Below are 137,654 nucleotides of genomic sequence, written 5' to 3' on the forward strand. Positions count from 1 at the left end.
CCAAGCTCCTCCTGTGTCTTGGGTCTGCATCCTCAGCCCACGTCTCAGGTTACACCTTGTATATGTGTTTGCCACGAGGTGGGCCAGGGCAAAAGTCCCCACCACTTAATAATAACAGCAATGCTCTGTGAGCTCCTATTCCCCTAAACAAACCTTGGACATACAGATTATTACCCTCATTTAACAGAAGGGGGAACCGAGGCTTAGATAGGCTTATCTGCTGTGCTACACAACCTCTCTATTTTGTTCTGTCAAGAGCAGAGACTAACTTCATTGCTACATACTCAGGGTCTAGCCCAGGGCCCCAACATGGTAGCCTTGGGTGCACTCTGTCCAAGGACTAATTAGAGGCCTGGGGCCGGGCACAGTGGCTCACGCCTGTAATCCTAGCACTCTGGGAGGCTGAGGTGGGTGGATTGTTTGAGCTCAGGAGTTTGGGACCAGCCTGAGCAAGAGTGAGATCCTATCTCTGTGAAAAACAGAGATGTTATGGTGCTTGCCTATAGTCCCAGCTACTGAGGCTGAGGCAAGAGGATTGCTCAAACCTAAGAGACTGAAGTTGCTGTGAGTTATGATGCTACCACACTATCCAGGGCAACAGAGTGAGACTGTCTCAAAAAAATAAATAAATAGGGGCTGAGGGAATGAGTGGTAGGGCCCTGTGCCCATCTGGACCATGTGCTTGCCTCTCAGGCACCCCAAATTGTTTCTGAGGCTGGGCACCCCATAGGAGCTCTCTCCAAGGGCTTCGCACTGGGCAGAGGGGCTGCGGGGAGCAGAGAACTCCTCCTCACTAATTCCAGGCCAAAGCAGGGAGGCAGATGAAAGAACGTAGATGACAAAGTCTTTGAAGTTATGACATGAAAGTAACCCTGATTGGCTTCATTTAGAGCAGTGCAGAGGAGAAAGAGCCAGAATCAAATGAAGCCTGTTCCCAGGGCCAGCAGCTCTCCTTCTCTGGCGGCAGCAGGTGACAGTGGAGAGTGCTCAGGGGCCCCACTGCAACTGGGTCACTTGGGAAAGGCGAATGGTACCATCCCCACCTCTTTAGAGGAAAACAGAAGGGAAAGTGGGTCACAGAGAGACAGAGATGCTGAGACATTAGAAAGAAAAAGGGAAATAGTGACCAGCATGAGGAGAGACAGTGAGGTGGGGACATCATAAAAGAGAGAAAAAGAGAGAGAGCGCTAGCCGGCCTCTGCCCTGTGTACATACGCACACATGCACACACACACACACCCCACATACACGCATGTACCTTCCCTACATGGGCCCACAGGGGCGCTTTTCTCTGCTTTCTGGGGACCGGGAGCAGCTGGGGTGGCTGTGCCCCAGGCTCCTCCTCCTGAGGTCTGCCCGGGCTCTCTACACAGCCATGTTGGCCTCCAGAGTCCACTCCTCTTCCCCTGGCCCTTGCAGCCCTGCAGATGGGAATAGCTCTACTGTTACTTGTCCCAGCTCCCTCTTTGTCAAGAGTCCTTTTCTTGGCCCAGGTGCAATGTCTCACACCTGTAATCCCAGCACTCCGGGTGGTGGAGGTGGAAAGATCACTTGAGCTCAGGAGTTTAAGACCAGCCTGAGCAAGACTGAGAACCCATCTCTACTAAAAATAGAAAAAATGAGCTGGGCATGGTGGCAGATGCCCAGAGTCCCAGCTACTGGAGAGGCTGAAGCAGGAGGATTGTTTGAACCCAGGAGTGTGAGGTTGCTGTGAGCTAGGCTGACACCATTGCACTCTAGCCTGAGACGCTGTCTCAAAAATAAAAATAAAGAAAGAGTTCTTTTATTAAACCTTCCCTGATGCCAGGCATGGTGGCTCACTCCTGTAATCCCAGCACTTGAGAGACTGAGGCCAGTGGATAGCCTGAGCTCACAGGTTCAAGACCAGCCTGAGCCAGAGTAAGACCTCATCTCAAAAAATAGGTGGATAGTCCCAGCTACGGAGACTGGTGCTGTAGTCTCAGCTACTTGGGAGGCTGAGGCAAGAGAATCACTTGAGCCCAAGAGTTGGGGTTGCTGTGAGCTATGAGGCCACAGCATTCTACCTAGGGCCAACAAAATGAGACTCTGTCTCAAAAACAGAAAACAAAACCCTCTCCAAAAAAAACCCTTCCCTGAATTGCCCAAATGAGCATGCCACCTGCTTGCTACTGAGTCCTGGATGAGAGAAGGTGGGATATCCTGTGCTTCTAACCTTAAGCCCAGAGCTCCAGCAGGGTGGCGTTGAGTGCACTCAAGTAGGAAAGGGCGGTACATTCAGAGGACAGAGGCCCGCACTCCTGCTGTGAGAGGCTGTACTCCCTTCAAAAGTGAAAGGGACACTGAACACAGACACTTTCAGAAGGCAGCAGCCAGCACAGACTTCTCCGGGCCCCACATCCTCCTGAGCACCCATGCCTGGCTGTTTGATAACTGCATCCCTGGGCTCGGTTGCAGTGATCCCCAGAGGACAGCTCTTAAGATAAATAAATAAAGCCTCCACTGAGTGCATGCCCGTGTCCAGGCTCTAGGTCCTATTTTTAGAATGTAGGACAATGTTCTCCCAGAATAGACAAGACACACTAATCCAGGAGAGAGGCCTGAGAGAGATGAAGACGTCGAGTCTAGATATGAATTAGTGGTGAGTATATTATTTGAAGAAATGTTGAACAGCTAGGTAAATATTTGATACCTTTGAATTGGAGCCGGCAGTTTCACAGGCAGAGTGGGGGCAGCTACTGGAGACATCCACTTCCTCCCTGGTGTGCCTGGCTGTCACACCCCAGTCTTTAGGCCACCTCTGGCTGCATGCTGAGAAGTAATTACAGCTGCTCACCTGCTAGATTCACCTGCCCTGGGGCTCAGGGACAGTGCTTACTGCGTTAGTATCCAAGCAATTTTTCTTTTTTTTTTTAATATTAAATCATAGCTGTGTACATTAATGCGATCATAGGGCACCATACACTGGTTTTATAAACAGTTTGACACATTTTCATCACACTGGTTAACATAGCCTTCCTGGCATTTTCTTAGTTATTGTGTTAAGACAATTATATTCTACATTTACTAAGTTTCACATGTACCCTTGTAAGATGCACCGCAGGTGTAATCCCACCAATCACCCCCCCTCCGCCCCCTCTCCCTCCTCCTGCAACTTTTCTTTTGTTAAAGAAACATTTATTTTCCAGCAGTGCCTGTGGCTCAAGGAGTAGGGCGCCAGTCCCATATGTCAGGGGGTGGTGGGTTCAAACCCAGGCCCAGCCTTAAATATGCCATCATCTTATTAACGGGAGGAGGCATCTGTGTCAATGGTCTTTTTTTTTTTTTTTTTTTTGGACTTGGTCAGAGAGCATGAACCCTGTTTTGGGCCTTCCAGTCTGTGACTCAGGAAGGGATTCCCAGAAAAACAATCCAGATTCCTTTAGCTCGGAAAATAGGCCTTGCCTAAATGGAACGAGGCTGGGGATGGAACCTCCAGGTGAAGGGGCAGCCTGGAGAGTCTTTGCGCACTGGCCGAGAATCAGCTGCTAGGAGCGTAGAGGCAGAAAGGCCCAGGAGGCCATGGTGCGAGGTGTAGCCGTCCACCTTTACACCGGTCTCCCCATCCGAGAGTGGGGCGAGCCTTGGCACCCCCAGTTTACAGATGGGAAACAAAAAATCTACGATATGGCCCACGTCCCTATCGGCGAGGGTCAGAGCCGAGCCCGGAGTGACAGAGAGGGTCTGGGAAGAGGTCTCCAGGCTACGGCATGGGGGTTACTAGAGCAGCAGCTCATGTTAACGCGCTCTCGACCTGGGCCCGGGGCTTCGGTCTGCTCAAGCAGTGCCTGCAAAGGCTCCCCAAGGCACGCCTTCCTTATCAGCCCCCACTTCCCAGGAGAGAAAACGGGGTCCGGAGGTACAGCACGCGGTGGAGAGTCTTCTGCTGGGCTCTGGCCGGGCGCACGGGGCTCTGGCCTGGGGACACTGGCCCAGAGGCGGAGGCCCGGGGAGTCCTTGCCGCGTCTCGCGGGCGGGAGGGGCTCGGGGTCGCGGACCCGAGCTCCAGGACCCGCGCCCCGGCCGGGCCTCCCCGCACCTGCCCGAGAGCCGCCGCCAGATGGCAGCAGACGCTTTGCGATGGTGACGCGGGGAGGGCGCACCGGCCGGGGCGCAGGGCGAGGGGCGCACCGTCTGGGGCGCACGGGCCGGGGCGCACCGGCTGGGGCGCGGGGCGAGGAGCGCCACGCGGGGAACCCACTAGCCTGTGCGGCCCCGCGCCCTCCACCCCCGCCGTCCCCCGCCGGGCGCGCTGACAATCTGCCCCTCTGGGGCGCGGGAGCCTGGAGGGAACCCCCGCCTCCCCGACAGCCGCCCCACGGAGCGCTCCCTCCGGCCAGCCGGTCTGACACACCTCTCGCCACCCTATAGGACGGGGGCTGTCACCCCACTCAACCCCCTTATAAAATGGCCTGAATGGATGGCAGATGGCAGAGCGAGACCCTGCCCTGTGTCTCCTCCCTCCGAGGCCCCAGCTGCCCCCCCCACCCCCGCCCTGCCTCCCGAGCTTCTCCGCCCCCGACGGCCCCGGAGCTGGGCCTGGAGCCCGCAAAAAGATGGGCTTGCCCAGGAGCGGGTGCCGGCCCGAGAGCTGGGTCAGGCGGGGAGCTGGGGGGAGAGACTATGGGAGGAGGCCAGGCCGCCCAGCCCCACCCCGGAGTGGCCGAGACAGTGGACACCGCGAAGAGAACGCGCCCCCAGCGCGGACAGGGGGGAAGGGACAACCACTCCGCGCTACACGGGAACTGAAGCCAGGGGAGCCGCGGACCCTCGTGGAGCCAAAGGCGCAGGTGTGGCGAGCATAGAGAAAGCGCCAGACACGGCCCCTGCGGCAGCCTTCGTGACTCACGAGGACCACCTCCTCCGCCTGCCAGACAGAGTCCCGCTGGCCGTGCACCTGTGCCGGACCCGCCCCGCCCTCCGCGGCGCTGGAGCCGGGACCCGCCGCCCTGCCCTGGGGCTGTCGCTGCTCAGGCCCCGCAGCCGGCGAGGCCCTGGGGTGCCTGCCTTGCAGAGTCCTTAGAAAAAGATAATAAAAACGATGAAATAAACTACAACGACCAGAAGTAGGAAATTAAATTAAATTAAAAGACCGCGATGTGGAATGGCCCTGGTCTCCTGCCCTCCCTCTGGGCTGGTCGCTTCTGCTCTCTGCTGTCCCTGGATCATCCACTAATTGGACATAGGAATGCGCGCTCCTGTGAAATGGAAGGAAAGGTGGGAAAGGGCGGGAATTGCGAAGGGTTAGCGTTCCCACCTTCCAGTTCTCAGGGCCTCAGCCCTATCAGGGCCTTCATTTCATTTCATCTTAAATTTCTCAATTCGCTTGTAGTTTAGTTTGTACTGTATTTTACTTTCATTGTTTTTACTCTCTCTTTTCCTAAGGACCCAGCCTTAACAATGCTGAGCTGCCCCAGCCCCACAGGTCCCTGCCCTCCTAGCCACAATTCTTGAAGGCATTGCTGCTGATCTGTAGGGTCGGCAGCCCTGGGTCTCTGAATGACCTCTGATCTCAGGAAGAACCCAACAGCTCAGCCGGCTGGGATCTGCCCCTACTCACAAGATCATTCTCACTCCCCAGGCCTCCTTGAGCTTTAATAAACAAAGGCTTCCCACAAATTGATAACGAAAGAAAAATGAGCCAAGATAGGACCAATGAACAGAAGAGGAACCACGTGTGTTCTATAAGCAGTGACAAGACCCTCAGCTTCTCCAGGAGTCAGGAACATTCAGATCATTCAACTGAGAACAGCACCCATGACGTGACAAAATTCAAAAGTTCATAGCAAGGTGCCTCCAAGGAGGTTGCCTTGGGAAGCAAACCTAACCAGGTCATTGCCAGAGAAGGGGCAAATTGCTGTATTTTTTGCACAGTAACTGTGCATCATTTATTACAATTTAAAATGTCTATGGCAGATTTTCTCAATGTTGACAAAATCCAGAAAACAATAAAGAACAAATTTAACAAGAAAGACTCAGCATTATAAGTTTGTAGGTGTTATTAAAGAAGATTAAAGGGGCTCGGCACCCATAGCTCAGCGTTAGGGCACCAGCCACATAGACCAAGGCTGGCAGGTTCGAACCCGGCCCTGATGCCAGCTTAACAACAACTGCAACAAAAAAATAGCCGGGTGTTGTGGCAGGTGCCTGTGGTCCCAGCTACTTGGGAGGCTGAGGCAAGAGAATTGCTTAAGCCCAAGAGTTTGAGGTTAGTTACTGTTAGCTGTGATGAGGCCACGGCACTCTACCCAGGGCGACATAGTGAGACTCTGTTTCAAAAAAAAAAAAGATTAAAGGTATTATTTGCATGGCATATTACATTTGTGGGTAAGAAGACATACAATAATAAAACATCAAGTCTTGCCCAAATTATATTTCAGAGTCACTGGAATTACACCGGTCTCTGTTTTCCATTGTGTGTGCCTCTGGCTTGATCATCTTCTCTTTTATTTTTCTTTTTTGTTTTTTTCTTTTTTTGATCATCTTCTCTCACTGGTTAGCCAGTACTCTGGAATGATGTGGACTAACAGGCCACCCTTCTGAGGGCAGAACGTTGGTTACGACGGCAGCTCTTCCACAGTGGCCAACTTAGATTTCCTTTTGCCGTCCTTGAGTCAACTTTGGTAATCTCTGTTTTTCTAGATAGTGTCCATGTTCCTTTAAATTAAGATTGCTGCTGTAAAGACGCACATCACGAGGTCTGTACCTGAAACTACTGCCTCATTTATAACAATATTTTTGGCTTTCTTCCTTCTTTTTCTAAAACTTGGACCTGAAGGAGTCTTTCAAATTAGTTTTTAGAAGACTCCCATTTGGCCAGCAGGTGACTCATGCCTATAATCCCAGCACTTTGACAGTGGATTGCTTGAGGCCAGACGTTCAAGACCAGCCTGGGCAACACAGTGAGGCCCCCATCTCTACAAAAAGAAAAAAGAAAAAATACATAGGCATATCTAGTGGTGGGCACCTGTAGTCCCAAATACTCAGGAGGCTGGGTAGGAGGATCACTTGAGCCCAGGAGTTGAGGTTACAGTGAGGTTTGATCCTGCCACTGAGCTCCAGCTTGGACAACAAAGGCAAAGAGACCCTGTCCCTACCCCCCCCAAAAAATCATATTTGGGTTTGATTACCTTATTCTTGGTTTTCTCTTACTATTTGCAGTTTTTACCTTTATGACTTCCCTCCAACTATTTGTGTGTGTGTTGCCTTTTTTACTGCTCTTATTTCTAATTTCCTAAATTAAATACTTAAGTGGTTTTTTTCCCCCACCTTTTTTAGTAACAAAAGAATTTACTTACTGTAAGTTATCCTCTGATTGCAGCTTTGGGTTGGGTATAAAATGTTCTCTTAAATTCTTTTTTTGATCTATATGTTAATGTTGGTTTTATTTCCAAGTATTAGTATGTATTATAGGTTAGTTTTTCTCAATGATTTTTTTTTTTAGAGACAGAGTCTCACTTTGTCACCCTTGGTAGAGTGCCGTGGTGTCACAGCTCACAGCAACCTCCAGCTCTTGGGCTTAGTTGATTCTCTTGCTTCGGCCTCTTGACTACTTGGGCTACAGATGGCTGCCACAATGCCCGGCTATTTTTTGTTGCAGTTTGGCTGGGGCCGGGTTTGAACCCACCACCCTGAGTATGTGGGGCCCACCACCCTGAGTATTTGCTTGTGGTCAAGAGCATCCTTGATGTCTGGACTGTCCAGGGGACATAAGAGTTTGAGGCTCAGTGAGTAGGGTGCTGGCCCCATACTGAGGATGGCATGTCCAAACCAAGCCCCGGCCAAAACTGCAACAACAACAACAACAAAAATAGCCAGGCATTGTGGTGGGCGCCTGTAGTCCCAGCTACTCAGGAGGCTGAGGCAAGAGAATCTCCTAAGCCCAAGAGCTGGAGGTTGCTGTGAGCTGTGACTCCACGGCACTCTACTGAGGGCAACAAAGTGAGACTCTGTCTTAAAAAATAATAATAATTGAGGCGGCGCCTGTGGCTCAGTCGGTAAGGCGCCTGCCCCATATACCAAGGGTGGTGGGTTCAAACCCGGCCCCAGCTGAACTGCAACCAAAAAAAAATAGCTGGGCGTTGTGGCGGGTGCCTGTAGTCCCAGCTACTTGGGAGGCTGAGGCAAGAGAATCGCTTAAGCCCAGGAGTTGGAGGTTGCTGTGAGCTGTGACGCCACGGCACTCTACTGAGGGCAACAAAGTGAGATTCTGTCTCTAAAAAAAATAAAAAAAATCATTGAGAAAAACTAACCTATAATACATACTAATACTTGGAAATTAAACCAACATTAACATATAGATCATAAAAAGAATTCAAGAGAACATTTTATACCCAACCCAAAGCTGCAATCAGAGGATAATATTCAAAACTAAAGAAATCATTTTATTTATTTATTTTTGAGATAGAGTCTCACTATGTTCTCCTGGGTAGAGTGCTATGGCATCACAGCTCACAGAAACCTCAAACCCCAAGGGTATGAGGAGAATGGATAGTCTCCATTTATAGAGTAAAACTTACAACAATTAATCTTTTTGCTGTATTATTCAAATGTTCTACATCTTCTATAGCTTTAGTCTTGTGAAATCTACCACTTTCTGAAAGAGATACAAGGCATCATCATTACCCAAAAGTGATTAGACTAAAGAAAAAAGAAAAAGAACACTTCAAGGTTAATGACCTTGGGAGAGGGCAAAAACATTTATCTTATCCAATATTTGCTGAAGTGTAGGTTATAATGCCAACCATGTATTAATTTTTAAAACAAATATAAACCCTATGTACTTCCCCATATGTATGTTATACTTGAATAAAAAGTTTGCGTAAAAACAATAAATTTAATGTTGACTTTTTGGAAGCATAATTTTCCTAGTAAAATTATATGATAAAATGACAAGACACCCTTCACATTTGACTTTTGCAACACTATTATGTTTTGCAAAAGGTTATTGATGGCTTCCGCTCTCATCCTAAGGGCCTCCCTTGATCCTTTGCTATTTTTATAAGTCAGGATTACAAATGACAGAAACCTAATTTAGCAACTTAGACAAGCTAAAAGCTTATTTTTCTTACATGACAAAAAAATCTGAGGGCACACAGATGGCCTGGTGCCATTGCTCACAGGCTCGTCTCTCTGACTTCTGGCTTTGCCCTCCTGAAGCTTTCCTTGTTGTGTTCCTAAAATGCTGGACGTACCTGTGGTCATCCCATCCGTGTTCCAATTCAAAAGGGGCACGACACGGGGCAAATAAGTTTGAATGAGTTTATTCTGACCCTTGTTTATCAGGAAAACAATAACTTTCACAGAACCCTCACAAGGATACTTTTTAATATTTTTCATTGGCCAAAAATCATCACATGACTATCCCTAGCTACAAGGGAGTCTGGGAGGTGAGAAGTTTTAAACATCGTCACATGACTATCCCTAGCTGCAAGGGAGTCTGGGAGGTGAGAAGTTTTAAACATCGTCACATGACTATCACTAGCTGCAAGGGAGTCTGGGAGGTGAGACTTTTTTTTCTTTTTTTTTTGTAGAGACAGAGTCTAACTTTATGGCCCTCGGTAGAGTGCCATGGCATCACACAGCTCACAGCAACCTCCAACTCCCAGCTTAAGTGATTCTCCTGCCTCAGCCTCCCGAGCAGCTGGGACCACAGGCGCCTGCCACAACGCCCAGCCATTTTTTTGCTGCAGTTCAGCCAGGGCCAGGCTTGAACCCACCACCCTCTGTATATGGGGCCGGCGCCCCACCGACTGAGCCACAGGCACTGCCCAAGGTGAGACGTTTTAAACATCATCACATGACTATCCCTAGCTGCAAGGGAGTCTGGGAGGTGAGCACGACACCATCCTGAGAAAAATTAGATTCCTGCCAGTGAGACTAGAATGAATTCTGGGTAGCAATTAACAGGTTCTATAACAATAATAAAACCATCTTCTTTTGAAATATCTCTTTTTATTTGTGCTGAAATTTCTCTCTTTCCCACTGTTTACTAATCTCACTTGGTCAGCAGCTCTGCTGTGATTCTAGCAATTCTCCAACATCATTTTTTTTGCTGTTATTTAATTTTTTTTTTTTTTTTTTATGCTTGACTCCTGTAACTCAGCAGCTAGGGCACCAGCCACATACACTGGAGCTGGCAGGTTCAAATCCAGCCTGGGCCTGCCAAACAACAACAATGACAACTGCAACTAAAAAATAGCCGAGCGTAGGGCGGCGCCTGAGGCTCAGTCGGTAAGGCGCCAGCCCCATATACCGAGGGTGGTGGGTTCAAATCCAGCCCCGGCCAAACTGCAAAATATCCGGGCATTGTGGCGGGCACCTGTAGTCCCAGCTACTCGGGAGGCTGAGGCAAGAGAATGGCTTAAGCCCAGAAGTTGGAGGTTGCTGTGAGCTGTGTGAGGCCACGGCACTCTACCAAGGGCCATAAAGTGAGACTCTGTCTCTACAAAAAAAAAAAAAAAAATAGCCAAGCGTTGTGGAGGGCACCTGTAGTCCCAGCTACTTGGGAGGCTGAAGCAAGAGAATCATTTAAGCCCAAGGGTTTGAGGTTGCTGTGAGCTGTGATGCCACAACACTCTACCCAGGAGAACATAGTGAGACTCTATCTCAAAAATAAATAAATAAATAAGTAAATAAAATTATTTCTTTCGTTTTGAATATTATTATTATTAGAGACAGAATCTCATTTTGTTACCCTCAGTAGAGAGCCATGGCGTCACAGCTCACAGCAACCTCCAGCTCTTGGATTAGGGGATTCTCTTGCCTCAGCCTCCTGAGTAGCTGGGACTACAGGCGCCCACCATAATGCCTGGCTATTTTTGTTGTTGTTGTTGTTGCAGTTTTGGCCGGGGCTTGGTTTGGACATGCCATCCTCAGTATGGGGCCAGTGCCCTATTCACTGAGCCACAAGCACCGCCCTTGAATATTATTTCTAAAGCTTCATAAAATTCTATATTTTTATTTCAAAATTTATAGTTTCATTTTGTAATCAGCTTGGATTATATCATATTATGGGCTATTTCTATAATCATCAAGAGGCTGGCCATCAAAATGTTGGTGCTTTAGTCCAGGATAGATGCTAACAGCACACTTGGAGGAGTGGTTGAGTGGGAATCATTTTATAAAAGCTTAATTCATCAGTACCTGGATTCAAATGGTTAACTGTAAATCATAATCATAGCTGTGAAAATTTGGGCTAGTTACTCAACCTTTCTGTGCTTCTATTTCCTCATTTGCAAAATGAGAATAGTTTATCAGTTATTTATTTCTTCAAAAGAAACTACCCCATGGCAGCGCCTGTGGCTCAAAGGAATAGGATGCTGGTCCCATATGCCGGAGGTGGTGGGTTCAAACCCAGCCTTGGCCAAAAAAAAAAAAAATAGGAAAAGAAAAGGAAATCACTCCAAAAATTCTAAACCACCACCATTTTATTTTCTCATAATTCGGGGGTTGGGGCCAGTTTGGTTTGGGCTCAGCTGGGTGGTTCTTCTGCTGATCCTCCCTGGGGTTACTCACGCAGTGACAGTATTCTGGCAACTCAATGAGGGCTGGCAACTCTAAGATGGCCCACCCCATGTCTGGGGGTTGGTGCTTGGCCACAAGTCTTTGGCAGACCAGCCTAGACTTCTTCATGTGATGGAAGTGTTCCAAAAGCATGAGAGTGAAAAACTGCAATGTCTTCTGAGCCCTAGCTCAGAAGCCACAAAAAGTCATCTGCACATTCCATTGTGAAAGCAAGTTGCACACATAGATCAGACTCAATGAATGGAAAAGTGATTCTACCTCTTAAAAGGACATGGTATAAAGTCACATGGCAATGGTCTGTGTGCACATGGGTGGGGAAATTATTATAGTCATCTCGGCAAACGGTAATAAATCATGACGCATAATCTGTGTGAAGTGCTTAGGGCCAAGGCTGGCACATTCTAAGGGCTCAATGTTTATTACTCTTTATCACCAACATTGTTGTTATTGTACGAAGAACACTTTTGTTTCCCAAAGCAGCTTCTTAACTGTAGGAATTTGAATAATAGATTCAGATAATTGATCCTGTATATTAAAACCTACCATTATATTTTTATCATGTTCTTTGTATTCCTAGACTTTTGCTTTACGTGTTTACTGCCACCACATCACTCGGTACGTACATGTTTATGAAGATTTTAGTTTCTCTGTTACCTGCATTTCTGTGTTTTGTGACCTCCTGGTGCTTCCCCAGAAAAAGGAAAAAATAGAGAAATAAGCTGAGCAAGGAGGAATAAAAACAGATTAGCTAGTTTACTTTTAAACCAGCAGCTAAATTACTTATCCGAGCAGTTCCTGCCTTTGCTAGGATCCTGGCCTGTAAGAGACATGGCTTACAAACACCACTGCTGGGTCTGTAAACACTCTGAAGAAGAGAATGGCCCCAGAGGAAGCTAGTGGAAGGCCTGGTGGGGGGAGCATCAACCAGGCCATCCCCTGCCCAGTCAACAGTCAAAGCAAATACCCATCGTGGGGATTTGTATTATGGCCAGGGCAGAGATCAAGGGAACAGCTCAAGCCCGGAGATATGGGCAGAAGGGTTTGTAACCTTATCATAAAGAAGACGCCTTTGGGTGGCAATCAAAGGAAAATTCTTCTGTCCCACCAAGTCTTCAGAGGAGCCTGACACCATCAGAGCATCTACTCCATAGAGAACTAGTGGGGATTGACCTCCTCCAAGGAATCTGTGTGTGACCACAGACAGGAGGCTGCCCCCACACAAGGCTCAGGTTTCAGATTTCTCAAGGCCGCTCAGACCCTTAACGTTAATGATTATAGGTAGAATAAGAACTAACATGCTTACTCAGAGAAACTGCTGATGTTTTTGTTCCCTTCCTCAGCTTACCCTCTGGGCTAAATGAGACAACAGCCTTCAATAAAAGCTGAGTGGAACAAACACTCAGGGCCACTTGCCGGAACTCCACAAGTTAGTGGTGGTCCTCTGTGTTCCCACCTTTGAAAACTCTAGTCTGCCTGTAATGTCTTTTTATCTCTCCCCACTTTTAACTTTCAGCCAGCTCCACAGGTCTTAAAGGACTCTGCCCCCAGGGCAGGACCCCGGCACGTCCCCACTTACCATCATACTTCTCTTTATTTGCATTATTCCAGTATCTCCTTGATCAATGATTAAATTTCAACCTTTTACTGTATATTGTAGATGTGTCTTATATAAACAAAATCAACTGTACTTTTTCTTTTTCCAATTTGATAGGAAAATGCATAGTTTATTATGGCAGATGATATATGTTGGGTTTCTTCACTCTTCACTTCTTCACTTCACTTCTTCACTCTTACTGAATATTTACTAATTCTGCAATGTTTTTCTTTGTGTTTACTAAATTATTGTTACTTTCCCTTTCACATTTACCAACCGTAAGCTCAGGTTTCTCATCATTCTTCCCCCTTTTTAATACAGAAATTCCATTATGCTTTTCACTTCCACTAGTGGCTACCTTTCCATCCCTAACAATCGCAGGGAGCTGTATTTCTTTTTCTTTTTTGAGACAGAGTCTCACTATGTCACCCTCGGTAGAATGCCGGGGCATCACAGCTCACAGCAACCTCAAACTCTTGGGCTTAAGCGATTATCTTGCCTCAGCCTCTCAAGTAGCTGGGACTACAGGCGCCCGCCACAACACCCGGCTATTTTTGTTGTGGTGGTGGTTGTCATTGTTTAGCAGGCCCGGGCTGGGTTTGAAATCTCCAGCCTCGATGCATGCGGCTGGCGCTGTAACCTCTGTGTTACAGGTGCTGAGCTAGAAAGTGTATTTCTTTACAGACTGTAGTACTTATCTGTTTTAGTGTAACAAATCACCCCCAAAACATAGCAGCTTAACAACAACAACAACAAAGCCCAGATATTTGTTACCTCAGTTTCTGTGGACCCGGAGTCCAGGAGGAGCTTATGTGAATGGTCCTGGCTGGGGTCTCTCATGAGGCTGAAATCAAGTGTCAGCTCAGGCTGCAGTCAAGACTTCACTGAGCTGGAGGATCCTCTTCCAAGGTCACTCACATGGCTGTTAGCCGGGGGCTTCAGTCTGTTGTCTTTGGTCTTCCACAGGGCTTCTCATGACACAACTTCCTTAGGAGAGAGAAAGAGGGAGAGAGAGAGAGGATGTCCTGGTGTGTTATTTTTTTAATTTCAGATTAATATGAGGGTACAAATGATTAAGTTACATTGCTTACGTTTCTAAGGCAAAGTTCCAGTTGTGGTTGAGCCCTCCCCCAGGATGTGTGCCACGTACCCTAACATTGTGCCCATTAGGTGAGAGCACACCAATCCCCACCCTCCTCCCCTCTCCCGCATCACTCCTCCTCCCTCCCCCTTCTTGAATTCAGTTGTATTTTTCTCTTGTGTGGGCATGCAATTTTTTATCTATTGGTTTCATATTAGTATTGAGTACATTGGATATTTGCTTTTCCATTCTTGTGATACTTTACTAAGAAGAATTTTCTTCAACTCCATCCAGGTAAATACAAAAGATGTGAAGTCTCCACCTTTCCTTTTTTTTTTTTTTTTTTTTTGAGACAGAGTCTCATCCTATTGCCCTTGGTAGAGTGCCGTGGCATCACAGGCCACAGCAACCTCCAATTCCTGGGCTTAGGCAATTCTCTTGCCTCAGCCTCCCAACCAGCATTGTTTTTTGTTGCAGTTTGGCCGGGCCAGGTTTGAACCCACCACCTTTGGTATATGGGGCTGGCGACCCTACCCACTGAGCCACAGGCACCACCCAAGTCTCCATCTTTTTATATGTACTCCATGGCATACATATACCACAGTTTATTAATCCATTCATGGGTTGATGAGCACTTGGGTAGAATCCCACATCTCAGTAATTTTTTTTTTTTTTTTGAAACAAGATTTCAAGCTGTCCTGTAGGTAAAGTGCTGTGGCATCATCATAGCTCACAGCAGCCTCCAACCCTTGGACTCAAGCTATCCTCTTGCCTCAGTTTTTTTCTATTTTTAGTAGAGACAGGGTCTTACTTTTTGCTCAGGCTGGTCTTGAACTCCTGAGCTCAAACAATCCACCCACCTCAGCCTCCCAGAGTGCTAGGATTACAGATAGGAGCCACCTCGCCTGGCCAATGTCTTAGTGATTCTGAGTTGAGCTTCAATAAACATTCTAGTGCAAATGATTTTTTTTTTCTTCTGAGTAGATACCTAGTAATGGGATTGCAGGATCAAATGGAAGGTCTACTTTTAGCAATTTGAGGATTGACTCTCCCTGGATAGATTTAAATTCAAGACAGCAAACAATAAAAATTCTAGAAGAATGTGTAGGAAAATCTCTTGACACTATTGGCCTGGGAAAAGAATTAATGAAGAAGAGCCCCTTGGCAATTGCAGCAACATTCGTAGCCTTTTATACTGACCCTTAGTGACACCTCATGGCTATTTTAGATTACATTGGCTAGCAGTGAGTCACCAGGTCCCTCTCACACTCCTAGGCAGGCAAAAAATGAAGGCCCACCTCTTTTTTTATTTTTTATTTTTAAAGTTTCCATCTTTTTTTAATGGCTGAATAGTATTCCATGATACACATATACCACAATTTGTTGATTCATTCATGGGTTGATGGGCATTTGGGTTGCTTCCATGACTTGTGTGGTGGGATTACAAACTACTAATACAACCTTTGTGGGAAGAAATATGGAGAATCCTCAAAGATCTAAAAGTTGACCTTCCATTTGATCCCACAATTCCATTACTAGGCATCTACCCAGAAGAACAAAATCATTTTACCACAAAGACATTTGTACTAGACTGTTTTTTATTTTCTTATTTTATTTATTAAACGAAAAAAAATTTTTTTTTTTGAGACAGAGTCTCGAGCTGTCACCTTGGGTAGAGTGCTGTGGTGTCACAGCTCATGGCAACCTCAAACTCTTGGGCCTAAGCGATTCTCTTGCCTCAGCCTCCCAAGTAGCTGGGACTATAGGCGCCCGCCACAGTGCTCGGCTATTTTTTGTTGTTGTTGCAGTTGCCATTGTTGTTTTAGTTGGCCCGGGCCGAGTTTGAGCCCACCAACTTTGGTGTATGTGGCTGTGCCCTATCCACTGGGCTATGGATGCCACCAACACCAGTCTGTTTATTGCAGCTCAATTGAAGGCCCTCTTGAAGGGAAGATCATCAAAGAATTTGTGGACATATTTTTCAAACCACCACATAGATATATCAATTTCAAATACCCATGCCCTCCCATTAAGATGTGCTTCTTACCTTGGAAGCTGAAAGCCCTCTTGTAATTTTCTTCCTGTCTCTCCCCCTGGTGATTTGTCATCCTGTTCCTCACTCCCAGTGTCTGGGGTCATTCCAAATTCAGTCTTGAGGTCTTCATTTGGCTTTCCTTACTGTGCCCCATTTCATCTGGTTTTGGCTGTAGCATTTCTCCAGCATTTTCCCCAGACAGGATATAAGACTTTGCATGGGTTAAAACCTCTTCCCATTGCCCCAGTATATGAATGATATCGAGTGTGTATATAGCGTTCTTGGGTCACTGTACTTGTCCCTGAAATCACTGTTCCACTGGTCTCCCAACTTCCAGGGGAGGTTCCACTGTACTTGTCCCTAAAATCACTGTTCTTGGCAGACAAGAAAACCAATACCAATCTGACTTTCCTTTCCTTTGTAACTAACCCTCCTTTTCATCTGGACGTTTATAGCTAAGCAATGTCTAAGAATATGTCTTTTTAATTAATCCTTCCTGGAACTCTATCTGCCCCTTTCATCAAAGCTTTCTTCGGCTTAGAAAAAGGTTTTTAATTAGGAGGTGGCCCTGTGGCACGTGCCTGTAATCCCAGCTGCTCAGAGGCTGAGACAAGAGGATCATTTGAGCCCAGAGCTTAAGGCTATGGTAGACTGTGATTGCACCTGTTTATAGCCACGGACCTGCAGCCTGGGCAACATAGTGAGACCCCATCTCTGAAAACACAAAGAGAAAATAAAATGTTTAATTAACTTGTTTTGTTAATTTCCCCTTTTATATCTTCTTTTTATTCTCTCCTTTGAATGTTAGATCTCCAGGATTTTACCTCCAAACCTTTTTTTGACTCAGGACTGCAGATTTTCTCCTATTTGAATTCCCAAGATATCAACTTATTTCTCAGCCGTGATCATTCTCTTCCTGAGTTCATCAGTTGAATTTTTAAATCCAAGAAATATTTTTGTTTTTTTAGTTCTTGATGGTCTTCCCCCAGCTCCTGCCAATGCCCATCATCTCCCTGAGAAGTCTTCTTACAGTTGTGATAAAGTTCTGATCCTTCCCTGTAGTGTCTACCATTCTGGTTTTTCAACTTGGACTTCTTCCCTTAGGTTCCTGAGTTTTCCCAGAAGATGTGTCCATATTCCTGGCTTTCCATGGCTGGAGGTTCTCTGCACACCCATGTGAGTCAGGCTGCTAGCATCTCCCAGGCAGCTGCAAACCAGCACCAGCCTGGTTGAGTTCTGGCCCTTATGGGTTGGCAGTGAACAAACTGGTCAATTGTCACCCTTCTCCTGAATGCTGGCGATGTCTTTCCAGGCTACAGCCCACCAGGTTTCTTGAACCTAGCAGTGATACACAGAATGTCAACTTCTCTTTTCTGGGGGGCCAGGGACACAGGACAAAGCAAGCAGAGAGAGGCTCCCACCTGGGGGCTGTGAGGAGGGTCGAACTGCTGCTTCTCCAGCTCTCTGCTGCCAGCCAGCCAGCCCTACTTGGTGCTTTGCAGGAGGGGAAGGGAGAAAGGGCCACACCCCAGTTCTGGGTGTGTGTTGGGACATAACCAGGAAGGCAGGAATTCCACAGGGGCTGGAGATCTGAACCAGAGGGCCTCGGGCATGTTAGAATTGCCTGGGGGCTTCTAAGATAGATGAAACTCAGACCACACTCCAGATCAATTAAATCTGAATCTGTAGAGGTGGGGGCTTCAACATTAGTATTTTAAAAACTTAACAGGTGGGGCCCAGCACGGTGGCTCACCCCTGTCATCCTAGCACTCTGGGAGGCTGAGAAGGGTGGATTGCCTGAGCTCACCAGTTCAAGAACAGCCTGAGCAAGAGCAAGACCCCCTCTCATCTCTAAAATTAGCCAGTTGTTGTGGCAGGTGCCTGTAATCCCAGCTACTTGGGAGATTGGGGCAAGAGAATTGCTTGACCCCAAGAGTTTGAGGTTGCTGTGAGCTGTGATGCCAAGGCACTCTACCAAGGTGACAAAGCAAGACTCTGTCTCAAAAAACAACAACAACAAATTGCAGGTGGTAACTGGGTGTGGTGGCCCAGGCCTTAAATTTCAGCACTCTGGGAGGCTGAGGTTGGTAGGTTGCTTGAGCTCAGGAGTTGGAGACCAGCCCGGGCAAGAATGAGACCTCATCTCTACTAAAAACAGAAAAACTAGCCTGACATTATTTCAGGCACCTGTAGTGCCAGCTACTCAGGAGGCTGAGGCAGGAGGATCCCCCGAGTCCAAGGTTTGAGGTTGCTGTGAGCTATGATGCCATAGCACTCTACCGGGAGCAACAGAGTGAGATTCTGACTCAAAAAGAAAACGAAACAAAAAAAAAAACTTGCAAGTGGTTCTTGTTAGTATAGGAGTGAGTAAGAAGAAAAGAAAAGAAACCCACAGGTGGGCCAGGCACTGTGGCTCACACCTGTAATCTTAGCACTCAGAGGGGAGGCCAAGGCAGGTGGATTTCCTGAACTCACCGGTTCAAGAACAGCCTGAGCAAGAGAAAGACCCCCGTCTCTAAAAACAGCCAGGCATTGTGGCAGGAGCCTGTAGTCCCAGCTACTCAGGAGTTAGAGGCAGGAGGATTGCTTGAGCCCAAGAGTTTAAGGTTGCTGTGAGTTGTGATAGCACAGCACTCTACCAAGGGTGATAAAGTGAGACTCTGTCTCAAAAAAAAAAAAGAAAAGAAAAAGAAAGAAACTCACAGATGGACTCTTCTGGGCAGCTAGGGAAAGAACCTCTGGCCTGGGAAGGTTGTTTGAAACAGTCTTACCTAGGTCTTGAAGGTGGTGTGTCCACCTCCCTTTCTCATCTATTTGTGTGTCTCTGAAGTCACTAATCAGATCTTATTTTTTCTGTATCTCAGCACATAGCACAGTGCCTGAAACATAACACCAATATGTAAATGAATGAAGGAATCTGTATTTTAACATAATTATAAAACTATGGTACTTAAAAGGCCCTCCAGCCCATCTGGTCAGGAAGACCATGCGTACACTTGGCAGATGGTGAAATCAAGACTCAGTGAATAATAGGAACTCTCTAAAAGTCCTACGTCCTGGAATCCAGGCCTGAAGGCTGCCAGGAGGCCTGGATATCCTGCCACTTTGCTCGTCTTATTTTTTATCTATTTTATGTTCCTAACAGGGCCTGTGCATATGTGAGGAGCAGAGGCCATGGAACACACGATTTGCTCAAGCTTCCTCCCCTCCTGCCCCAGTCTGGTCTCCACTTCCTGCACCTTCAGGGCACCCTTTGCAGGGTACAATCGCCAGGGTAGGAAAGGTCTGTCGCCAGGCAGTGTCACTGAGTCACATGCTGCTGCTCACTCATCCTGGGGTAACAACACTGCAACTTCTCTTGGGGAACCACCCCACACTCTCAGAGTGTGTGTGTGGGGGGGGTGTTGACAGCCACAAAAGGAGAATGCCACCCCCATGTAGGGGAAAATGCTCCCTCCAGATGGTCCAGAATGAGTGTGGTGGCCTTCCTCTCTGTTTAGTGCCCCAGGGCCCTGTGAAGCAACCTCCCCTCCAAAGCCAGGGAAGGGTGAGCGTGGGGATTCCTGAAGACAGAGCCTTCCAGCCACTCCCTCGGAGATTACAGGTGGGTCTGCTGCCTAATCATCCTTGGGCAGTGGGGGCCCAGACCTGTGAGGGGATGGAGGTGGGAGGCTGATGAGGACCAGGCAGTCTGCAGCCCCTGTGATCTTTCCAAAGGGTGAGGGCAGGCTGGGGAGTTCCCTACTGCCCTCAGGATATAGTCCACACTCTTGGCCCTGGTCCTGCGGGGGGGGCGTCCTGCAAGTGCCCCCATCACTGGCAAGTGTCATCTTGAGTTCCCAGCTTCCTCTACCCTCAAGCCCAATGTCCTACATTCCAGCCACACCAGCCTCCTATCAGTTACGAAAAGCAGCAGAGCCTGGGTTGCATGTTCAGATTCTGTTCCCTCTGCCTGAAAAGCTTTATCGTCCTTCAGGTCTCACTGAAGATGTTGACTCCTCCAGGAAGCCCGCCTGCCTTTCACATGGAACTAGGCATGGGGGGTGGGGTGGGCAGGTAACCCCAGGCAGGGGCTGCTGGATGGTCACTGAGCTGTCTCAGGGCCCAAATGCCAGGACCTCCCTCCAAGGACCTGGGACCCTGTGTGTGAGCTGAGGGCATAGGGACCCAGAGGTGGAGGAAGGAGGGTGGCCGACAAGAAGGCTCGTACCTGCCACCTCCTGGCCACTGAGAGAAATGGCCCAGGAGTTATCTGGAAACAGCAGCCCAGCAGGGGGGCCCAGTCTGCCCACTCCAGTGGCTCCCTGTAGGGCTTGGGGAAAGGCCGGGGTGGGTGGGGGAGGCTGACCACTCTAAGGTTGCCCAGATATTTGAAAAGAGTCAGAAAAAAACTGTCAAAACAAGGTTACAAAAACCATAGTCTGTTAAAAATGAGCAACTTAACATTTTCTACACCAAAATACATATAACACAACTCAATCATGCTTTTCACAAGACCACTGAAGGATGGATTCTTAAACACATTTGCCCCTGGAGCAGCGCAGGTGTTCTGGGAGGGATCACACCTAGAAAGGTGTGGGATAGATGTCAAGGCCTCTCCCTCCCCTCTGACTCTAGATGTAACCTCCTCTGGAGATGACAGCCCCTTTGAGACCCCCAGGACTGGGTTAAGTGGCCTACGTGCTCCTGTAGGAAGGAAGCCAGCCAGATGGGACCTGGCCAGCCGGCTGTGCCCTCAGCCAGTAGTTCCTTGGCTCCAGGCGCCACAGAGCTCTGCACCCTCCGGAGCCGCCTGCTCTGGCACTAGCTCGGCCTCCCAGGACCGTGGGTTCTCCTCCCGCCCCCTTCGCGTCCCCGCCCCTCTCCTCGCGCCCGCGCGCGCCATCCAGCGTCCTCTGCCCCATTTCCCTGCCCTTTATAAATATGCATTGAGCCAGAGAGACAGAGGAGGGGGCTCTTTTAGAGGAAAAATCATCCACCACGGCAAACTTCGTTATTCATGCAAACCATCAGCCCGTTCCCCCTGATTATGCAGGACGCAAACTGTGCGTCTCGGAGATGCCGCGCGCGCTCCTCAAAGGCGCCCCGGGGCAGCCGCGCGCTGAGCCGCCGCCTCGCCGCCGCCCTTCCCGACGCCGGGACCCCTCCGCGCTCGGTTTTAAAGGATTAATTAACCTTGTGAGATTGGCGGGGAAGTTCCACCTGGCCATCTACGGCATGAAAGCTTCCGCTCACCAGAGTATTTTAAGCTCACAGCGCAGACCATATGGTATTTCAAAGCACAGAAGTTGAAAGTGCGGTACATGTTTATTCCTTCCGCAGAGAGCATTAAGGGGGGTTAAGTATTGTATTAAAGCTTATATGTGCCTGCGCGCGCGCGCGCATGTGTGTGCACCCGGCGGAAATGTACTTGACACATAGAAAAAAAAAAAAAAGATAAATTACAGATTTATTTTCATCTCTCCGCCAGCCCACCCCATAGCAACAGCGAAAACTTGGTCTACGTAAACTCGAGAAAACAAGAAATATTTTATCAAGTCATCTCTGCTCGTGGCTATTGCCAATTTTTCCTCTTTTTTTTTTAAAGGCGAGCAGCCTCCCGGGTGACAGCTCCGCGGGCAGAGGGGCCGGGTCACATGGCAGCCCCGGCCCCGCCTCCAGAGGAAGCAGGTTCAAAGCCAGGCCCGCCCACTACTCACCGAAATGGGACTGACCTCTCAGAACCTTTGCCTAGAACAGTCGGACCTCCCGGGATAGGCACAAAGCGCTGCGGACGGGGCCTGTCACAGGGCGGCAGCACCGGCCACCCTCCATCCGGGATTCTAAGGAAGCCTTAATTGTGGAAGTCGGTTGATCTTATGCTACCCAGCATCCCATCTCCCTTCCCTTAGTGACAGCTCCTTGAGGAAGCCACCCTCGGTCCAGGTGACTGGGTGGGAGTCAACTTCATCTCTGCCTTAGGGGTGGCCGTGTCCAGCGCTGCTCAGTCAGAGCCCAGCACCTCCTTGGCCTCCGCGACTGGTTCAGGAATGGTCAGGGGACCCACGACGGACCAATGAGGCGCCATCCTGAGATGTGTTTGGTGTCATTGCTGGGAAAGAGGCTCTGTTTTTCCCTAACAGACTTGCTAGCTTGGAGCTCATGGTTAACCTCGAGATAGAACAATCTAGGGTCAATGTGGACAATTCCCCTTTCCTGACTAGGGACAGAAATTGAAATTCTAAGTAAATAATGTTAAAGGAAAAAAAAATAAAGTAGAATGGGCAAGCTAACCAGATTCAGCTCCCCAAAGACCTGACGGTCCTTTCCTGACGAAGCCACAGGTCTGAGCTCTCCTGATCAGCTCTTGAAGAGGTCAGGGTTGGGCTGTCCCACCCTTCCACTGCTACGGCTGTGCCTGTAGTCCCCAAGCTCCTCTGATGAGGACTTGTGACCCGAGGGAGGTGTGGCCTCAGGCCCTGCACTCTGCTGAGCACGCACCCCCCCCTTCACAGGAAGAGACTGTCAAAACAGGAGTTCATGGCCTCTGAAGTTTGTTCATGAAACAGCACTTACTGCAGGTGTGAGAGCACCAACAGACTGAAATCCGCTAGACCTCTTCTGTCCCCACCATTCTACAATGGGAAGCCGAGTACTGGGGAGACAACTACTTCTCACCCAGCCTCTCCCCCACCCCACCTTCACCAGCTCCAACTCTCTCCCTCCGTGTGTGTAGGACAGAAGACACTTTCAAACCGTAGGATGGGAAAACACATTGTTCTCCACTGTTCTATCACTGAAGATTGAAGCTCCATTGTACATGACGGAGGAAAAGTGAATCTCGTCAGATCCAGGTTTTGTCAGACACTTTGTGCTTTGTTCAATTATTTCATGTTTAAATTCACGTTAGGCTTCCCACCTTCTCCTCCTGAGTCTCAGGGGCTGAGCCGTGTGGCACTGGGATGGGGAGAGTTCTTGGCCATTCTGCGCCCCTTCTTGGAGGGTCTCCTCTGGTCACTGCCACGTGACTCCTATCTGACTTTCTGTGGATAACCATAAATCCTACCACTAACAGAAGGCACCCAAGAGCAACTGAGGGCAGACACTGTAGGAGAATCCACGCTCAGAGGAACAGAACAGCACTGGGCAAGTTTCCCATTTTTAGGGATTTAAACCTGAGAGCAGACTCCTGTCTGCCCCACGCAGGACTCAGGAAGCCTTAGACGATGCGTTAAGATGTGAGAGGTGCTCAGTGATTTTATATTATAAGCAGCTGAGAAATGAGGAGAGGAGAAAGAATAAAACAGCCTGAATCTGGGATAACGGAGACTTGAGATTGCTATTTTAACTGAATCAGGGAATAACTGCTATGTTAACATGGCAATTTTAGGTAGAATCTATCCATGTTACCAGGTAACTTGTGACCAGTCACAGTGTGTTAAAGCTAAATGGAGTTAACTGAGATTTCATCTACCATCCTCTGTGGGAGACAGAGAGAGCTTACAGTTTGAGTTTACCCAAGTTAATTGCCTGCCTAAATAAAAATCAATATTCTTCATGCTAGAAAATTACTAAGAGAGTAGATCTTAAATGTTCTCACCATGCAAAAAAAAATTATATGAGGCGATGGCTTTGTTGATTAGCTTGATATAATCATTTTACACTGTATGCATAGACCAAAACATCATGTTGGACACTCTAAATGTGTATCCTTTTATATGTCAATTATTTTTTTTTAGACAGCGTCTCACTTCGTCACCCTTGGTAGAGTTCCATGGTGTCATAGCTCACAGCAACCTCAAAGTCCTGGGCTTAAGCAATTCTCTTGCCTCGGCCTCCTGAGTAGCTGGGACTACAGGTGCCCACCACAGTGCCCAGCTATTTTTATTTATTTATTTATTTTTTGAGACAGAGTCTCACTATGTTGCCCTGGGTAGAGTGCTATAGTGTCACAGCTCACAGCAACCTCAAAATCTTGGTCTTAAGTGAGTCTCTTGCCTCAGCCTCCCAAGTAGCTGGGACTACAGGTGTCTGCCACAACACCTGGCTATTTTGTTGTTGTTGTTACAGTTGTCATCGTTGTGTAGCTGGCCCTGGGTGCATGCGGCCGGTGCCATAACCACCCAGCTATTTTTAGAGATGAGGTCTTGCTCTGGCTCAGGCTGGTCTTGAACCTGTGAGCTCAGGCAATTCACCTGCCTTGGCCTCCCAAGGGCTTAGATTTCATGCTTGAGCCACCATGCCTGGCCTATGTCCCAATTATATCTTAATAAAACTGGGGGGAATCAATATTCTTCAGAAGAATATAGAGAATTCAGAGTCACTGCATCATAACATTACAATACCCAGGATAAAATTTAGAATTACTGGCTCGGTGCCTGTAGCTCAAGCGGCTAAGGCGCCAACCACATACACCAGAGCTGGTGGGTTCTAATCCAGCCTGGGCCTGCCAAACAACAATGACAACTACAACCAAAATTAGCTGGATGTTGTGGTGGGTACCTGTAATCCCAGCTACTTGGGAGGCTGAGGCAAAAGAATCGCTTAAGCCCAAGAGTTGGAGGTTGCTGTGAGCTATGATGCCACAGCACTCTACCCAGGGCAACAGCTTGAGACTCTGTCTCAAAAAAAGAAAAAAAAAAAATTAGGGCGGCGCCTGTGACTCAGTGAGTAGGGTGCTGGCCCCATATACCGAGGGTGGCGGGTTCAAACCCAGCCCCGGCCAAACTGCAACTAAAAAATAGCCGGGCACTGTGGCGGGCACTGTGGCAGGCTCTGTAGTCCCAGCTGCTCAGGAGGCTGAGGCAAGAGAATCGCGTAAGCCCAAGAGCTAGAGGTTGCTGTGAGTCCTGTGACATCATGGCACTCTACCAAGGGCAGTAAAGTGAGACTCTGTCTCTACAAAAAAAAAAAAAGGGCGGCACCTGTGGCTCAGTGAGTAGGGCGCCGGCCCCATATGCTGAGGGTGGCGGGTTCAAACCCAGCCCCGGCTAAACTGCAACAAAAAAATAGCCGGGCGTTGTGGCGGGCGCCTGTAGTCCTAGCTACTTGGGAGGCTGAGGCAAGAGAATCGCTTAAGCCCAGGAGCTGGAGGTTGCTGTGAGCTGTGTGATGCCACGGCACTCTACCAAAGGTCATAAAGTGAGACTCTGTCTCTACAAAAAAAAAAAAAAATTAAAATTACCTGGCTTATGAAGACAAGAAAACTCTATAGAGAAAAGACGATCAGTGAATACCAAACAGAAAGTGACCTTATATGATGGAATTAGCATATAATAATTTTAGGGCAGCTCATATATGTATATATGTGAACGTAAAGGGGAATCTGATCATTATAAAGAAAAAGATAAATATTCTCAGCAGAGAAATAGAAACTACTAGAAACAAAAACTGATGTCACTCTTTTATGTGGGAATCCACTGGTTGGAGTTGAGACAGCGACACCTGGGGGCATCAGCCAAGCAAGCCATTTCTTCATCTGAGTCACAGTTACCAACCACCCTGAGCTCCTCTTCACCCTGCTCTTGCAGAATAAGAGGCCCCACCAAGCCTTCACCTCCTCTCTTGAGAAACATCCTCTCGCTCCTTTGGGCACAGGAAAATGTGACTGATACTCTGGCCTAGGGCCAGAGGAGTTTCCGGAGCTGCTTCACCTGGTGCCTGACACGTCTGTATCTAACCTACTGTGACAATGTCATAATGACATAGGAAACTTTCAGTGGACAAAAGCTTTAACCACTACACTGTCCATTCTTCCAAAACGTAGGTCTCTGTTAGAACTATGTTCGTCTTAATTCTCATGCATTTTTACTTTAAAACATGATTTAAAGACTTACTTCCAGCCATTCTAGAATAACTGAAACTGAAATATGTACCCCCCGTCCTCCAGGACGGCAAACTAGAGTCATCTCCTCACCAGCCGCTCTCGGGAGACAAGGGAGAGGGGACTGGACTCGAGCCACCTGCTACTGGAGAACCCTCCCCAGAAACACCATTGTGAGGGCACAGTGACACAGCCGGGGCCTTCAGAAGCTGAGGAGGCCACTCCAACACCCAAGTGCAGACACAAGGAAAATTAGGGAGAAGGAAGAAGTGAGATGAGAAAGTAGGAGAAGGAGGTGAATAAAAAGAAAACACACAACAAAACCATTCTGGCAACACAAAAAACCAGAACAGATCAACCCTCCACCAAGAGATCACGAGGCAGCTGCCACGGAGGATCCCACCTAAAAAGAAATGTTGGAAATGACAGAAAGGGGATTTAGTGTATGGCTGAAATATGTCCTTCAATGTTAACAACTAGAAATTTGGACAACTTTTTGTAGAGATGGAGTCTGGCTCTTGCTCAGGCTGGCCTCAAACTCCTGAGCTCAGGCGATCTACCTGCCTCAGTCTCCCAGAGTGCTGGGATTACAGGTGCAAGCCACCACCCTCAGCCTCCTAGTCAAGTTCTTCAAATGTTCTCCCCCTGACTCTACCAGCCTGGAGCTCCCAGGTCTACCCAGAATGACCCAGTTCCTCAACAGCCTCCCTTTCTGTCAGGGGGGACATCTTCAGCCAATCTGGAAGCCATCAGGAACTAATTCATTTGGCCCACATATGTACGAAGCCCTTAGTCTTAGAGACACCCTCTGAGACAGAGAGCCAAGCTAATGTGCTAGTGAAAATCAGGAAAGCACCTCTTAGCCCCTCAGAGAACAAGCATCCTGAACTCACTGTCTCAGTGAAGGAAGAACCTATAGAAAATGACTTCATTCCACAGCTGGGGGTCTCAAATCTGCTTTCATCCAGCTGCTGCCTGAAGCCACCTTCCTGCCTACAGGATGGGTACAGTGATGTGGATCCCTTCAATGCTCCCCACTCGGTGTAAACCATTCTTGGGAGGACAGTCTTGCCAATGAACTCTTTCCCCAACTGATCAGCGTCTAACCAATATTGTTGCCCTTTTCCTGCTTGGAGGTCAGCAGAGAAGCCTGTCTATGCTTCATTCGAAAACCCAACGTGGAAACTGTGCATTTCTTTTTTTTTTTTTGCAGTTTTTGGCCGCAGCTGGATTTGAACCCACCACCTCTGGCATATGGAGCCAGCGCCCTACTCCTTTGAGCCACAGGCACCACCAGAGACTGTGCATTTCTCTGAAGTATTTGTTCAAATCTCACTAATGACCCCCAAGTATTGTCTTCAGACATCTGACAATACAAAGTATTAAGATAAATTACCGTAACCCAGAACGACAGCTTTTGAGGTCGCACATTTAACTTAAGGGCAGTCGTTGGCCCTAAAGTACTAATGTCAGAGTCGTTTTACCAGAGGCTCTTTGTCATTTCTCTTCCCCTTTCGTGGCATCCCAGGCTTGCATCCAAGTTTAAATCTTGTACTTTGCTGCTGCAGGCAGAGAGAACACCTAAGGGGACTCCTTTTCCCTCACGTACAGTTCAAGTAAAGATCAAACACACCGGCTCGGCGCCTGTGGCTCAAGCGGCTAAGGCACCAGCCACACCTGAGCTGGCGGGTTCGAATCCAGCCCAGGCCCACCAAACAACAATGATGGCTGCAACCAAAAAATAGCCGGGCATTGTGGCTGGCACCTGTAGTCCCAGCTACTTGGGAGGCAGAGACAGGAGACTCGCTTGAGCCCAGGAGTTGGAAGTTGCTGTGAGCTGTGATGCCATAGCACTCTACCCAGGGTGACAGCTTGAGGCTCTGTCTCAAAAAAAAAAAAAGATCAAATACACCAAAGTAATTCAATGGGGGAAGAACAGTCTCATTAACAAGTGGTGTTAGAACAGCTGGTGTTCCACCTGGGAAGAAAAAACCTAAGTCTTGATTCTTTTTATTAAACAGGATCTTACTGTGCAGCCCAAGTTGGTCTCAAGCTCTCAAACTCCTGGGCTCCAGAGATCCTCGTCCCTCAGCCTCCCTAATAGCTGGGGCTACAGACAGGTGCCACTGCACCTGGCTGGACTTTGATTGTTATTTCAAACCATGCAAGAATTTAATGCAAAGTTCAAAAACCTCAACACAAAGAATAAAACTATAGGACTACCAGAAGGGAAGAGAGGAGAAAATATTTGTGACCTTAGAGCAGGCAAAGACTTTTTTTTTTTTTTTTTTTTTTTGTAGAGACAGAGTCTCACTTTATGGCCCTCGGTAGAGTGCCGTGGCCTCACACAGCTCACAGCAACCTCCAACTCCTGGGCTTAAGTGATTCTCTTGCCTCAGCCTCCCGAGTAGCTGGGACTACAGGCGCCCGCCACAATGCCCGGCTATTTTTTGGTTGCAGTTTGGCCGGGGCTGGGTTTGAACCCGCCACCCTCGGCATATGGGGCCGGCGCCTTACCGACTGAGCCACAGGCGCCGCCCCGGCAAAGACTTTTTAAATAGGTCACAAAAAGCAAGAACTATTTTTAAAAAGAGAGATGAATTTGAATTTCATAAAAAGTAAAACCTTCTCTTCAAAATCAAGGTTGTTTTTTGTTTGTTTTAGACATAGAGTCTCACTATGTCTCCCTCAGTAGAGTGCTGTGACGTCACAGCTCACAGCAACCTCAAACTCTTGGACTTAAGCAATTCTCTTGCCTCAGCCTCCCAAGTAGCTGGGTCTACCGGCACCCACTGCAACACCTGGCTATTTTTTGTTGCAGTTGTCATTGTTTAGCTGGCCCAGGCTGTGTTCAAACCTGCCACTCTTGGAGTATGTGGCTGGCGCCATAACCACTGTGCTACAGGCACCAAGCCAAAAAAATCAAAGTTTATTGTTAAGAAAATGACAAGGAGGCCAGAGCAGTGGCTCACACCTGTGATCCCATCACTCTGGGAGGCTGAAGCAGGTGGATTGCTTAAGTTTAGGAGTTTGAGACCAGCCTGAGCAAAAGCAAGACCCCCCCCCCCATCTCTGCTAAAAACAGAAAACACTAGGGTGGAGCCTGTGGCTCAAAGGAGGAGAGTGCTGGCCCCATATGCCGGAGGTGGCAGGTTCAAACCCAGCCCCAGCCAAAAACTGCAAAAAACAAAAACAAAACAAAACAGATAACCCTAGCCAGGTGTGGTGGTGGGTAGCTGTAGTCCCAAGAGGCAGGGGACTCTCTTGAGCACAAGAGTTTGAGGTTGCTGTGAGCTATGATGATACCACAGCACTCTACCTAGGGTGACAGAGTGAGACGTGAGTCTCTGTCTCAAAAAAAAGGAAGAAAAAAAAGAAGATGAAAAGGCAGGCCACACACTGAGAGGAGATATTCTCAGTACGCACATCTGATAAAGGACTTTATCCCAAATGTAAAAGATCTTTAACACTTCAATGAGAAAACAACAAACCACCTAATGTAAAAAAGGTGGGGACAGATCAGAAGATTCTACTTACCAAAAAGGTATACATATAACCATAAAGCACAAGAAAAGCAAATTAAACTCACAAAAGGAAATTACTACAGAAACACAAGAAAAGCTAAAAGAAAAAAGAAACACAAACTTCCAGAGCTGGGCCCCCTCGCACCTGTAGTCCCAGCTACTCAGGAGGCTGCGGCAGGAGGATCCCTTGAGCTCAGGAGTTTGAGATCAGCCTGGGCAAAACAGCAAGACTGTCTCTGTTAAATAACAAAATAAATAGCATCTGCTACCAAAGGCTGGTGAGATGTGCAGCAGCTGTAACTCTTACACTGCTGGTTGGAGTGCAAAATGGCACAAGTACTTTAGAAAATAGGGAGTCAGTTAAATATATACTCACCCCACACCCCAAGCATTTCATTCTAGAACTGTCAGGAAAGATGCCAGCACATGTCAGCGTGGAGACTTCAACAAGAAGGTCCATAGCAGCTCTATTCCTAGCAGCCCTGACATGGTCTGGACGAGGTTTGTCTCCACCAAAACTTCTGCTGGAATTTGATCCTCACTGTGGCCGTGTTGGGAGCTGGGCCTGGTGGAAGGCAGCTGGGTCACAGGGGCAGATCCCTCATGAATGGGTCAGTGCCCTCCCAGAGGGCAAGTGTGTTCTCACACTGCAGGGAATGGATTAGTTCCTTCAGGAAGGAGTAAAGAGAGTTCAGTTCCTCCGGGTCCCCCTTCTGCTTCTTCTCTGGCCTTGGATCTCTGCATACACTGCTCCTCCTTTCTGCTCCTCCTTTCTGCCCGGAGTGGGAGAGCAGAGGTTCTTGCCAAGGGCAGCTGCACAACTGTGAACTTGCCGGCCTGCAGAGCCAGGAGCTAAACACACCTCTTTTCTTTTTAAGTTACTCAGCCTCGGCTGTTCTGTTACAGCAACACAAACCAGACCAAGACAGGTCACAAGCTAGAAAAAAGAAAAAACCCAAATGTCCATCAGTAAGTGAGCAGAGAAGCAAACTGCAACACAGCCGTAGACGTCACCGAGGAAAGAGTCAAACAGCCGATAAACACCCCACCAAGGCAGCTCTCACAGATGTTCTCACCAACATCACGAGAAGTAAAAGAACCAAAAGAACCAAGGTGTGAAGCAGATACCCCCGCGCGATTCTGTTTATAGGAAACTAATCTACAAAGCTAATGTCCTGTAAGACAAACGGGCGGCTGGGGCTGAGGCGCAGGAGAAGAGGGAAAACTTTTGGGGTGCAGAAATGTTCTGCATCATGGCTGCCGAGGTGGTGACACTGGGGTCCGCCTTTTAAAAAGCTACTTGACCTGCAGCCAGTGACTCATGCCTATAATTCCAGCACTTTGGGAGGTCAAGGCAGGGGAACTACTTGAGGCTGGGGGTTCTGAGAAGACAACACAAGGAGATTTTGTCTCTACAAAAAAAAAAAAGTGTTTAAAGTTATATTAGCCTGAACCAGTCTCATGCACCTGTAGCCTCAGCAACTCAAGAAGCTGAGGAGGAAAGATCCCTGGAGTGCCAGGGTTTGAGGCTACAGTGAGATACGATGGTGCCACTGCAGCCTGGGTGACAGAGTGAGACCCTGTCTCAAAACAGACAAACAAAAACTTACTTGAAATCGGTGCATCTTATGAATTAATTCAATAAATTTGATTTTAAAAATACATATGTTGCTTTAATTTTTTAAATAAATAAACTTAAAAATGAAGAGAAAAAATTTAAGGAGCAACAACAAAGGGTTATTAAGTAAATTACATAAATGTTTAGCATACGGATACCAGACAGCTCTGTGAAGCAGCTGAAAGCTGTGGCTTACCAGTAAGGAAAGGGAGTTCCTTGTCCCAAGTGTTCTTCTGAGACCCTGGCTATAAAGGGGACAGAGAGATGGGGATGGATTTTGAGGAGGACGTGGGGTCGAGCTACACCTGGCTACGAAAACACGTAAAGGCTCCTGGGCTTCTGCACTGCTGCAGCTACTAGGAGTTTGTAACGTTATCAGAAACCAGGGTTCTGAGCCCCACCCTGCACTGACTTGCCGGCTCACCGGGGGCAGGACACGTCCCTTCTCTGAGCCTCAGTTTCCCCATTTGTGACATGAAGGGATCAGAGAGATGGAAGGTCCCTCAACTGTGACACTGAACACTCTCAGGGCACATCACTCAAAGCTCCACCCCCTACCCTGTGCTATTTATCACAGCATATTTTTAAAAGTATACAACCTGTGAACAACCTAAATGCCCTTCAATGGGGATGGAATCAACAGGCTTAACAACTACACAATAACACCAGAAAAGTTCATGGGATAATGTTCTACAGGTAAAGAGATCAGGATATAACATCACATGTGCCTTGTGATCATGACAGAGTGAACAGATGCAGAAAACAGAATAAAATGCTCTGGGAGTCTCGATTCTTCACTGGACCTCACACAACTGAGTTCTAAGAAGGAATGAAATGGCTTGTGTTCCCAAGAACTGAGTCTCCATTTAGGTTAGGAAAAGTCCACCTCCTTCCGGATTCAGTTTTCCCATCCAGGGCTCACACCCTAAGGAGACAAAGGCGGAGTCGGCAGCCCCCACTTTTACATTTTCTTCCTTTTTATAAATTGAGACAGAGTCTCACTATGTCACCCTCAGTAGAGTGCTGTGGCTTCACAGCTCACAGCAACCTCAAACTCTTGGGCTTAAGCAAGCGATTCTCTTGCCTCAGCCTCCCAAGTAGCTGGGACTACAGGTCTGCCCCACACCCGGCTATTTTCAGAGACAAGCTCTTGTTCTGGCTCAGGCAATCCACCAGCCTTGGCCTCCTAGAGTGCAAGGGTTATAGGTGTGAGCCACCACTTCTAGCCTTATGTTTCTCTTTTAAATAGAAAAAAATAATTTAAATAAAGTAAATGCAGTTCTTTATCTGTGAACTGAAGTGAGAGCTGTAAGAATTTTGTACTAAAGGATTCCCATCTGTATCAATCAGGGCTCTCCAGAGACCCAGAACCAGGAGGATATACATGCATGTTCATATATGCTGATAGATACAGGAGCTTTGCTACGGAAATCAGCTCACACGAGATAAAGAGTCAGCAAGCCAGCGGTGTGATTCCATTGGTATCCAAAGGCACAAGAACCAGGAGCTCTGATGTCAGAGGGCGGGAGAGGATGAGGGTCCTAGCACAAGGAGAGTTTGTCCGTCCTTCCTCCAGCTTTTTGCTGTATCTGGCAGTCAGAGGATTTCTAGATGCCTGCCCACGTTAGCCAGCAGCAGACCTTTACCCAGACTACTGATTCAAATGCTAATGTCTTCCAGAAACACCCTTGCAGACATGCCCAGAAAGAATGTTTTGCCAGCTATCTAGGCCTCGCTTAGCCGGTGAAGTCCACACCTAAAATTACTCATCACACCACTCCTGCCCCACCCCTCACAAACAGGTGTTCCAGAGCTTCCAGAGCTGAGCAACGTCCTAAGCTGTACTGGTTCAAGGCGCAAGCTTATTGCGAAGCCAGGAGGGGCTGGGGTTGACCTGTCTAGATCTGATCACTTCATGTCCCTTGGGCTGAGAGCACTCACTGAGATACACGCCTTGGTCCTCGGTTTCTTCTGAAAGGCCTCCAGACTGCTGTCTAGCGATTTTTTTAAACATATATATATTTTAAAAACTCAAATAAGGGACTGTCGACTTGTGTGTGCTGTTTGAGAGGGAGGAAGAGAGCTGGCTTCAGACATCTCTCCTTTAGCTCCTGACGCCAACTTGGAGTTAGTCTTTTTTTTTTTAATCCTCACATCACTGGGAAGGAAACCTAGGTTCGCTGTGTCTGGTTTTTTGCCCAAGTTTACATATCTAGAAAGTAAACAAGAGAGTGGAACCTATGTATGTAGACTCCAAAGTCCAAGTTCTGCCCTCTCAATCCTCTCCGCCTTGATACTGGTACAAGACCTGGCACAGTCTGCTTCCTTACAGGCACAGAGAAAATCTTCCTAACTCTTCATGGAAAGCCTCAGGGCATCTTCCAGCTTTCTTTCTCCAAAGTCCCAAGGCATTCCTGGGGGCAGAGACTGGAGGATCTGTACCTACAAAACCCTCCCAGGCAGACGCAGACACCGTCCTTGGTCTCGCTTCTGAGAGGGTGGAACAAAGCCATTTTGGATTTTGCGCTCTCCGTCCTTCCCCCAGTTTCCCAAACTCCTCCCCAGAGGCCAGGCCTGGGCAACTCCTGCCCTCCATGAAAGTACCTGTCTTCACATATCAAATGCTCCTTGCCAGGTCGCTCTTAGGGAATACCCACGACACGGCCAGCTAAGCAACACTGTGGGCCTCCAAGGAAGTCTCTTCAGTTCCACCCAGAAAGGTGAACCAAAGGTGAAAAGGCCAGAACTAGTATAAGATGATGGGACACCGGGGGAGCAAAGTGCAGGAAGGACCCGGTTGTCAGAGCTTTGAAGTGGGGGGTCAACCTGACAGCACCCGCCTCCTTACATTTGTGCCCCACGCCCCTCACTTCTCCACCCTGGTTCTAGCTCTGAAAAGATAATGCACGTATTTCATTCCGCTTCACCTGGCCACATGCTTACAGTCCATGGGACTCCCTGTCCACCATGCACACCAGCACTTAGGATCTTCTGACTTGCGGAGCTGTGTCAGGTGGGTGGGGGAAGGCGGCACCTCATTATTCTAATATTCCTTCACTTTGCCTTTCTCTGACTACCAGTGAGGATCAACACACCTTAGCCATTCTGATTCCTCTTTCTGTAAAGGACTGCACACATATTATACACATACGCACATATACAAACATATGTATATGTGTATATAAACATGTACATGTATGTGTTTACTTTCTGCCCACATTGTTAAAAATTAAGTTTCCTTTCTTCCTTTTTTTGGTGCTGATTTTCAAGAGGCCCTTTGTATTCTAGTCATAGCCTTCTATTGTCTTAAGACATGGAGAACAGGCTCAGCGCCCATAGCACAGTGGTTACAGCGTCGGCCACATACACCAAGGGTGGCAGGTTCAAATCCAACCAGGGCCAGCTAAACAACAACAATGGCAACAAAAAATAGCCAGGCATTGTGGTGGGTGCCTATAGTCCCAGCTACTTGGGAGGCAGAGGCAGGAGAATCACTTCCACCCAAGAGTTTGAGGTTGTTGTGAGCTGTGACATCAGGGCACTCTACCCTGGGCAACAGAGTAAGACTCTGTCTCAAAAAAAAAAAAAAGGCATGGAGAATATCTTCTTCTAGTTTATCACTCATATGTTAAAGCAACCTTTTCATTTTGGTGTAATCAAAATCCATCACACTTCACCTTGTGCATTATGCTTTGGAGGTCATGAGAAATCCTTTCCTATCGCGGAGGTATTCTCCTACGTGCCAATTCCATCAGCTTTATATTTTTACTTTTCGTAATTAGATATTCAATCTATTTGGAGTTTATGTGTATGGTAGGGATCCAATTTTATTTTTCCTCCATTAGAGAAAAGTCAATATTCCCAAGGCTGTTTACTAAACAATCCAGCCCTTCTCTAATGATTTGTGATTTTATCTCTATCATACACCAAGTTACCACATATATTTGAGTTTATACTGGACTCTCCAAGCTGTTCCACTTACTTGTTTCTGTACCAATTTCACGTTATTTTAATTAGTATGCCTTTGTTTTTGTTTTTGAGACAGAGTCTCACTTGGTCGCCCTCGGTAGAGTGCTGTGGCATCACAGCTCCCAGCAACCTCAAATTCTTGGACTCAAGTCATCCTCTTCCCTCAGCCTCCCAAGTAGCTGGGACCATAGGCACCCTCCACAATGCCCGGCTAGTTTTAGAGACCAGGCCTCTCTCTGGCTCAGGCTGGTCTCCAACCTGTGCACTCAGGGCAATCCACCCATCTGGGCCTCCCAGAGTGCTAGGATTACAGGTGTGAGCCACTGCACCAGGCCCCAAGTAGGATGCCTTTGTAATCCACTTTAATGTCCGTGGAGTGAGACTTTCCCTTTGTCCTTTTTCAAAATTATCTTAGCAGATCCTGGACTTTTACTTTTCCATAAGCATTGTAGAATCAAGTTTCTCAAGTTCCAATATAATCACGCTGGTATTTTTTACTGGAATTGCAATGAATACGTATCATTCAAAAGAAAGCTTAATTATTTCAAAGTTAAAACCTTAATCCATTATTTACATATTCAGGTCTTTAAAAAATGTATAGAGTTTTAGAATTTTCTCTTAAAAGATCTTATGCAATTTTTTAAAAATTTTTGTTTCTTAGATCTTGTGCATTTTTTTTTTTTTTTTTTTTGTAGAGACAGTCTCACTGTACTGCCCTTGGGTAGACTGTGGCGTCACACGGCTCACAGCAACCTCTAACTCTTGGGCTTACGCTATTCTTTTGCCTCAGCCTCCCGAGCAGCTGGGACTACAGGTGCCCGCCACAACGCCCGGCTATTTTTTTGTTGCAGTTTGGCCGGGGCTGGGTTTGAACCCGCCACCCTCGGCATATGGGGCCGGCGCCCTACTCACTGAGCCACAGGCGCCGCCCGATCTTGTGCATTTTTTAAGGTTAACATGTAAACACTTGAGTTCTGTACAATAAAAACATCTCATTTTTATTACATTCTCCAGAAATGTGTTATGACTGCCAAGGAACCCTATTGACTTCATATTCTGACCTCAGTAACAGCTTGTGCAACTCTCTTATTTTTCTGTTGATTCTCTTGTTTTCTATGTTGATGATCACTTGAAAAAAATAACAATGTTCCCTTTTGCTTCCAATCTTCCCATTATTCAATTTTTTTCACCTTATTGCATGGGCCAAGACTTTCAATTGCCGGGAGAGGTGCCTTTGGACTTTGGAGAAAGCTGGAAAATGCCCAGGGGGTGTCTGTGAAGGGTTAGGCAGATTTTCTCTATGTTGAATAGTGGCAGAGCCAGGGAGCCTCTTTGGCTGCTTTTCTACTTTTTTTTGTTTGTTTGTTTCTATTTCTTTGTTTATTGCCCAGGCTACAGCGCCATGGCATCAGCCTAGCTCACAGCAACCAAGCGATCCTCCAGCCTCAACCTCCCAAGTAGCTGGGACTATAGGCACCTACCACAAAACCTTGCTAGTTTTCTGTATTTTTAGTAGAGACAGCGTTTAGCTCTGGCTTGCAGGCTGGTTTCAAACTCAAGAGCTCCAGGGATCCTCCCTCCTAGGCCTCCCAGCGTGCCTGGATTACAGGCATGAGCCACCTTGCCTGGCCTGCTTTGTGACTTTTTAAAGGATTAGGAGGTTTGAATTTCCACCCAATGATTAAAGAAGAGGAATGCGATTATTAGAAATTTGCTGAGAAAGATCCTTGCGATTGCACGTGAAGGCTGCACTTGAAGAGACTAATGATGAGGCAGAAAGATGGAGGGTCTACAAGTCCTAGGGAGGCATGATGTGGTTCAAACTGCGGCGGTGGAGATGAGTGTAGCAGAGAACTGGGGTTGGGGAGAACTGCTGACATCCTAGAACAGATCTGATTTGGGACTGGCAGCCAGGAGTCAAACAATCAGGACTGACGCCCAGCTGGGCGAACCGCGATGCCATTCACGCCGGGGTCTGGAAGGAAGAATATGGAACGCAGAGCAGCGGTCTGGGCTGGGGAATAAAGATTCAGGTGTAATGACTGAAAATGGCATGAATGTTCACTAAACGCTTGGAAAAGCGCCTAGCACACAGTAAAGACGCATGAAGTACCTGGATTATCTGCATTCAGAGGCGACAGGAAAGAGGCGGTCAGAAGCCAAGGGGGCCGAAGCTTGAGCCCTTGGCGATACCAACTGAGGACGGGCAGAGCAGGTCCAGGGGATAAGTACCAAGGAGGAGAGACAGTCTCTGCAGAGGACACAGAGAAATCTGGGAGAGAAGCGCCCTTCCCAGCTTTGGTTGCTTTTGTCCCCCCAGGGCAGGGGTACCGCAGAGCTAGAATTTAACACCAGGCGCAACTGCCTCCAAAGCTCCGGGACCAGCGGGTGCCGGGGGGAGGGGGGGGGGAGGCGCCAGGCGCAGGCGCGCACCCGCCCCGCCCACCACCGCCTGGTCCCGCCCACGAGCGGACCCCCTGCAGGCGTCCTCAAACTTTTTAAACCGGGGGACAATTCACTGTCCCTCAGACCGTTGGAGGGCCGGACTATAGTTTAAAAACAAAACTATGAACAAATCCCTATGCCCACTGCACATCTTATTTTGAAGTAAAAAAACAAAAACGGGAACAAATACAATCACACCGCCTCAAGAGGCCCGCGGGTCGCAGTTTGAGAACCCCTGCTTAGAGCCCTGCGCACGGCCGGGCCCACTCACCGCCTCGCCGGCTCCACCCCTGCAGAGGCGCCCACCCTGCGGGGCTTTTGCGCGGGCCTGCTCCGGCCAGCACCCCTGCTCGGGGACCCAGCGGAGCGCCCGCCCAGGCCCGCCGGGGAGTAAGCCGCTTGTCCCAGTCTCCTGGGTGGGCGTCAGGGCGGAGCCAGGCTGCGCTGTTGGGCCCCCGCCGCAAGGGGGTGGAGTAAGGTTGCGCGCGCACAGCCCCACTGACGCGAGCAGGGGCGGGGTGGGGGCGGGACCGCGTCACGTGGGTAAACACGCTGCACGTGGAGCGCAGCCCGAGCTGGGAGGGCGGTGCTGCCTGCCGGCTCCTAGACCCGGAGAGGGAGGAAGAGGGGAGGGAGCCGGCCCGCGGCTGCTTGCGCCCAGAAGCCTGAGGAGCCCGCAGGGCGTCGGGGGCGGGCAGGGGGCGTCCCACGGAGCCCAGTTCCTCCTCTCCCTTACAAGCATAATCGCACTGGCACACCGCGACGTCCGCCGCGCCAGGCCTGCCCGGGGGAGCTTGACCAGCCTGGGAGGAGGGCGCCAGCCCATTCTGCAGACGGAGAAAGCGAGACCGGAACTGATAAGAAACTTGCCAAAGCCACATGGCTAGAAAGTGGCGCAACCAAGCTCCGACCTGGGCGACTGCGTTGGAGCTGCGACCTACTCTACTGGGGCGCTAGCGGTCCAGCTCCCGCCACTCGGGGCTGGGCCTGGCCCAGACCTCGGAGAGGCCGGTTTCTCCTTCCGCGCAGTGGGACATGGAGGCGCTCGCCCCCAACAGGCTCGGAGGCTGCGCCCGCCAAATCGTGGCCATAGCTCCCCGCCGCGTGGCAGGGACGGGGCTGGCCCGGATCTCTGTCCCCGCGTCACCGCTTGCCGGACGGACAGCCCCTCCTGTGGGCCTCAGTCTCCTCCTGCAGCAGCCCGGGTCAGCAGCGCCCCTCTAGGGGCGGCGTCTAGAGCGCCGGCATGCTCCTGCCCTACCCAGGCCGGTCTCCCTCCTCTCCTCTCCCCTCCTCTTCCTCCTCCGCTTCCTCCTCCGTCCGCGCCGCGTGACTAGGAGGCGCCGCACGCGGAGTCGGCCTGAGCCTGAGCCTGAGGCTGAGCCAAGCTGTCAGCCTGGACTGGCCGAGGCTTGGGAGGGGCCCCTAGGAGGGGGACGGGGGGTGCTCAGGATTCAGAGGAGGAGCATGCCCCGGGCAGAACAGCTGAGCTGCCGGGCTCCAGGAAGGTAACCCCAGGGCTGGTAATCCCGGTTGGTCTTGGGGGCTCGTGTAAGATGGTGAATGGGCAGTCCCAGGAACCAAGCCCGGCTTCTATAGTGTGTGTAGCCACGGGCCCTGAAGCCAGACCTGTATGTGATCTTGCTAGCCTCAGTTTCCCCTTCTCTAAAATGGGCCGAGTGATATACCCACTTCAAGGGATTGTGGGAAAATGAAATGAGTGAACCCGAGCAAAGCCAGACAGTGACAGCAGTGCCCGGCCAGGAAGGTCATCTATACCCCATCCTGAAAACTCCTTTTGGAGTAATCCAAAAGAGAGTCCTGGATAGGGCCCTGGTTGTAACTCCCGCTGGGGCCCTGTGGCAGGGACTGGGCACTCTCCTGCTGTCTGAGTCCAGCTCTTCCCTCTGGGTTTAGTAATGTCCCGTCTCTTTCTCCCTTCTCCACCGCTTTCAGAACCAACAGCCAGACATGTTTGGTCACATCTGTCCCTTCTTCTACTGCAAAAGGACACATCTTCCCTGAGTGGGCTTCTGTGTGGCAGACAGGGGCTTTCCGCTCAGAAAGGGGGGACCTTTGGGTGCTGATCTAAGAGAAGAATGAAAGCCCAGATGTAGGGAGGCCTCGGAGACACCAGAAAGGAAAATTGGGGGGACTTGAGGGTCAGGCTGCCTTGATTGTGAGCAGCCCCCAGTGGGCTGCTCCCACCCCTGATGGCAGGTGGCAGGCAGGCCTCCCCCCGGAGGTGTCTGGAACCTTCCCCATATTCCAGGCCTGGCACAGAGACCAGCACCGTGGAACTAGGGACACCAGGGGAATGAATAACAGAGGCTGCACAACTGCAGCAGGAAGAATCCAGCTGTTGGAAACAGGATTTATGCAACTGTTTTAGAGCACGCTCTCATCTCTGCTGTCACCCATTATTGGGGAGGGTCTTTGTTTCTGTATTTGCTGCTTTTGCCAGGCCACCACCCCTTTACCTTTTCCGTGGAGCTGGGCAGTTAGATGGGCTGCCCCAGGGACTGGCACTGAGCACACACCTGGCTGACCACAGCACTGCACTTCTCTGACTGCAGTGGTCAGAAAAAGGATGAGCACATGACTCAGGCTGGACCAGGGACAGTCTTCCCCAGGACTTTTCTCTAGAGGTTTGGGTAGGAGGCACTGGCTAGAAGGAAGGTCAGCCTGGAGATACAGGCAAATGCCACGTGGGGAACAGCAGGGCTGAGCCCTGGGGAGAGCCAGATTCCTGAGCACAGCAGGTAAACACTCCTCACTCGGATCAACTGTGCTTGAGGCCACATAATGCTACTGGGCTATTCTTCTGACTCCAGAAATTCACACGAATCTATAGCTTCTTTTTCTCCTGGTAGTGTGAATTGTGTTTCACTTGCGAGTAAACATCAGACCCTCTGGTGGAGCAAAGACTGTAGCCTCATTTCTGGATTCGATGTGAGGTCTCCAGGTCACAGCAGGGAACTCCTGCCACCTCTGGCTTCCTGGCTTTCCTGACCAGTGAGTCTGTGGCCACCCAGTCTACAGATGGCCTTGGCTGTGAGCTCTCTGGGCAGGCCTCTGCTCTCTGAGTGTGTCTCATCCATAACTATAGCCCCAGGGCCTAGACAGACACCATCAGCAAACACTGGTGGAAATCAGTGGCTGCTTGGAGTCTGGGAGGTTCAAATAATCAGGAGACCCGAGAGCTTCCTTTCCCACCCTGCCACAGGCTCTTGGCATGCACTGGCTCTTATCAAGGCAGCTTTTCATCCTCCACTTCAGATGGTCACCTTACCTGAGGCCGTGCTGTAACCCATCACCCCCTTCCCTGGGCCATCCCATGGAACACAGCATGACCAGTCTGGGCAGCCAAGCGAGGGATGAGTTTTCACACTAATCCCTCTGGATCCCCACACCAGAGGCTCAGGCACCCCGCCACTTCCAAGAACACCCTCCAAAGCGCCATGGCTGCTCCCCACCAGCACACCAGAAGGGATGAGTGGAAATGAGCAGGAGGAGAGAGGTTGCTGCCAGAACGCAGACCGTGTGCCTCCCAAAATGTGCAGCCGGAACATCTGCCCAGAGAAAAAGGGAGGCCCAGAATCGCAAGCTTTGTTATTTTTACTTTTTGATGCAAGGGGCCATCTGTGCAGGTTTGAGCTTGTCTGGAGGAAACCAGGATTTGTAGATGAAATTCAAATGCAGGATTAGTTTGCAGGCTGTCATGCTAAAGACTTTCTCCAGGAGCTGGGCGGCGGTGCTGATATTTTTATAGCAGCAGAGCATGCCAGGGTCCAGCAGCTGTTCAGGGCGAGTGTGCATGTCAGGTCTTCTACTAGAATGTCACCAACCGCTCCAGCGTTGGCTCAACCAAGGATGCCAGGAGGAGCCTGGACTGTCAGCTGTGAGATTGGCCCCCACTGTCTGAGAGGAGGCGGTCTGGAGGGCAGAAAGTCTGTTGGAGGAGGAGGTTGGCAGCACCAGACATGAGGATGGGGGAGGCTCTTCCACCATCATTGTCACTATTGGTTCTTCCCAAACCAATATAAATGTGCAGTTACTGACCCATCCTTGGGGTATGCCCACAGCCCCCACTTTCAGCTGTGTGGAAAATCCAGAGCTACCCTGAGTTTCACGTGGAGGTGACCGAGTTGAGCCCCCTCTAGGATTCTTGCAAACCAGGTCTTCCTGGTGTGGAGGGAAGGTCATCTATACCTCATCCTGAAAACTCCTTCTGGAGTAATCCAAAAGAGAGTCCTGGATAGGGCCCTCATTGTAACACCTGTCTGACGCTCCCATCACATCCCTGCACATCGCCTGCAGGTGACGTTTGTGTTCAGATAATAACAGAGGTGTAAGTTGTGTGCATCTGTCTCTCTCATTTGTGACAGATGACATTGTATATTGGCTGGATGCTTTCATCAGGGCCTCTCTCCAGGGCCAGATGTGCCACAGAGTGTCACAGCACCAGGAGCAGAAGAGGACACTTGGGTTTAGCAGTTAAAAGCTGGGCAACTCCTGGGATCTGGGGCAGGCGAGTGATGACAGAAGTGGGCAAGTGATTTGTGAATCTTTCAATCATTATTGTGTGGCCCCCTCCCACCCACATGCACCCTTCTCTAACTTACCCTAAATAATGAAATCTAGCAACTGATAGGGATTGTGGGGAGAAGCCTGTCCATAACCTATTATTTGTTTGTTTCTTCAGAAAGAACACTCAGGCCCTTCGCAGTGGCTCAGGCCTGTAATCCCAACACTCTGGGAGGCCGAGGCGGGTGGATTGCGTGAGCTCAGTGATTGGAGACCAGCCTGAGCAAGAGTGAGACCCTGTCACTAAAAATAGCCTGGTGTTGTGGCTGATGCCTGTAGTCCCAGCTACTGGGGAGGCTGAGGCAAGAGAATCACTTGAACCCAAGAGTTTGAGGTTGCTACGAGCTGTGACATCATGGCACTCTACCCAGGGCCACAAAGCGAGACTCTGAAAATAAAATAAAATAAAATCTTAGGTGACAATGCAATTTGAGGTGCACCCAGGGGGATCCTTAGCTCATAAATACTGCCCCAGACACGTGCACCTGCCCACCTCCCCCACACCCCTGCCTGTCCCTCCATTCCAGGAGGGGACCCCAAACCAGTGTCAGAGCACCTGTATATGGATGATGGCAGAGCAGAATGCAGGGGTGAGGGGCAGCAGCCAGGGACACAGCAAATGGGCATTGCCACACAACTGCTGTCGGCATTGCCAAAGAGATCCAGGGGGCAAAATGACAGAGAGGTGGTCAGAGGAGGGTGTCCAGGCCAGGCTGGCCTCTGGCCACGTGCCACGTACTAGCTTGAGCACAAAATTTTCTTAAATTTTTCTCTAATAGAAACAAGAGGATGAAATCGTCGGTATCCATTGGGCCAGCGTAGTGGCGTACCATTGTCGTGAGGATAACAGAAATGTAATTAAGGAAACCCACCCAGCCCGCCCCTGTGCTTCTGTGGTCCCTCCTGGTGACTGCACCTGTCTCGTCCCGCACACCAGCCTGCCTGTCAACTGCCCTGGGTACCACTGAAAGGAACAGCACAGCAGATCACACATGGGGTCTGTGTAGTCATCCTCTTCAGCTGCAGTCTGTGTCCAGAGGCTTCGGTGTTCTCAATCACAGGGCAGAATTAGAGGGAAGGTTTTCCAGTTCAGTGCAAGGAAGGACAAAGTCTGCCCCACTGTCACATTGTCAAATCCCACTCAGGGTCCCTCTGCAGGGCCGCCCAACAGCCAGAGACCTTTCTGCCAGCAGAGCTGGGATTGTGCCTGCCCCACCTCTGGCCTTGTCATGCCTTAGACTGAGGGTCAAAGGTCACCCTAGGGATCAGCAAGGTGCCTAAGGGATGGGGTTGAGGTCTAAAGGGTGTGAGGGTCCCTTCTCAGCCCCTGGCAGCTTTCAGCCACCTGCTTGCCACCTGTGTCCCAGTTGCCTCCTGCCCTGCCCACTGTCGCCCTCACCCACCCCCACTCATGCTGACATCTAGAGAAATGAAACCTCTTTTGCATGGAAGGAAGCAGGGGTGTCCTCTGAAGTGTGCCTGTGAACCTGAAAACACCCCTGCACTAGTCTTTTTCATCACCACATGGAAGACAAGAGTTTGAAGAGAAACAGGAAACAACCCCAGGCCTGAGAGGCGGTCGCCTGCCCCCTGCCCCCTGAGAGAGCCTGCTGCCTCCTCCCTCCAACCAGGACTGCTGCGGGGAGGCTGGCGGGCAGATGAGGAAACTGAGGGATGTAGGAGGTAAGTGACGGGCTGAAAGTCCCACAGAGCTTGAGGCAGAGCCCAAACTCTCCTCTCATCCAGGAATCTCAAACTCAGATGCCCACGGAGCCAGGCAGGATTAAGAACACGTCTTTGAACACTGAGACAGTTTGTATTGAATAGTAAACGTGTTCAGATGTTCTTCTGCACTTCCGGGGAGAATATGCTCGCTCTCTTTCTGCCATTTTTCTTGGAACACTTCAGTGCCTCAATCTATGCTGTTTTCTTGGCTTTGGCACTCACAGGTACAAGCAATACTTTTCGAGGGCGCATGTGGCTCAGTGGGTAGGGCGCCAGCCCCATATACCAGGGGTGGCGGGTTCAAACCCAGCCCCGGCCAAACTGCAACAAAAAATAGCCAGGCGTTGTGGTGGATGCCTGTAGTCCCAGCTACTCGGGAGGCTGAGGCAAGAGAATTGCCTAAGCCTAAGAGTTGGAGGTTGCTGTGAGCTGTGACACCACAGCACTCTACCGAGGGCGATGGAATGGCACTCTGTCTCTAAAAAAAAAAAAAGAAAAAAAATAGCAATACTTTTCTGCTCCAAAAAACACACAGTGCATATGTGCAGGCAGACAGGGATGGAGTCTGAGCTCTCAGCATGGGCTATGGCGGGGAGTGGTGGAGACTGGCCCATTGCAGCCTGTGTGCTAGGGCTGCCCAGAGCTGCACAACCTCTTCTTCCAAGCTTTTTTTTTTTTCGAAATGAGGTCTCACTATGTAACCCAGGCTGACCTCAAATTCCTGGGCTCAAGTGATCATCCTGCCTCAGCCTCCCAGGTAGCTGGGACTACAAGTGCACCACACTGCACCTAGCTTCCAAGTTTTGAATGTTGGCTCTGGGGACAGGTGCAGTGGCTCATGCCAGCGATCCCAGCACTTGGGAGGCCAAGGCCAGAGGATCCCTTGAGCTCAGGAGTTCAAGACCAGCCTGAGCAAGAGCAGCACTCTCTGTCTCTACTAAAAACAGAAGAAAATTACCTGGGCATTGTAGCAGGTGCCTATAGTCCCATCTTCTTGAGAGGCTGAGGCAGGAGGATTGCTTGAGCTCAAGAGTTTGAGGTTGCTGTGAGCTAGGCTGACGCTTTAGTACTCTAGCCTGGACAACAGAGTGAGACTCTGCATTTAAAAATAAAAATGTGTCTGGCTCGGTGCCTGTGGCTCAAATGGCTAAGGCACCAGCCATATACACCTGAGCTGGCGGGTTCAAATCCAGCCCGGGCCCACCAAACAACAATGATGGCTGCAACCAAAAAATAGCCAGGGGTTTTGGCGGGCTACTTGGGAGGCAGAGGCAGGAGAATTGCTTGAGCCCAGGAATTGGAGGTTGCTGTGAGCTGTGATGGCACAGCACTCTATCCAGGGCAACAGCTTGAGGCTCTGTCTCACAAAAAAAAAAAAAAAAAAAAATTAAAAGGGGTTTGTCTGTCTGACTGTCCAGGAATTGGGATTCAGTGGTATGTAGTACCTTAGCTCAGAAAAGGGGTTGAACCTGGGAAGATGGTCAATTCATTCCTGCTAACATCTCACTTTCGACCTTGATTTTGGTCTTTTGGAAGTAGCAGCTAGTGTATATTCTTCTGGGCATGCAAAAATAAGAAAGAGACTCTATATGTACAAACCATCTGTCTATCCACCCGTCTGTTCATAGAGGGACTCTTTAATGGGCACCTACACCGTGCCAGGCCCTCTATTGGTGATGAAATCAATTGGCGGGCAATCACTACAGAATCAAAACAGAAAACAGAAAGGGAGCGGGGGTGAGTGTGCATGTGCCTGTGCATTTTAAATTACTTGGAGATGATACAATTGCATGAAGCAGCCCTGTATAAAAACAGCAGATACTCTCATTTATTCCCATACTAGTATGCACATAGAAAGCAATCCTGGAGTAATGTACAATATTTTAACACCAAGACTATTAAGGGTGGCAACTCTGGGGAATTTTCACTTTCTATTTTGTGTCTGTAGTATTCTAATTATTATTATTATTATTATTATTATTATTATTTTGAGACAGTCTCACTTTGTCGCCCTTGGTAGAGTGCCCTGGCATCACAGCTCACAGGAACCTCAAACCCCTGGGCTTAAGTGATTATCTTGCCTCAGCCTCTCAAGTAGCTGGAACTATAGGTGCCTGCCACAATGCCCGGCTATTATTTTGTTGCAGTTGTCGTTGTTTAGCTGGCCTGGGCCGGGTTTGAACCTGCCACCCTTGGTGCATGTGGCTGGCACCGTAACCATTGTGGTGCAAGTGCTGAGCCTGTAATATTCTAATTTATTGTAACAGGCAAGCTTTACTTTTTCTGTAACAAGAGAAAAAGCAATGAAGTTCAAGAGTAGTGATTTTAATGGGAAGAACAGTTGGAGATTCCAAGTGCTGGAGTGGAAGCAGGGGCAGGAGTTCTCCCACTCCCTGGCTGGGGGTAGAGACCGGGGTCACTTGGGGAAGGAGCAAGCACACGAGACAGGAATCCCAGTGCTATCGTGATGGCAAAAGAAAGGGGAGTCCTCCCTGTGGACCGTGAGTCTGAGTGTATATATTGAGGTACACCCACACGAGGGAAAATTCTATCACAGTTAAAAATTAATACCCTCCATGTGTCAACACGGGTGTATCTTGAAAATAATGTTGAAAGAAAATACCAAGTGATACCATGATTGCTATGTATGGTTTGATTCCATTTACATAATTTTTTGAACACCCAGAGCAGTGTTTCCTGTAAGTCTATTTATTGCTTATGAATCCAAATATAAATGATAAAAATCTACAAATAGGTGCAGGAGTCACACTCACCAGTGTCAGCGGTTATTTCCTTGGAGGAGGAAGAAAGGATCATGAGATTGGAGAAGGACACGATGGAGCCTTCGACTGTGTCTCTTTCTTAAAAAGGAAACAAAAGCAGGGCGCTGTGGCTCCCGCCTGTAGTCCCAGCAGTCTGGGAGGCTGAGGCAGGTGGATTGTCTGAGCTCAAGAGTTTAAGACCACCAGCCTGAGCAAGAGGGAGACCCCGTCTCTAAAAATAGCCAAGTGTTGTGGTGGGTGCCTATATTCTGAGTTACTCAAGAGGCTGAGGTAGGAGGATCATCAGAGCACAATTTGAGGTTGCCATGAGCTATGATGACACCACAGCATTCCATCCAGGGCAATAGAGTGAGACACTGTCCAAAAAAAAAAAAAAAACAATATTATGTCAATGTGGCAGACCTGGGTGATGGGTCGGCAGGTATTCATTTGTATTCCCTGCACTTCATTTTATTCTTTTCTTATTCTCTGCACTTAACAATTTTGCCAACCTGGTGGGTGTGAGATGATACCATTGGTTTTATTTTGCATTTCCCTGATGACTCTGTATTTCTCCAGAAGGAGAAATGAGTTTTTCCAGAAGACACTGGGGTGAGTGGATGGAAGCCCCTGGCAGGCAGGTGGGCATTCAGGGGCAAAGCCTAGCAGGTCTGACTGTCGTGGAGATTGGATGCTGGGTGAGGGGAGCACAGAGGGAGCGTCACAGCCTTTGGAGACATTTTCCCAGGCAGATGTCAGAGGCAGTGGTGGCTCAGAGTGGAGCTTTGACTCTTCCACCCCCTGCTAGAGCAGAGAAGAGGGGCTGGCAGGAGTGATCTTGGTGCAGGGGGCAGGGGCAGAGTTGAGGAGGACCAAAGGTTTCCAGAGGGAAGGAGGGTTCAGGCAGAGCCACGTGTGGAAGAGACGGTCTGTGATTTGTCACAGGAAGGCCCGAGGTGGTGAGGGCAGTGTGTGGGGCCTAGGAACAGCAGCCCAGCTGGAGAGGGTTATAGGTGGAGTACGGGTGACACTTACAGAAGGACTGCCTTGGAAAGGGAGAGGCTGAGGGGAGGCCGCTCAGGGCACCGAGAGAGTGGCCAGCTAGTCCCTGAAGTCCTCTGCCCTTGGCTGGGCTGTGCAGGGCACACATGGCAGCTGAACATTCCCTCCAGGCCCCCAGCATTTTCCATCAGGTCTCAGTTTGCGGGGTGAGGACGTGCCCTCAGCACTAAGCTCTTCACAGGACAGCCGATTGCAGTGACGCTGCCTCCAGTGGGGGCAGTGATGGGTACAGGAGCTGGCCCTTCTTGTTCCGTTTTATTCTGATGCACCATGAGCTGTGCTCAGGCTTTCTGAGCATCACCCATTTCCTCTCCCTGCAGTTCTCTGGGGGTAAGTCCACTACTGTCCTCATATTGCAGCTGAGAAATACCAGGCTTGGAGAGGTGGAGCACGGTGCCTGAGGTCGCACGGGGAAGTGGCAGAGCCAGGTCCCAGCATGAGGACTTGGCCTCCAGTGCCCAAAGAAATGACCACAGTGTGGGGCAGGGTCGGGGGGGCTCCAGCTGTGAGCAGGTGTCCAGGCGGCCTCCGCGGGGATGCAGAGGGAGCAGTCCACTCAGCGGGGTCCTTCTGACATTAACATCCGCACAACTGACTTTTATACATGTCCCCATTGCCTGCCTTTTCTTCCTCCACATACACAGTCACTTTTTTTTTTTTTTTTGTAGAGACAGAGTCTCACTGTACCGCCCTTGGTAGAGTGCCGTGGCGTTACACGGCTCACAGCAACCTCTAACTCTTGGGCTTACGCGATTCTCTTGCCTCAGCCTCCCGAGTAGCTGGGACTACAGGCGCCCGCCACAACGCCCGGCTATTTTTTTGTTGCAGTTTGGCCGGGGCTGGGTTTGAACCCGCCACCCTCGGTATATGGGGCTGGCGCCCCACTCACTGAGCCACAGGCACCGCCCAATCACTTTTTTTTTTTTTTAAGACATAATCTCACTCTGTTCTCCAGGCCAGAGTGCTGTGGCATTATCACAGTTCACAGCAATCTCAAACTCTTTGGCTCACGTGATCCTCTTGACTCAGCCTCCCAAGTAGCTGGGACTACAGGGGCCCACCACCACTAATTTTTCTATTTTTGGCAGAGACCGGGTCTTACTCTTGCTCAAGCCAGTCTTGAACTCCTGAACTCAAGCAATCCACCTGCCTCAGCCTCAGCCTCCCAGAGTGCTGGGATTACAGGCGTAAACCTCCGGGCCCGGCCCATGGTCACTTTCTTATGACACAAACAGGTAGAACTCTGGGCTGGTGCCCTTAACCTCTGCCTCCAAACTAGCTCTGAGCAAGTCACCTCTCCCTGCAAACTCAGCTTCCTGGCTGCTGGCAAGATCTCGCCCGCTCCCTGTCTGGTGTGGTCTGTTCCACTGCCTGCCTCACCTTCTTCCTCCACCCTGCTCATGGGTTCTTTCTGCAGCCTGCTGGGAGGGGTCAGCAGCCCCCCTTCTGGCACAGCAACTCGGCTCCCACTCTGCTCCAGAGGCCTGGCTGCCTTTCCATCCACTGGCCTCCAGGGATTCCAGGTGCTCACCTGCCTCACAGGCTCACCTGGGCTCCTCCACCTCACCTGTGCTTTGTCTCCAGTACTGAGCACTTAGTAGGGGCTGCAGAGAGGGGCTCCTTGCCCATCAACTGGAGGAAGCCTGCTTTAGATTTGAACCTCGCTGCACAGTCAAATGCACAAATTTCAGAATTGGCATTGATCAGGAAGATGATTTAAAAGCAGGAGGGTGTGTTTATTTAATAAAGGATCTCATTGCCTTCCCATCTGCAGCTCCTGGGAAATAGTACCTGGTGAGGCTGTGAAGTTGAGCATGTTAGAGTCTTCTGGAGTTAAATTTGGAACTGGGACAAGGTAGGAAAAAACTATGCTCATTGGATGCAAAATGCAATTGTCTGTCAGTGAGGAGCTGAGGTATCTGCAGCAAATTGTATTTAAGACTCTATTGTCACAGGCAGATTAGCTAATGCTTGATTTTAAGTATAGGCTTCTAATGCTATTACTCCTGGTTAACTCTGCCTGGCAGGTAACCTTGTGGAACAAATCACTGCATTGCTTGAATAACATATTTGATCAAACAGGACAATTCTTTCAAAAATTGAGTTCTCTGTGGCAATTTGAGACCTGTAATCAGTAAATTAGATGATTACAGCAGGGATAAAAATAGTCTTCCAACAATGTCCAAGGTATAAATGTGATTTGAATTTCAAAATGTTGAACATGTGGTAGGAAAATGCACGATTGGATAAATAGGACTAGACATTATCAGATTTGATTTCTCTTCCCATCCTGGCTCTGAGCTAGAGCCTAATTTGGCTCAAATAAACTCGAATCTCTCTGGTGTCTGAGGTGGAGGGTAGAAGTGTATCAGGAACAATACTCTAGATCATAGAGGGCTCCGCAGCTGGACCTTCCTGCCTCAGGAACTAAAAGTCCCTGTGACCACACACACACACACCTTGGAGTTGTTCTCTTGGGAGGGAATGACCTCCTTCAAACAATAAGCTGTCCAAGTTCCCACCAGGGAAGGGGGCTTTGGGGAACCTTGGACACCCAGCCCTGAGGACCAGTGTTTTCTTTCTTAGTCACAGGGGGCAGAGAAAAGACAGAAACGATGGTGCGCTCTAGCAGGTGGATTCGGGGGGGGGGGGGGCAGGGCATCAGGATGTGGGTGCTGGGCCATGGGGTTCTTGGGTGCTATACCATGGGGATGCTGGGTGCTGGGCTACGGGGATGCGGGTGCTATACCATGGGGGTGCTGGGCCATGGGGATGCCAGTCCTGGGCCACAGGGATGCAGGGTGCTGGGCCACGGGGATGCCGGGTGCTGGGCCAAGGGGATGTGGGTGCTGGGCCACGGGGATGCGGGTGCTGAGGCATGGGGATGCCAGGTGCTGGGCCATGGGGATGCTGGGTTCTGGGTCATGAGGATGCAGGGTGCTGGACCACAGGGATGCAGGGTGCTGGGCCACGGGGATGCAGAGTGCTGGGCCACAGGAATGCGGGTGCTGAGGCACGGGGATGCCGGGTGCTGGGCCATGGGGATGCTGGGTGCTGGGCCAGGGGATACCAGGTTCTAGGCACGTCCCAGTCTCGTGTCTGGCCCACCAGCTACTCAGTTTCTCCATCTCTTAACATTAAGGCGCTCAAATCACCTCTGCTGTCTGGTCCTTTCTGCTAACCCTTCTTGGCCTCAAGCAAGCGTCACCCAAGTCGACCAAGCCACCTTTCTCACCCCTGATGTCTCTGTGGTGGGTCACCCAGCCTCTGCTAAAGAACAGAACGAAAGTGACTTGGCAGGTAAGTGCACAGCCCACAGGGAAGAGGCCAAAGTCAGCCACCAACTGACTGCTAGCAAATGGAAGGAGCTCCTGAGAGGGGAAACTTGATTTTTATTTATGAGTGGCTTTTAGGGTTTCTGACAGAGCCACAGAAATTACGGATTACTGTGGATTTTGGTCACCAGCTGGGAGTTATCCTTTATTAGCACGAAGGATTGAGAGCTGCCTAGGGCAACACTACCATTTAAAAAAAATCTTGATTTCTGGGCGGCGCCTGTGGCTCAGTCGGTAAGGCGCCGGCCCCATATACCAAGGGTGGCGGGTTCGAACCCGGCCCTGGCCAAACTGCAACCAAAAAAATAGCCGGGCGTTGTGGCGGGCACCTGTAGTCCCAGCTACTCGGGAGGCTGAGGCAGGAGAATCGCTTAAGCCCAGGAGTTGGAGGTTACTGTGAGCTGTGTGAGGCCACGGCACTCTACCGAGGGCCATAAAATGAGACTCTGTCTCTACAAAAAAAAAAAAAAATCTTGATTTCTAGAAATGTGTCATTCAAACAACTTACACATCAGGCATTCCTGTTTGAGCACAGTAACACCCTCCGTGATATATTGGCTTGTTAAATGATCTGTGTAGTAGTATTTACCTCAAGTGTGCTTTCAAATTGGTATTACATTTATCAAGCTCTCAAATTTATAATAAAACTTTGGAAATAGAAATGTTTTCAGTGCTGCATTTTTGCATAGAAAATGCCAAATGTAAATTAACCACTTTTAGGATTTTGCCAAGTCACTTACAAATGATCACCATTAAAAAGTCACTGCTTTTTAAGGCTAGAACCTCTCTGAGATGAAGAAATGACTAGCTAGGAGTTGTATCATTTGACTAAATACCATACGTGTCAATTTACAATGCTTTTATTAGAAAAGCGGTTGTATTAAGACTTGCCAGAACTACATCAGTGCCAAAAGTCAGGGTGTCTCTCCAACTTCATGTAAATGTGGGACGGATTTAAAATCGCTGTTTTTCTTTTTACTTTAAACAGATTTTTACAAAATGAGATAAAATGCCATGTTGAAAATAAGTGGTATTTATTTGTTCACTCACCCTGCCTTGTGTACGCCCCACACACGCGGAAGCATTGTTAGAAAGTGAGACTTAGACTCAACAATACCACTTGGAGAATGCTCAACCAATGTGAGGCAAGCCGTGTGCACAGGGCCTGCGGGTGGACAGTGACCGTTAGCAAAGGCACTTGCTGATTCCATCAATAGGGAATGGACCGTCATGACATCACACCCTTGAACAATGTAAAGTTTTACTTTGCATGTTCTTCTTAAAAGCATACTGTTAGGCTACCATGCTAAGTTCTCCAAACAAAAATTCAATTAAGATGGCTAAGATTTGAGTAAGGATAATACTAATTACAGATTCTTTATGACCTTGAACCAGCCCTTGTGAAGTAATTTCACAACTGCTGTGATGGCCACTGATGCCAGGCACTGTGGGAGGAATGCCAGGTGCATCCTCACCCCCAGCTCAGGGAGCCTCAGTAGACAGCCCAGAAAGCCGCCTCTGAAGCTTGCTTCCCAAGTTTGCTTTTAACTGCATTTGTTTGAAAAGACTCAAGCTTCAAGAAGCATGAAGTCCAACAGAGAACTTGACACAGCCACCCTGAAAGCTGACCTCTAACTTAAGTTACCAGACATAGCTCGTAAAACCAGCTGTCTCAAAGACAGTATTATCTTTATTAAAAAATGGGTAGACATAGCAGCACTTACAAAACAAGAGTTCATACAAGGCATTGTACATTGCCAACTGCCAGTGTGGGAAGGCCAGGCGCCCACCCGGCTGGCTGTGGGCTGGGCATCACAACTGCTCACAACCACCTGCTCCACTGAGTCCCAGGAGAGCCAGAAGCCCTGAGGGAGGCCCACAGCAACAGTGGCGCTCTGCAGCTCCCAGCCTTGTGTGTGGTGAACAGTCCACTGGTCAAGTATCACCCTCCTTAGCAGCATCTGGAACACTCGTTGGTGATCTGGAGGTGGCTGGCGTACTTGACCCACTTATTAAAAAATCTAAGCATTCAATATAAAAAAACCACTTCTCCCTGTCCCATGCCATCTGCAGAAATATATCTGTTGTGGAAGAGATGCACTCTTCCCTTCAAACACCCGTGAAGCTGGTGCAGGCCTCCACCACAGCAGACAGGGGTGGAGCGGGCACTCCCACAGAGCCGGCTTTGGTAGACAAGGCTGGAGGTCACACTGTCCCCTGCTCACCACTCTGCTTCTTACTGCTGTGTGGTGGGGTGAGGACCCCAGTGGGCACAGGAGAAATCCTATTCTGTTCAGACAGTATGGCTTTCTTTGCTTGGGCTTTGTCCTGTAGATGAGAATGGAGGGGACATGTGAAGGTGAAGACCGTCCTCGGGGCCTCACTCACCCTGTGCTTTTCTGTGGAGGTCAAGGGTGAGGACAAAAATAACAGAACAATCTAGAAGTCTCCAATCTCCATGACATGGAGACACAGCATCTATTGATCAGAATTTTTCCTTTTTTCAAGGAATTAAAAGAATTAGTTTTTCTAGGATACCTGGAGCCTGCCTGAGACAGTGAACAGACTATTTCAGCAATTTTAACAGGGACTGAAACGGGGGACTGACCAGCAAGTCCAAGCTGTCCCTGTGGGTCTGGATGTTGTGTGCATCGTCCGCAGGAACCCCCCTGAAGTGCTTCAGCTTCGAGCTGCCGGTCTCCCTGATGACCATGGCAAACGGGACCATCCATTTGACACAGTGCTCTATGTCACACCACTGATACCCTGCAAGGAGAGGACCCCGTGGGCTCGCCTGCAGCTGACCGGGGGCTGAAAGGTGCACACGTCCTGTTTGTACACTCACTGCAAAGCCCACATACCTGAAACCTTTTGCATCAGTTCAGACGAAGAGAAATGATACAAGGCAGAAGCAGCGAGCACCCCGTAGGAAAATTCTAAGCAGTCCACATCCAGGACACAGAGATCTAAGAGCTGTGGGAAGAGGAGGCGCTGAGACGGTGCCAGCATGGCCACTTCCCCAGCTCCTGGCCCAACTGCAGGGCAGGGAGCCCCACGGAGGTAAGGGAGCTGTTACCTCTGCAATCTGAATAAAGATCTGCTGGGGATACTGTGGCAAGAGCACTTCATATAAGTCGTTCAGATATGCGACCTGCAGGTACACATTCAGCCAGGACACAATGGTCAGGGGACTTAAGCGCCACTTAAGAGCCTAAAGGGAAACAGAGAAAAAGAGACCAAACACTGAGAAAAAGGGCTCTGAGTGCAGCTGGGTTGCCCACCACAGCATGTCTAGCCGGGGACACTGCCAGGTGCATTTCCACTTCAGGTGGGAATGATGTTATGTATGCATTTAAAAATGATGGAAAAATTAACTTGCAACCTACCTTCATAATCATTAATTCCATGGTAAGAATTTCATCTCCTGAACAAGCCCCATCTGTAACATAAGCAAACTGGTGCAACTTTGGAGGATAGATTTCCTGAAAGGAAATAAAAGGAAGACACCGCTAGCAAAAGCCAATCTCTTAACAGTTTGCATTTATAATACACACCTAAAATTATTCTTTTTAGTATCCTGGCATGGAAAGGGAGGAGCAGGCACACAGATGGGATTAGCATAGGGGCCTTCCAGGGATTGAGGTGCGTTAGCTACAAATGAAATGGAACTCCCACCGCCACTAAATAAACACGTAAGTACACAGAACTTTTACATGTGGTGGGAAATGTTTCTGAAATTCTCATATTTTCAGTACCTTTAACAACATATTTGAAAATTGGGTCCAAACACTCTTCTACAAGCATAACAAAATTTTATTTTAATCTTCTTAGGTCAAAGTTCAGTGCCAATGCCACTGCATTAACCCGAGCGCTCTGTATGCCCACATCGCCTCTCATCCTGATTACTTTCCAGCCTTTTGGATGCATCTTAACTCCAGAAGGCCTCAGATCATAAAAATTCAGGATGCATAGTGGAGCTCAAGAAACACCACGCAGGCTCAGCGCCTGTGGCTCAGAGGCTGGGGCACTGGCCACATACACTGGGGCTGGCAGGTTCGAACCTCAGCCCGGGCCTGCTAAACAACAATGACAACTACAACAAAAAAACAGCCAGGCGTTGTGGCAGGTGCCTTGTAGTCCCAGCTACTTGGTAGGTTGAGGCAAAAGAATTGATTGAGCCCAAGTTTGAGGTTGCCATGAGTTGTGACGCCACAGCACACTACCAAGGGCCACATAGTGAGACTCTTAAAAAAAAAAAAAAAAAGAATCACCATATATTAGACAACAAGTATTTGAAAATTATTTACCTCAAGTTTGGCTGCAATAAATAAAGATGAAATTCCAATAAGCTGTAGAAGTGTTTTCACAACGTTTTCTTGTGTTGCCATATACCGATCAAAGAAATCCTGTGCCAAGTAGAACGTCTCCCTGTGAAGTTTATAGACTTCACAAACCTGAAAAAACATTCGGTGAGTTGTGGAACAGTTACTCCAGTGAAAACAAAACAAAAACACCTTGTAAGTGCAGGCACGGTGACAAACTGGCACTTAAACGTAAGGACGACATGCTCTGTGATCTGCAGTAGCCAGGGAAGGGAGAGGCCACAGCCTGGGGACAGCAGCATCTTCCTTGAAAAATCAAACCCCTGGCCTGGCACCTGTAGCACCACGGTGCAGTCGCCAGCCATATACACTGAGGGTGGAGGGTTCAAAGCCTGGCTGAGCCTGCTAAACAACAATGGCAACTGCAACAAAAAACAACCGGGTGTTGTGGCGGGCGCCTGTAGTCTCAGCTGCTTGGGAGGTTGAGGCAAGAGAATAGCTTAAGCCGGAGAGTTGGAGGTTGCTGTGAACTATGACACCACGGAACTCTACCAAGGGCGACATAGCGAGACTCAAAAAGAAAAAAAAATCAAAACCCCAAACAGCAAAACCACTACAGATTTTCTCAGAGAATGCTGCCCCCTCCTTAATAAATTTCATTACGACTCAAGGAAAGAGCTGGCCTATTTTCTCACAACCAGCAATAACAATTAAGGAAGTTTACAAACTGGAACTCAAGATGACAACATGCTAAAACACTGAGGCAACAGGTTTCTTTCTTTCTTTTTTAAACAGAAGATCCGGAGACTTAGGTCCTCGTTTAGGCTTTAACTTGCAATAACCCATTTATTTCAGATATCTCAAAATTAGGAGGACCTGGCAAAACAGTGTACATGTTGGGGTTTAAAGGGACCAAGACAATCTTAAATCTCAACTCCTTACCATCATCGAATGTCTGATAATGTGTATAAACTCTACCACTGCCATTCCAAGAAGGCACATCTCACATAATTGCAATTCATGGGGTTAATGCATAGTAAATGAGATGGAGAAACAATCAGAATACTGCTAGAAAATTCTGTCAATTACCAAAGACTAAAGTCCAGGTTGAGCCATAAATAACTGTTTGTAAAGACTGACCTTCTTCCAAGTATAATGGCATCAATTGCATTAGATATGACAGACCTTCACAATCATAGCATTTTTAGAAGAAGGAGTTGAAGTCTAAAAGATTAAAACATTTTATATCTAACGCTTCAAGAAACTATGAAATGTTCCCAAGGGTACAGAAGGGCTTTGCGACCTGGTGGGTTTATGATGGGCAACTATAAGGCCTTGACTTTTAAAAGACTGCCAAAGAATTCAGCTCAAAAATGTTAGCATTTTCAGGAACCAATGAAGAAACACAAATTAAGAATGACAAAAATTTCATACACACCATTTCTAATTGGTATAAACTCTACGAGGAAAATAGTGCTAGAAAATATTACAGAGGAAGAGCCCAGGACTCGAAGGCACGCTGGTGGTGAATGGACCGGGAATGTGGCTCTAGGACCAGCACGGCTGAGGTATGTATAACCCTGAGGACGCTGACTCTCCAAATGGCAGACAGCGCTGTCCATTTCCAGCAAACAGAGCAGACCCTCCTCACCCGCCATTTTGTTTTCTGAGGTTTCAAGTTACCTACAGTAAACTATAGTCTGAAAACATTAAACTGAAAGCTCCAGAGATTAAAAACTTAAAAGCTTTAACTAGTGCAGCCTCCTGGCTCATCCTGCTCACACCTGCCCGGGACGTGAATCACCCCTTGGCCCAGCGTATGACGCTTTCTGCACTACACGCCCGTCACTCAGGAGTTTCCTTGGTCACCAGACGGACTGTTGCAGCAATGCAGTGCTTCATTCAAGTAACCCTCATTTTACTGAATAATGACCCCAAAGCACAAGAGTGGTGACTGTCAATTCTGACGTGACAAAGAGAAGCTGTAACGTACTATATAGGTAGAGGGTTTGTATCTGCTGCTTCAGACGTCTACTGGGGTCTTGGGACATATTCCCCAAGAACAAGGGGAAACTACCATAGTTAGACACTCAATTTCTATATGTATTTTTTTTTTTTTTTGTAGAGACAGAGTCTCACTTTACCACCCTCAGTAGAGTGCCGTGGCGTCACACGGCTCACAGCAACCTCCAGCTCTTGGGCTTATGCGATTCTCTTGCCTCAGCCTCCCGAGCAGCTGGGACTACAGGCGCCCACCACAACGCCCGGCTATTTTTTTGTTGTTGCAGTTTGGCCGGGGCCGGGTTTGAACCCGCCACCCTTGGCATATGGGGCCGGCGCCCTACTCACTGAGCCACAGGCGCCACCCCTCTATATGTATTTTTATTTATAAAATAGATCTGCATGAAAAGTCCTTCCACTTCACAGAAGAAAAGCCCACTTCTCACCAACCAGTCTTACAAGACTGTCTAGGAAGCCTCCTTTAACCAAGGCACTCTCCATCACTGCACTACACTTGCATAACAGGTCAGCTACCAATCAAATCCCACTTTTTAAATTTAATAACTATCCATCAAAACTTGTAATACTTGCTGTTTTGATTGCTACAGAGCCATATGACAGTACGGATCAATATATTTTGTTAGGACAACATTCTGTGGGGAAAACACAACTTTTGCGATGATAATGGACCCTCTGTAAGGTGACGACCCAATGGACTGTAATAAACTGGCCAACATACAGTGTGGGTGACACAAGGACCAGGCCCCAGTGGTGACATGTACGTGACAGGCAGTGCACGTCCCGTCTAAGAAAATTAGGTCAACTTAAGGGAGTGGTCAACTATGGGGGGGTCTACTGTATTTAAACTCCAATGGAAAAAATTAGACACCAATTTTAAAACATCTAAGGGCTATAGATTTTAGAAACTCTTTAAGGCTTGCTTTTCTCTTCCTGCCATCGTAAAGCCTGAGAAGTCCTGCCAGGAACAGGACATCTAAAAGGCAAGTGTGCCTGGAAGGCTGTGGTCCAGGCCATTTTTACTGGTGGCTATCAGAAGGGTCTTCAGAACCACGCAGCTCTTCTTAAACAGAATTGAAGGAGTTTATGCTTGACATGAAACTGAATTCTATTTAGGCAAGAAATGTGCTTATGTAGACAAAGCAGAGAACAGCACAGTGACTCTGGGTAGCAAAACCGCAGGCATCTGGGGAGAGGGAAGTCAGGCCCACGGCAACAGCAGTAGGGCTCATGCCAAGCTCCGAAGCAGTGTTCCTGCTAAGGCCATCGCAGACAGAAGCCGTGTGGTGCTGTGCCCTTCCCCACAAGGAGTTAAACTGATGAAAAGGAAATAAATGAAAGTGAATTTGTAAAAAAATAATTATCTTAGGAATGCAAGCCAAATTGTCTAAAGACCACTGTAGTAAATACACCATACAGCTTCAGGGACACAGAATGTGTCAACGGGGTGAAGCACAGGCAGAGACCACAGGAACTGTGGGCACTCGGTGCCAGGAGGACAAGCTCACCTCCATCAGCCAGTCCAGGAGGATGGCGCGCATGTGAGGCTGCAGGAGAGGGTGCCGCTGCAGCAGGTGCTGGTCCCGCAGGTACGTCTTCTCCTTGTTCAGCATGATCTTCCAGACCTCCTCTCGATTTGCCCAGCTACAGTAACAAAAACAGAAAACCCGGACCCACACAGGAATCAGTGCGCATCCACACTGCCAAGGGCTGGGAGGAAGGCGAGCAGGAGACCTGGGAGCCACGTGGCAGAATCAACACCTACTTCAGTAGAGGCAGTGGGGAGGCCCTAGACGGCGTGATCTGAGGCTTGTATGTCGGAGTCGGGTACACCAGTTCATCCTCCTCTTTGTCAGGTGTGGGGATCAAGGAACAGGGGTTTGCACAGACTGTGTTACTGTCCCAAGACTGTAAACGAAAAGCTCATTTAAAAATGTTTGATGTAAACCAGGTATTTTTTACATTCACTGATTTGTAGATTAGGTTAGCACTTGGCCAAATATATATTCACACTGGAGAATAATCTCCAGGCCTAAATATTCTAGTCTAAGTTAGATGGTGAAGACAACGTGGATTAGTAAGAGCCACGGTAATGCCTCCAAGCCTTCACTTCATTCATGCTATTAGCTAAGGAGTCTATGTGGTAGATACCCTAAGAAAACTAGGAAGCCAGTGCCACTTTATCCTCGTCCTCATATGAGGAGCCTGAGTAGCAAAACGGACATAGGAGAAGATAAAATGCAAAGAGCTCTCATATTAAAGAAAGCAGCACAAACAGACTTGTAGTAGTCAGATACTGGGCATGACTTCCCGAGGGCTTAAAAAAAACACACGGTGAGATTACTTTGTCACAATTCAAAGTACAACCAATCTACCAAAATTTCTTAAAAATAGAACACAGAATTCCCAATAAATACTCCTAAAGGATCAAAACTGCAAACCAGCTGCCATCTTTTGATGTCCCCTCAGTTTAAAACAAAAATGTCATCAAATGTGACATCTTCCTTTGTTACAGAGCTAGCCAAATATATTTAAAAATGGAGATCTTTTGTTTTCCTTTACTCAAATCAAAACAAACAAACAAAAAAATCCGCCTAGCTCACCTCCATCAGCCAGTCCAGGAGGGATTTGGGAGTTAAACCCACATCAAGTGTTCACAGGTCATACTAAGAAGTCCATGGAGAAAGGGTCTAGACCCTCAACCTGTGGGTCGCGACTCCTTTGTAACCATGAAAATACATGACGGCGTTAGGAAGGCTGAGAACCACTGGCCTAGACACTCCTGAAGATCTTTAATCCTGAGACCCTTGCACAGAGTAAAAGACTCAACTATCTGATAAGAGAATGAACTGAAAAACCAAACCTAATATGCTTTTCTTTTGAGACTTCAGGTACTTATGCAATTTTCAACATTTGGAAAACACCAAGGTCATTTTGCCATTTGGAAAATTTTCTAAAGTTATTCTGTTCATCATCCTACTCGAAAAAGAAAACTTATTCTTGATTTTTAAAGTTATAAAACAGTACGTTGCTGGAGCCATCAGACAGGTAATGATCCTGCTGGCATGTATGCCCTCAGACTCCGGGCGTTTTGTTTTTTGAAAGCAGAGACTATTAATGACGACTAGAGAACAAAACAGAGAACTGGGGAACTGGGGTGCCGCACGTGAACACCTGAGCACGAGACCAGGCTCTAAGTGCCCCCTTGCAGACACGGGACATGGTGGCCACCATGGCACACTGGCCACCTCCAGAGGAAGCCCAGGCACTTTCAGTTAGTAAGAAGAGCAAAGCTAGACGAAGCTCTTCCCACCCTGTGTACAAAGAATCGGGCATGCAAATCACCCACGACACTTCTGCTCACAGCTGGGCCAGGAAGGCAGCTTCCTTTTGGTTCAGCGTCATGTGCTGGTTGAGGTTCCTTGACTTGAAAGAGTCACACTGCTGCTGCTCTCAGTTGCCCTTCATTTAGGAAGAATTAATTCTGGCTTGGAAGGCACCCTCTACAGACCGATGTCTAGCACATCTGAGAGCAGACCTACAGAGATTAACCGGTACCAGTTCCCAATCGGCATCTCAAAGACAAATTAGGTTGAACCACAAGAAAACAAGTGTTTTCCAAAGTTGTTCTTTTTAGGAACTGTGGATGAGGCAGAATAATTAAGCCTGTGTCCTTTAACTTGAGGGTGTACCAAACTTCAAAGAAAGCAAGATCAATCTGATTTTATTAGGAAGGAACAGGGAAACAGCAAGAGACCATTGGCAATTGTTCCTAACTACTCCTGATTCCTCGTGCCCCCTTTTTTTTCATCCTGCAAGATTATTTTCTGAGAAGTAACTAACAATAGGTTAGGATTCTACTTCAGTAGAAAAGCTGGATGTCATGGAAAATAAACTAAATTAAAAAAATGAACACGCCAAGTAGATTTTAGATAAAAGAGTATTCTCTTCATTAAGAAAAGTCAAGATAAGAACCATCAAAGGCTCCAGGAGGTCTTAATGAAGCAGTTACATGGAGTTTTAGCATAATGGTTCCTAGTGCCTACCTCAAGGTTGTTGTACTGGGCTGAACTGTGGTTAGCTCCAGAGGAAATTTTATGTATTAATAGGTAAAAAGGTTCTGTTTTAACCCCAAGTTCTAGTTTCATGAATCTGATCTATCTTTATTATTTCCCTGTCTTCACTGCTTCATAAATAAACGGAGTAATTTTTAAGCTATCTACTGTAACAAACGGCACAGCAACCTGTTGTCATTTAATCTCTGGACAACCATGGAAATGCCTTCTTATGGGAAATGACACGGATAGAGCCACAGTCCAATCTTTGGCACCTGGGCACTCCCCAGAACCGATATTACACTAAAACTCTAAGAAGTCAGTATGGATGGTTCTGCTTTATCACAGTTAGAAATTACATTTCTATTCAAAACATAGCTGAGAAAATAAACAATCTTGAATTTCACCAAGTAGTGATTCACTTTATAATACTCACAAAAATCAACTTGTTTGATTCGAAAGTTCTTTTTAAGGGAGGACAAAAGAGAAGAAAGAGCTTGGGACGTACTCTATATTTCCTTTCCTGAAGTGAAATACAGGTGTTTTTTCTAACAGAGAAGGAGATCATGCGTTCCTTGTTCAACACTCCGTGGGGCTTCCTCAGAAATGCTTATTCCCAGGCTCTGATGGGCAGCCACAAGTGCTATCACAAACAGTGTGGCCCATCACTTTGAAAGCCTGCAGGCTCTTCCCTCCTCCAGACTGGCTACCCCATCTGTTGCTCACTGCTCTGCAAAGCAACGTGCTCCCCATTGCTAATCTAGCTGCACCCACTGCACTCCAGACGATTAATATTACTGCTCAGCTCTATCCGTGACAGAGTCAGAAGGCCCAGCCAGCTAGCATGGAGATAGGCTGCTTCCCCTGCCAGAGCCCTAACTACAGTCTCCAGCCATTCCTGGAGGTAAAGAGATAATACAAGCTTTTTCTGCAAGGAAGTTCTGATATTATAATGATTATCATACTACACACAGGAAATTTGGCAGGAGCTGGGTAAGGAGGGGCGAGAGAAATGGAGTAGCCAATAAGAAAGTGTTGAGACACACAGACTATTACACAGAACATTCCACTGATACTCTTGCTGAGGCCAGGTCTAGCCCCGGACAGCAGTGACCAATATAGGTAACTGCTGGATGGGCCAGAAGAACTTCCAAGGCCAGAAAGGGGGAAAAGTTTGAAACCTGACTAAAGAAGATGGGAGACCGTTCTTAAACACCATGACAAAAATAAAAAAAGTGTAGACGAGGAGGGGGAAGTTGTTGCTTATAAACACACGGGAACCCTCCCCTATCCATCAACCTTCCGAGGAAAGGCTGTGGGCCCAGCTCTGCCCTTGGCTTGCACAGGTCTCTGGCTCAACTTTCTTGGGTTTTTTTTTGTGTTTGTTTTTTTGTTTTTTGTTTTTGGCCGGGGCTAGGTTTGAACCTGCCACCTCTGGCATATGGGACCGGTGCCCTACTCCTTGAGCCACAGGTGCCACCATGGTTCAACTTTCTTCTTCCCAGTCTCTGTCTTATGGGCAGGAGAGGCCTGAGTTATGAGATGTCCATGCTGGCTCTTCCAGGCATCTGCACATTCTGTGATCTCAGGTTGTGTCAGTCAGGAACACAAGACCTTCCTGGAATCCCAAGACAGCCAGAGGCCGGTGTCCCCTGACAGGCAGAGCGCTCAGCCCTATGTACCGTGGCTGTGGTGGGAAAAACTAACCCTAAGCAGAGCTCTTCAGCAGGAGGTGAGAATGCATGAGGCCCAGTCTGCCCTGGGAGCAGGAGGCCACTCTAGGCTAGGCCCCACCGCTAAGTGCACCTACCTGACTGCTGCCACACTGGCCTCTCACGGTCCTGTCAATTTTGGCAATTTCTTCATCTGGATCCTGCAAAAACTAACATAAAACAACCCCCACCCAAGGAAACCCAAATGAGCCAAAGATAGAAAGAGAGAGAGAGAAGAAAAAGAAAGTTAATTAGATCATGAGCACCGTTTCTGCCAAAGGGACCCTGACCACTAACCCCCTAGCAATAAATAAGCAGGCAGAGCCAAGTCTGGTACTCAGGTACGATGCGGAGGGGTGTAAGGAATCCTCCCCAACCTGTCTTCTTTGTACTCACAACGGCCACATTTGCCTTCCTTTTCCTGGAGCGAACAGAGAAATCCGTGCCACCTTCCTCCTTCACAGCGCCCCGTTCCTTCGCATCCCTGCAAGGCCAGGGTGGCAGAGGTGGGGGTGCGTTCCCCCTAAATCTCGGCTGCCCCTCCCCCACCGCCGCACACCCGCTCCCTCCCCGGGGCCACCGCTCACCTCTCCCTCCTCTCCCTCGGCATGGCGAAGGGCTCGAGCTCCAACCTCAGGCCTGGAGGGCAGCAAGCGGGCAGCGTGGTGAGGACCGCCCGAGGGGCCGGCACCCCTCCCCCGCCCCTCCCCTCCCCTCCCGCGCAGGCGGCGGCAGCGAGCGCCTCCCGGGCCGACCGGGAAAATGGCCGATGGGCCCGGGGTGGCCTGTCACCCGCGGCGCCGCCAGCAGCCCGTGACCCGGGTCCGAATCCGGAGCTGGGGGGGTGAGGGGGGTACCCAGAGCTCCCTAAGCCTCGCGGCGACCCATCGGCTCCCTCAGGGCCGGAGCTGCCTCAGTCTCCCCCTCGACACCTCCCTCGAGCCGTCTGTGAGCCACCCTACCCGAGGCACCCCGCCCTGACGCTTCCCGGAGGCGGCGACCCCGCGACCCGGCCTCACCCCACCCCCACCCCCGGTCCCGACCCTGTCCCGCCCGGCCCTGCCCGGCCCGGCCCGGGAGCTCTAGGAGTCCTGGCCCGCGGCGTCCGTCCCGGCAGCCGCGACAGGGGCCCTACCCGAAGCCGTCTCCGCGGCAAGCAGGCGCGCACGAGCCCAGCCGAGGCAGGAGGCAGCAGGCGAGCTGGAAGCCGGGAGGCGGGAGGCGGCGGCGGGCCGAGCGCGCGGCGGTGGCGGGATCCGCGCCTGCCCCCTACACCGCGCTGGCGGCCGAGCCGGCTGCTCCTGCGCCCGGCTTAGAGCGGGACATTTAAAATCCCTGCGCGCGGAACCGGCCCCGGCCCGCCCTCGCCCCGCCCCGTCGCCGCCGCCCCGCCCCGCCCGAGTGCCCAGCCCCTCAGCGGCCGCCCTCCGGCCCGGGCCCGCCTAGTGCCCGCCCTCCGGCCCGCCCCTTCGCGGCGCCGGCCAGCCAGGCGCGAGGGAGCTCGGGGGCGGGGCTTAGGGGCGGGGCCTAGCGGCGGAGCGCGCGCGGGGCAGACCGCGGAGGCGGGGCTTAGTGACAGGGCCTGCGCGCCGACCGACCGGACGCGGGACGTGGTAGGTGGGACCACGCGGCCGTGGCGGGGCCTGCGCGGAGCGGGACGCGGGAGAGCCGGCCGGCCGGCGCGCGCGCGGTGTGGGGGCGGGGCCGCGCCGAGGCAGGACGCGGGAGAAGTCTGGCTCGCGCGCCACGGAGGGGCGGGCCGCGGGCTGTGGGGGCGGAGCCAAGCGGCGCTAGAGCGGCAGAAAGCCGCGTGGCCGGCTCCGGTGGAATGTAAACATGGTGGGCAGCGAGGGTTCGGGCCCCGGCCGGGCCTGGCCGAGCAGATGCGTGAGAGGCCCGGGCCTGAGCGCCAGGCGCCTGTGGGTCTGCGGCGCTCGCGCACAGTCTATATGGGCACGTCCTCCCCGCCCCCGCGACGCCGGGTTCCGGGCCTGAGTCCCGGGCGGGGATGTCCCCAAGGTCACAGCGCCTGGTGCCTGGGCCTGGAACCAGAGCTTCAGGCCTGCAAGTCTGCGGCTCTGCGTGGGCCAGCTGTTAATCCTGCCGAGTGTCCATCCATCAGTGCTTTCATTCATTCATTTATTCGACTAATATTCCATACCTTTCCAACTGCCTTTGGGTACATCCCCCTCCCCCAACAACCCTTCCTGGCGCATCAGAAAGCCTTTCTGACCTAGGATTCCCATGCAACCATCTCTAGCTTGAAACCTTCCGATTGTTTCACATTCACCTAAAGATCAAACCTGTACCCGCTATCCTGCCCTGTAGAGCTTCCCTCTCAGACCCTAATCCTCACGGCTCCGTTGTCCTTTCTCATTTCAGGGCCTTGGAGCTTGTCCCCTCCTCTGGCCCATTGGAGCTGCTCATCCTTCCTGAGAATTGCTGTCTTCAGTGACCCCTTAATCTACAGCACGCCTCTCCCCAAGAGTTCCTCTCCCTGTCACTGTTCTGCTGGGGTTCCTTCAAGGCATTTGGTTCCTTTTTCTCTTTTCCTGTCTTGTTCCCAGCGGTATCCCTTAGCTCTTGACTTAACGCCTGGGGGACACTGAAATTTATGAATGAATGATTTCAAAACCTACACTGGCCAAGCCCTTGTAGAGTTCACAGGCTAGTGAAAGACATTGGTATTGAAAAACAGACACTTAAAATTACTTTCCGAACTTCAGAGGTCTCCTGAGCACCCCCAAGGTTCCTCCTAATTTACAGACTCAGACTTGTTCCCATCAATGATTGTCTTCTTGAAGTTAGAGCCTGTGTCTTATTGAAGAGCATGTCTTGGGTCATCCCCCAAGGTCCTGGCTACCAAATTCATGACCTCCCAGGCACTCTGAGACCAAGGGTGCTGAGCTGCAAGGGTCTGGGTGTCTTAGGTAGGCATTGACCCAGGTTCCTAAACATAATCCCATACTGGTTAGTAATAACAATAATAGATATAAACAGTGTTCCAAGATGGCAGCTTTAGGCTAAGTCAGTTAACTGAGTCATCTCAGTTAAGCTTCACAGATAATCATGTTGATACCATGATTATCTTATTTCATAAATGGCAACTCTCTACTTCCTAGGGTGATTGTTAGGATTAAGTGAGATAATGTAGACCAATCAGTACAGTGCACAGCACACAGTAAACACTCAAAAATGGATTATGACAACAATTCAGAAGACAAGATAGAATTCTCCTTAGTAGTTATAGCAATTTATACCTTCATCACCCCAAAAGGAGAGTGCCAGATGCTCTAAATGCTAGCTGACAAGTTCATCCACAATAGAATGGATAAATAGTGTTATATTTTTTCAGTGGAATGCTATACTGCCATAAAAAGAGATAAACTGTTGAAATATATAGCAACATGAATTAGTCTCACACATATTGTTGAACACAAGAGGCTAAATATACTTATTTGAAGTTCTCATTTATTGGAAGCTTAAATAAAAGCAAAATTATAGTGACAGCAGTCAGAACGATAGTTAACTTTGGGGTAAGGGATAATGACTGAAAGGGTACCAGGAGAACTTTCTGGGTACTAGACCAGAAAGTTATATCTTGATCTGAGTGGTGGTTACATAGCTATATACGTACATAAAAGTTCACTGAGCTATAGTTATGATTTGTGCACTTTACTGAATATATCAACAAAAAGTAAAAAATTGGCCAGATGTGGTGGCTCACACCTATAATCCCAGCACTGTGGGAGGCCGAGGCAGGTGGATTGCTTGAGCTCAGGAGTTGGAGACCAGCCTGAGCAGGAGCAAGACCCCATCTCTACTAAAAACTAGCCAGGCATCATGGCAGGTACCTGTAGTCCTAGCTACTGGGGTGGCTGAGTTCAGAGGATCACTTGAACCCAAAAGTTTGAGGTTGCTGTGAGTTATAATGCCACGACACTACCCCAGGTGAAAGAGTGAAGCTCTATCTCAAAGAAAAAAAAAAGTAAAAGAATTATTTTTTCAAAAGACATTCAAAACAAAACATAATCTTTGCCTACTTTGGAGTTGCCAGTGTGGGAGGGAGGCAATCGTTGAGACTGGCAGTGGTAGTATAGAGGATAATGGCTGGGAGGGGAAAATTCTGTGGGCTGTAATTCATGTAGGGAGGGGTGTCTCCACCCCAGTCTTGGATAACAAGAAGGTTGCATGGAGGAGGCAGCATGGAGGATGAATAATTTGAGCAAGGGCAGTAGAAAAGCTGTGTCTGAGACAGTGGAAACAGTCTGCCCAATACTGGGAGTCTTCACAAGTGAAGTTACTGATGTCCTCCTGTCTGGAACAGCTCATCTTTGGATGTCTGGGCTAGTTTCATTCTGTGCCTGCCTCAGTTCTGGAGTTTCTAAGCATTGGCTCAGCCCTAAGGAAGACTGGATTACATCAGAGGTGGTGAGCCAGCTGCTGTGTGAAGGGGGTGGCACCTTCCCTCTGCCATGAGACTTAGGAAAGTTCCCCAACTTCTCTGTGCTTCAGTTTCTTCATCTGTAAAATGGGTGTGATTCTAACTGTCCCAATCCTGTAACGTTGCTGTGAAGAGCTAACGTATTAATACTCCTAATGCATTTACAGTAGTACCAGGTACATAGTAAAAACAGAATTTATTATTATTATTCATAAAGAAATTGGGGGGGGGGTACCTGCTTAGCTTCATGGATGGTCCAGGCCCTGATGATGGAGGCAGAGGGGCAGGAGCCAGAATACAAAGGCTAAGGAGAAAGAGTGAAAGCGTGAGCATTGCCAGGGGGAAGTGATTCCTAGCTTCCCAGGTGGGATTCCTTAATATGAGATCCCCCAACAGCCTCAGGGACCCGAACAGTTGCCTGCTGACCTCAGAGGCTCACAATGGGCTCATGTGTAGTTTCCTGGGCAGCTGGCGTATAACTTGTACTAGCTCAGGGAAGGTGTGGGCAGTCAGTGGCTGAGAGTGGAGCTGGCTAAGGCTTTGCTGTCCGGCCAGCCTGGACAATGGTGGCCACTTGCATGAGCCAGTGGAGAGGCACCTTGTGAGGCCAACACATGGGAATTCTAGAAGAGGGGCCAAGCAGGCCGTGCCAGTGTGAGTGGTGAGTTGGGGGACAACCACTATAGAGTGATTGCGGTGAGGTAGGAGACAACCACCATAAAACAACTGCAGCCCAGCACCAGGAAATCCGAATGTGGAAAGGCGCCCCGGAAGGCCTGGCTCCTGTCTTTAATCAGGCCTGTCTGCACAGGCCAGCCAGAGTTAAGGGCCCAATCCATGCTCCCCAGGCTGGGTCGCTGCTCAGAGTGAGCTCATATTGCTGGGTCCTCTCAACCCCAGGGTGGGGAGGCTGGCGGAACAGCAGGTGGGCCTCCCCCTCACACTGGGGAGAAATTCAGTCAGTACTTCTTTAGACAGAAGGCTGTGATCAATTGAAAGTTCCAGGGAAAATTAAATTTGGCCTTTAAACGTTGCATGTGACAGAACAGTGATGGCAGCTGACACGTATGGATTGTGTGCTAAGCTCGGGCCTGCGGGGAGCAGAAGCTAAAGTGAAGACACGTTTAGGAGGGGGAGCGTGTGACAGGATTGCAGGGAGGTTGGCAGGTGCGCGGGGCAGAAATGCAGCCAGAAGCGACCCCCTCTGCACGGGCTAAGACACAAGAGTGCTACTTTATTTTGCGTCCTCCGCCATAGCCCTGGCTTTAATTTAAATCTTGTTTTGGGTTTTCTGAAGGCAGGTACAGCTGCAAAACAGAGCAGGGTCCTGGAGAGAGAAGGCCCTGGTCTCTCTCTCCCATCTGGTCAGGCACCCAAATTCTCCCGGGGCCACCCTCCGCCCTGTACCGGGGAGGAGGCTTGGCCAATCAGAGCACCGCATTCCTGGCTACGCGATTGGTTCAGGCGCCGGCTCATGACCCGAACCGGGCCAATGACGATGCTCAGGAGTTGCTAAGCTGACTGGAAGAGGGTCTGGAGCCAAGGCCACTGTGCCGCTCAGTTGACCTTCGGAGGAAGCCCTTCCTGGGGACCAGGCGGGAGGTGCCGAGGGGCAGATTTCTCATCCGTTGAGGCCCTGGGGCCTGTCAGACCCAAGACTGGACTATTGGAAGCTTTCTGGATCCTTGAGCCAGTTAATTATTTCCACATATTTATTTAGCCAGTTAGGATTGGGTTTCTCGCAACTTGCAACCCAGAGAGGCACAGGTGTCACAAGTGAGTCAACGAGTGACGAGCCGTCGACTTCCCGTCGGTGCCCGCCCGCGAGGGGCCCTCCGCGCCACGCAGGCCCCGGACTGGACGTACGGTGCAAAGCCGCAGGCACGTGGTTCCGGGCCTGCCAGGCCTGGGCAGGGGAGTGGACTTTGGGGTCGTTGTCTCAACTTTTGGCAACATCCCTCAGTCACCCAGTTACATCAGCCACACAGGAATCATGAAGCACCCTGGCAGCCTCAGGGGCCCCTATGGGCCTGCCCACGGGCAAGCACAGGTGGGCCGGAGTGGACTGGCCTGCCCCTGCCCTCTGAGGAGCTCCCAGGAGCGCCTTGCACCCTCTGTGGGCGAGTTGGACACGAAGCGATCTCTGCCAGACCACTGCAGCGCACGGGTCACAGACGGATGCCGGCAGCCCACACAGGGTATTAGCAAAAATTCGCATTCCTGTGTATGTGAGGTTTCTGGTGAAATCGAGCCCACGGTTGTGCACAGTGACAGCAGGAGGTTGCCCCTTTGGGGTAGAGGAGCTTCACCCTCCATCTCTCCCCTCTTAGATATGGACCCAACCAGTGCCGCTTCTGGCTTTTGGACCCCACCATAGAATTCAGAGCTGACTCCTAGCCTGCATAGTGGGGTCCTCCGTGAGGGCAGTTAGGATCAAATACAGAAGGGGGAGAAGGGAGAAGGCGTTGAGGAGGGTTAGACAGGGGACATCCCAGGGGGCTGAGCATTCCCAGGAGCCCCACACAGGTCCTGGACAGCCAGGCTTGCTGAATAAATAAGTGCATGGATGGATGGAGAGGGGACAAAGGTGACAGCTACAGAAAGCCTTTTCCGGACAGCAATAGGAAGCCAGGAAGCTGGTACGTGGACCCGGGGGCACATTCTTTTTCTGGGATGGACACGGAGGAGACGCCACACTCAAGCCAGGGCTTCCCTTCCCACCTTCCTTCCCCTCTGCTCTGAGCATCTCTCCGCCTTCAACCTTTCACTGAGAATTTTTTTTCTCACTGAAATCCATTTCTTTGAAAAGGAAAACCTCCTATCCCTGCCCTAAATGGGAAACCAGCCTCATCAGCCACAAATAAAAGGGAAATACCAAAATGTTTATAATGAAGGACAGAAAAATGTGAGGCAGCAATTGCCGCCCACCCAGTCGCAAGTCTGAGGCCTGGTCTTTTTCTGTTTAGAAAAGGACATGAGTGTGTGATTACACTTGTGTGTGTAGGATATCCCTGGAGCAGTCAAGTTCACAAAGATAGAAAGTTGAATGGTGATTGCCGGGGAGTTACTGTTTAATGGTACAGTGTTTAGGTTTTGCAGGATGAAAAGAGTTCCCTGGATGAATGGTGGCAGTGGCAGTGTGACAAGTGAATGACTTGATGTGGCTGACTGGCACACCCAAAATGGTTAAGATGGTGGATTTTTTGTTATGCCCATTTTACCATTTTTTTTTTTTAAGGGAGATGAGCAAACATTAGAGAGGTATTAGTGTCTCAGCTTCAAGACTTTCTCCTTGGTTCAGCAGAACATTTAAAAGAGAATTTAAAAAGCAACAACTCAGCCCAGTGCAATGGCTCACACCGTAATCCCAGCACTCTGGGAAGTTGAGGTGGGAGGATCACTTGAGCTCAGGAGTTTGAGACCAGCCGAGCAAGAGTGAGACCCCATCTCTACTAAAAATGGAAAACTAGCCAGACATTGTGGTGGGCACCTGTAGTCCCAACTACTCAGGAGGCTGAAACAAAAGGATCACCTGAGCTCAGGAGTTCGAAGTTACTGTGAACTAGGATGATACCACAGCAGTCTACCTGGTTAACAGAAAGACTTTGTTTCAATCACTCAGTCAATCAATCATAAATAGGAACAACTCACAATGTGATGTAATATTATCTAAAATTAATATATAAAATTGTGGGCAGCACCTGTGGCTCAGTGGGTAGGGCACCAGCCCCATATACCAAGGGCGGCGGGTTCGAACCCAGCCCCTGCCAAACTGCAACAAAAAATAGCTGGGCTTTGTGGCGGGTGCCTGTAGTCCCAGCTATTCGGGAGTCTGAGGCAAAAGAATCACTTAAGCCTAGGAGTTGGAGGCTGCTGTGAGCTGTGATGCCACAGCACTCTACTGAGGGCGATAAAGTGAGACTCTGTCTCTAAAATATATATATATATATATATATATATATATATATATATATATAATTGTGCCCTGGCTCAGCACCCACAGCTTAGTGGGTAGGGTGACAGCCACGTCCACCGGGGCTGGCAGGTTTGAACCTGGCCCAGACCTGCTAAACAATGACAACTCCAACAAAAAAATAGCCAGCGTTGCGGCAGGCACCTGTACTCCCAGCTACTTGGGAGGCGGAGGCAAAAGAATCACTTAAGCCCAAGAGTTTGAGGTTGCTGTGAACTGTGATGCCACAGCACTCTACTGAGGGCGACATAGTGATAATCTGTCTCAAAAAAAAAAAAATCGTGTCTGGTGTAAGGGAAAGCATAAATGATGAAATGATGGGTGAGGCTGTAGCAAGGGCAGAGGAGGGAGGAACAGCTCCAATAAAATGAGCTCATGCAGGAGGTCCCTAAAGGGGCTTCAGTGGGCCCTGAGAGCCCACAGTGCCATGCTCTATGTTGAGAAGAAGAATGTGTGTCCTGGCTCCAGTGTTCCTGTCTCCCTGTGACTTGGGGAAGTCACTTCCCCTCCAAGCACCTCTGGCCAAGAGGATGGTGAAGAGGGTGGATGTGAGGCTGAAGTGAGGCACCATTTGGGAGAGCACGCAGGTGGGCACGGTGCACCTGCTCCAGGGTAGAGGACAGCTGTATGATGAACCTGCTCCGGGGTAGAGGATGGCTGTATGGTGCACCTGCTCCGGGGTAGAGGATGGCTGTATGGTGCACCTGCTCTGGGGTAGAGGATAGCTGTATGGTGTACCTGCTCCGGGGTAGAGGATGGCTGTATGGTGCACCTGATCTGGGGTAGAGGATGGCTGTATGGTGCACCTGCTCCGGGGTAGAGGACGGCTGTATGGTGCACCTGCTCCAGGGTAGAGGATGGCTGTATGGTGCACCTGCTCCGGGGTAGAGGATGGCTATATGGTGTACCGGCTCCAGGGTACAGGACGGCTGTATGGTGCACTGGCTCCGTGGTAGAGGATGGGTGTGGTGCACTGGCTCTGGGGATAGAGGACAGGCAAGGTGCAGTGAGGTAGAGGACGGCTGTATTTGCACCGCCCATTTCTCAGCTCCCCCAGGAGTTCCTTCCTAGGTTCACTCTGATCAGCTTTTGGTTGTGGGGGTGGGATCAATAAGCTGTGTTTGGGGACTGTTCCTTTCTCACACCATCCTTTCTGAAGCTGGATAATGGGGGGAAACTGGTTATGGTGCTATTTGGGGGGCCCACCAGGTGCCTTGCACACAGTCACTAAGCATCGGTGAACAGCTGCAGGGGTGGATTCTGTTCTGGGGCATGAAGTCTAACCGAGCATGTGGCCTTCAAGATCCTCATCCCCAGTGGAGGAAAAATGGAACTCACTGGGGATCACAAAACAACAGGAGAAATGCAGCAAAGCAAAGCTTCCAGGAGCAGGGGTCCCTGATTCAGCTTAGGGAAGGGTGAGGGATAGGCAGTGAGGCCACAGAAACTGTCTTTGTCAAGGTCACTACTGGGTCTGAATGTTTGGTATGTTTGGAATCCTAATCCCCAGTGGTGTTAGGAGGTGAGGCCTTCAGGAGGTAATTAGCGCCCTTATAAAAGAGCCTGAGAGCTCCCTCACCCTCCCATCCTGCTACACACAGCCTTCTCTGACCCAGAGAGGGCTCGTCTGGGCAGCAACAGACCCCAAAGCTGCTGGCACTGGGACGTTGGGCTTCCTGGTCTCTGGAACTGGGAGAGATAAATTTCTGATGTCTACAAGCCACCCAGTCTATGGGGTCTTTTGTTATAGCAGCCCAGAGGGATGTAGGCAGTCACCAACACCTTCCATCCCGCCAGCCCTGAAGGGCACACACCAGGACTGATTTCACAGCCCTCCCAGGCGTGTTGGTCAGGACGATCCACTCCCTTCTTAACATCTCTTCTCTGGGCTTCAGTGACAACACAGTTTGCCGATTTCCTCCCCCTCCTGGTTGCTCCTTATCAGGCTGTTACAGCTCCTCCTCTGTTTAAGTCATAGAATTCTTCAGAACATTCCTCCCGGCCTTGCTGCCACACACTCCTCCCAGCAGGTCCTGCTGTGGTCCAGCCTGTGCCTTGCCCTGCCACTTGCTGTCCCTGGATCACCTCCAGTGTAAGATGTCCACAGGTAATCTCTGAATCTCCTCTCCCCGACCTCACCTGCTTCTCCTCCGTCCCAGAAAACGTCACCGCCATTCACACACAGTTGCTCGGATCCCAAACCTGCTACTTGGTTTTCCCTTTTCTTCATCCCCTGTGTGATACTAACCAGCAAGCTCTCTGCCCCCCCCAACTGTGTCCAACCTGTTCCCTTCTCTTCTTCTCTGCCACTGTCCTAGACCAAGCTCCATCTGCTGCCTGAAGCTGCACTGTCTCCCGACCTGGTCCCCCACCTTTGGTGCCTCTCTCCCCCACCCCAGCTCCCCCGCCCCTCCCATTACAAGGCCTTTGTCACTGAACAGCTAGAGTCATCTCTTTTAGAAGTAAATCCCATTAAGTCTGCCTTTCTCAAAACTATCTGACAGCCTCCCACTGATTGCTGGTCGCACAGGGCCCCGTCTGGCTGGGCACCTGTGACGGTGCGTCCCATCCTGGGTCTCTGCGCACAGCTCCTTCTGCTCCCTTCTCACCAGCTAACTCCCTTTCCCTAACATGCCACACCTTTAGCCTCCCTGGTGTGTTTGTACCTGTTCTTCAACCTTCCCCCCTTCCCTGACTTTCTCGGTGATGGGCCCTTTCAGTTGTAATATTCACTCCTCGCATAGGCCTTTGTCAACCACACTCTGAGTTACATTGGCCTCCTTGTCACCTCTCACTGATTTACTCTCAGCTTCTGGTTTTGTTTTTATTTTTACCCTGGGACAGAGTCTCACTCTGTCACCCTGGTTAGAGTGCTGAGGTGTCATAGCTCACAGCAACTTCAAACTCTTGGGCTCAAGCAATCCTCCTGCTTCAGGCTCCCAAGTAGCAAGGACCACAGATGCCCACCGCAATGCCTGGCTAGTTTTTCTATTTTTCATAGAGACAGAGTTTTGCTCTTGCTCAGGCTGGCCTCAAACTCCTGAGTTCAGGCGATCTACCTGCCTTGGCCTCCGAGAATGCTGCAATTACAGGCGTGAACCTTTACTCCTGGCCCCTGTTTTTGTTTTCTTAATTATAAAAATTTTTGAATGTACTCACAAGTAGAGACATGGTAATATAATGAACCCTTGTACACTTATCCTGCAAATTTAGTAATAAAAATTTTGTCGTGTCTGCTTCCTGGAGCCAGTGCTGTTTTTTTCTTTTCTTGGCTGAAGTAATTTTAAGCTGGATTCCAAACACGGTATCATTTCACTTTTACATACTCCGTATGTATTTCTAAAAAGGGTTTACTCACATAACCATAACACCAGCAATACACCTGAAAAATAAGACAATAGTCTCGGTATGGTTTACTGACTCAGTCTAAAACCAGTTTTCCCGACCGTCTCAAATGCGGCCTTTAACTGTCGGCCTGGGTCGCAGTCCACATGGGATCCACACACCACATCTGGTTATTGTGTCCCATCATCCTTTTCACTGCCCCTTCTCCTCCGTGTTCACTGCAGAAGCCAGGCCAGTGTCTTGCAGGATTGCGTCTCATTCTGGATTGGTCTGCTGCTTCTTCACAGAGTCATTCACTCATTCCCCTCCTCCCTGTATGACCTGGAGCTGGAGCAAGCTCGAGAGTGAGCACCTGTCTGGAGGTGATACTGTGTGCTCATGTGTCCTCACCTCCAAGGCCCATAGTGTGCGGCTGTCCTGATCCTGAGAGAGTGACCAGTGGGGTCAGGTGGTGGGCAGCAGCCTCATCCTTCCATTGAAAAGTTCCCCATCGGCCTTTCACTAATGCTTTCGTCCAACGGTAATTGTTTCCTCCATCAGTTATTTGATTAGAGTTTGCAAATGGTGTGCTTTTTATTTCTTGTCTGTCTTCCCACCTAGAGGCATACCCGGGGAGGGGATGTGTGGGAGCAGCCCGCCCTGCTTCAGGCAATGGAACTTGAAAACAGTCATAAAACAGACTAAAAATCCTCTGCTTTTCTTCATGACCAGGCCCTTGCGGTTCTGAACTCTGTCAGGGATGAAACGCTCCTCCCCACAGGAGCCCCCTGCCTGCACACACCAGTGCTCATTCACTAGAGTGTTCTGGAAAGAACTTTTCCATCTCAATCGGGGCTATTGGATTGCCTTGAAATGCAGCTCATATAGTGGAATACATGCTTCGCGCTTTTAATTAAGCTCCATGTTTTATTCTTCACAGCACCTGACACGTCTTATAATTGAACGTTTGTTTACTTGTTTGAGGCCCGCTTCCCAGCACAAGGAAGCTGCACCAAGGCCCGTGGGAGGCGCTGTGTACTCCAGACATTGGAGGGAGAGATTTGTGAATGAAGGTTAGCAAGGGTGAGCAGGCAGTGTCCTGAAGAACTTTCCTGGGAGGAGACCCAGAGGAAGGGGGAGCTGGCAGGTGCGCCTGGGGCACAGCCTGAGGTGGGGGAGTGCCCGGGCCCACCTCCCCCACCGCCTACCCCTGCCCAGGACCTCCCTGCCCCTCAGGAACCACCCACAGTCCCGGAGACTTGGCCCCGTTCAGAGCTCGCACACTCCTGGCTCCCCCTTCTCTCTCTAATTGCTCTGTTTTCCTTCCACTTCACAAGTGGGTTGGCTAGTCACACTGAAGTCTGTTTTATATACATACCGAGAGTTAGCAAACACAAAATGTGTGGTGAGCTATGTTCCATCTTTATGTTATTAACACACAAAAGCAGGAGAGCTCCAAGTTAGAGCGTCTGCAACGCAGCCCAGTGTGCAGCAGGCCATATGGTGGGAGTGTGAGCGGAAGACGGCAGAAGCTCGGCACCCGCCTTCATCTGAAGAGCTCCCTGGCAAGCGTAGGACCACAGGCTAGTCACTGAGCTCCGTCAGGAGTGGAGACCTGTTCTCAGGTGGGACAGGGGTCAGGTCATAAGTAAGTAAACTGATGTATGAAAAAGATGTTTCTGGCTCAGCGCCTCTGCTCAGTGGTTAGGGCACCAGCCACATACACCAGGGCTGGTGGGTTTGAACCCAGCCCAGGCCTGCCAAACGACAATGACAACTGCACCAAAAAAATAGCCGGGCGTTGTGGAGGGCATCTGTAGTCCCAGCTACTTGGGAGTCTGAGGCAAGAGAATCACTTAAGCCCAAGAGGAGGTTGGGAGGTTGCTGTGAGCTGTGACACTACAGCACTCTACTGAGGACAACATAGTGAGACTCTGTCTCAAAAAAAATAAATAAATAAATAAATAAAGATGTTTCTGCTAGTTATAAGAACTCTTGAGAGTATAATTGGTTTGTAATTCTTTTCTTCTTTAAAAAATAGCCTATTGATACATAATTCACATACCAGATAATTTATTCATTTAAAGTGTACATTCAATCGTTTTTAGTATATTCACAAGTCACCCTGTGGTCCATTTAGAACATTTTCATCACCTCATAAACACATTCGCTGTCACCCATACCCCCATCTCTGCTCTAAACAGCCATTAACCTACTTTCTATAGCTTTAGATTTTTCTGTTTTGCCCTTTCATATGAATGGAATCACATAACATGGTCTTTTTTGTTTGTTTGTTTGTTTTTGAGACTCAGTCTCTGTTGCCCCAGGCTAGAGTGCCATCATAGCTCACAGGAACCTCAAACTCTTGGGCTCAGGCAGTCCTCCTGCCTCAGCCTCCTGAGTAGCTGGGACTGCAGGTGCCCACATGACACTCATCTAGTTTTTCTATTTTTAGTAGAGGTGGTGTCTCACTCTTGCTCGGGCAGGTCTCCAACGCCTGAGCTCAAGCAGTCCCAGGATATAGCGTGTGGTCTTTTGAGGCTGGCTTCATTCACTTCGCATGGTGTTTCTGAGGTTCACCCGTGTGTGCACCAGGCCTGTCTTCCTTTTTTTATGATTGTGTGATATTCCACACTTTGTCCATCAGTGCATTGATAGACACGTGGGGATTTTCACCTTTTGGTTTTTAGGAATGCTGCTGCTGTAAACACTCAGGTACAAGTTTTTGTGTGGACACTGGTCATCATTTCTCTTGAGTATAGAACCAGGAGTGGGATCACTGGCTCGGCGGACTCTACCTGTAATCATTCTGGAACTGCTGGGCTGTTCTCAGAGTGGCCGTGCCGTCCTGCATTCCCACCAGCCACGTGTGAGGGCTCTGCTTCCTCTCCATCCTTGCCAACACTTGTGATTCTCTGAGTTTTTGTTGTACTCCTTTGTAATGTTCCTTGATGGAGTCTTTCCTGTATGCTCAGCCGGTCCTGCTCCTAGCAACCTCATCCCAGGGGGCCGCCCCCGCCCTAGACCCTGACCATAGACGGTGCAGGTGGCCCCATGGGACTGGCTGGCCCAGTTCTCTGATCTTTGTATCTGCCGTTTGTGATGGCTCAGGTCCCTGTGCTTTCCTACTGCAAGTTCACTCAGTGCCCAAAAAGATCCCCAGAAGGTAGCCAGGGCACAGATTGCCAAGTTGGGGAAACTGAGGCCCTGGAGAGGTGAAAGCTGCTCAAATGAACTGGTGCTGGGGGTGTGCCCAGCTGGGCACTGAGGACTTTCCCCCCCACCCCCAGCCCTTGGAGGTGGCAGTGCCTGACCCCTGGGGAAGGTGGCAGGAAGTGGGCATTCCCAAGAGCAAGTGACATGGGAAGCCTCAGTCCCATGGTGTGTATTGGGGCCCACCTGCTGTTTACCAAGGAGATACCGATGCCATGGTGGACCTTGCGTCTCTGAGAGTGGCCAGGACAGGCAGAGACAGCATGTGTACCAGCCATCCTGGAAGGCTGGGACCCTGCTGTTTACTAAGGAGGTGCCAATGCCATGGTGGACCTTGCGTCTCTGAGGGTGGCCAGGACAGGTAGAGACAGCATGTGTACCGGCCATCCTGGAAGGCTGGGACCCTGCTGTTTACTAAGGAGGTGCCAATGCCATGGTGGACCTTGCGTCTTTGAGGGTGTCCTGGAAGGCTGGGGCCCAACATGGCAGTGGTGGGCTCTGGCAGCTTGACCTGGCTGCAGTCAAACCCTTCCTCTCTGGACAGCCCTCAGTCGTGACGAGGCTGCTTTTCTGGGCTGGCTCCTCCTCCAGGGTGTTGGCTCCCACCAGCCAGGTAAGGCTGGAGCTCAGCCCTGCACTACCCTATGCTTCTGGGGAGCTGGACTGGGGTCCTGAGCCCTCTTCCTCTCTCCTAAAGCATCTGTCCATCTTCATGGACAGCCTGAGACTCAGAGCCTGGCTCAAATGCCACTTCCTCCGGGAAGCTGTCTGTCTCTGCTCTTCTGAATGCCACGTCACTACATCTGCCCCTCCCCTGGACGCCGCCTGGACGCTGGCCTCATGTTCTGCTGCTCTGTGCTCCAGGCAATCTGCCTGTGACTTCTCGTCCTACCAGATACTAGCTGTTCTCCTGGAGGACAGACCCCAAGTCTTGCTCACCTCTGCCTCTTTTGTTGATTTGGTCAGAATTATTTTGGTTGTCAGCAAGAGAATCTTAGGTCAAACTGAGCTCAGGAGAAAGGGGATTTACTGAAAGTCTGGGGGCTTCAGGGTCCAAATTGTCAAGGCTGTGTCCATTTCTTGGTCCCCCTCTCTGGCAGGCTCTCTGACAGTAGTGACAAATCCGCTGTCCCAAGCCTCAGACTTGATGTCCGTTGGTCTGGCGTGGGTCATATTCCCACTGCTTGCCAGTGCTGTGGAGGACTGACCAGGCTTTCACCATGTGCTCAACTTAGGTCCTAAACTGTTGCTACAGACCAAGAATGGGGGTCGAGGGGGGTCTTCCCAAGTGAAATCATGGACACTGGGCAGGCAAAATAGCAGGAAGCCCTGGAGGCAGTCCTCCCTGACTCCTTCCTCCTCCAGCCTCCACTCGGAGCTGCAGGTTCCACCTCCATCCTGGGTCCCCACACGTGTCCTGACCCTCCAGAGATGGCCTCTCACTGGAGCATGTGACAGGTCCATGGTGGCTGTTCCCACTGCTGTCCATTCCCTCTGCAGCACTCAGGAGGGCTCTTCCTAAAATGTGGATTAGGGTTACATGGAAAATGCCCTGCATAAAACCCTCAGTGGCTCCCCACTGCCCCTGGGTGAAGCCCTTGGTGATCTACCTTGTGCCCCTTCCAGCCCTGTCTCCCTCTGCCTCTTCCTCCCCTTGGGACTTATGCTCTTCAAACCACCTGGGGTTGTCCCATGACTCTGCCTAGAATGCCCCCTCCTGGGTGGTTTGACCGGCAAGCTCTTCCTCTTCAGCCCAGAGCCCAGGCACCGCCTCCCCAGGAAGCCTCCAGCCTTCCATGACTAGTTAGTTAGGAGTGCCCTCTGCCGGGCGCCCACAGCTGTTCGTCCCCCTGGAGCTAGGCTGACTAGGGGTCGCACTGTCTGACCCCAGTTTCCCTGAAGGTATCTGTGATTTTTCCTGTCCACCTCTGCACTGCCTGGCCTGGTGCCAGCCCAATGGTGGCACGTGGACAGTGTCTGTTGACAGACCCCAGACCCCAGTAGTCGGGACCCTGCGTAGGGCAGCTTCAGGTCTCATTCAGGTGCCCCTCCTCCGCGCAGCCCTCCCTGACCTCTGCTGTCACCTGGTCTCATTCAGGTGCCCTTCCTCCGCACAGCCCTCCCTGACCTCTGCTGTCACCTGGTCATGTCACTCGCTGCTTCATTTTCTTCCCAGCATGGAGATCAGCCGTTATTTTCCTTGTGTGTCTGATTGTCTCTCTCTCAGCCGCCTACATCACAGCACTGTCTGCTCCACGACAGCAGAGTTCAGGCTTGTCACAGCACCCCGTGCTCAAGGGTCTAATCAATAACTGTCACCCATGGGCGGGGTCTTTAACCCAACTTTGGGAAGCATTGTCGTAGTTCATAAGTTTAGGGGTCTGGCACCAGGCTGGGGGAGGTTCCAGTAGGGCTGGTCCACTAGGACCCCTGTCCCCACCCAGAAAGTGGGCCTGTGGTGGCAGAGGGTATGAAGTGACTCTTTCCAGGTCGGGCATTTCAGAGCAGGTGAGCCTGCAGGTGGTGGTGGGATCTGCCCTCCCCCTGCTCTTTCACTGATCTTGGGGCTTTCCCAGGCAGCCCCCGCCCCCCATCCTGCCCACAGCCTGCGGCCTGGCCTTGTCCTGCTCCTGCCCTTCCTTCTCTCTCTCTTCATCTCCTCCTCTTTCCCTCATGGGCTTCCCCATCACTGCAGTGTGTGCCCAGCAGGGGCCTGCGACTGCCGGCTGATTCCATTTATAACATTTGTCCCTGCTCTGCTCTTCCCCACCATCTGCTCCGTCCACAGGGCTCCTGGTGCATAGTAGTTTGACACCCACACACCCCCCCACATCCACCCACCCATCCATCCTCCCACCAACACTCTGTTCAATCATTCATTTACCCATCCACTCACCCACCCATCCACCCCTCCGTCTACCCACCATCCATCTACTCACCCACCGCTCCATCTACCCACCATCTACCCCTCCATCTACCCACCCATCCACCCCTCCATGTAACCACCCATCCACCCCTCCATCTATCCACCATCCACCCCCACCCCCTCCATCTACCCACCATCCACCCCCACCCCCTCCATCTACCCACCATCCACCCCTCCGTCTACCCACCCACCCCTCCATCTACCCACCATCCATCCATCTACCCCTCCATCTACCCACACATCCACTCCTCTGTCTACCCACCATCCATCTACTCACCCACCACTCCATCTACCCACCATCTACCCCTCCATCTACCCACCCATCCACCCCTCCATGTAACCACCCATCCACCCCTCCATCTATCCACCATCCACCTCCACCCCCTCCATCTACCCACCATCCACCCCTCCATCTACCCACCATCCACCCCCACCCCCTCCATCTACCCACCATCCACCCCTCCGTCTACCCACCCACCCCTCCATCTACCCACCATCCATCCATCTACCCCTCCATCTACCCACACATCCACTCCTCTGTCTACCCACCATCCATCTACTCACCCACCACTCCATCTACCCACCATCTACCCCTCCATCTACCCACCCATCCACCCCTCCGTCTACCCACCCACCCCTCCATCTACCCACTATCCATCCATCTACCCCTCCATCTACCCACACATCCACTCCTCTGTCTACCCACCATCCATCTACTCACCCACCGCTCCATCTACCCACCATCTACCCCTCCATCTACCCACCCATCCACCCCTCCGTCTACCCAACCTCCCCTCCATCTACCCACCATCCACCCCCAGCCCCTCCATCTACCCACCATCCACCCCTCCATCTACCCACCATCCACCCCCACCCCCTCCATCTACCCACCATCTACCCCTCCATCTACCCACCCATCCACCCATCCGTCTACCCACCCACCCCTCCATCTACCCACCATCCATCCATCTACCCCTCCATCTACCCACACATCCACTCCTCTGTCTACCCAACATCCATCTACTCACCCACCACTCCGTCTACCCACCATCTACTCCTCCATCTACCCACCCATCCACCCCTCCGTCTACCCAACCTCCCCTCCATCTACCCACCATCCACCCCCACCCCCTCCATCTACCCACCATCCACCCCTCCATCTACCCACCATCCACCCCTCCGTCTACCCACCATCCATCCATCCACCCCTCCATCTACCTATCCACCTACCCATCCATCTACCCATATGCTCATCCACCCACCCATCTACCCACCATCCACCCCTCCATCTACCACACCATCCACCCCTCCATCTACCCACCCATCATCCACCCATCCACTTGCCCAGCCATCTACCTACTCAACTATCCACTCACCCATCCATCTATGCCTACCTCCATTCATTGTGTATAGACTGGTCCTTGATGAATGTGGCACAGCAGGTGAGGGAAGGAGGCTGGGGAATAAGACATATGCCACCTGTGTGTACTGTGAGATGGAGCCCACAAGCCCAGGTGCTGGCAGGAAGAGCAGCGGGCTGGGTGTGCACAGCGGGTGTGGTGCCTACTCCAGTGTGAAACCTCTGCCTACACGTGGCCTGCTGGTTGCCAGGCTGTGAGTCCAACCTGGAGCTGCTAGCAGAAAAACATAATTTTGCTGGGAAGCTTGCCTACAGGTCCCATGTGGTGGGGGCAGGAGTGGGGGTGCGAGACAGAGCTTCCAAGAAGAGGGGACATCTGAACTGGGCCCGAGGGGCTCCTCTCATCACATTCTCTGGCCAATATGTGATTTTTGTATACTTGGGGACAGCCTATTTACTACCCCCACTTCTCTGCCCTCCTTTAACCCAAGAGTAAAGTACAGCAGGTCACACACACACACCCAGCGTGGACTCCTGGGGAGGATCTGCCTGCCTGTCTCCTGCTGCAGCCTGTAACCCAGGAGAGGTGCCCAGTGAGTACGTGTCAAATGAATGAATGAATGAATGAATGGACAGAGCACATCAGGAGGGTTTCATAAGGGCCCAGGTTGTGTGGACTGTCCCATCTCATACTGTGACCAGAAAGTAAGGGCAGAAACCACCTTACACTGCTTTATATTTCTTTTATAAGAATCATTAGTTTTAGGGTGGCGCCTGTGAGCTCAGTGAGCAGGGCGCCGGCCCCATATACTGAAGGTGGCGGGTTCAAACCCAGCCCCAGCCAAATTGCAAAAAAAAAAAAAAAAGAATCATTAGTTTTAATTACAGAAGCATGGCTCGGCTCCTGTAGCTCAGCAGCTAAGGGTGCCAGCCACATACACCAGAGCTGGCAGGTTTTAATCTAGCCCGGGCCTCCCAAACAACAATGACAACTGCAACAAAAAAATAGCTGGGTGTTGTGGTGGGCGCCTGTAATCCCAGCTACTTGGGAGGCTGAGGCAAGAGAATCGCTCAAGCCCAAGAGTTTGAGGTTGCTGTGATGCCCCGGCACTCTACCCAGGGTGACATAGTGAGACTCTGTCTCAAAAAAAAAAAAAAAATTAATCACAGAAGCATATGTGAATACCTCTTCATTGTAAAAAGATGAACCCATTTTGAACAAAGTACATTACTTAAACATTAACTTTTAATTCAGCTTGTTAATATGTTGTTTAGGATATTGCATCCTCATTTATAAGTGACATATGTTTGTAATTTCCCCTTTATAATAATATATTTTCTCCAATTTTAATATCAGGTGTACCCAGATCAAGTAGAATGATTTTGAAGTATTTCTTCTTTTTCTATTGTCTATAGGATTTGGCATGATCTGTTTTTTGAAATTACCTTTTACTTTTATTTATAAATATTAGTTGTCTATTTTTTGAGACTTAAAAAAAAAACAAGAAGTTAACCAATGACTCCATACTGAATCTGAGTCAAAGCATTCTATAATAGACATACTCTTTTTTGACTATGTGAATGTTACTTTCTTTGCATTATTATTATTAGTTTACTATTTCTTTTTTTTTTTTTTTGTAGAGACAGAGTCTCACTTTATGGCCCTTGGTAGAGTGCCATGGCCTCACACAGCTCACAGCAACCTCCAACTCCTGGGCTTAAGCGATTCTCTTGCCTCAGCCTCCCGGGTAGCTGGGACTACAGGCGCCCGCCACAACACCCAGCTATTTTTTGGTTGCAGTTCAGCCTGGGCCGTGTTTGAACCCGCCACCCTCAGTATATGGGGCCGGCGCCTTACCGAATGAGCCACAGGCGCCGCCCATTAGTTTACTATTTCAATGTAGCAATTGTCTGATTCCTTTTCTGAATGTATTTATGTTTGTTCGTTCTTTACGAGGTTTTTGTTTCTAGTCCTTATTTTAAACATTGTTATTGTTATTAAAATTTAAGCCTTTTTAATTTTGTGAAGGCAAAAAAATGGAAACCTAATAAACACATGTATATGTAAAAATAAAAAATAATAAAAAAAAAGATGAACCCAAACATCACAGACAGGGCTAATGCCCCCTTTTCCACCAGCTCCTGGGTGCCCTTCAGCCCCAGAGGCAGGCACAGTTGATGGTGTGACGTGCTCCTTCCCAGAATTCTCACACAATTCCTGTGTGGATGGCTATCACGATGGTGCGTGCACATGTGGGTGTGCCCAGTCACGACGTGTGGCATCATTTTGTTAGATTAAAAAAAATTAGTGGGGTCACATTGTGTACAGGTGCACCTAACTTCCTTTTAAACTTACTTTCACTTTCAGGAATAATGTGTCCCAAAGCCTCCTCTGCATGAGAACACACTCATTCTTAGGATCCATGCCCTCTTTAGCAGCTGCCCTAGCGCTGTAGCTAGAATGTCCCTAAATATTTGTCTGCATAGATAGAGCATCGGTGAGCTTGTGCCCACCTCCCTGGCTCCCCATGTCATCGCCGTGTTATACATTGCTATGACCACGACTTTCCAGATGCAGTGGAAAGTAATAGGCCTTGAAAAGGAAAGAAAGGCCCATACCTTACCAGCTCTCTGAGGCCTAGTGTCCGTGAGGCCTTAAAAGAACACACCCTGGTGAGCCAGCGGTTGCCTGGGCTGAGTTTCAGCACAGGGCCCACCTCCCAGAGGCAGGGTCCTCTGAGGAACTTCCCTGGTCCCTACTACGCCCCAGAACGAGGGCAGGGCCCAGAGGCATATCAGGAGCCCTGGGCCTGCCTCTTGGGGCTCCCTGTTCGTGTGGTCACATACAGCAAGCTGCCCACCACCTGTTTGTGTCCGTGCTGAGCTGGAGGCCCAAGGCAGGGACTGGGTGGGGTGGCTGCCACGTGGGGCCAACCACGGATGACTTCTGTAGGAGCATAAAACCAGACATGTGAGGGGATTGACATGCGGCCCCTGCAGACCCAGAGCTCAGTGGCTCTCACAGCCCACCTGCATGGCCCCCAGGGAGGCCCCTGCCCTGCACCAAAGCATCTCTAATTCCGGCGGGTACCACACTTTGCAGCTCTTCGGGCAAGCTCGGCACAGGTGCTGACTGTGATTTCACTCTCCCAGCTTCCATTTCCAGAGTTTGGCACCTGCAAGGCCCCCCATTAGAGTCGTGCCAACAAGGGGGCTGTGGCTGTGTGTATGTGCCCGCGTGCGAGCCCACGTGCCCGTCTGCCAGTGCTTGTGGGAAGCCACAAGGGAAATTTCCAGCACAAAGACCATATGCCTGAGAGAGAGTGAGAATTGCTCAGCAAACTTCAGAAGCGATCAAAATGTCCTTTCCATAAAGTCCCGGCTTAAAAAATGTTAGCAGGTGCATTTACAATAGCGAGTCAGTTGGGATGGATTGCTATAGAATACCATTTCCGCTCATTACAGATTATGAATTCAAAGCATAATTTTCTGTAAATTGTCATTCTTGTCTGGTAAGGAAAGCTAATTTTTTCCTCATATGGAAAAAAGAACGTATACTGGGCCACTGCTCCTTGGAGCGGCACCTGCTGGCCTCCTCATTGCTCGGGACTGCCCGGATGGGCTGGGGCTGCCCCTCCCAGATGCTGTGGTTCCCAGAGTGGGCAGGGAGGGCTTCAGGGAAAGAGGAAAGCCCCTGATCAGGGGTGTTGAGCTTTTTCTGAAAGAAGGGTGAATAGGGTGGGTTTTTTTTTTTTTTTGTAGAGACAGAGTCTTACCTTATCGCCCTCGGTAGAGTGCCGTGGCGTCACACAGCTCACAGCAACCTCCAAATCTCTGGGCTTAAGCGATTCTCTTGCCTCAGCCTCCCAAGTAGCTGGGACTACAGGCGCCTGCCACAACGCCCGGCTATTTTTTTGTTGCAGTTTGGCCGGGGCTGGGTTTGAACCCGCCACCCTTGGCATATGGGGCCGGCGCCCTACCCGCTGAGCCACAGGCGCCGCCCAATAGGGTGGGTTTTGAGTGGTATAGTTGAGGTGGGGTGGCCAGGGAGAGGCAGGGACCCATTGTCAAGGCCAAGGTGGCCAAGTCCTTTGGTAATTTGTTCCCTCATCCTTTTATTCAACAAGTAGTTGTTGAGTACACACTTGGTAGAGCCCTCTTCCAGGCACTGAGGTCACCGTGACGCTGAGGTCTTCCCTTCCAGGAAGAGAACCAGGTAGTAAAGGGGAGACGCGGTGGTTGCTGCAAAGGAAAAGGAGAGGCTGATGAGAAAGAAGGGCCCAGGGCTGAGCTGGATGAGGAGGAAGAGCCGGCCTCCGTGCGGCAGGGGTGACCTTTCCTGCCCTGCCGGTGACAGGTACAGCTGCCAGCCATCCTATAAGGCGAGGAAAGGCCAGAGAGTGGAGAGGGCAGGCTGGGGCTGCCCCGCACAGAGTCAAATCACACTAGAAGCCGCGGGACGGTTATGAGCAAGAGAGACAGACTGGTTTCTCAGAGGGTCCCCCAGGCGGCCTGGTGGAGAACGACAGGAAGCGCCAGGGTGAACAGGGACCCTCAGAAATGGAGGTCTGTCCACACCCTTGAGGTCTGAGACCAAAGTATTGACACACCTCCATCCAGTCCCTTGCTGGACCAGCGCCTTTGGTCCTTGGCACCCCCGTCTTGTCACTTACTGGACCAGCACCTCTGGTCCTTGGCAATCCCATCCTGTCCCTTACTGGACCAGCGCCTCTGGTCCTTGAGACCCCCATCCTGTCCCTTACTGGACCAGCGCCTCTGGTCCTTGGAACCCCCATACTGTCCCTTACTGGACCAGCGCATCTGGTCCTTGGCACTCCCCAACCTGTCCCTTACTGGACCAGAGCCTCTGGTCCTTGGCACCCCCCATCCTGACCCTTACTGGACCAGCACTTCTGGTCTTTGAGACCCCCATCCTGTCCCTTACTGGACCAGCGCCTCTGGTCCTTGGCACTCCCCAACCTGTCCCTTACTGGACCAGTGCCTCTGGTCCTTGGCACTCCCATCCTGTCCCTTACTGGACCAGCGGTTCTGGTCCTTGAGACCCCCATCCTGTCCCTTACTGGACCAGCACCTCTGGTCCTTGGGACCCCCATCCTGTCCCTTACTGGACCAGCACCTCTGGTCCTTGGGACCCCCATCCTGTCCCTTACTGGACCAACACCTCTGGTCCTTGGCACCCCCATCCTGTCCTTTACTGGACCAGCACCTCTGGTCCTTGGGACCCCCATCCTGTCCCTTACTGGACCAGCGCCTCTGGTCCTTGAGACCCCCATCCTGTCCGTTGCTAGACCAGCACCTCTGGTCCTTGGCACCCCCCATCCTGTTCCTTACTGGACCAGCGCCTCTGGTCCTTGGCACCCCCCATCCTGTCTCTTACTGGACCAGCACCTCTGGTCCTTGAGACCCCCATCCTGTCCCTTACTGGACCAGCGCCTCTGGTCTTTGGCACCCCCCATCCTGTCCTTACTGGACCAGTGCATCTGGTCCTTGAGACCCCCATCCTGTCCCTTACTGGACCAGCGCCTCTGGTCCTTGAGACCCCCATCCTGTCCCTTGCTGGACCAGCACCTCTGGTCCTTGGCAACCCCCATCCTGTCCCTTACTGGACCAGCGCCTCTGGTCCTTGGCACCCCCCATCCTGTCCCTTACTGGACCAGCACCTCTGGTCCTTGAGACCCCCATCCTATCCCTTACTGGACCAGCGCCTCTGGTCCTTGGCACCCCCCATCCTGTCCCTTACTGGACCAGCGCCTCTGGTCTTTGGCACCCCCCCACCTGTCCTTACTGGACCAGTGCATCTGGTCCTTGAGACCCCCATCCTGTCCCTTACTGGACCAGCGCCTCTGGTCCTTGAGACCCCCATCCTGTCCCTTCCTGGACCAGCACCTCTGGTCCTTGGCACCCCCCATCCTGTCCCTTACTGGACCAGCGCCTCTGGTCTTTGGCACCCCCCCATCCTGTCCTTACTGGACCAGTGCATCTGGTCCTTGAGACCCCCATCCTGTCCCTTACTGGACCAGCGCCTCTGGTCCTTGAGACCCCCATCCTGTCCCTTGCTGGACCAGCACCTCTGGTCCTTGGCACCCCCCATCCTGTCCCTTACTGGACCAGCGCCTCTGGTCCTTGAGATCCCCATCCTGTCCCTTACTGGACCAGCGCCTCTGGTCCTTGGCACCCCCCATCCTGTCCCTTACTGGACCAGTGCCTCTGGTCCTTGAGACCCCCATCCTGTCCCTTACTGGACCAGCGCCTCTGGTCTTTGGCACCCCCCCATCCTGTCCTTACTGGACCAGTGCATCTGGTCCTGAGACCCCCATCCTGTCCCTTACTGGACCAGCGCCTCTGGTCCTTGAGACCCCCATCCTGTCCCTTGCTGGACCAGCACCTCTGGTCCTTGGCACTCCCATCCTGTCCCTTACTGGACCAGCACCTCTGGTCCTTGAGACCCCCATCCTGTCCCTTCCTGGACCAGCACCTCTGGTCCTTGACATCTGCCTCAGGGTACCCCCAGGAGAGTGTAGTAGCTCCACACCAGCTGCCACCTCTTCTCCCCTCCAGAGACACTGAACCTGCTCTCCCTGTTGTGATGGCAGGAGACTTGAAGACAGGGGAAGGCCGGAACTCCTTCTGATCTGGGACCTGTGTTCAGGAAGGTTCACTAAGATGCAGGTGAGAGAAACCTGAGTCCATTGGCTCAAGGAAACTCTGAAATAACAAGTAATTGGCTCTGGGTGTTGACAAGTCTAGGGGTTTCAGGTATGGCTGGATTCAGGGGCTTAAATGATATTCGTGGGAATCTTTCTTTGTCTCTGCTTTCCACTGTTCTGGTTTCATTCTCTGGGAGGTGATCCCCAAGTGGTGGTAGAGATGCATTTAACAGGTCCAGACTTAACACCCTGTTCACCTTGGAGAGACCTGTGTGCAAATGGGATCTTTTATGGAAGTGCAGGAGGTGAATCAGACCAAGGGGAGCCACTTTGCCGGAACCCCGAGATGCCCCTTCTGCTCACTGCCTCCTCCCCCTTGGACTTAGCAGGTAACCTCTCTGTGCCTTATATCCTCCACTATGAAGTGAGGATCATAATTCCATGACTCCCGTGAGGGTGAACTGAAGAAGTGCAGAGGGCATGTACAGGGCGCCACATACCCCAGCTTCCGGCCGCTTGCAGGAATGAGGGGAGAGACTGGACACCATAATATGCTGAGCTGCAGAGAGTTTGGGCCGGGGCCTAAGGCCTGAGTCCTCCAGGGACCTTGTCCTGGCTCTGGCCCTTCTGCACACTGGACCCCCAGCATCCTGGCTGTGGAACATGTGAGTTGGGCCAGGCATTTATGACAGTGCGATCGTCTGAAGTCCAGGTGTTCAGTCAGAGTAACACCGGTATCTCTGTCTCTCCCAGGCCACCAAGTCCCAGCCCTCCTTGCCCATGACACAGGCTCACTGAATGAGGACCGCAGAAGGCTGGCAGCAGGGCTGTCACCAAGGAAGGGGACAGCTCCCACCTTTCTCCTGGAACATTTAGACTCTGGAGGAGACAGTGCTAAGGGTGACTGCTCCAGCGAACTGCCTTCTCCTTTCCATCTGCAAAATGCAGGTGACGCCTCTCTGATCAGCCATCGTGACGCTGCAGGGAATCACACGTCGTGTGTTCTGAGCATAATTGGGAAAGGCACTGGGGACAGCAAAGGTGCTATTACTATTATTATTGGCCATAAAATACTCACAAATGATTGCGGAGTCTGTAGGCGAGGAGAAGTCTTCATTCCTGGGGACAGATTTTAGGGCGGTTTTAAGAGTCTTTTGGAACCACAAACCCCAGCAGAGGGAGCCGGCTCTGTGGAAGCCTTCAGGAGCAGAGATGCTCGGGGCTGGGAAGTCTTTGATTACTTTACATCTGTTTTTATGGAAACTTCTGGGAGCAGCCAAGGGGAAATGGAACGGTAAACAGCGCAGCCAGTGTGGCCTCCTCACCAGATTGCTAATGGGGAATCGCTGCACCGCTCCCCCGCACCCCACGCGATGTGGCCCTGGGTCTGCTGCAGGAGTTATTAAACAGCATGAGTGCGCAGAGAGCAGAATCAAGCCACAGAAGAGGAATCAAGGGTTTTATGCTCCTCAGTTCTGCGCAGTAAAAGAAAATATCCCCGTTAAGTGCCAATTAATTGGCTCCTGTAATTGGTGTGTGGCGCCGCCTCTGGCCTCTTGGCAGGCTGGGTGGGGGTGACTGGAGGCCTGTCCACCAGGCTGCAGAGTCCCTGTGGCTCGTGAGCAGGGTGGGAGTCTGGCAGCCCCCACCCCTCCCGCGGATGAATCCCTTCCTGTTGTTCTGTAAAGTGCCCACGTCTAGGAGGGCTCGCTGGGCAGGTGGGGCGTGCAGTGGGCTCAGACGGCCTGCCTGGCTCTCAGCCTCTCACCTGGCGGCTGGGAGCTGTCAGCCCTTGTTCCATTTGCATCCTGTTGCTGCAGGAGGCTGAATCCCAGTTGGGCACCGTGGGGTGTACACACATTCGATGCATACACACCCCCACACACATGCATGCATGCACGCACACACAGTTCCGCTCCAGAGGGGAGGCCTCAAGTCGTCCCAGTTCTGTCCTCATGTCCTGGCCAGGCCACTTCCCACAGCTGTGACAGGACGCACCGCACAAGAACCTCTCCCAAACCCACCCTGCATCCGTTTGCCATGCCAGGCTCCTGTGGGACTGTCCTGGCCCAGAAGGGCGCCTCTTCCTGAGGGTGCCCTGCCAGCTAGCAGAGACCTGCTTCTGGGTTCCAACCACTGAAGACCCTCATGCTGCAGCCACACACTGTTATGCTCCTGGCCCCAAACATACCCCGGAGCTGTGCCCTCACCTTCCTTCCCCCTGTAGTGCCCTGCTCTCTTGTGCATCCCATTGGTGCTCCTTCCCCAAAGCCCAGGCGAATGCCCTCTCCTCCTTCAAGCCCTTCCTGTGGAGGCTGCAGTGAGCCCCTGGACTCAGCCTGGTGCCTCACCTTCCTCTGGAAAGTCCCCCCTCTATCTGCAAGGTTGAGGAGTTGCTCCTCCCTGCCCTGACCTCTGCCCTGACCTCTGCCACATGGTCTAGTGGAGCCCATGATGGTCTCAACTGCCCCCACCTCACCCTTGCTATGCTGACTGGTCCTGGCGGTGGGCACAGGACTCTAGCCGGTCACTCAGAGCTGTTCCCTGGGCTGCTCTGAAATGACAGCTGGGTTGAGGGATATAGTGTTTTGTGAGAAAGAAGGGTGTGGGAGCCTCCAGGGACACTGTCTGTGCCCCATGTTGAGGTGGCCAGCCTTGGAGAGTTAAGGCTGGACAAAGGCCATGTCCTCCTGGCGCCTCAGCCCAGAAATGTCTCTTCTGTGGAGACCCTGTCATTAGCCATGCACCTTACGAAAAGCCACCGTCTCTGGACTCAGAGAGTAGCACTTATCTGAGGGGAGGATAGGTGAAAAGGTGTGGAAGGGGGTGACCCCAGAAGCACTGTCTCCTCCCACTTCACCCAGACAGCCCCCTGCAGCCCCCAGCCTGCCCTCCTGCCCCTTCAGATGGGCACAGGCAAAGCAAACCATTGGGAAGGGCCCCTGGGAATCTTCTTGAGAATTCCCGGGGTCCGTCATCAGCCCCTCTGTCAGCCATCCTTGCAAGGGGTGGGTCAGAGCCAGGCATGGCAGGCTGGGGCTGGCCACCTGCAGGATGAGGGCTGCCCTCCAGCTGTTTGAGCCCACTGGTGTAGGGCAGGGGACTGCCCCCCGATGCTTCTGGGACAGGGAAGGCTTGGGATTGGGGGGCCCTCCACCCCTCTGGTCTCTGATCCATTTCTGGGGAGGCAGTGGTCAGAGCAGAGCCCTGGGCACCAGGACATCAGTGATGCCCTTGCCGTAGGTGCCGGGAGTTGGGGGGGGGGGAGGGTGCCTGAGAAGCTAGAGGTGTGAGCCCCTGGCTGGAGCAGTGGTTCCTCCACGCCCCGCTGTGTGAGCTCACGGGAGGTGCTTCCCTCAAGGTCCCCATGACGAACCGGCAGGGTTGTCAGGATGAAAGGATGTGATGAGGGAGAATGCCAGCCCCCTGCACACACCCGACCCCTCTCCCAGCCCCCTGCACACACCCGACCCCTCTCCCAGCCCCCTGCACACACCGGACCCCTCTCCCAGCCCCCTGCACACACCGGACCCCACTCCCAGCCCCCTGCACACACCCAACCCCTCTCCCAGCCCCCTGCACACACCCGACCCCACTCCCAGGCCCCTGCACACACCCGACCCCTCTCCCAGCCTCCTGCACACACCAGACCCCACTCCCAGCCCCCTGCACACACCCGACCCCTCTCCCAGCCCCCTGCACACACCCGACCCCACTCCCAGCCCCCTGCACACACCCGACCCCTCTCCCAGCCCCCTGCACACACCCGACCCCACTCCCAGCCCCCTGCACACACCCGACCCCTCTCCCAGCCCCCTGCACACACCCAACCCCTTTCCCAGTGTGCGAAGCCCTTCTTGAAGCTTTGTAGCCATTCATGCCCAGATGAACCCTCCATTCTACCAGCAACGTGCCCCAGGCACGGAGAGGTGGAGGGCCGAGTTCCTCCACAGGCAGCCCCTCCCTCCGGGACACCTGCCCCTTCCCTTAGTGCCTTGGGAAGAGGGGGTGACATCTGCCCTCTCCCCACTTCTGCGAGCAGAGCTGCCCCAGCGCCACCCCGCCTGCCCTGCCCAGGCTGAATGGGATGAGCGGTTGGAAATTATAGGCTGTGCAATATGTTGAAAAGTGTCCAAGTGTGCCTACAATGTAGCAGATGTCTCCACTGCCTCCCAGAGAGTAGTGTGGGGAGCTGGGAGGTGTGATTAAAAAGGCTGCATTTGCTGTCCCCTGTGTCGGGTGTGCTTGTCCTGCAGAACTTGGTACAACAAACTCGGTCCCCAAGAGCCTTCCCGGTTTAAAACAACGGCCCATCTCCGCGGTCACTCTGCGCACCCCCCAGCCCTCCTTCCATCAGACCCCTCCTTCCCTCCTGCTTTATTCATGTGTGACCACCCACACCCTTGCAGCAGTCTCTGCCCCCAGCGCGGTGGCTGTCTTCTGATTGCACAGTGACTGAGCCTCAGCTGCCCTCACACCCAGGCGGGAGCGTCACCGCATCTGTGCCAGGGTAGCTGGTGGCCTCTGCTCACTGCCTCGAGGGGGTGGGGGCGGCATTCTGTCATCCAGCAGCTCTGAGCTGAGTGAGAGCTGGGCGCTCCCTGCCCTCACCGGCCCCGTATGGGCTCTGTTCTCCACCCTGACCAGCTGGGCGGAGATTTGGGCACAGAGGCAGGGCACCGCGGCCTTCACGGGGAAGAAGCTGCCCCGGCCCTGCGGGCAGCTGTTACCCCTCCCTCGGGTGACTTCCACTGTCTCCCTCTCAGTGGTCTGAGTGAGGTTGCCCGGTGGCCTGCCAGTTTCAAGGTAAGGCTGTGGTGTCAGCGCAGTGACCAGGTCTCCATGCTCCTAGACAGAAGAGTTGACTCTAGGATGTCATGTGTAACTGCGGCAGTAACAAGTGATGGCTATAATGGCTGTTAGGGGAAGATGCCCAGCTCAGGGACAGGATGTGTCAAGGAAGTGAGCTTTAAGCCGAGACTCGAGGGACATGAGGAGTTACCCAGTAGAAGAGGGAAGGGCAGTGGGGAGGCCTCCAGACACCAGAAGATCAAGTGCAAAGGCCCTGCCAGGAGTGAGCACACTCCAGAGAAGGAAGGCCAGTGTGCGTGGGAGACAGGGCATGCTCTCCAGGAAGTCCCTGATGGTTAATGTGGGGAGGGAGCTCCTCACGGCGTCCATGTGGAGACTCTTCTAAACTTCAGACTTCAAGGGGGTGAGCCAAGATTGTAGTGGCCCAAGGGTTCTTCCAGGATTTCAAAACCATTGACCAGGCCAGGTGTGGTGGTTCATGCCTGTAATCCCAGCACTGTGAGAGGCAGAGGCAGGAAGATCCCTTGAGCTCAGGAGTTCAAGACCAGTCTGAACAAGAACGAGACTACGTCTCTACTGAAAATAGAAAAATTGACTGGGCATGGTGGCTCATGCCTGTAATCCTAGCACTTGGGGAGGTCGAGGCCGATGGATTGCCTGAGGTTAGAGGTTGGAGACCAGCCTGAGGCAGAGCAAGACCCCTTCTCTAAAAATAGCCGGGCATTGTGGTAGGCACCTGTAATCCCAGCCACTCGGGAGACTGAGGCAAGAAAATTGCTTGAGCCCAAGAGTTGGAGGTTGCTGTGAACTGTGACGCCACGGCATTCTACTGAGGGTGACAAAGTGAGACTCTGTCTCAAAAAAAAAAAAAAAATTAGAAAAACTATCCAGATGTAGTGGCAGCCCCTGTAATCTCAGCTACTAGGGAGGCTGAGGCAGGAGGATCTTTTTAGCCCAAGAGTTTGAGGTTTTTGTGAGCTAGGACACCATAGCACTCTATCCAGGGTGATGGAGTGAGATTATCTAAAAAAAAAAGAAAGAAAGAAAAGACTAAAAGACCCCTGATCAAAAGGTCTCTCTGATGCTCTGTGGCCCTCTCTAGCCTGGCTGCTCTCAGCCACCTGTCCCCTTAGACTCTCCAGAATCAAAGGGGCCCGGAGGAGGACCTTGGGCAGGCTCCTGACCGCACTCTGTTTCCACGGCAGACATGTTCCACCAACGCCTCCCTCTGCACCTTCCGCCTTAATCTCAAGGTTTTGGCTTCCACATCCAGGTCTGGAAGGCCCAGGGGGAAAATGGGGGCTGAAGATGTGTGTCCAGACGAACTAAAACTTCCTAAAACAGAAGAGACTGGGGGGAGGGCCTTGGTGGGTATTGGTGGTGTTGAGATTTTAATGACCTGGGAGAATGGAGATGGGTGGCACTGGGGCCTCCAGGTAGGAGAGGCTACAAGGGTAGACTTCAGGGGACATAAACGCTGAGAACTGTCACCAAGGCGCTCTCAGGGCTCCTGAACAGACATGCCAGCCCTCAGAAAGAGGCATGCTTAGCCGGGGTCCTGGGCCCTTCATCTGTCTGAGTACGTGGCCTTGAGACACTTGCTAGACCCCTGTGCTTGAGTGGACTGGATGCAGGGGTGTTTCACCTGAGGGAAGAAAGGCTTCGGTCTGTGCTGAACACATGGAGGAAGACATATGTCCATTCTGGACACATTTCCTGTGTTAGTTTCCTAAAGCTGCCACAGAAATGGCCACAAACTCAGGGTCATACAGATGTTGGGTCATACTTCTGGAGGCTATGATTCCAAAGTCAAGGAGTTCCAGGCCCCCTGACGGTTCAAGGGACAAGCCCTCTTGCTCCTTCCCAGCCTCTGCTGGCTCCGGCCACCTCGCTGTCCTTGGCTTACAGCCACACCCCTCCGGGCTCTCCTCACATAACCTTCTTCCTCTGTCTCTTTCTCTCTTCCCAGTTCTCTCTCTGCTTAGAAGGACATCAGTCCTTAGATTAGGGACCCACCCTGATCAAATACAGCTTCGTCTTAGCTTAATCACCATATTTCCACAGGTACAGGGTGGGGGTTGGGGGAAGATTTCTGGGTATCTTCTCATCCCAAAGGCCTTCTGGGTGGTCCAGGGCAGAGTCAGGGCAGGCCTTGGTGTTAACTGAGTGACGTCATTACTGCCCTAGAAACCCACCTAAGCAGAATCCGCTTTGACTGACAGCACAGCACTGTGAGGTGGCGTCTGCACCCCAAGGCGCCCAGGTGGAGAGGCCCCTGCCTGTACCCGTCAGGAGCAGTCTGTGGGACCTACTGCAGGGTGAGGAGCCAGGCCCCTGCCTTCTCCTTCCATCGCACAGCGCAATGTCATCAAGGAGGGCAAGGTACAGGACGCTGCGTGTGCCTCTGTGTGCCCAGACACCTCCTGCACCACAGCCTCGTGTGAGGAAGCACAGGGAGCTGGGAGAACGGCGTCCAAAGGGCACTGGTGTTGGGATTGAAGGAAGGCACAGGCTTTTAGCTTCATCTATGATGTTTTCATTTTTCTACACAGAGAATGTCTTTGTAAGTAGTTTTCTAAAACTTATAATCTCCAGCAGTTGCAGGTGAGGCCAGCCCTTCTGATGGAGTGAGATTTATGCTGCCTGTGAACCCGTGGGCAGGCACTCACACTCCCAGAGAGTTTCCTCACTGCTGGGATTTTTCCAGTAAAAAGAAGAAGGTTTAAGGGGACATCAAGGGGTGATGCGAGTTGGGCCCTTCCTAGTGGAGATGACGGGGTCCTTGGAGCTGCACCTCATGCCCCGTATCCCCCTGAGAAGAGGGTGCAGACCCTGAGTTGTTGCTTTGGTGACCACTGGGCTGGGATCTGGGGGGACAGTGACAAGGAAAAGGAAGGGGTGAGGGAGGGAGGGAGACGTAGCTCACTGAGCAGCAGATGTGACCTGAGTCACCCCAGACACGAGTGGGCCATGCTTGTGCCGAGCCAGAGGGCAAGGTTGGCCGGCCCTGGAGGGGACATGGCCTGCTGGGGACAGCTGCCTTCAGGAAGCGCCCAGCTTCGTCCCTCCAGAGAACATTTCAAGAGCATCAAACATGTCAATGTAAATTCCTGTGACTTTGATACTTTCCCATCCCCATTACAGAAAAAAATATGGCATCAACATTTGAATCAAGGCTGCCTCATTTCCTGATCTCACCTGGCTAACAGCTGTGTAAAACATAGAGCGTTCTTTAACCAGAACTCCCAACCAACCAGCCGTTTGGCATGTCCACAGCACTGGGGAAACCAGCCTCTGCCCCCAGAATCTGCTGGCTCTGGCGCTCTCATGAATGGCCTGCGAGCTCTCAGTCTGCCATTCGCGGGTCTATAGCTTGAATCACCTGAGTTTTCAGAAAACTGGTGCCTGTGGTGAGCCACCGTCTTAACAGGGTGGCTGCTTTCACCTAAGTGTCACACCCACCACAAAGTCACTCCTTCAGGGCAACGTCACAGGAAGGGTGGAAGGGTGGTTACGAAATTAGCAGCGTCACAAGATTACAAATCACGCTTGGTTACTTGAAGGGACCCTCCCTAGGATCCTATCGAAGATGTACATGGATTAAGTTGTGATTAACTAATTGATCCACCCATAAATAAGAATCGAGAATGTCCACTGAGGCCGGGTGTGGTGCCTCCACCTGTAATCCCAGCACGAGGCTGAGGCGGGCGGATTGCCTGAGCTCACAAGTTTGAGATCAGCCTGAGCAAGAGCAAGACCCTGTCTCTACTAAAAATAGAAAGAAAGAAAAAAACTAGTCAGGCATTGTAATGCCAGCTACTTGGGAGTCTGAAGCAAGAGGATCACCTGAGCCCAGGAGTTTGAGGTTGCTGTGAGCTGTGACACCGCAGTACTCAACCCAGGGGACAGATATTTGTCTCAAAAAAAAAAAAAGAAGAAGAAGAAAGGGCGGTGCCTGTGGCTCAAGGAGTAGGGCGCTGGCCTCATATACCAGGGGTGGCAGGTTCAAGCCCAGCCCTCACCAAAAAAAAAGAAAAGAAAAAAAGAACGTCTACTGAAACTAGCTTAATGCTCATGTCCAATTCAAATGGGGCGGGGTGTGGGGATGTGAGTGTGCAAGCGAGTGTGCCTGTGTCGAGATGAGTGTGCTTGCGGGTACGCGCAGGGTTGTGAGTTGGTGGCAGAGCTGAGACCCAGCATGTCACCTGACTCACCTTCCAACCACCCTGTTTCTTAGAGAGGGAGAGTGAACTGGAGCTTAAGGGCCGCTTTGACGGAGGCTCTGATGACAGACTTTCTGTTGTTGCTGTTGTGTTTCCAGAGCGGTGGCCTCACATCCTGTCACTGGTGGGGGTGAGGGGGGGGGGCCTTCCAAGGGCCTTGGACACCTCTGGGGCCAGGACTGCAGAGTGGGGGAGGCCAGAGGCCTGCCCTGAAGAGGCAGCCCTGGCGTCATTGTCACCTGATGCGGCTCCCATGTGGGCTGCTGCAGAGCACAACAGGCCCTGGGCCTGCCGACCTGCCAACTTTGCGCCTATATGGGTGGTGAAGGCTTTGTTCTTGGGGCATTGAAAGAGCTAGGTGCAGGGAGACACAGGTGCCCAAGGAAGCAAGGACAGGAATGCTCGGGGTAGAACTGTGGGCATCCCAGAACCCACTAAGGGTGGGTCCCTGCTTATCCTTGGGTATCAGCCAGCACCCCCCCGCAGACCCCAGAAAGGCCTCCCCTGTGGGCAGGTGCATTATGAAGGGGTGTCCCTGCCTCTGAGCTGGGGCAGCCACGTGTGTCTGGTGAGCAAGGCTGACTTCAGGCCCCCGTCAGCCTTCTACCTGTCTCCCTGCTTCAGGATACGACAGGATTAACAGTAGTCAAAGGAAGACTGCCCAGGTACACCTCGGGGCGGGGGAGATATGGCAGTGTCGTACCGTTTACTGGGGGGGGGGTGCTGCTGGGGGGTGCTGTAAAACAATATAATTTGTGTGGCTGCAAATCTATCAACTCCATCTACCTAATCTTATCTGTCAACTGTCTTTATTATCTATCAATCATCTATCTACCCATGTATATATATGTGGGATAAAGGTCTGGCAGTGACACCCCAAACTGGGTAACAGTGGCTGTCTTTTGGGGAGGGCCTAAGAGGGCTTCGGCCTCACTGCGGGGTTTTCCTTTGCTGGTGTCAACCAGGTGCTTAAGTAATAGCAAAGCAGCCAGGGCCCTCCCCAGCCCTGCTGGAATCAGCAGAGTCTGCCTCTGTCCTGTGAGCGTCAAATGCTTCCGCAAATGTCACCGCTTCTCAGTCAATTGGAGAATTCTGTCCTTGCCTGAGACGCTGGAAGTTCTCTGAGCTATAGGCGATTTTATGAAGTTGGTTTGGAAACCTTAACAAGTGTGCTGGTAATGATGCTTTGGTGAGAGGGGCTGTTTTTGAAAACAATCAGAACAGTAGCTAAACGTCGCATTCATTATGGGAAAGGTGAAAACTGAATCGGTTGCTGGTGTCTGGGAAACTGTGACAGCATCTCCTGGGACCTTCTGCAGGGAAGAGGGGTCCTCTGGGCTGGTGTATGAGGACAGCAGCGACTCAAATGACCCCAATCGCTCCCACCCTGCCCACCACTGGAGCTGCCCCGGAAACGTGGGGACAGGCCCCGCCAGGTCCACTGAGGCCCACTCTGACTGTCTCTCCTTCCTTGTCTTCTAGGAAATAAAGTCACATGAAAATATTCCCCACAGGATTAAGGTTCTCTTTGACCAGCACCCACATCTCCCCAGCGGCCACCTCCTTTGTCAGATTGATTTGCTTCTTTCCAGCTCTCGTCCTGAATTTTGACAGCCTTGTCACCCTGGCACTGCCCTGTTTCGCAGGGCTGGCCTATGAATTGCAGATGCTCAGCCACATCCCTGGCCTGTCACACACTAGCCACTCCAGGAGCACCCCTGCCTAGGTGCAAAAACCAAAGATGCCTTCAGACGTTGCCACATGTCCCCTGGGGGCAAAATCGTTCTCGTTAACCCACTACCCAGACTCTGTAGGACGATGTCACTAAAAAACAGGGCAAAACTATGGTATCATGACATGCTTGTCATTTTTTCTTTCTTTTTTTTTTTTTTGAGCCAGAGACTTACTCTGTCACACTGGGTAGAGTGCCATGGCATCATCACAGCTCACAGCAACCTCAGACTCTTGGGCTCAAGAGATCCTCCTGCCTCAGCCTCTAGAGTAGCTGGGAACTACAGGTGCCCACCACAATGCCTGGCTATTTTTAGAGATGTGGTCTCGCTCTGGCTCAGGCTGGTCTCTAACTCTTGAGCTCAGGCAATCCACCTTCCTCTACCTCCCGGAGTGCTAGGATTACAGGCGCCCGCCACAATGCCAGGCTATTTTTTTGTTGCAGTTTTGGCCAGGGCCGGGTTTGAACCCACCACCCTCAGCAAATGGGGCCGGCGCCCTACCTGCTGAGCCACAGGAGCCACCCCCATTCTTCTTTTTTTTTTAATTAATTAATTAATTATGTTTTGAGACAGAGTCTTAGTCTGTCACCCTGTGTGGAGTGCCACAGCATCATCATAGCTCATGGCAACCTCAGACTCCTAAGCTCAGGTGATCCTCCTGCCTCAGCCTCCTGAGTAGCTGGGACTATAGGCACCTGCCACAATGCCCGGCTAGTTTTTCTATTTGTAGTAGAGACAGGGTCTTGCTCTTGCTGAGTGAGACTGGTCTCAGACTCCTGAGCTCAAGTGATTGACCAGCCTCAGCCTCCCAGGTGTTGGGATTACAGGTGTGATCCCCCGCCCAGCCCACCTGATTCTTCTGAACAGCCACGTCCTATGTGTGCCCTGCGGGTACCTCACTGTTTATTCAACTGGTCCTTATTGACAGTTAGGTTATTTCCAGTTGGAATGGAACTTCTATGCCATGGAGTACCTGCATTTAAATGTTTAAATATCCCGCCCTAATGTCAGGTTGAGTGATCCTCTTGTCTCAGCCTCCCAAGTATCTGAAACTATGGGCACTCACCACAACATCTGGCTATTTCTTTTTTTTTTTTTTCCTGCAGTTTTTGGCCGGGGCTGGGTTTGAACCTGCCACCTCCAGCATATGGGGCCGGTGCCCTATTCCTTTGAGCCACAGGCACCGTGCAACACCTGGTTATTTTTAGGGATGGGGTCTTGCTCTTGCTAAGGCAATCCACCCACCTCGGCCTCCAGAGTGCTGGGATTACAGGTGTGAACCACCGCGCCACCTCGTTTGATATTGTACTTTTACGATTTTGTTGTTCCAACTGTAGAAATGTGGCGTTGCATTCTGCCACCTTCCCTTGGGCCCAGCTAGTATTTGCACACTTATGAAATCACTTGTATGTTGTACCCCATCCAGTTGAGCTCCTGTATTTTGGGCTCCCTGCTGGCTATGATGTCAGAGGAAGCTGACACAGTCCCTGGCCTCTGGAGCCTTCCAGGCTGGAGGGAGGGCAGTAAGATATTCCCTCCATGACAGAGTGGCCTGCCTAGGACAGGGGTCAGCACAGAGACCAGGAAGTGGGGAGAATATTGTCCCCCAGGCGGAGGAAGCAGGTGGACCCAGCGGCAAGGTGGTGGAGCCCGGTGGCCTGGCATGCTGGGACCCAGTCAGGAGGCCCAGAGGGCAAAGAATGAGAGGGCACAGCTCTCACCCGGGATGCTTCCTCTAGAGGGGCAGTGTCGAGGGAAGTGGAGGGTCCAGGCCTCATCAGAAAGAGCAGCTGCCTTCTGGGTATCACAGGCTGCTTATGCCAAGATTTGCCTCTGGGTCACCAGACCTTCTGCCTGGGATTATTTAAGACAGGGATGCAATCTGGACCTTTAAGCGAAATGCCTAGATTGGTTCTGTTTGTTTTGTTTTAGAGAGTCTTGCTCCATAGCCCAGGCTGGGCTGAGCTACAATAGCATGATCATGGCTCACTGCAGCTCAAGCCGTCCTCCCGCCTCAGCCCCCTGAGTGGCTAGGACTCCAGGTGCCCACCATGATGCTCCACCAGTTTTTAAAGTTTGTGTAGCGGCCGGGTGGTAATCCTAGTACTGTGGGAGGCTGAGTCATGTGGATTGCCTAAACTCAGGAGTTTTTTTTTTTGAGACAGAGTCTCACTATGTCGCCCTTGGTAGAGTGCTATGGTGTCACAGATCACAGCAACCTCCAACTCTTGGGCTTAAGCGATTCTCTTGCCTCAGACTCCTAAGTAGCTGGGACCACAGGCACCTGCCACAATGCCCGGCTATTTTTTGTTGCAGTTGTCATTGTTGTTCAGCTGGCCTGGGCCAGGTTTGAACCCGCCAACATGGGTATATGTGGCTGGTGCTGTAACCGCTGTGCTACAGATGCAGAGCTGAGCTCAGGAGTTTGAGACCAGCATGACTAAGAGTGAAACCTCATCTCTACTAAAAATAGAAAAAAAAAAACTAGCCGGATGTTATGGCAGGTGCCTGTAGTCCCAGCTACTGGGAAAGCTAAGACAGGAGGATGGCTTGAGCCCAGGTGTTTGAGATTGCTGTGAGCTATGACGCCATGGCATTCTTTCCGGGTTCAGAATGAGACTCTCTCCTAAAATAAAATAAATATAAAACTTGTGTGGAAACAGGATTTCACTATGTTATCCAGGCTGGTCTCGAACTCCTGACCTCCAGCAACCCTCCCATCTGAGTAGCTGGGATTATAGGCATGAGCCACCTTGCCCCATCTAAATCTATAGATTATGTTAAGCAAAATTTTAAAAAACACCAAGTAACCCAAATAACTCCTCTGTGGCCCGCTGTGTCTCCCGGGTCACTGGCTTGCTCTCTCTGTTCCAGAGACAATGTTACATCGCAGCTGCTGCTCATTCTTTCCAGGCTCAGCCACCTGCAGCCCATTTGGTTCCCACACCAAACCCAGGGAAGGTTCTGTTCCCATTTCTCAGTCCATGCTTAGAGGGGGGGGGGGTCACCTGCCCAAGGTCAACTGTCTGAGGCCAGCTTGGGTGCAGTGAGGGTTTGAACTCCGGCTGCCTGATGCCCAAGCCTATGGGTTTAAGTCCTTGCTGGAGTGTGCTGAGTCAGCAGTCCCTAATATGCTTCCTTTAGGCCCTGTGAGCCTCGGCTGGCAACGTACCATGTCTGAGCCTCAGTTTACCCATCTGTGGTGCTCCCTGACCTGCCCACCTCCTCGGACTCTTTTGGGAGCTACAGTGCTTCAGAAAGCTTCTTTAAAATAGCCCTGTGCTGCACAGAGGGGCTGAGGAGCCATGAGCTTGCACTTGGGGTAATACCGTTCCCCGTGCTAACCCAGGAGACCTCCAAGGTCTGCGACACCGATAGCTCCTCATTCTGCTTTCCACGTTTCCTCAAACATCAGGCAGATAGGGGAAAAGCTGCATTTTCAGATGCAAATTTTTCTCTGAACCACAGAAGCTTTAAAACCACCAGATGAAGTATAGAGAATGCTTGACAATTCCTTTAAGAATCTTTCATTCTCGGGGTTAGAGTATTACGCGTTGAGTATATGTGTGTGTTGTGTGTTTTTTTAATCCTGCTATCATGAGCAGCAGGTAGCAAAATGTTGATCTTTAATGTGTTAGTAAAACAGCATACATTTGAATATTGGCTTTTTCTGCCATCTGTACCAGTTGACACTGTTTTTCATACCAGCTTATTACATTTCTTGTACAAACATACTTTTGGGTGTCTCTGTTGATTTATGCTATAGTTGCTCTGGTATTTGTGTTAAAATAGCATTTTGAAACTTATAAAATATTGCTATTTATTCCTCCCTTCAGTCTCTGCCACTTAACAAGTTCTGAAGCAGTATGTATTTCCAAAGGACTAAGCTTCCGAGGGCAGAGGCTGGAGGCAAGCAAGCTCAGAATGACTTGGGCCCAGGGTCCAGCTGGGCACCCTTAGGTGCTGACCTCATGATCCCTTTGGGGCAGACCTACAGATTCTCCAGGGTTATTTTTACCCGATAAATGAGGAAAATAAAGATAGCATGATGGTTCTTCATAAAGGTAAATTTGCTTGGTTTAAAGGCTTATATCATATATTCTTTGATTCTGTTTTTCTTCCCCTTCCTTTTTTTTTTTTAGACTGAGTCTCAAGCTGTCACCCTGGGTAGAGTGCCGTGGCATCACAGCTTACAGCAACCTCTGACTCCTGGACTTAAGCGATTCTCCTGCCTCAGCCTCCTGAGTAGCTGGGATTACAGGTGCTCACCACAACACCTGGCTATTTTTTGGTTGTAGTTGTCATTGTTGTTTGGCAGGCCTGGGCCAGATTCGAACCCGCCAGCTCTGGTGTATGTGGCCGGCACTTGAACTATAGGCGCCGAGCCCTTCCTTCCTTTGTTTTTTTGAGGCAGAGTCTCTGTCCCCCCTGGATAGAGTGCTGGGGCATCACAGCTCACAGCAACCTCAAACTCCTGGGTTCAAGCAATCCTCCTGCCTCAGCCTCCCAAGTAGCTGGGACTACAGGTATTTACCACCATGCCCAGATAATTTTTCTATTTTTAGTAGAGATGGGGGGTCTCAATCTTACTTAGGCTGGTCTTGAACTCCTGAAGCTCAAGCAATCCACTCGCCTCGGCCTCCCAGAGTGCTGGGATTACAAGTGTGAGCCACTGTGCCCAACTTTTCTTCCCCTTTTGATGTCAAAATTTTCTTTCTTTGGTGAATTGAAGGAAGCTTGGATGATAGCTTTTCCTCTCAGATAGCTTTCCTTGGCAAAACTATGAGCTAACATCCCTGTGCCGATTCCCCAGTTGTTTTGGAGGGTAGTTTTAAGTGTCTACAAAATCCTCAAATCTGGGACCCCCTTATGCACAGCTCTGGGTGGGGATGCGCCCCGCTGCTGGGTCTGCACACTGGTCCGGGAGGGGGGCCCTCACAGTCCTGGGAGGCTCTGTGCCAGTGGGAGGTGCCTGCAGCCGGCTGGTGCATAGATGAGGCATTCTGCCACTCTGAAAAAAATCTGTGCAAACTGCCGCAGATGGAAGAGCCAATATTCAAATTGGAGGCTGTTTTGCTAACACTTTAAAGATTAACGTGTTTTTACTAGCTGCCGCATAATGTAGCAAGATGAGTTCTTTTTCTCTAAAAAGAAAGAAAACAGCAGAGGCAGCCTGTTAGGGACAGTGCTGGGGGTGCTGGGCCCCCTAGCTGTCCCTTGGCATTCCCCTGCCTGCAAGAGCCCAGGGTTCTGAAAGGGGCACCCAGCTCTACGGCCCTTGCCCTGCCATGCAGAGACGCTCGTCTGCTCCTGGGCTTTCACCCAGCCCGGGCCTCCCTCTTTCTGGCTGGCAGAATCTCCTTTTATTAAGGTTCAGCCCAAGTTACTCACCTGATTTTACAGAAGAGAGGTTAAGATTAAGTAATCAAGTTACTCACCTGATTTTACAGACGAGGACATTGAAGCACAGAGAGGTTAAGTAACCTGTCCTAGGCCACACAGCTGGCAAGTGGGGTCAGGTCCAGGCAGTGGGGTCCAGAGCGAGTCTCTAACTTCTACAGCCACACTCAGCCCTCTCAGCTCCAGTCCACAAGACCGTCCCCCCACCACCACCACCACTTCCCTGGTCTCCCCCACACCACCCACATTCTTACCTCCACGTTCACTCCCAGCCCAGGTCTAGGAGGAGGGTGGGGGCCTTGTGGGGATTCATGGGTTGAAATGGGGCTTTCTGTGAAGGATCTAATTTTTATTTCTACAAAGTGAGACGTGAGGTAGGGACCTTGTGGAAAGGTTTAACTCCCACCAGGAGTGAGGGCAGAAAGCTTGGCAGACAGAACTGTCAGCTTCCATCAGGCCAGTGTGTGCGTGTGCGTGTGTGTGTGTGTATGTGTGTCTATGTGTGTCTGTGTCTGTGTGGTGCGTGGGGCGCTGTCGCAGGTCTGGGGTCCAGTCCCGGGGTTTTCTTCCGCAGGTATTTCTGCTCCCTGGCCAGGGACTCCCAGGGACACCGCCCCTTGACGGACGCCTCGGCCCTGCCCTCTGCTGGTCGGTGGCGGTAACGCAGCCAGGGCCGCGCCATGCGGAGAGCTTTGGCCACGCAGGCTGGAAGAGCTGTCCCCTGGGACAGCGGGGGCCAGGCCAGCAGGGGTGGGGTTGGAGGGACGCTTCTCCGTCTTGCTCTGTCACCTCGGCTTGCCCACTGAGGAGCACAGGTTCTGGCAGCGCATCTTCCCTCCCCTCTGAGAGTGAGGCCTTGTGGTTGTGCACAGCACAGGCCAGGCTGGGGAAGGGGGTCGTAAAGGTGACTCCAGGGAAGCAGAATCAGAATGATCCCCCGAAGTCTAGATCCTGACAGCTGGGAAAGGCATCTGGCCAGGCCCTGCCGCTCCTTCCATGCATGGCCGGGTACAACGTGGGGTCTCAGCTTCCTCATCTGTGAAATGAGCTCACTGGTGGTCTCAGAGGTCACTGCACTGTGGTATGGATTCAGATCCCCCGAGCGTGGTCCTGAAGTGTCCAAGGAGACCCCACCACGGGCAGAGGTGGGCAGAGGGGGGCCATGTGAGGGCCCATGTGGCCCAAGGTGAGGACCCAGAGGGAAGGCAGGCTGAAGTACCCAGAGCCCAGAGCCCCAGCTCTGAGATCTCACAGCACCCAGTACCTCCTTCTAATGCCCCCTGACCTCACCATTGCCGGCTTTGTCCAGCATGAGCCTCTTGTCCTAGACTGTCAGCACCCCCTTTCCCCAGCAAGTGGCCCACACACAGCTGGGGTTCAACAAATACCCAGGCATTGAGCAATGACTGTGTGGGTGGGAATGAAAAGTCATCCCAGCCACCCCCTGCCCGCAGCTCCAGGGGGGCCCTGGCAGGGTCCACACCTCCCTCCTGGGTCTCTGAGCACAGTGTGTGAACGGTTATCTTGCAGGTCCATACCCAGAGCTAGACCACAAATGGGCCACCTATTACAACAGTCACAACCTACTCATTCAGCAACTTCAAACCAAGCTGACAAATGCAACTTCATAAAGACCTGGAAGGCAGGTGCAGTTTCAGAATCTCAGACTCTCTGCCACTCTGGAACGTGGCAGCAAGGGGACGGGCTCTGGGCTGGCCTCTCCGCCCAGCCCCCTCTCTGTCCTGTGTTGTCCCCACATGCAGGAGGACACGTGGGCTGCACAGTGCAGTGGGGGACATCCCTACCTCACTGACCTTGGGGTGTGCACAGCCCAGAGAGCTTCAAAAGCCCCAGAAACAGGCCTGAGCACACAGGAACAGGGCATTCTAGGGTACAAGGTACCCACAGTGTGGTCAGCAAGGGGGCCCAGGCTCCGAGTGGGCACATCCCTTGGCCATGGGATCCTCTCCTCATGGGGAGAGGCCCAGCACAGTGACCAGGAGCCCGTGTTGGTGGTGCCTTCCCTGGTGCTGTGGCTCAGTTCTGAGTAGTTCAGAGCTAAAATGCATCCTCTACCTGCCGGGGTTCCAGAGGCTGCGCCACCCCCCGGGCCACTCCCAAGTAGACTCCTGTCTTCTCTGGCACCCCTGGTTCCTCCAGCGTGCTCCCAGGGGGAGCCCAGGGCAGTTGTGGCAGTGCACGGTCGCTGCTTATTTAAATAGTTCCAAGTGCCGCATACGGGAACTTAGGGAAAGAACAGCTTGTCAGCCCTGCGACTTCCCTGGTGTCTTAGGATGAGAGTGGGTATTTAAAAGTGTTGATTTTCCCACTGGCTAAAGATGGCACAATTTGAATATCAGTAAGAATCAGGGCTGCAATGAATTGAGACAGATAAAATATGCTTAAATCTTGTGACCTTATAATGGTACTGAAAATAAAAGGAACCCTCGCAGGTCACCGTTGGATAGGATGGATGTGTGTTAGAGTCTCCCTGGAGAGGTGTGGCTTATGCCGGTTGCCCTTTAGCTCTCAAAAGTGTCCTGATTTGGAAAATAAATGACATAGTTATCCTTGCCTTTGATTTTCAAAAATTTTTTTTTTTTTGAGACAGAGCCTCAAGCTGTCGCCCTGGGTAAAGTGCTGTGGCATCACAGCTCACAAAAACCTCAAACTCCTGGGCTCAAAAGATTCTCCTGCCTCTGCCTCCCAAGTAGCTGGGACTATAGGCACCCACCACAACGCCTGGCTGTTTTTTGGTTGCAGCCGTCATTGTTGTTTGGTGGGCCCGGGCTGGATTCAAACTCGCCAGCTCAGGTGTATGTGGCTGGTGCCTTAGCAGCTTGAGCCACAGGTGCCAAGCTGATTTTCAAATCATTTTTAATACTAGTAAATAAAGGGAATTGAAGGCAACATTTACCCTATCTTTCTTCTCCCAACTGGACCTCGGAGTAACCAAATAGTTGTTGACTAGAGAGAAGCAAATCCAGGTTCACGGGGACAAATATGTTTGCAAGGAGAGGGCCTGGTCCCTCATGGTGACAAGGACACACTTAAGGTAACCTGCCGGGGGGTTGTACAAGACGCACAGATGCTACAGGAGCAGCCTTGCAGGAGGGTGTGAACTCTGGGATCTCTTGGCATCACCACCCCCCATATACATACATACCTCCTCACGGAAGCTCACAGCTCAGCGCTCCCGCCCTAATGTCAGGTCACGTGACAAACTTAACTGGGACAGATGTAAAACCCAACATCTGAGTCCCCAGCCTAAAGTGTATGACAGAGAGGAAGCCGTGTACAAGAGAGGAGTGTGCAAGTCTACAGAGGCAGGGCTGGCTCAGTTTTGTCATATTAACAGAAGCACAGGGTCTCAGATAAAGGAGGTGAAATCCTTCTTCCCACTGGGCTTCCTAAACACAGCTGAAACTCTAGCACTGTCTGTTAAGGGACTGACACAGAGTGTTAAGGTTCTGAGGGTGTTAAAACGATATTATGGACAAGGAGTGAGGGGCCCATGGCCCTCAAAGGCCTTGCCCAGTGGGTAACAGCACATGGGAAATGAGGACTCCTTATTGGAGCTGTATCAGAGACCAGGGGCCCCTCCCAGACCTCTGGCCTTGCTGACAAGAGGACAGGAGGTGTGGGGAAGGACTGGCTCCCTCCAGGCCAACTGGGGGAGCCTCTATATACCCTAAGCCAGCTCCAGGTACATACAGGGCCCATGTGGAGAAATTGTCCTTCCAGCTGTCCAGAGAAGGAGACGCCCTAGACCCTGCCAACCACCACAAGGAACTGCCCAGTCCATGCTGGTGTCTCTTGTACAATCTCAGCCCCGCCCCCCTTAATCATGTTACCCTAAACAGGGGAGTCGGCCCTTCAACGTGTCCTGTCACGATTCAGTCCCCAGAACCACAGGTGCCATCTTGACTCCATCCTCCTCCATCACATCTCAAGACCCCGACAAGCCCTCCCTGCCCCTCACCTGAAGCAGAGAGAGTTCCGCAGTCAGGGTTGGCCCATGCTGGCTCCTCCTGGGTGATGTGGGGCCGCTGCCCCCAGGCAGGTGGTGGGACTCAGAGTCCTGAGGCTCCCACACCCCCCCCACCAGGACAGAGGAAGCCCCTGCACAGGGACACGGGGAAGGAGGAGGGGTCCACAACCCCCAGGGACAGAGTGGGTCTCTGCATGGCGGGGAGAGGGCTTCACAGCCCCCAGGGATAGATGGGGTCCCTTCACAGTGGGAGAGGGCTCCAAGGCCCCCAGGGACAGAGTGGGTCCCTACATGGTGGGGAGAGGGCTCCACAGCCTGTGGGGACAGAGGGGGTCCCTGCACAGCGGGGAGAAGGCTCCACAGCCCCAGGGACAGAGCGGGTTCCTACATGGTGAGGAGAGGCTCCACAGCCCCCGGGGACAGGGGGGGTTCCTGGATAGCTCTGTCTGCTTTGATGCAACATTTGTTGGCTTTTCTTTTTTTTAGTGTTCAATCTGTCAAAAAAGTATGTTTGCTGAGTTTGGGTGTTTGTTTTGGAATGTTGTTCTCTTGAACAACATTGAGGGGCGATGGAAACGCCTGTTCTGTCCCACAGAACAGGGGCGGCGGCAAGCCGAGGTCTGTGCTGGCCGTGTTTGTCCCTGGGCTTGGGATGTCCCCACCTGCCCTTGAACCTGCCCTTCCATCTGGGCCTCATGACTAGGCATGTGGAAGCAGGGACAGGGTGGAGCCTGGTGCGGTCTTTTGTCAAAATCCCCCAAGCAAAGCCTGACCTGGGGACTGTCCTCGTCACCGCCCCTGCTTTTGGCTGTTCCCACCTGTGTGAACGCTCTCTGCTCTATGTGGCAACTGGGCTTACACAGTTGACAAGGGAAGATTTGAGAGAATAAAAGAAATGAAACCCACACACCTCGATGTAAGATACCTTCTGATGCAAAAATAATTTCTTTGCCCGTGGTCCCATGGCCAGGCGGTACAAAACTGAAGCAGGACCCCCTGCTTCCTGGCCCAGGGTCCGCAAACACCCGCGCATGTGGCTGGGGCACACTGGCCACAGTGGGGGTCTTGGCCTCAGGAACGCCTGCCTCACCCACCCCAGAAGCCCAGGGGTAAATGTAGGGGCAGCCTGGGTCCTCCCTGCTGATAGAGGACCAGGGAACCAAGGCTGGGCTAACTGTCAGTCCCTGACCTGGGGAAAGGAAGGGTCAGACTCCTTGGATCACAGCGTCCTTGCCCTGTCCCTAACTGGACGGTGCCAACTGGCACGGCAGCTCCACTCTGGGGCCTATACCTGGTGGACGTCGTCAGGTTGGGGCAGCTGCTGGGTCCAGCCCACCTGCCCTAAGGTGACAGGGTCCTCGCCGCCCACCCCTACACCCTGCCACGTTGCAAGTGGCATTCTCTGGCTCCTGTCATTGGGCTAGAGACACACACAGGACCTGATCTGTGAAAAGCAGTGGATTCATCAGGCCCCGACTTCTGCCTTCTTGCTGGATTTGAAAGGGTAAGGTTTTAAAGTGGTGGGCTCCTGCACCCACCTCGTCACCAGGAAGGTGTGACAGCAGCTGGGGAGCAAACACGGGAAGCCAGGAAGTATAAGGAAGCTCTGTGACACAGGGCAGGAGCCCCCACCCCCCACACTCTGCGACATGTCACTGCTGTTCTTGCTTAAATGTCAGCCGTATTTGAGTTCTCTAACCAGCAGGAGGAAGCATCCCGACCAATGCTCAGTTTGGATTCCTGTTTACCCTTGAGAAGCGCTCCCTGAATCTTCCCTGAATCCTCTGTGCCTCTGTTTTCTCATCTATAAAACGGATAATATGGCTCGGCACCTGTGGCTCAAGCAGCTAAGGCGCCAGCCACATACACCTGAGCTGGCAGGTTCGAATCCAGCCTGGGCCTGCCAAACAACAATGACAGCTGCAACTAGAAAAATAGCCGGGCGTTGTGACGGGCACCTGTAGTCCCAGCTACTTGGGAGATGGAGGCAGGAGAATCACTTGAGCCCAGTAGTTAGAGGTTGCTGTGAGCTCTGATGCCACAGCACTCTATCCAGGGTGACAGCTTGAGGCTCTGTCTCAAAACAAAACAAAGAACAAGGATAATAACGGTAGCTACCTACCAATGCCAGCAGGCTGTTGTGGTGAGTAGGTGAGTTACTACCCGGGAGGGCTTGGCAGAGCACCCAGGGCGGGGTCACTGCCACATAAACATTTCTGATTCTTACTGTGGGTAGCATCATCCCTTCCCGTGACTTCAGACTCAGACCAGCCCCACTCTGTCTTAAGCCACCTTGAACCAAAAAGAGAGAGAGAAACCATTGAGCTGGGGCTGGTTTGAATTTCCAATAATTCATCATGAATCGAGGGCCAGATTCCTTTGGGAAATATTAGTTCTTAGGTTTACAAAGTGCCTTGGTTGTAAATACCCATAAAAACGACAATTTGTTGGGCCCTATTTATTCTCAAGCTGGTCAAAAGATATTAGTGGAGTCTGACTGTGTAAATCTGCCACCTCCTGAATCCATCGTGCTCCCTGAGTGCCCTCCTGTCTGGATGTGGGCAAGCAAGGCGGTCCAGCTGGAGCTGGGTGTGAGTGTTCACGAACGACCCGGAGCAGGGAAGGGGACACGTGGCTGAGTCAGGCAGGCAGTTGGCAGGGAAGATGCTGGCCCCATCGGGGACAACCTTCTTGTAGACAGCAGTCCCTGGGGCTGGAAGAGCATTGAAAGGGGCCAGCAGGATCTGACTGCTGGACGGAGGTGGGGATGGGTAGTCGGAGCCAGGCTCCTGGCCACATGTTGACTCTTACTAGAGCACCTTCTGAGGGTGTCCTGGACCTCCTAGTTTTTTTATTTTATTTTTTTGAGACAGAGTCTCACTCTTTCACCCTGGGTAGTGTTATAGTGTCATAGCTCACAGCAACCTCAAACTCTTGGGTTTAAGAGATCCTCTTGCCTCAGACTCCTGAATAGCTGGGAGTACAGGTGCCCACCCACCACCATGCCCAGTTTTTTTTCTTTCTTTCTATTTTTCGTACAGACAGGGTCTCGCTCTTGCTCAAGCTAGTCTCGAACTCCTAAGCTCGAGGGATCCTTCCATCTCTGCCACCTAGAGTGCTGGGATTACAGGTGTGAGCCACTGCACCTGGCCCCAACAAGGTGAGCTTCTTTAGTGCCTTATCTCACAATCACAGGCCATGAGATGATTAGACCAGTTCTGGAGACGTGGAAACTGAGACCCGGGGACAATAAGTGATAGAGGCAGTGACTCCTAGAGCTGGGACTGCAATCTGCGTCACGGTCCCATCCAGCCTGACAGACTGTGACTGTCTGACTCTGGGTACATATTCCCGTGTCCCAGAGGAAATGGTTACTGAAATGACTTAGGTAATTCAGGAAGGCAGCCCTGCTGTTTAGGAAAGCAAGATCCCGGCAAGTTTCACCCTCGTATTTGAGTGCAGACATGGCTCCCAAGAGTCCAGATAAATTTGTTTCTAGATGTTGATTTCTTCTGTGGAGATACTAGGTCACCTGGAGTGCAGAAATCTGACAGGGGACTGTGAGTTGTAAAGGACACACAGGTTTGAGGACACAGGTGGTGTTCAATAGAGCCTTGAACGTGTGAACAACACCCAGACCCATAGCTCCATGTGGCCTCCGTGGAAACAGTGTCCAGCCACTTACAGAGCGTCCGTCTTTCTTTTCAGCGGGCAGTGGTGCAGGCAGGGTTTTTAAGTACAAGAAAGATCAGAACAAGAATAGCACTGGGGGGAGGGGGGAGGGATTAACTGGACACCGGACTTTATAGCTAAAGACCTCAGGGATTGTGGACAGAGCCTGTGAAATCCTCACCTTCCCAGGTAGGCACTGCCCACTTCCATTTGCCGGATAGCTGATAAATCATGACTTCTCCCTGACACACAGATACTCTCTGCGTTTCTATTCCAAACATTTAACTTGCAGAGTTGACAGAAAGGCTATAGATTTCCCCCCAAATATCCATTTGCCTTGCCATTTATCTACTTCGATCTGAAATACAGAACATGATGGGTGCCCTAGGTAAATCAAGCATTTCCTGTCTCCCGAAATGGGTTTGCAAACGCTTATTTCATGCCATTACCATTTTTCTGTTTCTAACAGTAAATCAAAAAAGTATCGCCCATTCATCCACTCTAAAAGTGATGTCTTTCTTATGCATAATTACACATACCCAGAGGAGCTCTGTGTGTGCACTGTAAATCTACTCCTTTAAAAGGTTTCCCCTTAAGTACATTGGTGACATAAATTGGTGTAGAGCAAATTTATTTATTTAATAGGTTTATTCTTTTAACTGGTCTGATAACCATTACTATTCACTATTTGGTTTGGGGCGGGGCAGGGAGGCAGGAGTTCTTATTAATTTATCTGATTTATTCCTCTGGAAGATATTTATGTAAAAGGTTCCTCTGCAAATGAGGGTGAGTGTAATTTATTGGTTTAGAAGGTTTACTCTTAACTGGCCTTCAGGCGATCCACATGGCACTCCTAGTAATTGGGGGAGTGTCTTGAAATAATTGAAGTAAGAAAGGGGGTGCAAGAGACGGAGAACATTCTGGAAGCCTGCATTTGGACAAGGCTCTTCCTAAATGTTGAAGTAAAGGAACACAAGAAGTGATTGAAAAAAAAAAAAGGGGCGGGGGCTCGGTGCCTGTAGCTCAGCAGCTAGGGTGCCAGCCACATACACTGGAGCTGGCGGGTTTGAACCCAGCCTGGGCCTGGCAAACAACAATGACAATTACAACCAAAAAACAGCCGGGTGTTGTGGTAGGTGCCTGAAGTCCCAGCTTGGGAGGCTGAGGCAAGAGAATCACTGGAGCCCAAGAGCTGAAGGTTGCTGTGAGCTGTGACGCTACGGCACTCTACCCAGGGAGACATAGTGAGACTGTCTCAAAAAAAAGGACGGGAAGGATATAAGAAAAAAAAGGCAAAAAAAGAGAGAAAAGAACAGAAGGAAAAGAGAGGAAGAAGGAAAGGAAGGGAGAGAGAAAAGAGAGGAAAGGAAGGGAGAGAGAAAAGAGAGGAAGGGAGGGAGGGAGGGTGAGAGGGAGGGAGGAGAGAGAGGAAGAGCAGAAAGGTAGAGAGAGAAGGAAAAGAAAGAAAGAGAGAAAAAGCAAGTCGCAATAAGAACAACCCCAAAATGTTTTGGCAAACTGAAGATAAAAGAGAGTCTGCTAATCAGGCCCGTGTAAACTTGTTCGCTTCTGTAAATCTCGTGTGTAGCTCCTGATGGTGTTGGAGTGAAAGCAGACAGGCCCAGCTGGTGGAGGCGAAGGAGAGAAATGCTGAATTTTTAGCAGTTCAGGTTTATTTTTAGGCATTTAAGGGTATCTTTAGCTTCCCAGTAAATGAGTCCATCAGAAGACCATATATGAAATAATTAGAATATAAAAATACAGAGCAGAAGCTGAGGGCCCCCCAGGACCAGACTGTGCAGCGTGGCGCCCTCCTGCCGCTCACAGACGGGGCCGGGCGGGTCCACTGTACCCTCCAGTCCGGGCCACCCAAGCTCCCTGGAGAAGGGAGCAGGGCAGATTGGCCCCTGGGCAAGCAGCTCACTTTGCTGCCAAGCTGGGGGACCCCATCTGCAAACACCACCTTTTCTCCTCCTTTGATTGAGATGCTGTCAGGCCAGGCATGATGCTCAAGGACCGGGACCCTGGATTGGAGGCAGGAGGGCGGTGACCTTCTGTGGGAGGTCTGTGGTGTGTGGGAGACGGGGCTGAGGGCTGGCGGGAGCAGGCAAGGCTGGGCCGTGTGGAGCCTGACTTTCTCCATGGGGAAGGAGAGAGTCACCGAGAATCTCTGGATTCCAAAAAGACCTGAAAGTTTGGCCCAAACCCATCTGTCCTTCATTTATTCCAGAACCTCCTGGTTCTCCCTCAGAAACACTGGGTAAAACAAAGCAGGTCATACAATGATGTCATGTTCCCATAACACTGACAAACCCTTCATAAAGAAATAAATACCGGCTCGGTGACTGTGGCTCAAGCGGCTAAGGCACCAGCCACATAGACCTGAGCTGGCGGGTTCCAATCCAGCCCGTGCCCGCAAAACAACAATGAGCCTGCAACCAAAAAATGGCTGGACATTGTGGCGGGCGCCTGTGGTCCCAGCTACTTGGGAGGTAGAGGCAGGAGAATCGCTTGAGTCCAGAAGTTGGAGGTTGCTTTGAGCTGTGATGCCACAGCACTCTACTCAGGGCAACAACTTGAGGCTCTGTCTCAAAAAAAAAAAAAAAAAAAAAAGGAAAGAAAGGAAGAAAGAAAGAAAAGACCAGGCAGCGTCTGTGGCTCAGTGGGTAGGGCGCCAGCCCCATGTACTGAGGGTGGCGGGTTCAAACCTGGCCCCAGCCAAACGGCAACAAAAAATAGCCAGGTGTTGTGGCAGGTGTCTGTACTTCCAGCTATTTGGGAGGCTGAGGCAAGAGAATCGCCTAAGCCCAAGAGCTGGAGGTTGCTGTGAGCTGTGACACCATGCACTCTACCAAGGGTGACATACTGAGGCTCTGTCTCTAAATTAAAAAAAAAAAACAAACTCAGCCCTCAAAGCGGGCTCAGGGGAGATGAACAGACTGATGGTGAGGGGTGGGTGCACCTGTCATACACAGACACAGTCAAGTGCTGGGTGTCCAGAACAGCCGTCTGAATCATTCGTCTCCCTTGTGGACTGGAGGCCCGGCACGTAGTCCAGGTGAATGTCACTGGTGAACGCTGAGTGATCACCAGGATCCAAGTGTACAAATGTGCAAACAGGGCATTCTAAGTGCCACTTGGGACCACCAGGCAGCCACACCTGCTCTCAGGATGTCTGGGTTTTCTGTACAACTCAGGCTGCTTTGCCAGAGGCTGCTCTGCTTCTATTCACCCACGTGCCTCATGCTCAGGGAACCCGGGGCAGGGGAGGGCACAGAGCTAGGAGGGGAGACCCAGCAGGTTCCAGTCAAGCCCCTCTGTCCTCTGTGCCTCCACCCTGGCTGTTCGCTCTGTACCGCCCTTCCTCCACCCCCCCACCAGATCCTTACGTGGCACCAGCTCCTTCTTGTCAATTGGTGTCAGGGCAAATGCTCCCTCAGGGAGCTCCCCCCACCCCCCAGTGCCTGCTCCCAAGTGTATAAGCTTCCTGGCCTCCCACCCCCACCTCACCTGTCTCCTTTTCTGCATCCCTGATCTGAATCACCTGCCGTCAGCCGGGCGGGGTGGCTCACGCCTGTAACCCCAGCACTCTGGGAGGTCAAGGCAGGTTGATTACTTGAGCTCAGGAGTTCACAACTGAGGAAGAGCGAGACCCTGTCTCTATTAAAAATTGAAAAACCAGGCTCCGCGCCCAAAGCACAAGTGGTTACAGCGCCAGCCACATACACCAAAGTTGGTGGGTTCAAACCTGGCCCAGGCCAGCTAAACAACAATGACAACTACAATGGAAAACAGCCGGGCATTGTGGCAGGTGCCTGTAGTCCCAGCTACTTGGGAGGCTGAGGCAAGAGAATCGCTTAAGCTCAAGAGTTTGAGGTTGCTGTGAGCTGTGATGCCACAGCACTCTACCAAAGGTGACATAGTGAGATTCTGTCTAAAAAAAAAAAAAATTAAGAAACTAGCTGGGAGTGGTGGCAGGTGTCTGTAGTCCCAGCTACTTGAGAGGCTGAGGCAGGAGGATCGCTTGACCCCAGGAGTTTGAGGTTGCTATGAGCTGTGACACCATAGCACTCTGCCCAGGGCCACATAGTGAGACTATCAATAAAAATCAATAAAATAAAGAATCATCTATAGCCTTGTAACATCTCCATCAACGACGGAGGCAGAGACCACGGTGGTCCCACATATAACACTGCATTTTTACCGTGCCTTTTCCATGTCTGGGTGTTTAGATGCACAAATACCAGCCGCTAAGTTATGTTTGCCTGTGGGTCTGGTAACAAGCTGTGGCAGGCAGCCGAGGAGCGCAGAGGGCCGTCCCGTCTAGGGTTGTGCAAGTGGCCTCATGATGTTCCCACGGTGCCAAAATCACCCAACGATGCCCTTCTCAGAATGTGTCCCCGTCGCTAGCTAACCGTGACTGTACTTCAGTCCCTGCTGGCTGCTTCCTCCCGGCAGAACATGGGGTCCCTGAGAGAGCAGGGACCGTCCTCAGAGTGATTGGTCCTGACAGTGGTGAGGACGGCCCTGGCCTGAGTGGCAGGTACCTGGAAGACCCACCCCAGGGACGGGCCTCGCCAAGCACCTGCCCGGGACAGGACACAGAGGCCAGGGAGCCCTGGATAGTGACAAAAATGACCCCCCTCTTGCTGACCCCAAGACATGCTTTCCCATAATTCCTGCCTGGAAAAATCTAGATAATTGCGGTAAAAATATTGCGTCAGAGTGTTGTTTTTAAAAGTTATCATTGTTTTGATAACAGTTGTCTCCATTCCCCCGCGTGCTCGGGGGCGGCTCTGGACAGGCCTGTGCTAACTCGGGCCCCCTCCCTCTCTGCTGAGTCTTGTCTGTGATGACCACCTTGTGTCCCAGCAGACTCTGGTCCCGTGGCTGCTTGCTGAGCTGCACAAGGCAGCTGGTTTTCCCTTCTCCCCTTCCCACCTACCCCCAGGGAGCATATTTCCTCCCCAGCCCCACCCCCATTCTTCCTTGTAGGACATCCCAGCTTCTCTGTGGGAAACCATCTTTCTCCACTTTCAGCCCTGTCCCTTGGTGGGTGGGGAGGTTTTCATATGCTAGCCCCTGGCCCCAGCAAAGGTTTAGAGGGATCATGAATGGGGCCAAAGAGAGAGAGGGGAGGAGGCCTGAATTTAAGATGGGGCCTCAAAAAGGGGCTCTCGCTTCATCTGTGCTGGGTGACAGGGGGGTGAAGTTTTGCACAAGGCCCGGAGCAATTGTGACACACAGGGGTTTCCCTCCAGGTCCAAGCTGACTTGACTTGTACCTCTTGCCTTGGCTGCTGGGACCCTCTGGGCAGACCCAGGCCTGCTCTCACCCCATGCTCTGTGCAGACATCTTGTCCTGTGGTCTCAGGGCTCAGGGTGGCCGTGTAGCCAGTCCTCGGGGAAGAGGGACCCCTCCCCCACAGATGTGCGGAGGCTCTCCATGCCTGGGAACTCCAGGGCCCTGGTCGTTCACTTTAGCCCATAGCCTTGATCAAGTACCCTCAGGGCCTTGCCAGCCCCCATACCCAGCTGTGAACTTGTCCCTAAAAACCATACAGGTGCCCCAGAAAACAGCCTAGAGACCCCATGATGATGACCTGAGGTGATGGGGTGAGAGGACCATCCTGTTTGGACTGCTGTGATGGAGTGTCACAGACTGGGTGGCTTCCCAGTAACAGAAATGTGCCTCTTGAAGCTCTGGAGGCTGGAAGCCCAACGTTTCAGATTACTGACTTCTCACTGTACTCTCACAGTGCAGAAAGAGAGCTCTTTGCTAATTACCTGCAAAGTCCTTACCTCCAAAACCATCACATTCGAGGCTGAGGTGGAAGGATCCTTTGAGCTCAGGAGTTCGAGACCAGCCTGAGCAAGGGCAAGACATCCTCTGTACTAAAAATAGAAAAACTACCCAGACGTTGTGGCAGGTGCCTGTAATCCCAGCTACTTGGGAGGCTCAGGCAGGAAGATCACCTGAGTCCAGGAGTTTGGGGTTGCTGTGAGCTATGACAATGCCACGGCACTGTACCCAGGGCAACAGAGTGACACTCTGTCTCAAAAAAATAAAAAAAGAGAGGGAGAGAGAGAAGCCATCACATTGGGAGTTAGGATTTCAACATATTGATGTGGAGAGGACATGAACATTTAGACCAGTGGTTCTCAACCTTCCTAATGCCTCCTAATGTCGTGACCCTTTAATACAGTTCCTCATGTTGTGGTGACCCCCAACCATAAAATTATTTTTGTTGCTACTTCATAAGTGTAATTCTGCTACTGTTATGAATTGTAATGTAAATATCTGATATGCAGGATGTATTTTCATTGTTACAAAGGGGTCGTGACCCAAAGGTTGGGAACCACTGGTTTAGACCATAGAGGGCATTTTGCGGGGTGGTTAGAAAACTCCATCCCTCAGATCCCCTGAGCCCCGTGGCTCCGTGAGCTCAGTCCCTAATGTGCCCTCCTGCCTGTTTAGTCAAGTTATCTAAGTGGCCCCCAGGGGAGGCCAATGTTCCTAAGATGCCAACAATTAGGCCTGTAAGCTGCCTGTGTTAATTTGCTCTGACTGAAGTGAGCGTGTCTTTTCTGGGTAGAGAACGTGTCTTCACTCTGCAGCTGTGGAGGGTAAGCATTTTAAGCTGCAAATACTGTTATTCATAATAGGTTGGCAAATATTTTCAGATTAACTAAGTGTCACACTCTGGAATTACGACTGTGACTCCATCAGCCTTTGATGATGATGGCTCTCGTCTTATTCTGAGGCGGGGAGGGCACTGACCTCAGGAGATGGGAAATTTGGCCTCCCCCCCATTGCAGGCGTCTCCTCATCCATTTCCTGCCCCAAACGGTGTCTGATCTTCCTCCTTCTGGGTGGACAGGCTGCATGCCACAGCGGACAGTTCTCATTGTCAGAGGGCTGCCAAGCCAGCCTTTACCTGTGAGAACAGCCCGGTCACTCAGCAAACTCCCCCAAGTCTCTGCCGTGACCTCTGTTCTCCAGGAGCTCACCTCGGCTCTTGGACAGGACAGAAGAAGGGGACCAAAGAGAAAACACGGGCTGGGCACCTGTAGCTCAGCGGCTAGGGCACCAGCCACATACCCTGGAGCTAGTGGGTTCAAACCCAGCCCGGGCCTGCCAAATAACAACTACAACCAAAAAAAAAATAGCCAGGCGTTGTGGCCTGTAGTCCCAGCTGCTTGGGAGGCTGAGGCAAGAGAATCACTTAAGCCGAAGAGTTGGAGGTGGCTGTGAGCTGTGATGCCACAGAATTCTACCAAGGGCGACATAGTGCGTTGGTGGTATAGTGGTGAGCATAGCTGCCTTCCAAGGGCGACACAGTAAGACTCTGTCTCAAAAAAAAAAAAACCCAAAGAGAAAACACCCAGGGGAAGCAAAGCGCAAAGAAGGGTCTAAAAGGACGGATGCAACTCAAATCTGCAGAGTTTGCAAGCACAGCAAGGATGGGGACCTCAGGACAGGGATAGCCAGAGGGGCCTCCTCCCCGGAGCAGCTGTGAATGTGAGCACAGTCAGGCCTCAGCACCGGGAGTGGCCGCTCCCTCTGTGCCTGAACCCTCTGCGCCAGCCGCCCCAACTCTTGCCCTCCTGGACCGGACCTCTGAAGGCTGCAGTGCTGCAGAGCTGGGCCTTCGACAGTCCAGGCCCTTCCCAGGACACCCGGTCCAGAGTCACTCCTGCAACCCACACCTCCAGGCCGTCACCAGGTGGGATGTGTCTCCTGCCCTGTCTGCTCCCTCCCTGCACCCCCCAAGCTGTGCTCCAAGCCTTCCTCATCTCTCTCTCCCAGGCCAGCCCTCCAAGACCCTTCTCGACGCATAGCTGGGCCCTCCTTTTCAAAGTTGCCCTGGTCAGTTTTCTTGTGGACCTACCCTTCCTCCCCCACTCTCACCCCACCCCCATGCTGTCCCCAAGTGTTCAGGACAAAGTCCCAAGTCCTAGTGGGCTCTGAAGGCCCCACAGGCCCAGGCCGATCACCCCGGCCCCACCCCCACGGCTCACCCCTCGTACGGTTCTGGGGGGCTCTGCAGGCTGGGGAGGCCCCTTCACCTGGCCAGCTCCCACTTCATGGGGACAGTCACCCACCTCTGTCTACACTCTCAGAAGCTCCTTTCTGTGTCTAGTCGCCTCTGCCCAGAGAGGACAAACATCCAACCAGAGAAAATTCCAGCTTAATGTGGCGTCAGCTGCCAGAGAGTGACTGTGCCGCCTCATCAGGTCACACACTTGTCTTCTGACTGGGATTTGGGGAACAGCCCAGCCTAACATAGAAAGATAAGTACAAATGGGAGTGTCAGGGTGTTTCTCCAGCAGCTCCTCACAGCCTGGAGCTGATCAAGGATATTTTTTGTTTTTTGTTTTTTTTTGAGACAGAGTCTCACTTTGTCACCCTCAGCAGAATGCTCACAGCAACCTCAAACTCCTGAGCTCAAGTGATCTTCCTGCCTCAGCCTCCCAAGTAGCTGGCATTCCGGGTACCTACCACAATGCCCAGCTGGGTGTTTTTTTTTTTTTTTTGCAGTTTTTGGCCGGGGCTAGGTTTGAACCCGCCACCTCGGTATGTGGAGCCAGCGCCCTACTCCTTTGAGTCACAGGAGCTGCCTGTTTTTTTTTTTTTTTTTAAGACAGAGTCTCCCTATGTCACTCTGGGTAGAGTGCTATGGTGTCATAGCTCACAGCAATCTCCAACTCTTGGGCCTAAGCGATTCTCTTGCCTCAGCTTCCCAAGTAGCTGGGACTACAGGTGCCCACCACAACACCTGCTATTTTTTGTCATTGTTGGTTTTTTTTCACTGGCCCAGCCAGTTTCGAACCCACCAGCCTCGGTGTATGTGGCTGGTGTCATAACCACTGTGCTACAGGTGCTGAGCCTGATCTTGGATGTTTTAAGGCAAAACAACCTCTGCCCCTAAATGAAAGTACACATTAGGAAAGATGGGCTAATGACAGGTGCTTGCTGCCCTCAGCTCAGGGCACCTGAGTCCCCAGTGGAGCTTGGAAAGGCAGGGCTAGAACCTTATCCTCCAAGCCCAGACCCCAGAGCATGTCAGCTGCTGTGTGGCTGGACGAGGGCCCACAGCTCCCTCTCCACTCCTGGCTGGACATTTTGAAATCTGGGTGGAAAAGGTATTAGCTTGTGCATGAACCAACCAACACATGTAGGAAGCAAGTGGTTGGGGAAAGGCAGGCAGTGGGGGATTCGGACTGTTCCTTGTTAAAGCCTGAGACCAGCAACTAACTGGCTGCTTGACCCCTCTGTGGAAAGTTCTCCCCCTCTCTGAGCTCCCATTTTTGCCTCTGTACAGCTGGAGTTTGGGGAGGAGGGCATTCTGCATCTCCAAGTTCTGGAGGATGTGTCTGTAACATGTACACAGGGGGCTTCTGGGGTGAGAGGCCTTCCCAGCCCCGCTGCAGAGCATAAGAAAGAAGGGTCCAGTGAGGAGAGGCTTGCTAGGGCGGCACTGGGGTCCAGAGAAGGGCAGCCCCTCAGCCAGGCCGATGGTGCAGGCTGGAGGGAGTTGCTTCAACCTTTGCACCCAGGGCCACTTCTAGTCCCACTGGGACGCAGAGTTGCTGCTAAGCGTCCTTGCTCCAGGCCAGGATGCTGCCACACAGCCAAGGGGCTCTGTCCCAAGAGATGGTTTTTCTCCCTCCTCGAGGGAAATTTGGCCTGTGCAACAAACATGGGCTCAGGTGTGGGTGGCTCAGTGGGGAGTCCGTAGCCCAGGGGGGAGAGCAGAGGTTGCTCCACCCTGGGTGGGAGCCAGAGGGAGATACTCCTCCCACCCCTGCCTCCCAAACTCCAACAGAGCCAGTCACATGTGCAGACTGGGGATGTCTGGAGAACAGGTGTCCGCACCTCATTCCAGCTCAGGTGATCGCTGAGCTCTGGTCCTGCAGACCTGCTGAGGAGGACAGGTAGGGACTCTCAGAGGGCTGGGCACTTGTTGCTGGAAGCCAGGGGTTTATGTGGGCACAGTGACATAGGCACAACCTTTGGTCTAAGGGTGGAGATCAGAATGTCCCAAGTCATGAGGCTGGAAGGGACCACTAGGCGCAGTATCCTGGGCGGGAAAGACAGAGGTATGTACCTGTGGCCCTCTGCGGTGCGTCGAGGTGCATCCTCAGGGCTTGGAGGTGGGGATGGGGTGTAGAGGGTGGGGCAGAGCAGGGACCCTGAAAGGGGTATGTAGCTAAGAGGAGCTGCAGGCCTGGATACTGGGCAGGGCCAAAGGGATCACAGATTGCCCCTGGGGGGAGGGGGGTGTCCTTAGATACAGAAGGGACCAAGCTGACACCCGCACACTGGCCCCTATGGAGACTTCCTCAGGGGCGGCACAGGGAAATTCAGCGTCTCCATGACCCAGGCTGTATCTCACTTTTTTCCATCCATAAGATGAGAGGTAGTTGCAGACATCAAGTTCACACACAGCCCCCAGGTGGCAGACTCACTGGGAGATGGTGGCTGTTACTAATGTCTCCCATCTCAAGCCCTGCAATCACTTCTTACCGCTCAGCCTTCACTTAACACTGACTGTTCTGAACCGTAAGATGAAAGAATTGAAGATCTCACAGCAACCCAGGAGGAAGATTCTGACTATAAAATTCCAACCATTAGATCAGACACTCTGCTGGCTTTGTATAAACTCTCAACCCTTCTCTTGTCTACCACACTCCAGTCATCAAAGGAAGACCAGCAGACCTCCTGGGGGCCCCTGATCTCCATCACCAGTGATGTTCAACCGGTGGGCCACGCACGTTGGCCCTGAGAGGATCTCAGCTGTGCTGCCAACATTTTTAAAGATCATGAATTAAATTATTTTCTTTCTTTCTTTTTTTAATTTTTTGAGACAGTGTTCCACTCTGTCACCCCGGGTTTGCCATGGCGTCATAGCTCAAACTCAAACTCCTGGGCTCAAGAGATCGTCCTGCCTCAGCCTCCTGAGCAACTGGGACTACAGGTGCCCCGTCGCAACACCCAGCTATTTTTTCTGTTTTTAGTAGTGATAGGGTCTCGCTGTTGCTCAGGCTGGTCTTGAACTCCTAAGCTCAGGTGATCCACCTGCCTTGGCCTCCCAGAGAACTTCTCAACCTCCCTCATTCTGCTTAATGCCAGAATCTTGCTCTCCCCATAGCATTGGCATCTTAATATACATATATATATATGTATATATATATATATTTTTTTTTTTTTTGGCTGGGGCTGGGTTTGAACCCGCCACCTTCAGCATACGGGGCCGGCGCCCTACTCCGTTGAGCCACAGGCACCGCCCAGCATCAGCAACTTGATCTGATTATAGCATGTTATCCACATCCAGCAATCAAATGAAGACAGCGTACAAATCACGCGGTGAGGTTGACAGTCCCATCCAAGATGAAGGGATCATGGCACTGATGAAGCTGATGGTGGAGAGCTACTCCCATCATGTGCAAAGCCTGTGGGCATCTGGCTGAGTTACAACAGACAAAAGGAAAGAAAATTGACAAGAATGTCGACGAGATAGGAGTTCAAAAGAAAAATATTATTATTTTTTGTTATATTCCCATCTAAGCAAAAAGAGTATTATTTGAATAGCAATGTTGAAGCCTCAAGTGCTTTTAGAAAAACGATCATTTTGTGACCACCCTGTGTATATCAGAGCATCCTTGCATATACTTTTTTCATAGCTCACAGATGCTGGGACCCAAGTGACCCTCTGACCTGAGCCTCCAGAGTGGCTCCAACTACAGAAGCAGCACACTACCCTGCTCACCTTTGTACCACCTTGGCTGTACCTATATTGGCCTTTATTTTATTTATTTTTTTTTAGCAACAAAGTCTCACTTTGTCACCCTTGGTAGAGTGCTATGGCGTCACAGCTCACAGCAACCTCCAGCTCTTGGACTTAGGCGATTCTCCTGCCTCAGCCTCCCGAGTAGCTGGGACTACAGGCGCCTGCCACAACGCCCGGCTATTTTGTTGTTGTTGCAGTTTGGCCGGGGCTGGATTTAAACCTGCCACCCTCCATTTATGGGGCTGGCGCCCTACTCACTGAGCCACAGGTGCAGCCCGTGTACAATATTTTTATAGAAACAGGGTCTGGCAGGCCAGGCACTGGGGCTCACACCTGTAGTCCTAGCACTCTGGGAGGTCAAGGCAGGTGGATTGCTTGGGCTCGGGAGTTTGAAGTTGCTGTGAGCTATGATGATGCCACAGCACTCTACCGAGGGTGACAACGTGAGACTCTGTCTCAAAAAATAAATAAATAAATAAAAATAAAAGGAAAGAACTTGAATACAGAGAGAGAGTGTGTGGGTGTGTTTGTGTTTGTATGTGTGCATGTGTGTGTTTGCGTGTAAGCATGAGCGCCCTAGGAGGGTTTTCACTTTCCTTGCAGTGTGGAATTGTGGCGCCTGGGTAAGGAAGCCCCCTGTGCCCCCTCTAAGTAGGTCTAAGCCACAGAGTTGTGCAATGACCGAACCCTGGGCGAGGGAGGAGATTATTTTTCTCCCGAGGAACCAGTAGAAGCTGAGAAGCCGCCTGGGTTACGGCGCTTACCGCAGCGTTTATCAGCCTTCTTTATCTCACAGCACACACGAACCTATGGTTAAACTTCCGTGGCACACTTAAATTATGTTGAGCAAAACAAAAAGTAAAAAAAACAGAATACACTTACTGTGTTTTGAACTTCTTTCCAAAATAACGAAGCCAGGCGCGGGGGCTCACACCTGTAATCCCAGCACAGCGGCCGCCCGTCCTACAGTGGAGATGATGCGTTTGGGATGGGCCTATGGAAGTTCAGTGGGGACATGGGAGGCAGTGTTTTTCAACCTTTTTTTTTATCTCATGGCTCAGTCTAACATACAGGTAAACTTCTGTAGCACATTTATGTCGATCAAAAAAAAAAAGGAGTATTCTTACGTGCCTTGAATTTCTTTCAAAAATAACATAATTCATGATCTTTAAAAATTTTCTTGGCACACCTAAGATCCTCTCGTGGCACACAGGTTGGAAATCACTGGTGTGAGGTACGTGAACAGGTGGATCTGTCCCTGTCACCTCCGCTGTTGCAGTGATGCTCTGTTTCCTGTCAGTTCACACTTACAATCTTGTGGCACATGGCGCAGGGTCTCTATGACCGGCTGACACAGGAGTGCACTTGGATCTGGGTCACAGAAGGGCTGTGTTCCACATGTTCCGTATATCGGCATGAACCAAAAACAAGATGCTGCCCTCAGGGCCAGGACAAGGGTGGCGCACACCTTGGGTGAAAAACTTATGAGAAGCCAAGATGACTGATTGTTAATGCAATATTTTAAGGATTCAAAATTCATGCCAGAAAGAACGCAACTGTCAAAATTTCAAATGAAGGCAGGATTAGTGATGGTCATGCTGAGCCACAGTTGGAGTTCCAGATAAAAGGAGAAACCAGTAATCGTGAACTGTGGAAGTGGGCGCCAGAGTGCCAAGCTTTGGACCTGTAGGAAGCTCCACCAGAAAGCATCTGAAGCCCTCAGCAGCAGCGGAGTAGGCGAGATAATTCATCCTGCAGACGACTGCTTGAATCAGCCAGCCCACCACCTGGGCAAAGAAGAGTTACAAGGAGTGTGGCCGTAGTGGTGAGTCAGACTATGCAAGAGCCCAGCCCCACAGGTCTGCTCCGTTGGGGAGGATCTGGCCTCTGCTGCCACTGAATGCTGTGCCTTCCAGCAGGACAGACTCGTACCCTGCCCTCGGCAGGGTGCCTCTCCAGGATCAGGCAGCCTCTGCGGGGAGTTAATCACATCAGCCCCTTGAGGCAGTGATGGGTCCTCACCTGAGTCACTGCCTGCTCTGGGGACGGACTGTCTCATTGCCTGAGAACCTTTGCCGGCATTACCAGCAGATGTCTGGTTTCTTGACAAGGGATTTGAACAATAACACCTCAAGCCCAAGGATCTGTCTTACAACAAAGAGGCTCTTGACCAGGCATCCTCAAACTTTTTAAACGGGGACCAATTCACTGTCCTTCAGACCGTGGGAGGGCCGGACTATAGTTTAAACAAAAAAACTATGAACAGATTCCTATGCACACTGCGCATATCTTATTTTGAAGTAAAAAACAAAACGGGAACAAATACAATTCACACTGCTTCATGTGGCCCGCGGGCCGCAGTTTGAGGACGCCTGCTCTTGACTGACCACCGGATTCATCCAGAAGCAGTGGGCCAGGCAGGACATCCGAATGGCTAGGAACCAGGCTGTGCAGAGGTGAAAGTGTGGGGAGGGGCACACCTTGACTGGCTGCGATGCTGCACTTTAAACTATAGCATATGAGCTATGCCAAGAGCTGATCCAGGGCCCCGGGCTCCCAGCAGCTAAAATACTTGAGGCTGAGAACCAAGGGGCTGGACAGTTAGATTTGCTCTTCTCACTGACACACCCAGAAACCCCCTTAAGAAAGTTGTGTTTCCTGCTCCCATGGCTTTGGATTGGGCATTGGCAAATTAGACATCTTAGTTCTACATGGGGGTGGGGGTTGGGGGTGGGGGTGGACTCTCCACTAAAGGACATCACGAACTTCTCAGAACTTGAAAAAATATAAATACCACCTGTGCACCTTGTGCTTCTCAACTCAATGGGCCAGAGGCAATTAGGAGTAATGAAGACAACCGGATTTCTACGTGCAAAAGGGTGAAAGAATGTGGTGGTGCCTGTGGCTCAGGGAGCAAGGCGCCGGCCCCATATACCAGAGGTAGCAGGTTCAAGCCCGGCCCAGGCCAAAAATAAATAAATAAATAAATAAAATACAAAAAAAAAAAAAAGAAAGAATGCGGAGATACTCACCACACTACACTGTATTACAAAGATTAACCTGAACGGATCAATGACTGAAATATAAGAGCTGAAACAATCAGGTTCTTAGACGAAAATATATAACTAAATCTTTATGACCTTGGATTTGACAATGGATTCTTAGATATGGCTCCAAAAAACATACACGACAAAAGAAAAAATAGATTAACTGGACTTCACCTAAATTAAAAACTTCTGTGCACCAAAGGACATGATCAAGAACGTGAAAAGACTCCCTAATTATTAGAGAAATGCAAATCAAAACCACCCCGAGATACCATCGAACCCCAGCGAGAATGGCCCACATCACAAAATCTCAAAACTGCAGATGCTGGCGTGGATGTGGAGAGAGGGGAACACTTTTACACTGCTGGTGGGACTGCAAACTAGTACAACCTTTCTGGAAGGAAGTATGGAGAAACCTCAAAGCACTCAACCTAGACCTCCCATTCGATCCTGCAATCCCATTACTGGGCATCTACCCAGAAGGAAAAAAATCCTTTTATCATAAGGACACTTGTACTAGACTGTTTATTGCAGCTCAATTCACAATCGCCAAAATGTGGAAACAGCCTAAATGCCCACCAACCCCGGAATGGATTAACAAGCTGTGGTATATGTATACCATGGAATACTATTCAGCCATTAAAAAAAAATGGAGACTTTACGTCCTTCGTATTAACCTGGATGGAAGTGGAAGACATTATTCTTAGTAAAGCATCACAAGAATGGAGAAGCTAAAATCCTATGTACTTAATTTTGATATGAGGACAATTAAGGTCATGGTGGGGGTGGGGGAAGGGGAGAGCAGAGAGAGGGAAGGAGGGAGCGGGGCGGGGCCTTGGTGTGTGCCACACCTTTGGGGGGCAAGACACAATTGCAAGAGGGACTTTACCTAACAATGCAATCAGTGTAACCTGGTTTATTGTACCCTCAATGAATCCCCAACAATAAATAAGAAAAAAAAGGAAAGTGAATAGACAACCTATGGAGAGGGAGAAAATACTCACAAATTATCTATAGGTGGTCCCTGGGTTACGGACAAGACACATACCAAGTCAGATTCGTATGTAATTCAGACCCCTGATGAACGGTGCATATATAGTGATAATAACAGTGATGATACCACCGTGGCTCGTATGTGATAATAATAATACAATGCAACACTTTAATAATAGTACCCCTGCCCTGTAATACAAAGTTACAGGAAATATGGTGCTCCTTCTTTTAATTGCACAAATAGAACATAAAAAAAATTCATACAAAAAGTTTAGATAGGAGATAGGAGAAATTTCAAAAAAGAATTTTAAAGGTTAACATCGAAGTTGCATCCTGGCCTTGCTTACCAGAGGGGCATCTTTGAGGCAGGAAGGTGCTGACTCTAACTGGAAGGTGACAGTGGCAATGATGCTGGACCGGAGGGAGTGGGCGCTGCAGAGTCAGGACTGGACTCCGTTGCTGGAGGAGGGGAGCTGACCACTGAAGTCAGTTTCTTGGAAAAGGTATCCAGGGCTGTCTGCACGGCCTTTTTTCTTTCCTCATCATAAATGGCCTTGTAGCAGCTAATGTCGTCACTGACCGCAGAGCAAACCTTCACAGACCACTCAAGGTTAGAACCCTCAAGCTTAGCGATCCTGCTTCAGTGGGACGGGAGGCTGCGGCTAATTCTCTCGTCCTAACTTGTTGGCTCTGGATCTTCTGATTCTGTGTTCATGCATTTATCAGCTGTTTCTCTATGTCCTATGAGACCAGCCACCAGTGCAAAGACACTGTGCCCATGAACTGCTTAGTCCATGAGGGTTTCTATACATGCACGAAGAAACTAGTTTCCAAACTATTCATTTGATTATTTATTTATGCGTTATCCTTATGGGGAGCCTGGGGAGCCCCCATTCATAAGTATGGAATGGCGTAAGTTGCATTGTCCGTATCTAATAAGGTTTTAACAGCCAGACTATGTAAAGAACCCCTACAACTAAATAACAAAAAGACAATTCAATTAAAAAAAAATGAGCAAAGAACTTGGATAGACATGTCTCCAAAGAAAATATATAAATGGCCATATGAAAGTTTGCTTAACATCATGAATGATTAGATAAGTGCAACTCAAAACCAAAACAAGATACTAAAACTTGTTATAAGAAAGCCTGCTATCAAAAAAAGTACAGAAGATAAAAAGTGTGGCAAGAAATTGGAATCTCTGGGTGGCACCTGTGGCTCAAGGAGTAGGGCACTGGCCCCATATACCGGGGGTGGCGGGTTCAAGCCTGACCCCGGCCCAAATTGCAAAAACAAAGAGAAATTGGAATCTCTGTACACTGTTGAGAATACATAATGACCTAGCCATTATAGAAAACAATACAGCAGTTTCTAAAAAAATTAAAAATAGGATTACCCTACTACCCAGCAATTCTACTTCTAAATATACGCCAAAAAGAATTAAAAGCAGGAACTCAGATAGACACTTGTTTGCCGGTGTTCACTGCTGGGTTGTTCACAGCAGCTAAAAGGTGAAAACAACCCCAGTCGCCACCAGCAAGTGAATAAACAAGATGTGGTGTGTGCTGAACAGACCGTGGAACATTACTCAGCCGTAAAAAAGAACAAGGTCATCCCATCCGCATTACAACACCAACGGACCCTGAACGGAGCATGCTTGGTGAAATGAGCCAGTTACAAAGTGACAGGTCTTCTGTGATTCTGCTCAAGTGAAATGAGCACTAACTGGCAGATTCATAGTGACAGAAAGTAGATTAGTGGTTACTGGGGCTGAGGGGAGAGGAGGCGAGGCAGAGCTGTCGCTTAACAATCGCAAAGCTTCTATCTGAGTGGATGAAAACGCTTCAGACATAGCAATGGTCACACAGCAGCGTGAACTTAGCTAATGCCATCTAATTAAATCGAACACTGAAATACAGTCAAAATGGCATATTTTCTGTTGTACATTTCATCTCTCACACACACACAAAGGTAGTGATTACAGTGGTGGGGACCCCAGTCCTGCTGTGCCACAGTGAGGGGGATGAGTATGTCTGGGACTCAGGGGATCCCCTGGAATGTTCTGGGGTGAGTCTTTATCCTGCAATACAGATGGACAGGCGGTAGCAGCAGCCGCAGGGTCACAGGTCACAACAAAGACACCGCAAGGAAGAACTCAAAGCCTCAGGGTGAAGATGTGTCTGCCTCTCCTGGCACATGACTTAGACAAGCCAACATGCCCATCAAGAGTGAGGGCAGCTGGGATGGCTGGTGTGTGGGCAGGGGGAGGGCCAGCTGGGATGGCTGGTGTGGGTAGCAGGGAGGGCCAGCTGGGATGGCCGGTGTGGGCAGGAGGAGGGCCATCTGGGATGGTTGGTGTGAGTGGGGCTGAGGGCCAGCTGAGATGGCTGGTGTGTGGGCAGGGAGGGAGGGCCAGCTGGGGTGCCCGTGTGGGGGGTCAGGGCGGGGCTTTGAATCTGCACAGCTCCAGGAACATTCATGGTGAGACTTCTTCTGGCCGCCTCTTCCAATACTTGGGGACAGAGTGAATTTGAGGCGGGGCCTGAATGAATCAGACCTGTCCTGTGCACTGCCTTTTGGCTCTGGCTGTGGGGAGCCACTTTGTACAAACTCCAGATCACCTTGCCTTGAGCATGCTGTTTGCTTTGGGCCAGGGTTTCCCTGACCTGTGGCACAGGAAAGCCCTTCAGTGAATATGTGCAGCCTGGAAGTACAGGGGCTCAAGTGCAGTACGTCCCTGGGAACCCTTAGCCACTGGGGGCTCAGCAGACAATTCTGAAAGACCTCCTGTGTGTGTCCGCCTCAGGAGTCCCCTCTGGCCCTGGCTGCCTGCAGAGGTAACCAGCCTCCATATCTATCACATGGGTCCTCCATCCCTGTGTCACTTTCCCTGGTGCCTCGTCCCTGCTTCCTGGGATTGCCTCCCAACTCCAGTGTCCCTCTGGGAAGGAAGTGGATGAGTGGGATTTAGTTATCAGGATAAGAACACAAAGTACTTAAGATATTACAAAACAGAAGTGTATGTCAGAGCAACTCACAGCCAATCTTGAAATTCCGTGTCAGCACAGGCTACGTAGATTTTTCAGATTGGGTATATCTAGAATAATTTCATAGTAACTGAAAGGGTGCAGGTGAAGGGAGACTCTCAGATTAAAATCAGCTGGGCAGCGCCTCCGGCCTGCCAGCGACAAGGGCTCCTGCATTTCCTGATCTGTGCCGCCCCCTGGCGTTAGCTCGGCTCATGTCCTGAGCTCAGCGGGGAAGCCTAAAAATTCTACCTGGGCAAAAACGACAGTTAAAGGGAATTTTTTTACAGCAGAGTCTCCTTTCGGTGCTTTTTCTCTAAGGAGAAGTCGTCAGATGTTTATACACACAGATTTATGTTTAGAGGATAAATGTTTAGAATGAAGAATCATGTTTTATGCTTGCTTCGTTCCTCCAGCAAATAATTGCCCAGGGCCCCTGAGCTCTGCAGAAGGAACAGAGCTGGAGCAGGAGGTTCCAAATGAACAAGCATCACCTCTTCCCAGACCAACAGCGAGGGAGGTGTCACACTGGTGTCCAGACAGCAAAGGAGTCGCCTGCTGTGTGCAGGGGAGGCAGATGCCACCGTTGGCCTCAACCCACATCAGAATTCATCACCCTACCTGGCTCAGAAACAGATTCCGGGAGCATATGCTCTGTTTATAGTTCGCCCCACAATCGATTTCAGGACATCTGTGCAGGGTGACGCGAACTGTCCTAAATGTCTCCTAAAATAAAAAGACACTTTTGCCTTAATCAGGGCTCAGCAGCATTAAATTTAGTTGGGTTAAAGGCGTTAGCCTGCTGCAGTGGGGGCTTATTCTTAGACACTTTGGGTAATTCGTATGCAAGAGAAGGCAGCAGCATTTTTCGTGCAGTTCTGAAAGGAAGTATTGAGGGCAAGATTTGATTTTAAGTGAGGGAAGGGGAAAAAAAAGGTGTGAATTTAGCTCCAGACTCTACAGAGGATGAAAGAGGTTACATTTCTGTTTGAGACATTGCAAATCACTCTACAATGCCCTCTGACCTTCTCCCTCAGTCCACCTGTCCACAGAATGGCTGCAGCTCCACTTTGCCACTACTCAGATCAACAGCCTTTTGAGAACAATCTCAGGAAGCTCTGAAAGTCAGTGCAGGGACAATGGTCCTGTAGACACAGCATAGCCTGCACCAACATAGCTTGAAAGAAACTCCCTCAAGATTTGTTTTCTCAAGGTGATTTTTTTCTTTATTTTAACCAGTAGCCTTGTAGGCATGCACATGTGTACACACACATGTATGTCTGCATATTATCTACGTATGGGCCAAATGAAAAATGCTATTGAAAAAAAACAAAAAACTCGGCCGGGTGTAGTGGCTCACTCCTGTGATCCCAGCACACTGGGAGGCCGAGGCAGGTGGATTGCTGGAGCTCAGGAGTTCAAGACCAGCCTAAGCAAGAGCGAGACCCTGTCTCTATTAAAAAGAGAAAAAACTAGCCAGGCATTGTGGGAGCCTATAGTCCCAGCTACTCAGGAGGCTGAGGCAGGAGCATGGCTTGAGACCAAGAGTTTGAGGTTGTTGTGAGCTGTGACCCCATGGCAGGTTAGTGAGGGCAGCAGAGTGAGAATCTGTCAAAAAAAAAAAGGCCAGGATGTCTCAATATCCCCTTTCAGGCCACTTGGGGTCATGCTGTCACATCTCTGTCTGACCACTGCAGACCTGACAGCCACAGGCCACAGTGCCACCCACTTTGTGTCAGAGAGGTTTTGGGGAAGTTCACAGGAAGATCTGGAATTCCCCGTCCACCCAGGCCAGGTGGACTAAGCAGAGAGGGGACGACAGAAGCTGAGAAGAAAGTGAGGCTAGGCACCAGGAAGAGCCAGGCATCAGGGCTCCCACTCAGCAGAAACCAAGAGGTGGCTCTCTCTGCACCTCTCTGTGACGTTCAGAGATGCTGGGTGGATGTTGCACTGTAAGGGAATTACAGGCTGGAGTTACTTTTACTTATTTATGTAAAGGGGGCGTGTCTAGTTACCTGAAAGACTTAGGGTCACCAACAAGGTGGATAAGCTTTAGGTAATCATTACTAACCATGGTCATTACTGATGTCAATGATGTCCCGGTCATTCTACTAGGCCAGTGATTTTCAACCAGGCTGCCTTGACACCCAGGTGTGCCATGAGAGGATCTTAGGTAAGTGGCGAAAATTTTTAAAGATCATGAATTAAATTATTTTTGAAAGAAGTTCAAAGCACAGTAAGAATATTCTTTTTTCACTCTTTTTTTTGATCAACATAATTTAAATTTACCGTGGAAGTTTAACTATTGGCTCAAGTGTGCCATTGAGGTAAAGTAGGTTGAAAAATGCTGTTGTAGGCTCGGTGCCCATAACACAGTGGTTACGGCGCCAGCCACATACACCAAAGTTGGCGGGTTTGAACCCAGCCGGGGCCAGCTAAAACAACAATGACAACTAAAACAACAACAACAACAACAAAAATAGCTGGGCATTGTGGCAGGTGCCTGTACTCCCAGCTACTTGGAGAGGCTGAGGCAAGAGAATCGCTTAAGCCCAAGAGTTTGAGGTTGCTGTGAGCTGTGACGCCACAGCACTCTACCCAGGGTGACATAATGGGACTCTGTCTCAAAAAATAGAAAAGAAAAGAAAAATGCTGTTCGAGGCACCAGAGATACCAGGTAAATAAGGCATAACAGATTTCTCCCTGGGGTATTCCATGGAGTGGTACCATCACAAATCCATCTCACCCAGTCGGTTGTTGTAGGAGAGGTGTGGCTTACAGGAATGTCAGGGCCATCTCAGATTTCTAATTTGGGGAGGACGGAGGTGTATAGACCTCCAACCTTGGCACACAGAGCTTGGCCTCCCTGCCCCCCAGTTGACCCCATGGCGCGCACTCACCCTCTGTAGCTTTATGGCTCTAATTGCTATGTTTGCACATTCACTTACATTTCCTTGTCTGGAACATCAGGGACCCAAGGTGGGGACTTTATCTCTCTTCGCTCCCATTCTATTCCCCCATCTGGTAGGGGAGCTGGCACTGAGAGGGCCCTGAGGCCACATTTGTTGGCTTGGGATACCCTTAAGGTAACTGGCCAATTTATTTGCACTGACTAGAAAGACAAGTAAGAAATAATGGGTTCGCTAAATAGCACTCTCTTCCGGATCTTCAAAAAGCCCCTACCAAACAACATGACTGATAATCATTTGTGATAGCCGAGGCCGCTAAGATCCAGACCTACCAGCCACCACGCCTTTGTTCCCAACCACACTGACATAAGGCCGGGTCTGTTTAACCAGGAGGATGTTGCCGAAGTGGTGGTGTGTAACCTGAAACGTAGACTTTCTGCTTTACCTCGTGGGTCATTCCCTCTGGAAGAAGTCAGCTTCTTTGCCAAGAGATGTTCCAGTAGGCCTGTGGAGAGCTCAGGCCTGGAGAAACTGAAGCTCCACCCCTTCCGGCCCTTCCAACAACATCATTGCCCCTGAACCCCTTCTACGTAGAAAATTCTGGCTCTTCCCTGCAAGAAAAAGAACGTGAAAGGATTGACGTTCTAGCTTATTCCCAGTGCCAGGGTGGGCAGCCAGGACAAACGAAGGGTTTCCCCGGAGAGTTAGCTCTCCAGCTCGCAGAAAGGAGGCTGGGCCCTGGCTGGGAGGACAGCCTCCCTTACTGCCTGGACCCAGCATCCCGCCTGGGGCTGAATTATTTCAATTATAAAGGAAAGTAAGAGTTTATGTAAATAAAACAAAAACTGGCCGTAATAATTCATTTACTTTATTAAATTGGCATGCAAATTACTTGATGAAACTTAAAAGCAGCTCCGTGCAGACAACAACAGCAAACAACGGGCATTGTTTGGGAGACTTCCAATTCCTCTCCGATCCACAGGCCATGTTTCCTTGACGCCTAATCATTTCCCCAGTGCTCACATGGAGGGGCTGAGCTCTTTGTCCTGCTCCAGTCACAGGTGGCCAGGGGCAAGTGCAGTGCCCTCCCCCAGCCCCCAGCACAGACAGGGCCCAGGGCCTTTGTTTTAGGGATGGGGTGACTAGAGAGATAAAGCAGGGTGCTAAGCTAGGCGCAGGTGGCATGCGTCCCCCACCTACTCCCCCTCCTTTGGGCCTTATTCTCTGCAGACCTGTTGGAAGCTGCAGTGCCCCTGCAGTGTGGGCACTGTGACCTTTGAGGACCTTACTTGAGAAAAATGACTTGGCTCGGGGCGGTGCCTGTGGCTCAAAGGAGTAGGTCGCTGGCCCCATATGCTGGAGGTGGCGGGTTCAAACCCAGCCCTGGCCAAAAAACTGCAAAAAAAAAACCTCTTAAAAAAATAAAAAATAAAAATGACTTGGCTCCTCAGAGCTGTGTGAAAAAGGGGTATTACCTGGCCTGAATGTGCCTTGAGGTTTCAACTTCTCAGCTGTTACTACACTAGTATTATTTATTCCCTCTCAAGATATAGCTTATCAGCTCCATTTCATATGGAGATGTTTTCAGCAATAATAGGAAAATTAGCCAGATTCCTATAGATAACTTGGGTGACTTTTACTTCTTAAATTGTGTATCCCACAGGCAAATAAGTATCACGGGCGATAGTTTACCACTGGACAAAAACAGATCAAAGTTCCGAAAGAAAAGAAAAACCACCCTCCTCCCGAGTTCCAAAGCAGCGTTCAAGTAAAACTGTTGGGAGAAAAAAAAATTCCATCCTATGAGCAATGTGAAATAAAAACTTCAGAATCGTAATAGTGACTCTACTATAATTTTCTGTAATAAAACATCTATTATAACAGATATGGCAATACAATAAAAGTCCTATTGTTCCAGAAACTGTATTATAACTGAAACAGGATAATTATAGAAACACTTGTGTAAGAAGTGCATGTTCAACAGAACCATTGAAAATCATTCTTCTCAGACTGAAAATAAGTGTTCTGAGTACAGAAGGACCCTTCAGCGGGATCTGAAATGAAAGGTGGGTTTAAACAAAAAATATCTTTTATAGCAGGGTAACCTTCCAAAGTCCTGTCGGGACCATCTGTAACGTGCTTCCAAGCCCCCCCCTCCCGGCTCTGAGTCCCACGCTTTATTTGGAATACTAACATCTATTTGTAGAGTTGGAAGTAGGGCATCTCTGTATATTCTGTTTTCAATAGACAGATTTTAGGGTGAATCTCAGCGCTATCGAGTTCATTTGCAAATTCTAACTTAGAATTTCTAGTTTTGAGAACAGTCAACCCTGGAATGTTTTGTAAAACCCATCGTATGTTAGAGGCACGGCCAGTACCACCACACTCCCTGCTTTTTAGTTTATAAAGCACTTCTTGGCTTTTCCCCCTCAATCCCGGGTTGTTGAGCGCAGGGATTCTCATCCTCATCTCGTAATTAAGGAAATTGAGGGTTATCTGATCAGAAATGACAGGTACGGGGTTGTCTGGAAGCTGTGTTTGCACCATGACCACACTTTTTTTACTTAGCTTGTCTATTTTTTTGGCAGCGATGGCTTTGGGGAAACTGATGAGAAATAGAGAGGATAATGAGCAGGAGGGTCTGTAAGCCGTCCCTTGTCACCACTACCGACTTCCAATGTCCTGTCCTGTTTAACTTGGCATTTGGAAGTTTGGGGACCTGGAGGAAATTCACAACGCTGGCCAGGGGACTGAGGGAGTGTGCAGGGAGATAATAATAATAACAATGACGTTGGTAACACACACTCAACACCACAGCAAATATGTTGAGTGGAGCTAAGTGGTGACTAAAGGGACATGATAACCGTCTACAAATATTTGAAGGATGTAAACACTAAGGAAGAAGCTGAATTAATTATTTAAAAGAACAGTGATGAAGCCAAGGACAAGATCATT

At 50.7% G+C, this 137,654-nt stretch overlaps 1 protein-coding gene and 2 long non-coding RNA genes across 8 annotated transcripts; 1 reads left to right on the forward strand and 2 right to left on the reverse strand.

The window, feature by feature from the left end:
- Positions 1 to 5,703: 5,703 nt before the first annotated feature.
- On the reverse strand, positions 5,704 to 38,064 carry LOC128595423 (uncharacterized). 6 transcript variants are annotated; one of them, XR_008382924.1, is made up of 5 exons: positions 37,884 to 38,064; positions 37,281 to 37,418; positions 29,957 to 30,517; positions 13,913 to 14,125; positions 5,704 to 6,935 (listed from the first exon to the last, which is right to left on the reverse strand). It is a non-coding gene; the product is annotated as an uncharacterized LOC128595423 (long non-coding RNA). The 6 variants fall into 6 exon arrangements; XR_008382925.1 differs by adding an exon at positions 21,954 to 27,936 and having other exon boundaries at positions 37,281 to 38,064; XR_008382923.1 differs by adding an exon at positions 16,267 to 27,936 and having other exon boundaries at positions 37,281 to 38,064.
- Positions 38,065 to 43,714: 5,650 nt separating this feature from the next.
- LOC128595424 (uncharacterized) lies at positions 43,715 to 51,549 on the forward strand. The gene is made up of 3 exons (XR_008382927.1): positions 43,715 to 43,882; positions 47,269 to 47,327; positions 50,891 to 51,549. It is a non-coding gene; the product is annotated as an uncharacterized LOC128595424 (long non-coding RNA).
- Positions 51,550 to 51,981: 432 nt separating this feature from the next.
- CCNE1 (cyclin E1) lies at positions 51,982 to 64,536 on the reverse strand. The gene is made up of 12 exons (XM_053604029.1): positions 64,327 to 64,536; positions 63,779 to 63,830; positions 63,588 to 63,675; positions 63,290 to 63,361; positions 59,190 to 59,332; positions 58,933 to 59,068; positions 55,391 to 55,537; positions 54,470 to 54,565; positions 54,160 to 54,294; positions 53,945 to 54,056; positions 53,692 to 53,849; positions 51,982 to 53,411 (listed from the first exon to the last, which is right to left on the reverse strand). The coding sequence occupies exons 2-12, from the start codon at positions 63,799 to 63,801 to the stop codon at positions 53,289 to 53,291; spliced, it is 1,233 nt and encodes a 410-aa protein (XP_053460004.1). The 5' UTR covers positions 63,802 to 63,830; positions 64,327 to 64,536; the 3' UTR covers positions 51,982 to 53,288.
- Between the last annotated feature and the right edge of the window lie 73,118 nt (positions 64,537 to 137,654).

Source organism: Nycticebus coucang, chromosome 10 (genome assembly GCF_027406575.1).
Source record: "Nycticebus coucang isolate mNycCou1 chromosome 10, mNycCou1.pri, whole genome shotgun sequence".
Taxonomy (NCBI): Eukaryota; Metazoa; Chordata; class Mammalia; order Primates; family Lorisidae; genus Nycticebus; species Nycticebus coucang.

Excerpts from the sequence above, each read along its gene's own strand:
- CCNE1 (XM_053604029.1), bottom strand. The coding sequence starts at position 63,801 with ATGCCGAGGGAGAGGAGGGAGAG. Across the intron at positions 59,069-59,189 it reads TCCCCACTGCCTCTACTGAA|CTGGGCAAATCGAGAGGAGG; the intron begins GTAGGTGTTGAT and ends TTGTTACTGTAG. Across the intron at positions 55,538-58,932 it reads TCCTGGACTGGCTGATGGAG|GTTTGTGAAGTCTATAAACT; the intron begins GTGAGCTTGTCC and ends ATGTTTTTTCAG.